General features: G+C 38.4%; 2 pseudogenes; one reads left to right on the forward strand and one right to left on the reverse strand.

Moving 5' to 3' along the window:
• Nucleotides 1–20,632: 20,632 nt before the first annotated feature.
• On the reverse strand, nt 20,633–91,456 carry LOC129071645 (60 kDa heat shock protein, mitochondrial-like; annotated as a pseudogene).
• A 27,635-nt stretch (nt 91,457–119,091) lies between these two features.
• Nucleotides 119,092–120,072, forward strand: LOC129071681 (heterogeneous nuclear ribonucleoprotein A1-like; annotated as a pseudogene).
• Nucleotides 120,073–144,179: the final 24,107 nt, after the last annotated feature.

The following is a 144,179-nucleotide window of genomic DNA, read 5'->3' on the forward strand; positions in this document are numbered from 1 at the left end:
CAAAAAATAAAAAAATAAAGAATAAAAATAAAAGGAAAATACACAATAGAGTAAAAGATATTCTTTGTTCATGAATTGGAAAAACTCAACATAATTAAAATGTTCATATTACCCAAAACAATATACAGATTTAGGAGATTCCCCATTAAAATCCCCATAGCATTTTTAAAAGAAATACAGAAAAATTGTGTCACATTTACATGGACTCACAAAAGACTCTAAATATCCAAAGCAATCCTGAGTAAAAAGAATGAAGGTGGATGTATCACACTACTTGACTTCAAATTATACTACTGAGCTATAATAATTAAAACAACATTATATTGGCAGAACAGACGCACATAGCAATGAAACAGAGCTGAGAGCCTAGTAATAAAACTACATGTATATGAGTAAGTAATTTTTGACAAAGGAGCCAAAAACACACAGTGGAGGAAAGAAAATCTCTTCAATAAATGATGTTGAAAAAATCGGAAAGCCACGTGCAGATGAATTAATCTGGATGACAGTTTTTCCCATGTACAAAAATTTATTCATAATTGATCAAATACCCAAATATAAGATATTAAACAATAAATTCTATAGAAGAAAACATAAGTACTAAACTTGTGAGCCTAGGTCATAAAAAAACATTTTATGAATTTGACCTTAAAAGCAAGGAAAGTAAAGGCATAAATAAATTAATGGACCTATATCAAACTAAAAACTTCTGTCCCACAAAAAGAACCAATAGCAAAACAAAAAGGCAACCAGCTGAATAGGAGATGACATTTGCAAAGAGCTCTGACAAAGCATTAATAGCAAACTATATAAATAACTCATACATCTCACCACCAAATAAACACACAATCCAATTACAAAATGGGCAGAGGACCTGAACACTCCTCTCAAGGAGACATGCAAATGGCCATCAGATATATGAAAAGATATTCAACTTCGCCTGCTATAACTAGATACTTCCTCAACAGGTTCATACATTAAGCTTGAATATTCCTCCATGGAAACTGTTTGGATGATTCAAAAGACTGCAAAGAGATTGCAGAAGGTCATTGGAAAAATCTGTGCGGTCCCAAGGTGCTTACTTTGAAGGGGACTGAGGTGTCATTGTCCTATGTACAATGCAGCTACGGGCAACTGATGATTGACAGCGTCATCACAACAACATGTCTGCTCATACATCATATCTCCTGCAGAGTTGTTGGTGAAACATCAAATCACCCAGAAGACTCTGCCCCACTACAGCCCTGTAGTGGCCAGATTTGGTGCCCTGAGACTTCTGGCTTTTTCCCAAAACTAAAATCACCTTTGAAAGGGAAGAGATTTCAGACTATCAACAAAATTCAGGAAAATACGATGGGGCAACTAATGATGACTGGGAGAAATCTGTGAGGTTCCAAGGTGCCTATGTTGAAGGGGACTCAGATGTCATTGTCCTATGTATGATGTGTCTTGTATCTTGAATCTTCTTCAATAAATGTCTCTATTTTTCATGTTACATTGCTGGATACCTTCTGAACACACCTCATATATCAATATTTGCTTTCATAGAATTCTCAAATTTCTTAGGGATTTACTAAAAATTCTACATCATTAAAGAATGGAAACAGCCAATTTAAAAAAGTAAAAATATTAGTGAAGTCTCTGTCTATTCTATCGGATTTCTCATTTTTTATCTATCTTGCAGGCTCATTTTGTCATATATTATTCCATGATATTATAGTTTTTTACTAGGTTCTGTAGAAGGAAATTAAATATATAGTTATTAATTACTGAGATTGAATTGAAGATATCCACAAAACATCTTCTCCAGTGAGTTCTAATATTTTAAAAAATATTTTATTTATTTTTATTTTTAGAAAGAGGGGGAGACAGGGAGACAGAGAGGGAGTAAAACATCAATGTGTGGTTGCCCCTTGCATTCCCCCAACAGGGGATGGAGCACACAACCCAGGAATGTGCCCTGACTAGGAACTGAAACAGTGACCCTTTAGTTTACAGGCTGGCACTTAATCCACAGAACCACACCAGCTAGGGCTAATATTTTTATCTTTAACTTTAATGAGAGCATGACTATTTTTATTCTCAAGGGTCATTGACTCATATAGATGAACAACTGATAATTCTGGCAGAATGTAGAAGCTGAGAATTCCAGCAAGATATTAATCATCTTTGGCCTGATTTTTTCCAGTCTGTTTTTTTGTTTGTTTGTTTGTTTGTTTTTTGCATTAAGAGCCCAACTTGGACTTCAGCCTTGGCTCATTGTGTGTTTCTTCAACATGAATTTTTAAGTAATAAATATTTTATGCTTCTCATCAATAAGTTCTTGTATTCTTATCATTGTCAAATTAATATTTGTGTTTATGTCTGATAAAACATCAAAATATATTTTCTAATGTTAAAGACACTGGGTATTGGGGAAACAAATTTAATAAACTTTGATATGTAAAGGGTTAAATGTAATAGTTCTCCATATTTTTTATGAGGCATAAACAAACTTGACCAATATCTTCTAAAATACCCCCAAGACACCAAGGTGGTCCTACAGTGTCATGGTAGTCTCTTCTAACTTTCTCTTATTTCCCCAAATTCTCTATCTTGAACTACAAACACAAAATATTAAGCATATGTTAAGCACTTCCTATCTTTATATTCTCTGTACAGGTTAATTAATCCTAACTGTAGCCTTGGAAATAGTTCTATGTTCCTCTTCATTTCTCATATTGAGAATTGTCAAACATAGAGGTGAGCTATGTTCACATGGACAGTTAGCATCAGAGGTGGGATTTGAGTCCAAGCAGCTGGGCTCTATCACTCCACCACCTCTCTGTTATAACAAATGTAAGAGTGCTCTGAATTACCAAACATGTTCCAATACACATAGATAGGGTCTGGTTAAGCTTCGCGTTATGAAATTATTTGTTATGCAAAAAGGATCTATTTATTGTTATTAATTGAATGACTCAATCAATTGCACATAAATGGTGTCACTAGGTATTTTATGCAGTTTCAAATTTCCCCTAAAATTTAGTTGATACTCTACACTTACTAGACAAATGATTTCTTAGTTATAATAACTAGAATTTATGGATCATCTACTACTCCCCATGTCTACTACGTTATCTCTAACCAGAAGGACCATGATGTTCATATAAAAGATAGGAAATCTGAAGCTCACAGATTGTAAATGGCCTTCCCCCCGTTAAAGACCAGAAGAACCTCAACTGTCCTGGATAGCTTCCAAGCCTGCAAACTAGACAACATGGATGAAATGGATAAATTCCTCTAGACATACAATCTTCCAAAACTAAATCAGGAAGAATCAGAGAATCGGAATAGACATATCACACCTAGTGAAACTGAAGCAGTAATTAAAAAAAAAAAAAGCCTCCCAAGAAACAAAAGCCCTAGATTGGAGGGTTTCACAGATGAATTTTAACAAACATTTCAAGAAGAACTAGCACCGCTGCTTCTCAAACTACTTCACAAAATCCAAGAGGAAGGAAGCCTCCCAAACTCATTTTACAAAGCCAGCACTATCTTAATTTCAAAACAAGATAAAGACATTACAAAGAAAGAAAATCATAGGCTAATGTCCCTGGTGAACATAGATGCTAAAATACTCAGCAAAATATTAGTAAACTAAATACTACAATGCATCAAAAAGATCACACACCATGATCAAGTGGGATTTATTTCAGGAATGCAAGGATGGTACACATAAATAAAAGGAAGAATAAAAACAATGTGATTGTATCAAAAGATGCAGAAAGAGCATTTAATAAAATCCAGAACCCATTTATGATAAAAACTCTCAGCAAAGTGGTATCAGAAGGAACATATTTAAACATGATAAAAGCCATGTATGACAAAACCCCTGCTAGCATAATGCTCAATGGACAAAAACTACAATTGTTCCCTTCAGATCAGGAACAAGACAGGGATGTCCATTTTCACTTCACTTCTTCAACATAGTACTGGAAGTCCTAGCCACAACAGTCAGACAAGAAGAAGAAATAAAAGGCATCCAAATTGGAAAGGAAGAAGTAAAACTGTCATTATTTGCAGATTACATGATACCCTACATAGAAAACCCCAAAGATTCTACCAAGAAACTACTAGAATTGATAAATAAATTCACCAAAGTAGCATGATGCAAAATTGATATCCAGAAATCAATTGCATTTTTATATGTTAATAGTGAACTAACAGAAAAGGAAATTAAGAAAACAATTCCATTTGTAATTGCTACAAAAAGAATAAAATACCTAGAAATAAACCTAACCAAGGATGTTAAATACCTGTACTTAGAAAATCATATGACACTAAAGAAAGAAATAGAAGATGCAGAAAAGTGGAAGCACAATGCTGTGTTCATTGATAGGAAGAATTAACATCATTAAAAGGTCCATATGACCCAAAGCAATCTACAGATTAATGAAGTTTCTATCAAGATTCCAATGACATAGTTCACAGAACTAGAACAAATATTCAAAATTGTATATAGAATCCCAAAATGCACCGCATAGCAACAGCAATCCTGAGAAAGAACAGAGCTGCAGAAATCACACTAATATCAAACTATACTATAAGGCCATAGTAATGGAAACAGTGTGGTACTGGCATAAAAAAAAGACACATAGATCAATGTAGCAGAATACAGAGCCTGTAAATAAACCCACATCTTATAGTCAATAAATATTTGACAGGGGAAGCAAGCACACAAAATGGGCTAAAGATAGTTTATTAAATAAATGGTGTTGGGAAAATTGGACAGATACATGTGGAAAAATGAAACTAGACCATCTTCTTACACCACACACAAGAATAAATTCAAAATGGATCAAATTCTTAAATGTTAGACCTGAACCCATTAGGGGAAAAAAAAACACACACACACACACACCAAGAAGAAAACCTAGGCAGCAAAATCTAGGACATTGCGTGTAATAATATTTTATTGGATATATCTCCCCAGAAAAAGGAAACAAAAGAAAAATAAACAAATGGGACAGATTCTGACCAAGATGAAGACATAGATAGAAACATTTTATTTCTTTGAACAACCAAAAGAAGGATAACAGCCAATTTTAAAAACAAAAAACAGCCAGAACTGCCAGGAAATCAAACTGCATGGAAGTTCAACCACCAAGGAATTAAAGAAGAAATATTCATTCTGACTGGTATGTGTGGTGGAGACGGGCAGCTGAGGTAGAGAGGACACCTGGCAAGGCTGTGGCAGATGGACAAAGGGGGCTAGGTGGCAGCTGGAAGACAAGAATTCACAAATTCACATGCAGATAAGCTGGGAGGAACAACTAGGGAGCAAGACAAACCAGGCAACCCAGAGTTTCAGCATGGGAATAAAAGTCTCAAAATCTCTGGTTGTAAAAACTTGTGGTGGTTTTGGTGGTGGGAGAAACTCCCAGTCTCAAAGGAGAGTCTGTTGGAGAGGCCCATGGGGTCCTAGAATGTACACAAGCCCACCCACCTGGAAATCGGCACCTGAAAGGGCACAGTCTACCTTTGGGAAACAAGGGAAGTGACAGAAAGTGGGACTAGAACCCAGCAAGCTACCAAATGGCATTGTTCCATCTCTGACTCCTCCTTCATATACAGTGCCACAATGCAGCAACGTTGGTTGCCTCACTCTGACAGATACCTAAGTCTCCACCTCTTACAATGTAACAGGTGCACCAAGACAAAGAGATAATGTTCAAATGAAGAACAGATCAAAATTCCAGAAAAGATCTAAGTGATGAAGAGATAGACAACCTATCAGATGCAGAGTTCAAAACACTGATAATCAAGGTGCTCATAGAAATTATTGAGTACAGACACAAAATACAGGTAGAAGTGAAGGTTATACAAAGCAAAATAAAGAAAAATATACAGGGAACCAACAGTGAAGGGAAGGAAACTTAGACTCAAATGAACAATTTGGAACAAAAGGAAGATATAAACATCCAACAGGAACAGAACGAAGAAACAAGAATTAAAAAAAAAAAAATTAGGTGAGGCTGAGGAACATTTGGGACACCTTTAAACATTCCAACATCCAAATCATAGGGGTGCCAGCCAGAGAAGAGGAAGAGCAATAAATTGAAAACTTATTTGAACAAATAAAGAAGGAAAACTTCCCCAATCTAGGGAACAGAGTAGATGTACAAGTCCAGAATGTTCAGAGAGTCTCAAAGAAATGGGATCCAAGAAGAAATGCACCAAGACACATCATAATTAAGTTACCCAAGATTAAAATTAATGAGAGAATCTTAAGAGCAGCAAGAGAAAAGGAGACAGTTACCTACAAAGGAGTTTCCATAAGACTATCAGCTGATTTCTCAAAAGAATTCTTACAGGCAAGAAGGGGCTGGAAAGAAGTATTTGAAGTCATGAAAGGCAAGGATCTACATCCAAGAATACTCTATCCAGCAAAGGTATCATTTAGAATGTAAAAGCAGATTAAAGTTCTTCCCAAATAAAGTTAAAGGAGTTCATAATCATGAAACCCTTATTATATGAAATGTTAAAAGGACTTATCTAAGAAGAAGAAAATAAAAAACTATCAACAGTAAAATGACAACAAACTCACAACTATCAACAACTGAACCTAAAAAACAAAAACAAAAAACTAAGCAAACAAGTAGAATAAGAACAGAATCACAGAAATGGAGGTCACATGGAGGGTTATCAGTGGGGGGAGGGCAATGAGGGAAGAGGTACAGGGAATAAGAAGCATAACTGGTAGGCACAAAATAGACAGGGGGAGGTTAAAATAGTATTGGAAATGGAGAAGCCAAAGAACTTATATGTACTACCCATGGACATGAACTGGGGGTGGGGAAATGTTGGAAAGTGAGAGGGGGTGCTGGGTAGAGGGGGATAAAGGGTAGATAAGATTGGGACAACTGTAATAGAATAATCAATAAAGTATACTTAAAAAAATTGGACTATGTCAAACTAAAAAGGTTTTGCAGAGCAAAGGAAATCATCAACAAAATAAAAAGACAACCCACTGAATAAGAGAACATATTCGCTGATACATCTGATAAGATGTTAATATCCAAAATTTATAAAGAAGTTACAAAATTGCAGGGGAAAGCAGTCGTGGGTAAATGGAGACAAATATATTTGAACAATAAAAAAATAAATTAATTAAAAAAAATGAAAAACTCAGTAAGAATATAGACAATTGAACAGCATAATTAACAAATTTGATCTAATAGATATAGATTATTAAACTCAATGAATGAAAATATGTTTATACAGAACATTCCATTTCATTTATATAAAGTAAAAATGAGCAAAATTGTTGTTTAGAAATGCATACAAATGTGGCAAGAGAAGTGGAAAAACTTCTATGATAAGTCAGAACAGAGTTACTTTTGGTTGGATGGTGAGGAGTAGGGTGTTACCTGAAAGGAAAAATGGGTTCTGCCTATGTTTTATGTGTTGGCCTTGTAAGTGGTTTTCATTGATGTTTACTGTACAATTATTTATCAAATTGAATTTTGTTTTATTCATTTAAAAAGATAAGGAAATATTGGGCTAAGAAAATAATAATAATTTGCTAAAGATCATTCCATTACCTTTTTAAACCAGAATTATAATCTAGGCCAGAGATTTTCAACCTCTTTCATCTCATAGCACACATAAACTAATTAAAATTCTGTGGTACACCAAGATATATATTTTTGCAGATCTGACAAAAAAATAGGTATAATTTTTAATCATTCACACCAGATGGCTTTTGTTGTGTTGGCTGTTGCCAAGTTTTATTTGACAATCTAAAGAAAAAAAGGTCAGTGCCTCTAACTAAATAGTAAGGTACATACATCTGTTCTAAATGACGAAATTATATATTGTCTTTTGTTTTACATATTCAAATTGATAGAAATTTAGTTACTTTAGTTAATGCAAATTTTTCTCAGTGTTCCAATCTAGCTGTCTGTACAAAAGTAACTTTGAACATAACCAAACAAACTAGCAAACTAACATTTATTCAGCATTTATCTTGTAATGGAGTATTGGTTAAATAACTAGTTTCTTATCAAAGAGACAACAGAAAAATTAGTGAAAGAAAAACTTTGAAGTCAGATTGCTTGACTCCATTATTTTGTCTATTTTCTTTATATTTAAGAAATTATGCTGTTTACTTAAGCCTGGAGAAAAAAGTACACCAGAGTCTGAAGTAATCAATATTAACTTGGTAATGATTATGTAAATACTGTTTATTAGATGTTTAATACTATTTATTAAAATAAATACTGTTTATTAGTTTTTAAACTAAAAAAAAATTCTTGTAAGACTCTAGTTGAAAATCACTGACATAGGAATTTTTGATTCCTAAACTCTCTTCTATAATTTTCCTAAAGTAAAACCATAAAAATCTTTCCCCTAAAATCAGGATTTTTTCTAAGAGTCTTTGCCAATCATTTTGCACAAAGTAGATGTGTAAAAACCATGTTTGCTTTCTTTTTCTTTTTGCTTGAAACAATTACTGAAATGCATAGTGCAACTAAAACAACTTCACCCCAGACTTGGAGAAGATACTCTGTGAAGACAAAGATGTGACATGTCTCCCTCTCCTATATTAATGCCAACTTCTTCCCATTTCTCAAACCCATGTACACTCATAAATCAAAGTATTTTATTAAAACAAAATAAAAAAATGCTACCCAATTGGGAAAAAAAAGAGCTTACAAAATTCAACAACAAAGAAACAACCAAATTAAAAAATGGGCAAAGGACCTGAATAGACAGTTCTCCAAAGAGGGCTTAGAGATGGGCAATAGAATATGGAAAGATGATCAAGGTCACTAACTGGCAGAGAAATGCAAATTAAAACCACAATAAGATATCACCTCATGCTTGTCAGCATGGTCATCTTCAATAAATCAACTAAAAAGTGCTGGCAAGGATAAAAGGGAAACACTTTTGCACTCTTTGTGGGAATACAGATTGGTGCAGCCACTGGGGAAAGCAGTATGGAAATACTTCAAAAAGTTAAAAATGGATCTGACTTTTGACCCAGTGATCTCACTTCTTGGAATATAACTGAAGATACACAAAACACCAAGTTAAAAGAACATAAACACTCCTATGTTAATTGCAGCATTATTTGCAATCACCAAGGTATGGAAGCAGCCCAAGCGTCCATCAATAAAGGAGTGAATAAAACAACTATGGCACATTTACACAATGGAATACTACTAGGCCATAAAAAAGAAAATTTTATTTTTTGCAAAAGCATGATGGACTTGGAGAATATTATGCTAAATGAAATAAGCCAGTCAGAGAAAGACAAATACCATATGATTTCACTCGTATGTGGAATCTAATGAACAAACTGAACTGACAAGGAAAATGTGGACAGACTCAGACATGGAGAGCAGAGTGACAGCTAATGGGGGTGGGGAGCTGAGGGATGGATGGGCTGAGCAAAAAGTGGAAAAGGACTCATGAACATGGTCAACAGTGTGGTGATTGCGGGAGGGTTGGGGGTATAAATACATAAAGGAAAATACAATAAAGATTCTTAAAAAAAAAAAAAAAGTCAGTGTTGATTTCAAGACAGACTTTGCTGCTCTCCTATTTCTGGTACTTTGAGTCCTACCATGATCTATGTAACTGGAACTGATGGGGATTCTGGCCAAAGTGGATAAGGTTACTGGAAATTTCCCTGCCACAATGTTTGCAGAAAACATTTTTTGCTATTTTCCTAGGTTGGAATAATCTTCAGACAATAACCTTCTATCCTAATGGAGCTGATCAATGTGTTTACTGAAATTATAGGTTATTCTGTTATTGCATGGAAAAAGAAATTCCTGTTTCTCGTGCTTAAAAATACACTACATATTCACAACTATTATACCATTTTCTGATTTAAACGGTCCATTGCTACAATGCCAAGTTCCACTTGGACTAATTTTGATCAAATCTTGCAAGTGTTCATAGGCCAAAAGGAAATATTTGGCTCCTAATTTTGAGTCTTGCTAGTGGGGGTGGAGAGCTGAAGGGGTGAGAATATTTACAGCTATCTTCTCTGTAAATTTTTGTTCAGTACTCAAAACAGAATTTTTTCATTTGACACATGCACAGTTTAATTTATTAGGCATAGGATAATATGACATACTTCATTTTTAGATGGAAACTACTCAGTTTGAACCATATTCTACATTGTTTTGCTCTTCCTGACTATGCTGAAATACAATAAAACATTCAACTTTCCCAGCCAATCAGTATCCATGTAATAGGAAAGAAGTACAGTTGGAAGGTAAATTATAATTTATAATGAAATGTATTATGTTATATCTAAAGCTAAACAATCACGACACTCATGTGTAGATATCTAGGCATGGACAGTTGGCATTGAATCTCTCTATGCAATTCAAGGGATGTACCCTAGCATATAAGCTAAAGCAAGGCACTAAGCTTCAAGAACCTGATGAACAATCATCTTAATTTTCTTAAAACAGATGTGTGAAAATGGCTACTTATGTAATCACCAGAAGATTACACTATATTTGATACAGTTAAACATTGTTAAATACTATTGAATCTGAAATTGTAAGCTTGGATCTGGTGACATCTGAAATTCTTTTCTTCGAAGTACTGCTGTACTTTATTATACATCCATTCTTTGACAAGGAAAAAGTAGATCTCAGACTTGGAGAAAAGAAAAGATAAAGACAAAAAAGAAGAGAAAAAAGAAAGAATAAAACCAGGGGAAAGAAGGAGGAAGAGAGGGAGAAGGACAGAGATGTTGGAGTTGTGGGGAAAGAAAACAACTGACAGTTACATAAATGTAATTAACGTTCATTTCAGGTTGACCACTGAAAGTATTTTAACATTTTTATTTATTCCTTTTCAATGCATTAGTACTTGTTTTCTAGGAGCTAATTAAAGAATAAATTTGATTAGAGATCCAGTTACAACAAAACAAAATAATGCCTAGTAGGGAAGTTTAATGCAGATTTTTGCAGTTTGTGTACCTAGTCCCAACTTTATTGTTGTTTGACTTGTTAAATTAAAGTACCAGGGATAATTATGCCTTCTCCTGTATGCATTCTATTACACATGACCAGGATGGAGACTTGTAATTGTACACAAGCAGCAAATGTTTGCTTTTTTTAAGTCATCCATTATGAAAAGAAATTCCCAGAGGTCTTTGGTTACACTTCTGATTATTTTCTTAAATAAAATTTAGGAAGGAATATGGCAGAAGAATGAGTGGAAGTCATACTGATCTCCTCCCAAAACCACACTGGAATTGTAACTAAATTGTGGAGAAATCACTTGGAAAACAATGGAACGATATAGAGAGAGGAGCTTTGGAGCTGTGGACAGACAATGGAATCGAATTTCACACATCCTAATAGGTGAGAAGTGAGGTGGAGGCTTGAGAGGGTGGGCTGGGCACCCACAGGCACAACCACCAGAGGGACATTGAAGGGACTAGTAGGATCCTCCTAAGAAGAACAGGGTCTGAATCATAAGCAGGGACCCCTAGACTACAACATCTGAAACCAAAAAAGCACACAGACAAAAGACAACCACGAAAAGCATAGTGGCGCTCTCTACCAGAGACAGGTGGCTGGAGATGCAGAGATGTTTAAAGGATCAATGCAAAAAATTGCAGTGGCAGCTGCCTTCCTTGATCTCTGGGCAGAGTGGGGAGAAAAGTGGGCTGGAACCTGAGGAAAGATTGGTGAGGAAAGCTTTTAAAGAGAACTGAGACAGTGGCCAGCAGGGCCCGGAGATAATTCACCTCCCACTCTGCAGCTACCACCTCACTCAGGCATAAAGGAATCAATAAACGTGCCTTCTAGGCACTCTGCCCGGGACTTGTGTGGGCTGGCCGGGGTGCTGAGTATAACGCAGCTGGCAGAGATAGTAGATCCCTGGCCAAAGGGGACACAGAGCTGCCTAGAGAGGTTCTTGAAGAGAGTCTGGAGAAAGAGACAGTGGGGAGTGAACTGATGAAGTAACCAGGGTTCCCGGAGCTGACGCCTTCCCCATTCTGCAGTCTCCATTTTGCCCAGGCAGGCCACACCACCAAAGAGGCAGCAGCAGGAAAGCAAGCAATAGCCCTTTCTTACTCTGCCCAGGACTTGTATGCGGGCCTGGGTGCTGAGTGCAGTGCAGCCCACAGAGATAGTAGATCACTGGCCAAAAGGGACACATAGCTGCCTAGGGACACTCTTGAAGAGAGACTGGAGAAGAAGGCATTTGGGAGAGAACTGACAGAGTACCTGGGGTTCTCCAAACTGACTCTTTCCCCATTCTGCACTCTCCATCTTGTTAAGGCAGGCATGCCCCAGAGAGGCAGAAGTGGGAAAGAAAACCATACCCCTGCCCTCAGGGCCTACACCCAGGACTTGCACACAGGCCTGGGTGCTTAGTGCACTGAGGCAGGCAGAGATAGTTGATCCCTGGCCAAAGGGGACAAGAGCTGCCTAGAGACTCTTGAAGAGAGACTGGAGAGAGAGGTGTTGGGGAAAAAACTGGGGGAGTAGCCAGGAGGTTCCTGGTACTGACCCTTTCCCCTTTCCAAACTCCATTTTGCACAGGCAGGCTGCCCCCAAAAGAGGAAGCAGCAGGAAAGAAAATAGTAGCCCTGCCCTCAGGACATTCTGGCCTGGACAGGAGTTGCATGCGGACCTTGATGCTGAGTACAGAGTTTCCTGTAGAGATAAGAAACCCCAGGCTAAAGGGGATGCAGAACTCCCTAGAGACTTTTGAGGAGAGACTGGAGGCAGAGGTGTTAGGGAGAGAACTAAGGGAGTAGCCGGGGGTAGGGATCCCGGTGCTGACTCCTTCCCCATTTCACAGTCTCCATCTTGCTCAGACAGAACACTCCCCTGAGGTGCAGCAGCCTGTAAGGACATTATAATCCCTCCCTCAGGTGGCACTGCCCTGCCCTGTGGCGCCTAAGACTGTCAGCTGAGGACAGAGTGATTATATTAACAATTGCAAGAGACAGAAACAGACAGAAGAATTTGAGAAGGCTCCAACAGACGGACTAAGGTGAGACAGGATCAACAACTAAAATCATCAGAGACGGACCCAAAAAGAAAAGAATAAATAAATAAATAAATAAATAAACTAACCAACCCGAGTACTACCATAGAAATTTAATCCACAAAGTCAAGAAATCAAGACTGATCAATGGAAGCAGAAGAAAAAAAAATTAAAACGGAAGACTCTAATAAATAATGAGAAGGAAAAGAAACCCCTAAAAGAAGGGAAAGCGTCCGGCCCAGGGCTTTTGTGTGCCGGTTGTTTCTTAATGACTGCTTCAATTTCCCCAACTGTTATCGGTCTGTTCAAGCTCTCTGTTTCTTCCTCCTTCACTGTGGGAAGATTATACTTTTCTAAAAATTTGTCCGTTTCATCAAGATTTTCAAATTTCTTGGCATATAATTGTTCATAGAAGTTTCTGATGATGCTTTGTATTTCTGAGGTATCAGTTGTTATTTCTCCTCTTTCATTTCTGATATTATTAATTTGGGTCCTCTCCCTTTTATTCCTGATGAGTCTGCTTAAAGGCTTGTCAATTTTATTTATCTTTTCAAAGAACCAGCTTCTGGATTTCTTGATTCTCTGAAATGTTCTTTTCGTTTCTATCTCATTCAGTTCTGCTCTAATCTTGACTGTTTCCTTCCTTCTACTTGCTCTGGGATTTATTTGCTGTTGTTTCTCCAGTTCTTCAAGTTGTAGTGTTAGGTATTTTATTTGAAATTTTTCTATCTTTTTTAGGTAAGCCTGTATTGCTATGAACTTCCCTCTCAGGATCGCCTTTGTTGGCCAGACGGTTTCACAGGAGAATTTTACAAAACATTTATGGAAGAGCTAACCCCTGCCCTTCTCAGACTATTCCAAAAAATCCAAGAGGAGGGAAGACTCCCAGACTCTTTCCATGAGGCCAGCATCACCCTGATCCCAAAACCAGATAAAGACCCTACAAAGAAAGAAAACTACAGGCCAATTTCGCTGATGAACATAGATGCTAAAATCCTCAACAAAATATTGGCAAACCGCATCTAGCAATACATTCAAAAGATTATCCACCACAATCAAGTGGGATTCATTCCAGGGATGCAGGGATGGTTCAATATACGCAAATCAATAAACGTGATACATCACATAAATAAAAGACAAAAACCACATGATCATCTTGATAGATGCAGAAAAAGCATTCGATAAGGTACAGCACCCATTTATGATCAAAACACTCAGCAAAATGGGAATAAATGGGGCATTCCTCAATGTAATAAGGCCATATATGAAAAACTTACAGCCAATATCATACTCAACGGGCAAAAACTGAAAGCTTTCCCACTAAGATTGGGAACACGACAAGGATGTCCGCTCTCTCCGCTTCTTTTCAACATCGTATTGGAAGTCCTAGCCACAGGGGTCAGACAAGAGAAAGACATAAAAGGCATCCAAATAGGAAAGGAGGAAGTAAAGCTATCATTGTTTGCAGATGACATGATAGTGTACATAGAGAACGCCGTAGACTCTACCAAAAAACTCCTCAACCAAATAAGTGAATTTGGCAAAACAGCAGGACACAAAGTCAACATTCAGAAATCAAAGGCGTTTCTGTACACCAGCAATGTAATAGAAGAAGAAGAAATCAGAAAAAAAATACCATTCGATATAGCAAGAAGAAAAATAATGTACCTACTCATACATTTAACCAAAGACGTAAAGACCTATACGCAGAAAACTATACATCATTGAAAAAAGAAATTAAGGAAGACACAAACAAATGGAAGCATATACCATGCTCATGGATTGGAAGATTAATATTATCAAAATGTCCATACTACCCAAAGCAATTTATAGATTCAATGCAATCCCTATTAATATACCAATGACATATTTCACAGAAATAGAACAGACATTCCAAATATTTATGTGGAACCATAAACGACCCCTAATAGCCTCAGCAATTTTGAGAAAGAAACACAAAGTAGGAGGGATCACAATACCAGACATCAAACTCTACTACAAAGCCACTATACTCAAAATAATCTGGTACTGGCACAAGAACAGACCCATAGACCAGTGGAACAGAATAGAAAGCCCAGAAATAAGCCCCGGTCTCTATGGACATCTAATATTTGACAAAGGGGGCAGAAGCATAAAATGGAGCAATAATAGCCTCTTCAACAAATGGTGTTGGGAGAGCTGGACGGCTACATGCAAAATATTGAAATTGGATCATCAGCTGACACCATACACAAAAATAAACTCAAGATGGATAAATGACTTAAATATAAGTCACAACACCATCAAAGTCCTAGAGGAGAACATTGGCAGGAAACTCTCAGATATACCATGCAGCAATTTTTTCACTGATATGTTTCCTGAAGCAAGGGACATAAAGGAAAGAATAAACAAGTGGGAAGTCATCAAAATAAGAAGCTTCTGCACGGCAAAAGAAAACATCAGCAAAATGAAAAGGGAGCCAACCGTATGGGAAAATATATTCGCTAACAATACATCAGATAGAGATTTGATCTCCAAGATATATAAAGAACTCACTTGACTCCACTCCAAGAAGACAAACGATCCAATCCAAAAATGGGCAAAAGACCTGGGCAGACACTTTTCCAAGGAGGAGATACAGAGGGCCCAGAGGCATTTGAAAGGATGCTCAGCATCACTAGCCATCAGAGAAATGTACATCCAAACCACCATGAGGTACCACCTCACACCAGTCAGAATGGCCATGATAAACAGATCAACAAACAACAGGTGCTGGTGAGGCTGTGGAGAAAAGGGAACCCCAGTACACTGTTGGTGGGAATGCAGACTGGCGCAGCCACTGTGGAAAGCAGTGTGGAATTTCCTCAAAAAGCTGAAAATGGAACTGCCTTTTGATCCAGTGATTCCCCTGCTGAGACTATACCCTAAGAACACCAAAACGCCAATTCAAAAGAACCTATGCACCCCAATGTTCATAGCAGCACAATTGACAATAGCCAAGTGTTGAAAGCAACCTAAATGCCCATCAGTAGATGATTGGATCAAAAAATTATAGTACATATACACAATGGAATACTACACAGCAGAAAGAAAAAAAGAACTACTAAACCTCTCAACAGCATGGATGGATCTCGAGAGCATTATGCTAAGCAAAATAAGCCAGGAGGCGAAAGACAAATACCATATTATCTCACCTATAAGCAGAACCTAACCAACAATACAAAGATGCAAGGAAAGTAAGACCAGCAACAGGGAAAGGAAAAGAAACCAACAGAGACGAGAGTGAAGGAGGGGGGCAGGCAGGGAAAGGGAAGGGAAGGGGAAAGTCAAGGAACATATTGCAAGGACTCATGGACAAAAGCAAAGGGGAAGAGCTAAGGGAGGGAAGAAGGGAATGGGCAATGGAACGTGGTGGAGGGGAGGCAGAGACAAATGTATTTGAAAAAATACATTAAAATAAAATTAAAAAAAAGAAAGTTATTTATTCCTATTTTCAGAGCAGCACTATATACAATAACCAAGTGTTGGAAACAGTGTCCATCAAGTTGACGAGTGGATTAAAAAACTGTTACATTTACACAATGGAATACTGCACAGCAGAAAGAAGGAAAAAATGAATTCTTACCTTTCACGTCTGCATGGATGGAACTGGAGAATATTATGCTAAGTCAAATGAGCAAGTCAGTGAAAGACAAATGCCATATGAGGTCATATGTAAGAGGACTATAATGAACAAAATAAACTAATGAACAAAACAGAACCAGAGACATGGAAACATGGAACAGACTGACAACTGCCAGAGGAAAGGGAGGAGGGGAAATGTGGAAAAGAAGGGAAGGGATTAGTTAAAGGACATGTATGAATGACCCATGGACATGGGCAGCGGTGTAGGGATTGATTGTGGGAGCAAGGGATGGGCTGGGCAGAGGAAGGCAAAGGGGGAAAAACTTGGTCAACTGTAATAGAATAAACAAGGATAAAAATAAATAAAAAAAGGAAAAAAAGAAATTACTATGAACAATTATATGCCAAGAAATTTGAAATGAAATGGACAAGTTTCTAGAAAAGCATAACCTTCCAACACTGAATGAAGTAAAGCAGAAAACCTGAACAGACTGATAACAGCTGGTGAAATTGAAGACATAATAAAAAAACTCCCAACATACCACAGCCCTGGATGAGAAGATTTCATTTGAGAATTTTACAAAACATTTAAGGAACAGCTAACCCCTGTCCTTCTCAGACTATTCCAAAAAAACAGATGGAAGACTGCCAAATTCTTTTTAAAGGACAGCATCACCTAATCCCAAAACCAGATAAAGACACAATGAAAGAAAACTACAGTCTAATATTGCTGATTAATATAGATGCTGAAATCCTCAACAAAATATTGGCAAACCACATCCAGCAATACATTAAAAAGATCATCCAACATTATCAAGTTTGATTCATCCCAGGGATGCAAGGATGTTTCAGTATTCACAAATCAATAAACGTAATATATCACATAAACAAAAGGAAAGACAAAAACCACATGATCTTATCAATATATGTGGAAAAAGCATTTGATAAGGTACCCCACCCATGTATGATAAAAACACTCAGCAGAGGGGAATAAAGGGGACATTCCTAACCTAACAAAGGCCATATTTAAAAACCTACAGCCAACTGCATTATCAATAAGCAAAGACTAAAAGTTTTCCCACTGAGATTAAGAAGAAAACAAGGATGTCTGCTTTCAACATTTCTATTCAACATAGTAATGGAAGTCCTAGCCACAGCAATCAGGCAAGAAAAATAAATAAAAGGCATTGAAATTGGAAAGGAGGAAGTAAAACTATTATTGTTTGCAGATGACTTGATAGTGTACATAGAAAGCCCTAAGACTCCACCAAAAAAAGACATGACCTAATAAGTGAATTTGGCAAAATAGCAAGCTACAAAGTAAATATTCAGAAATCTAAGGCATTTCTGTACACCAGCAATGAAAAATCAGAAGGAGAAATCAGGAAAAAAAATTCCCTTCACTATAGCAAGAAGAAAACAAAGCACCTAGTAATAAAATTAACCAAGGGGGTAAAAGGCCTATGCACAGGAAACTATACAACATTGTGGAAAGAATTAAGGAAGACACACATAAATGGAAGCACATACATGTTCACGGATTGGAAGAATTAACATAATCAAATTGTCCATACTACCCAAAACAATTTATGGATTTAACACAATCCCTTTGAAAATACAACTGACATATTTCACAGAGAACAAACATTTAAAAAATTTATATGGAACCATAAATGACCCCAAAAGGCTGTAGCAATTTTGAGAAGAACAAAGTAGGAGTGATTGCAATACTTGACACCAAACTATATTATAAGTCGACTCTAATCAAAACAGTCTGGTATTGGCATACAAACAGACACATAGATCAATGTAAGAGAATGGAAAGCCCAGAAATAAACCCATTTGTTTAAGGCCAATTAATATTTGACAAATGGTGCATAAGCATAAAATGGAGTAAAAAGAGCCATGTAAGCAAATGGTGTTGGGAGAGCTAGAGAGGTATATGTAAAAAAAAATTGAATTTCAACCACCATCTGACACCATACAGAAAAATAAACTCAAGATGGATAAAAGACTTAAATATAAGTCGTAACACCATAAAAGTCCTAGAAGGGAACATAGACAGGAAACTCTCAGATATCCCACACAGCAGTATTTTCACCAATATATCCCGTAGAGCAAGGGACTTTATGTCCCTATGGAAAGGATAAGGAAATGGGAATTCATCAAAATATAAGGTTCTGCATGACTAAAGGAAACATCAGCAAAATGAAAAAGGAGCCAACTGCATGGGAAAATGTATTTGCCAATGACACATAAGACAGGGTTTGATCTCCAAAATATATAAATAACTCACACTACTCCACTTCTGGGAGACCAACAATTTCATTAAAAAATGGGCAAAGGATTTGAACAGACGCTTCTCCAAGAACAACATACACAAGGTCCAGAGACGTATGAAAGAATGCTCATCATCACTAGCCATCAGAGAAATGCAAATGAACACTACAATGAGGTACCACTTTACACCATTCAGAATGGCCATGAGAAATAAAGCAACAGACCATGGTGCTGGAGAGGTTCTGGAGAAAAGGGAACCCTACTACACTATTCATGCATTGGTGCAGCCACTGTGGATAACATTGTGGAATTTCCTCTAAAGTCTAAAAATGAAACTGCCTTTTCGCTCAGTGATTCCACTGCTGGGATTATACCCTAGGAGTCCCAAGACACCAATTCAAAAGAACCTGTGTACCCCAATGTTTATAGCAGCATAATTTACAATAGCCAAGTGCTGGATAAAACCTAAGTGCCCATCAGTAAATGAGTGGATCAAAACCTATGGTACTTTTATGCAATGGAATACTATGCAGCAGAAAGAAATAAAGAGTCCCTACTCTTTGCGACAGCATGGATGAAACTGTAGAGCATTATGCTAAGTAAAATAAGCCAGGTGATGAAAGACAAATACCGTATGATCTCACCTATAAGTGGAAACTACCCAACAAAACAAATAAGCCAGGAAAATATAACCAGCAACATTGAAATAAAAAAGAAACCTACAGAGTCAAGAGGGAAGGAGGGTTTGGGTGGGGAAGGGGAAAGGGAAAGTAAGGGTCAAGTCAAGGAACATGTACAAAGGACCCATAGACAAAGCCAAAGTGGCAAATTGGGGAAGGATTGAGGGAGGGAGGCAGGGGAGGGGAACGTGGTGGTGGGAAACTGGAGACAAATATATCTGAACAATAAAGAAATAAATAAATTAAAAAATAAAAAAAAAATCATATGATCTTACCTGTAAGTGAAACCTAATAAACAAAACAAGCAGGCAAGAAAAATATGACCAGTAACATTGAAATAAAGAAGAAACTGACAGGGATCGGAGGGAGTAGGGTAGTGGGGAGGGGAAAGGATAGGGTAAGATCAAGGAACAGGTGAGAAGGACCCATGGATGAAGCCAAGGTGTGGAAGGATTGAGGGCGAGAAGTAGGGGTGGGTGGGGCATGGGAAAGTGGTGGTGGGTAAATGGAGAGAAATATATTTGAACAATAAAAAATTAAATAAATATTTTTTTAAAAATATAAGACAAAGAAATTTTAGAGCATAGCATTCAAATAAAGTGCTTGTCAGTTTAAAGGAAAATAAAACGGTAGAAAAAATTCCTCACTGGTGTCAGTTGAAAGCAGTATATTTGTACATGGCTTCTGCACTTAGGTATAAAGAATATAAAACTATATTTTTGTTCAAAAATACAAAAGAATCTATCTGTAAGCATTGACAATGACAGCAGTATATCATTGTATGTTGTGAACTGAAAGCAGTTACTGATGGTTATAGTGATTCTCTTAATCATCAGCAGCCTTTTCTTCAGTCATTTTCTTCAACTGTCTTCTCTGATGTTTTAGATAAGAAGCAATGGCTTGAGCTTCCTCTCACAGTTCTCATTAATAATGGTAAAGCACTCTTCTGGGATTCAAACCTCCCACACTACCTCCCATTTCACCCATCCCACCCATCCCAGGGTCTTTCTCTGCTTTAGGAATTCCTGTGACTATGGCTTCTGTTGTTGTTAACAGAAAGGCCACTCCAGCAGCACCCAATAAAGAGTTCTTACAGCCTTAGTCGGATCAATGATTCCTTTTTCCACCTTATTCTCAAAATCTCCAAGCAGAGCATCATAACCAATTTTTGAGGAGCTTTGCATAATTTTCTCAACTACCAACAATTCCTCAACACCTATACTCTTAGAAACGGTTATTGAAGGGATTCTGAGTGTCCATCCTTTACTGTGATGATGCCCCTTGACATCCTTTCTTTCAACCTTTTTCATTGTGTCAGGAATTACATTGCCAATTTCTTTGTCCCAATTTTCAGAAATTGTCACTATATGAGATATTTATTCAGGGGTTGTCAAAGGTTTGGACTGCTTCTTAAGTTCAGAAATTACAGCATCAGCAGTTAACATCACACCTCTCCTGATTTCTACTGGATTAGCATCTTTACTAATCTTCTCAAAGACCTCCTTGGCAATAGTACATGCCACCACAGTAGTAGTGGTGGTGCCATCACCAGCCCTTTCATTTGTATTATTGACAACATCTTGAACAAGTTTAATGACAATACCTTTATCTTTTAAGTCAGTGGACTTTGCAAAGGTCGCACAATCTTTTGTTACTTTGTGACTTCCCCAGCTCTGTTCAATAATCACCATCCTTCCCTTTGGCCCTATAGTAATTGATACAGCATCAGCTTAAAGGTCTATACCTTGAAGCATTAAGGCTCAGGGACTGGCACCAAATTTTACATCTTTGTTGTAACCTGGAGTGAGATGAGGAGCCAGTGCCCTGGACACTGGATTAATCTGTTAAAGGACTTTGTGTAATCAAAGCACTTCTGTGGGGCAGTGGCAGGGGGTACAAGTGGTGAGGCAGACCCTCAGTGGACAATGAGGGACAGTGCCTAGAGTTTTTCTATAATTCTTTTCAAATATGTGCTACAGTAACTTGGTATAAAAGTTCACATGCCCAGGTTAAAAATGTAAAATCAATCAGTTGCTTTACTACTGTAAAGGCTGTAGTTTTTGACAAGAAATGTTTCAATCCATCCTGCAAATAGATATATAGTAATTAAAATGTATTTAAATCCCATGGAGGCTGGAAGTCTGATAAAATCCATCTGAAGATGTTCAAGAGTCCCTTGAAACTTTGGTTTCTGATCATGTCCCACCTTTTGAGTCTTTCCAGAATTATGTTCTTGACAGGTGACACGTAACCTCAAAATACCTGAGCTTTTTCTTTTTTAAGTTTTTCCACAAATGTTGATTTAAGATAGTAACCAATTTGGCTATACCATAATGAGTAGCTTATGGAGAAATTTAGCTAATATTATCTGAATAATCTGGTACCAGCTAGTATAGATCTTGGTAACACCAGAGCTTATCTGAGTGAAGGATGCAAAATCTGGGACTAATCACTGATATTTTATAATGACCTCTTTAAATACTTTGTGTGTTTAGTTAATGCTATGACCTTGGACCTCTTTTTTGACATCATAACCTGCTAGAGCATTTCCTTGAGCTTCCATATTCTCTCTCCTTTCATGGACTTAAATCTTTATCATAGCCATTTCCACAAGAAGTAGGTATACATCTAAAGATTCCTTAAGTTTAGGAAGAAGTCCCAGCAGAGGTGAGAAACTCCCTTTGTTTTCAAAGCATCACAAAATTATGTACTACTCCAAAAGCATAACTTACATCTATATATTTGCTGTTTTTTGTCTACTGGGCAAGTTTTAATAAGTGCAATATGTTTTGACAGTTGGGTTGATTTTACCTAAAGCAAAGAGCTGCATTTCAGAGGATGGAATAAATTGCTATAATGTATTTTTCTTGATAACCTCCAATTTCAGCTTTGAGAAATTATCCACCAACAAATACTGTTAGGTGAGACTTCTAAATGGAAGACTCTCATAAATCTGAATGAAGTACAAAAACTGTCCTACTGAGGGAATACAATCATGTTGTCCCCCTAGTTCTTGTAGTACAGGTGACTGTCAGGATTCAGGGTGTTGCATCAGTGAATAATAATGTAAATCACAAGGGAAATTTAGATCTTTTAAGTCTTAAAGGCCCAGGAAAGATAAATGGAGGTTTCATTGAACTTTTGGGGCATGGCTATCCAGGCATACATTTGCCTTCTCCAAAGGCACACTGGTACACTGAGAAATAAAAGCAAAGATTCACTGTAGTGAAGCAGATGGCTCCAGAAGGAAATTATGACACTACTGGTTTTGGGTTTAAGTATTACAGCAAAATGAATAATGATTTTATTGGTGGCCTTATTATGTTGACAAATCAACACTCTTGCTCATTGGATTTCTTTACCACTAGGTCCAGAGTGTTATAAGGGCTAGTGCAGAGTGTGAGAAGGGCTTTAAATAGAATACATTTCACTATAGGTCTGAGTCCTTCCTTTGATTCTGGTTTCCAGAAATGTTGAGATAATTTTATATAACAGTTTAGTGCTATCTGAACTTTAACAGGCCCTGCTCCAATTATTTTTCCAATTTCAGTGGAATTTTTAATCCAATAAAATGTTTAGTATGGTGTCAAGATCTTCAGTTGTGATATAAATCAAACACATAAAGAAGGTAAAAGTATATTCAGAGCAGAAATTACTCAATTATAAGTAGAGGATTCCTCTGGAACCTCAAGTTATATTCCATCTGGCATTCATATTATATTACAATTCCATTTGCAAAAAAATCTCTTCCTATTAAATGTACAGGGATAATATTACAGAGCAGGAAGGACATTTTTTCAGTCAAGGGCCAAAGCATTACCAATGAAAGCTGGGAGATCGGAAAAGCTGTGGGTTATTTAAAATATCTACAATTTGTTGTATGTTTACTCTGATGGAAAGTTTTAGTAAAGGTAGTAGGGTTTAATGTAGGAAGAGTATCAACCATACTCACCAGGACTTGATGAGGTTGGCCATCTATATTTATAGTTAAGTCACCTTGAGTATTTAAGGGTAAGACAGAGAATGGGTACTTTCTCCTTCCTTGTCGAATAACCCTCGCAAATGTGAATTAGGAAACCTCCCTTTGCCTTTATACTTTTTAAGATGAGACCCTTTTTTTTCTCGTGTATCTCCTATTTATAATATCTATAAGGGTCCTTGTCAGAAGGTGATCTCCTGGGCAATGTGCCACCTTACTATTTGACCTACAAGGCATACATTTATTTTTGGTCCTCTTTCTTTTTTTTCTCTTTCTTTAACTTTTTTTTTTTTTTGTTCAAATACATTTGTCTCCACTTCCTGCCACTGCTTTCCCCTGCCTCCCTCTCCCAAATCCCTCCCTCAACTCCCTCCCTCAATCCTTCCCCACTTTTATAAAGTTCTTTCAGGATGGTCTCACAGGTGTTATATTTCAAATAAAGGAGACAGTTCCTATTCTAGTTTCTGTTTTTGTATTAGGTCTCCAATTTCAGACTTAATTTCATGGAAAAATAAAACTGAATTACCACTGTTACATTGCTGTCCTCTTGAGCTCCTGAATGTTGCTGGGAAGTCTCTGTGTGTATGTGTGAATCTTGAAAATCTGTAGTTGAGTGTTTCCTCTGTTTTTCATGTTATTGAAATGAACCAGAATTTGTCTGAATACAAAACTGAAAGAAATGTACAATCAGTGGAGAAAAAATAGATTATTAGGAGAAAAATTAGTTTATTAGGATTGATGCCAATACTAATATAGGATGGGTGAACTTGTGCTTCCAAAAACCCAGCTTCCCAATGGCTTACAGACAAAATGTTTTATACAGTAAAAATTATGTCATCGTTAGTAAGGGATTTGGAGTAGTGGGTGAAACTGATTGGTTAAGAGTGAGGTAAGGGCAGCAGACCCTGATTTCATGTCTTGAGATTGGATTAAGAGTCCATCAGTCTGGTAATATGGGGATCTGGCCAGAGGATTATCCACCTAAGGGCTCAGGAGCTGAAACTCAACTAAGAGCATGATGTTACTGTTAGCTTAACAAAACCCATACCTTGTGACCATTTGTCAGTGCCTTGCCATTCTTTATGACTGCTTTAGGGAGTTAATGATTAGTAAAGGAAAGGGCTGAGAGGCTAACCAAGCATTCTACAAAGAAGATGAATTGAATGCTGGCACTGTATACTAAATCAAGTATACTTTCATCAGGACTTGGGTTTCATTCATGATGACATTGTGGTCTAATCAATTTTTATTGGAACTGTTTCTGATATGTTTTTTATGAGACAAATACTTTAGACCTTTTTTTTTTAACCCTCAAGTTTACTGTAGAAACAAAAATTCTGTAGACATCTTCTAGGTCCAATAATCAACTTTTTATTGCTAGGATTTAAAATCTGGGGTTTAACCAAAAAGTGGGTCGTGTAACCCTAGGTTGTATGCACTCAAAATAATTATGAATTTTCCTATAAATAGTTGCATGTCTTCACTATGTTTAGATAAATCTTTAACTCACTTAGGCCCAAGGTTGAAATTCTACAGTTGTATGAATAGCTGACTCATGGGAAGGGAGGCTCTTTAGAGGCAACTCACATTTTGGAACCCTAGGAGAGCTAAAAAAAAAAAAATAGGTGTTTTGGACAAAAAGAAGAAATAGAGGGAGTTGATAAAGATGAGGAAGGAAAGAGATAAAAAAGAGTAGGGGAAAGAGAGAAAGTTGGCTATAGAGAAGCATCTGGAGACAAGAATGGAGATTTACTAAGGAAATGAGTCTAATTGTTGCCTAAGTTATCAAACTGCTCATTAGCTTTGGCCAAACACTTTTAGTAAAGCAATTTTTGAATCAGAATATCGTCTGGGTGCTCTTCATACCAATCAAAAATGGTGCTCACTGGGCCTGAGTAAATCTATTCTTTTTCTTTTCTAAGGTATTTTTTAAATTAACATTTTTTTCCCAGTCAAAGCTTCCTTAGAGTGGCCAATGAAAGCCCAAATTGCCCTTGGTGAACTTATACCTCTTATAGATAGGCACAAGAATTAAGATTGTAAAGACAGTACATGTAATAAGCAAGAGAAGGAAAGGATCTGGACTTATGTGAGTTGGCAATGGTTAGCTGGAATGTGATGCTCATGCATTTCATTTCTTGGGTCACCAAAGTGATGGTTGGCCTCTTCCAAATGCAAACCTGACAACATGTGTCCCCAGAAGGAAAAAGGAAAGAGAGAGAGAGAGAGAGAAAATCTCTTGGAATCAGAATCAAGGATGTAGGACAAATAACTGAGATGGAAGGACAACCTTATCCAGTATCATTAGTCTCAGTACAATTTGTCCAAATAGATGAGGATGCAGTAAGAATTGAAAAGTTGCCAATCTGTGAGGTGATTTTCCTTATTATGACAAATAACACTTTTAGAAAGCTGTAATGCAGTAGTTCCAAACTGGGTAACTGCACTTGTGCTTGTGATATTCTGGAAAAAAAAAAAACCCAAAACAAGCAAACAAAAAAAAAACACCAGGAGGACCAGCAGATGTGGACATATTGTTAATTACTTACATTATAGGGGGGTACTCTAATGCAGAATATTGGGCAGAAGAGACCACACCCTACGTCTGGTCTTGGCGCCACTTATGGAGTTAAGGAGGGGGTAGCAGCAGTGGATGGGGGAACAGCAGAGGCATGTGAAAACTCTACATTGTTATGATAAACATAGGTGCCTTGAGAAGGTTGGGACATCCAGATACAGACTGTTTTCGTCGTTTCTTAAGGTTGCTGGCCAGGAAGCCATCTATTCTCTGAGGTCATGGAGGGGTCATGACCTGAGTTACCCTACTCTCTACTTGACATTGCTCCTCTGCTTCACAATCTTCACATTAGTTCTTCCAGACAGGGAATCCTTGGGTGGTGAGAGTGTTGGCTCATTACACCCATATGCCACAAATACAGTACAGGATACACCTAGGAGAAGGATAAAGCAGAAGCTGACAAGATTAATGAGTACATGACACCACTAGCATCCCAAAAAATTCCACCAGGAGGTGAAGGGTTTTGAGGCCAAAGCTGAGACGTGCATGACTTTATCACCCAATGTAGCCAGGACCTGAGACACATTATGGGAGCTATTGAGGATATGTACATGACATTCAGTATGTTAGATGGCACAGGTTCCTCCCTGGGCTGCCATTTGAGAGATCTATGGCCATAGGATTCTGCACAGCAACATTTTTAAATTTGTGAGACATCTTAGAACATTAAGGATATAGTGTTTTTAGTGTGGTTAAGAGCTAAAGCAGTATGATTTGCTAAAGTGGTTATGCAGTGTGCATAAAAATTGTACCAGCAAAGAGTATAGATATTGCAAAAGGGTAGAACAACCAATCCACTTGTCTGACTTGATAGTGGGCCCAAATGGAGTCCTGATTCTGGGGGATACCCAGAAGAGTGTCTATCACTCAACCTCAGATGTAGGGTTTCCCCCAGGTACAGTAGCCAGCCCGGTGGAGCACAAGTAGGGCCATCTATAAGGTCCACAAGCCTAGATGGTTCCTCTAGGCCTATGGAACAGGGTGACCCCTCATTCATAGTGAAGCATTTTGTTTCCTCCTGGTATCTTCTGCTGTTAAGATGGTGATATTTCGGCAGAGGTCTCTGGGTATCCATTCCACTATTCAGGCATTTCATTGGTGGTTCCATTGCAGTGTTCAATGCACAATGACACAGCATGCTTCAGCTCAACCTGTAGGGCCACCAAGCACCCAATCCTGTCCCAAATTGCAAAGCTGAGCTGTGGTTTGGTCTGGTTTTTGTGTCATACAAATGCAAACACTAATGCATGGGAGCAATAATAGAGAGGGTCAGACTCATTCTATGTTTGCAGCTAATTCCATTCAGTCTGATTGGCAAGTTGGCTCCACCAGAGGAAGTCCTGTGAAGGCAATGGTCATGTGAAGGCCCAACAGTTTGAGAGGTTGTTCACAGTGGTCAGCACTCCCACCCACTGTGGGGGAAGGTGTTTCTTCCACAGAATCCAAGCAGAAAACAGCCAAGAATTTGATAGAGAGATCAGGTAAACAAGGCCATAGTATACATTATGAAAACAGAAAGACCACAAAAGTGAGTGAATACAGCAAATCATAAACCAGTTTCTGAGTCTGCAACAGTGTCATATGAGAAAACTTCCAAATTCAAGGCTTTTGATAGAATGAAATTACTGAAATGTTCCAAGGGAGGCAGACCTCAGGTGTGGAGAGAAGCAATGGGGGTTAATTTGCATGATTCAGAATTAGAAGTTTTACCAGGTCAAAAGTCATAAATCTCTTCATATCTAGGGCGGAATATCCAGTGGCACTTAAACAAGGCATGGAGAAATGTGGTTGAATGATACAGGGATCCCAATAGCAGTTTTCTAGACTTCCGCCAACAGGAAGAAAGAAAGACCTTCAGGTGTGAAAAGTTCCCAGAATTTGGAGAACCAAGATGGCAGAGGAGTGAGTGGAAGTCACACTGATCTCCTCCCAGGACCAACCTGAAATTACAACTAAATTGTAGAGAAATCGCCTGGAACAAACAACTGGAAAATAGCAAAAGAGGAGCTTTATAACCTCGAACAGACAAAAGAATCAGCTTTAGCACAACCTAACTGGTAAGGAGTTCAGTACAGACTCAAGAAGGTGGGCGGGGCAACCAAAGGCAGCAGCACCAGAAGAATATTGAAATTGGATCTCCTTAAGAAGAATGGAGTCTAAACCATAAAGGGGGTCTCCAGCCTATAGCACCAGAGCCCAAAAAGTACACAGATAACAGCCAAGCTGTGAAAAGCACTAGGGTGGTTCTCTGCCAGAGACACGCAGCTGGGGACACAAAGAGCTGTTTAAAGGGCCAACGCATAAATTTTTATTTGCAGCTACTTACCACAGGCTTCAGAAAAGTGGAGCAGAGTGGGCTGGAGATACCTGAGGAGAGACTGGAGATGGAAGCTTTTAGAAGATAATAGAACGAGTAGCTGGGGGAATACCAGTGCTGACTCCTCCCCATAACTCAGCAGCCCTCTGGCTAAGGCAAACCACTCCCCTGAGCAGCAGCACCATGAGAGGACCCAATAATCCTGCCCCAAGGAGGGACTCTGCCCCACAATGTCATGTCTCTAAACCAGCCTGCTGAGTGCAGAGGGATGCAGTTAATAGCTGAAGGAGATAGCCACAGACAATAGATTCCTGGAAGTCTCAAATAGACTGCCTAAGGTCAGACAGGGTCAACATCTGACATCATCAGGGGCAGATCCAGAGAGGAAAAAAACAAAACAAAACAGTGGTCTCCTGCCATAGAGGTTCACATCACAAAGTCAGGAAACCAAGACTGATCTATTTAAGAAATAGAAGCAAAAGAGAGGAGCTTCACAAATAAAGTGAACAAAAAGAAACACATTTCAGTGGAAGGGAAAGGAGGGATCCCCAGAAAGAGAACTAAATGAACAAAGGCAAGTAAACTATCAGATATTGAGTACAAAACAATGGTCCTAGGAAACTCAATGAGCTCAGTAAGCATGAAGAGAATTACCAAAAACTACAGGGAAACTACAAGGAACTTATTGCAAACTATATTAACATGAAAAAGGACATAGAAACTATCAAGAAGAGACAAGAGGAAATGAAGAATACAATTTCTGAATTGAAGAACACAGTAGAAGGAATCAAAAACAGGATAGATGAAACAGAGGATCAAATCAGTGAGCTGAAGGACAAGGTAGAAAAAAGCTCCCAGAAATAGCAAGGACATGAAAAAAGACTCAAAAATAATGGAGAGATATTCAGGAAAATGCAAGAGATATTCTGAAACATAATAATATCTGTATAATAGGGATACCGGAAGAAGAAGAGGAGCAGGGGATAGAGAAATTGTCTGAAAAAGCAATGATGGAAAACTTCTGTAATTGGAAGAGAGAAAAAGTCACTCAAGTCCAGGAAGCACAGAGGGTCCCATTCAAGAGGAACCCAAGCAGGCCCACTCCAAGACATATTATCATTCAAATGGAAAATATCAAAGACAAACAGGGAATCCTAGGGGAAGCAAGGTAGAAAGAGCTAGTAATTTATAAGGGAGCCCCAATACGGCTAGCAGCTGACTTCTCAACAGGAACACTACATGCCATAAGGGAATGGCAAGAAATATTTCAAGTCATGAAAAACAAAGGTCTGCAACCAAGACTGCTCTATCCAGCAAGGCTCTCAGTTAAAATGGAAGGCTAAAAAATGGGTTTCCCTGACAAAAGAACACTAAGAGAATACACCTCCACTAAACCAGCATTGCAAGATATGCTAAAGGGACTGCTTAAGAAGGTGAATAAAAGGAGTCTATGACTACCCTGTTCCTTTCACAGTCACCAATACTTGATATTACCAATATTTTTAACACTTATTAATCTGATTGTGAAAATGATGTGTTAATTTAAGTGTTGCTTTATTATTTGTTGAAACTAAACCTGTTTTTGTATATTTCTTCCCTATTTCTAGTATTTTTAGAAAGTCTTAAGCGACTTTTTGGTATTCTTTATCCATTTTTTTCATTAAATGTTTGTAGAATTGTTTCCCTAAAAAAAAAAATAAATAACTATGGACCCTTTTTTAATGTGTTGCAAATACTTCTCTATTCTATTACTTGTCCTTTAACTTTTTTAATGTATGTTACCATATATTCTTAAATGTTTAATATAATTAGATTGTCAATATTTTACTTTATAGCTTCTGGGTTTGAATATTTTATTTCAGTGTAAGAAAAATATTAGTTTGTATTTTCTCCTAAAACTCCTTAGATTTTACATATCAATTTTTAACTCACTTGAATATTTTTTGTATAAGGTGTGAAATAGGGCTCTATTTGTTTTATTTCAAGCAATAGTGGTCCATGCACCCTATTTGTTGAATAAGCCTTATTTCCCCCATCAATTGAAAATAACAATTTAATCATATATTACATTGTTAGATTATCTATTTATCATCTATCTGCCTATCTATCTATCCTCTATCTATGTGCTGGTGTCATGTACTTTTAATTGCTGAGATTTTATAATGGATTTAAATTTTTAATTTTTTATAATGGATCTTGACATTTAAAAAATAAACAATCTGCATTTAAAAAGAAAAAAGAAAGAGAGAAAGAAAGAAAGAAGAAAGAAAGAAAGAAGAAAGAAAGAAAGAAAGAAAGAAAGAAAGAAAGAAAGAAAGAAAGAAAGAATTTCCTACATTTTGTGACATTATGGATGGAACTGGAGAATATTATGCTGAGTGAAATAAACCAGTTGGTGAAAGACAAATACCATATGATCTCACCTATAGTAGAATCTTTTCAACAAAATAAGCTAACAAACAAAATAAGTCATAGGGAAGGACACATGGTGAAGATTGAAAGTGACCAGAGGGGATGGAGAATGAAGACAATGGTGGAAAGGAGAGAGGACTAAACAAAGAACATGTATGACATGGACATGGACAATAGAGTGGGAATTGACTGTGAGTGAGAGGGGCAGGGTGGGATGGATGGAGGAGGGCAAAGGGGGAAAAAATTAAGACAGCTATAATAGAATAAACATGATTTAAAAATTATAAAAACAATTAAAATATAATAAAGTTTAAAAATAAATATGAACAAATAAATAAAAATATCATTCCATGTTAAAAAGTCCTCAAAATTTGTTTATTTTAGTTATTTTAATTTATAAATCATGTTTATTCTATTATAGTTATCTCTATATTTCCCCCATTATAACCCTCCCCCCATCCCACCCCAACCCCCTGCTCCCATAGTCAATTCCCATTCTGTTGTCCATGTCCATGGTTCATTCATTCATGTTCTTTTTCTAGTCCCTTCCCCTTCTCTCTACCATTGTCCTCTTTCCTCTTCCCCTCTGGTCACTTTCAGTCTGCTCCATGTTTCTGTGCCTGTGATTTATTTGGTTCAATAGTTTATTTTGTTGAATAAAGTCCACTTATAGGAGAGATCATATAGTATTTGCCTTTCATCAACTTGTTTATTTCACTTAATATTCTCCAGTTGCATCCATATTTTTGCAAATGGTAGGAGTTCTGTTTCTTTCTTTCTTTCTTTCTTTCTTTCTTTCTTTCTTTCTTTCTTTCTTTCTTCCTTTCTTTTTTTCTTTCTTTCTTTGTGTCTTTGTTTCTTTCTTTCTTTCCTCTCTTTCTTTCTTAAATGCAGATTGATTTTATTTATTTTTTAAATGTCAAAGTTAATTATAAAATATTAAGAAATTTGAAACCATTATAAAGTCTCAGCAATTAAACCAACATGACACCAGCACAGAATTAATCAAGTAGAACAGTGAAATATAATAAGGATTCTAGAGACAAATCTATGTATCTAACAATATAATATATGATTAAGTTGATATTTCAAATCAATGGGTAAAATAAGGCTTATTCAACAAATAAGGTGCATGGACCACTGTTGCTTGAAATAAAACAAATATAGAGCCCTATTTCACATATTATACAAGAAATATTCAGGTGAATTAAAAATTCAATATGTAGAATCTAAGGAGTTTTAGGAGATAATACAAAATTATATTTTTCTAACCCTCAAGTAACACATTCAAACCCAGAAGCTATAAAACAAAATATTTACACTATGACTATATTAAACGTTTAAGACTGTACAGTAATATATATATATAAAAAGTTAAAGGATAAGTAATAGAATCAGAAAGTATTTGCAACACATCTAAAACAGGGTTTTTTTTTTTTTTTTTTTTTAGGGAAACAATTCTACAAACATTTAATGAAAAAATGGATAAAGAAAACCAAAAAGTCATTTAAATCTTTCTAAAAATACTAGAAATAGGCAAGAAATATAGAAAAACAGGTTTAGTTTCAGCAAACAATCAAATAATAAAAGAATAATTAAAATAACATATTATCAAAATCAGATTATTAAATATTAAAAATATTGGTAATATTAAATATTGGCAACTGTGAAAGGAACTGGATATTCATAAACTCTTTTTCTTCATTTTTTAAAGCAGTCCCTTTAGCATATTTTGTAGTGATGGTTTAGTGGAAGTGTATTCTTTTAGCCTTCTTTTGTCAGGGAATCTCCTTATTTCACCTTCCATTTTAACTGAGAGCCTTGCTGGATAGAGCAGTCTTGGTTGCCTTTGTTTTTTATGACTTGGAATATTTCTTGCCATTTCCTTCTGGCTTGTAGTGTTTCTGTTGAGAAGTCAGCTGCTAGTCGCATTGGGGCTCCCTTATATGTTACTACCTCTTTCTCCCTTGCTGCCTTTAGGATTCTCTGTTTTTGATATTTTCCACTAGGAGTGGGCCTGTTTGGGTTCCTCTTGAATGGGACCCTCTGTGCTTCCTAGACTTGTGTGACTTTTTCTCTCCTCCAATTACAGCAGTTTTCCATCATTAATTTTTCAAACATGTTCTCTATCCGTTCCTCATCCTCTTCTTCTGGTATTCCTATTATAAGGATATTATTACTTTTCAGGTTGTCCTTTATTTCCCTCAATGCCTCTTCATTCTTTTTGAGTCTTTTCATTGTTTTGTTCTTTTTAGGAGCTTTTTTTCTACCTGTCCTTCAGCTCACTGATTCAGTCCTCACCATCAGCTAGCCTGCTTTGGATTCCTTCTACTGTGTTCTTCAATTCAGAAATTGTATTCTTCATTTCCTCTTGTGTCTTATTGTTAGTTCCCATGTCCTTTTTCATGTTGATACAGTTTACAGTAAGTTCCTCATAGTTTCCCTGTAGTTTTTTTGAAATTCTCTCTGAGCTCCCTGAGCTCATTGAGCTTCCTTAGAAGCATTGTTTAGAACTCAATATCTGATAGTTTACTTGCCTCTATTTCACTTAGTTCTCTTTCTGGGGATTACTCCTTTCCCATTGAGTGGGGCATATTTCTTTGTCTTCCCATTATTTGTGATACTCTTCTTTTTTGCTTCTGTTTCTTATGTTGATCAGTCTTGATATCCTCGCTTTGTGGTGTGAACCTCTATAGTAGGAGAGCACTATTTTTACTTTTTGGATCTGCCTATGATGATGTCAGATATCGTCCTTGCCTGACCTTAGGCAGTTTGTTTGAGACTTCCAGTAATCTACTGTTTCTGGCTGTCTCCTTCAGCTGTTAATCTAGTCACTCTGCACTCAACAGGCTGCCTTAGACAGCTCAGAGCAGGGTGGATTCCCTTCTTGGGGCAGGATTATTGGGTTCTCTCTCACTGTAGCCATATGGAGGATGAGTCAGCACTGGGATCCCACTACTACTCTCCTTGTTCTCTCCCCAAAGGCTCCATCCCCAGTCTCTCCTCAAGTGTCTCCTGACCTCTATGCACCCCTTTTAGCCAGGGATCTACTGTCTATTGCTGCCACCCTGCACTGAGCAGGCAGCTTAGACAGCAGAGGACAGGGTGGAATCTTACCTGGGTCCTCTTTCCTTGGTGTCACTCAGAAGGAGTTGTCTCTGCCTGAGCAAGAAGGCTGCTGCCGCATGGGGGATGAGTCAGCACCGAGATCTCTTTGCCTACTCTCTCTGTTATCTCCCCAAAGCCTCCTTCCCCAGTCTGTCCTCAAGTGTATCCAGCCCACTTTTCCCCCACCTTTGCCAGAGACCATGGTAAGTGGCTGCAAATAAAAATTTTGTATTGGCCCTTTAAACAGTTCTTTGTGTCTCCAGCCACCTGTCTCTGGTAGGGAGCAACCCTGACACTTTTCATGTCTGGTTGTTTTCTGTGTACTTTTTCATCTCTGGTTCTGTAGACTAAAGATCCCCACTTTTGGTTTAGACCCCACTCTTCTCAGGGGGATCCAACTGGCCATTTCAATGTACTTCTGGTGCTTCCACTGCTGGGCGCCCTACCTGCCTTCTTGAGTCCGTACCACACTTCTTACCACTTAAATTGTGCTAAAGCATATTCTTCTCTCTCCGAGGTTACAAGGCTCCCCTCATTATTGTTCAGTTCTTTGGTACAGTTGATTTCTCCAAAATTTAGTTGTTATTCCAGGTTGTTCCTGGGAGGAGGTCATTGTGACTTCCACTCACTCCTCCACCATCTTGATTTCTCCAAATTTGCATCATGTTATACAACAGCCCTCATGGTTGCAATTTGGAAGATCAGATTCCATTGACGCAAGGTGGTAAGAAAATGACTGACAGTGGGACATAGCTTGAGAAATGAAGCTTACAAAAAAAAAAAAAAGGTTAACTTTCTATCTCCAATTTTTGAAAATTTAAGAAAATAGAATACTGCTCTCTCCAGGAAACAAACCTCACAGATATCTGGGAGTTCAGGCCAAGAGCTGAAGTTTATGTAGTAGGTAAATCCCCAGCAAGGAAGGGTCCTCAGGACACATTATTAGTAAGCTCTTCAGTTCTAGTCAGAAAGGATCTTCAGAACAATTGAGAATCTTTGGACAGTACTACACTTGTTCCCTTCTGGACACGATATCGCAAGCAATGGCTTCAGTATCCTTCAGAGTGAAAGTTCTTGTGCAACATATTCAAGAAAATTTGGAGCGATGCCTGACACTTTGTGAAGTGGAACTACACTCCAGTTCTTGTGCCTCCAACTTTTGATTGGCATTCTGGGGCAAATTGCACCACAAATAATTCTACATGGGTTCTCCAGAAATTGAGGTTAGAGAATGAAGAAGAGCCAATTAATACAGATACCCCCTCATAATCCTAGCTCCCATAATATGTAGTAAGAGAGATTTGGATAAACCCTGGTTCTGAGGGTAGAAGTAGTTGTAAAATATCCAGCCTTGGAATTATACCTTCTCCCTTCAAAGCTTCATGTAGTTGTGTCTGTACCCATAACAACTGGACACTTTCAGTCTACCTGATCACATCTGCTGACCATACTGCCCCAGCATGGCTAAGAAACTCCATATAAAGGAGAAAAGCTACGTCCCATATCTCGGCTGTGACACTGAAATGGAGCCCCAAGCAGTGTCTCAGAGGAGAAAGCACACTAACTCTACCATGCACCCCAACATCTTTCATAAAGTCTCTGCACACAGGAGGCTGATAATATTTAGTGATGATCCTTGACCAGGTACCCCAACATCCTTCACAAAGTCTCTCAGCATACAGTACTTGACTGGAGTAGATTTTTTCTTTTATGGAAATCACCTAAACAGCATACCCTTGAGCTCAGGTTATCACAGAGTGTTACTGAGATGACAGAAACTTGAACACAAAGAGAGATGCAGACTTCTACTAAGTCAAAGCTGAAAAAATTAGACTGTGGACTGTTCAGAACTTTCACAAGCCCCTAAATTTGGGATAGAGCTAGGTTTAGCCGAATTTTCAGAGACTGATGAGACTTCTAAGTTTATGAGACTTAATTAAAAAATAAAGAGTAGATTTTACTAGCATTTAATGCATTGTCTAGCTCAGAATAAGAATTCAATGTTTACTAAATGAGCGCTGGTTTTTGGGTTTAAGCTTTAAACCTACTCCATGCAAGAAATTCTGCCAGGGACTATGTCCCTGTTTCTAAGCATCTTACCTTCCTTTTGAAAAGGAAGTGCCTGTCCTCAGCAACTCCTGACCAATGGTTAACACAGTATGGAAAAGTGCTCATGGAGGCTAGTGGAGACAGTACAAGGCTGGAAGGAAGAAGACTGCACTCACCCACAGTGCCACCAAGGTTGGGGCATCACCAGGCAGTAGATGTATGGAACTTTTATATATATTGAGGAACAAAAAATACGTTTTTGATTTCATGCCACAAACTTGTATATAATATTTTGCTAAACATATTTCAATATAATTATTTCCTTTTGTCATCTTATATGTTTACTTTTTATTGAGGTATAATTTATATACAATAAAATTTACAAAGTCTGTCCAGAAAAGTCCAGCCATTGTTAATAAAATGAGAATGGTTTGGGCAAAATCAATGTAACCTGGAAGTCCAGGAGAGTGGACGGAATGCACATGGGTAAACAATAAAGACTTCACTGTACTAGTCAGTGGAGGTGGTAGATACCATTGAGTGAGCATGTGTGCTATGTGGCCCTTGCATTCAAAATGACTAAGTAGAACAACATATCTGCATCAGATTTTACATTAAGTTTGAACATTCCTCCAAGGTAATTACTGCATTTTGCCATGTATAACACACACTTTTTTGCCCAGATTTTTTAGGGAAAAATAAGGATGCTCATAATATATGGCTAATACCTGAAATACCTTGTATCTGGTCTTGTGTTTTGTAATTATTTGTTACACAAAAATTCTTGTACTATAATATATTAAAAATAAATGCTAAAATTCCTTTATAATATAAAAAACAAGTATATAAATATAAATTAATAAATAGTTGAGTTAAAGCATTAAAATGAAAGATTTTTTCCTAAAAGTTTGGGCATAAAACATGTGTGCACATTATATATGGCAAAATATGGGTAATTGGATGATTCAGAAGGCTGTAGCTATGGGCAACTGGAAATTGGCAGCTTTATCACAACAATGTACCTACTCATGCATCATGTTTCATGCAAAGTTTTTTGGTGAAACATCAAATCACCCAGGTAACTCAGCCTTCCCTACAGCACAAATTTGGCACCCTGTAACTTGTTCCTTTTCCCAAAACTAAAATCACCTTTGAAAAGGAAGAAACTTCAGACTGTCAGTGAGATTCAGAAAATACAACAGGGCACCTGATGGTGACTAGGAGAACTGTGTGAGGTCCCAAGGTGCCTACTTTGAAGGGGACTCAGGTGTCATTGTCCTATGTATGATATGTCTTGTATCTTGTATCTTCTTCAATAAATGTCTCTATTTTTTCATGTCACATGGCTGGATACCTTCTGGAAAGACCTTGTATATATGGGTTCACTGAGTTTTGATAATCATATTTACTCACATAACCATCACCTCAATCATGGTACAAAATGTTTCCCACATCTCAGGAAATTCCCCCCTGCTGAGCCTTAGTTCAAAACCACAGCACTATCCCAGCTCTGCTATCACCCTGGGTTACTTTTGTTTGTTCTTTAACTTCATGTGAACTTCTTGGTGTTGAGCCTCTTTGCTCTGCATTATGTTTCCATGATTTATGGCCTATTAGCCAATATCTTGAAAAGAAGATTCCATTTGGGAAGGGTTATAGGTAATAAAGTGGATACAAAGTTGTGGGCATAGAATCAGGAATGTACCACCACCTTGGCTGTGTTACAACTCAGAGCCAGCACCTGAAGTAGAGGGGATGAGAGTTATCTCTTGGCCCAGAACGGATAAAATGGCTGCATTAGGTGGGGTGACCTATAGTCAGTAACACAGCCAACTTGGGCAACAATGCTGGAAAGAAGCTGGGACAAATCACATTGAACTGCCTGCCAGGCATCCCAGGGGATCTCTTCTACAAACCACATAGAGGGAGCAGAGGGAAAGAAATGGAGAACACATTCTCAGAGAGGTCAAGTTCTGATCAAGTGCTGGGAGTAGAGGAGTCTGCTCTTGCAGATAGATGTTGAGAAGAGAAAATAGCTGATGCTGAAGTCTTGAGGTCCCTCTGCACTCAGCTCTTCAGCCATCACAGTGCAAAGATCCAAGGATTTAGCAGTTGTCAAATTACTGGCTGGCTGAGGTATTCTGGGGTATTTCAGAAGTCCTTAATCCACAGATGGCATGCATACTTTCCTTAAGTCAAAAGTTGCTTATGGCACTCATTTCTAGACCATTCAAACCATCAGGAATCGTCCATCTGGGTGATTTTACACCAAAACATATTCATTTCTGTGTTTTTCTTAAGGGTAACAATTAATCTTTTAAAAGTCTGACCTTTCCAAAAAGAAAGACAGATATGTTGACAGGAAATCTCTGAGGTGTAGGGTAAATATATCAGAGGAGGATTTCTTTTTTTTTAATTTTTTTAAATTAATTTATTTATTTTTTCAAATACATGTTTCTCTGCCTACCGCTCACCACTTTCCTTTGCCGCCTCCCTCCCTCCCACCCTCCCTCCCTCAACTCTTCCCTTTTGGTTTTGTCCATGAGTCCTTGCTATATGTTCCTTGACTTTCCTCTTCCCTTCTTTTTCCCCTGCCCCCCTTCCCTCCTTCCCTCAGAGGAGGATTTCTTCACAGGAAACATAAGCTTTGATCTGCAGTGATATCCTTACACTGTACTTCTTTAAAGTGATTCACTTAGTTGATGTTTTTAATTTGTGAAATGAAGTCATCAAGAAGAGTCATGGGGTCCACCTCTGACACAGTGGGAATACCACATCCCAGAGGAAGTAGGCCAAACCTTCAATCAGGCTTTGGTTTCATACAAACTCCAGAGGCACATGCACAATGGCAGAGATAGACTTGAGAGTATCCTAAAGCTTATTCACAATTACAGCCTCAAGGTTCAGCCCCATCCCAACACAGAGCAGTCAGAAACCTGCCCAACAATCTCCTCTGCCTGCAGCCTCCCCCAAGTCCGTTCACGTAGTTCACCACTGAGGTAATCTTTTTACCTGGAAATCTTGTGATGTCGTTCCCTGATTAAAATCCCCAATGTTCCTACATTTATCCAGGAAACAATGAGGACCTTGGGATCTTACTTCATGTGGCCTTTACATATCCATCAAATCTAAAAGTACTGGTTTTATAACAGTATAAATTGTCCTATTCATCATATAAATTGGTCCCAGCTCCTACAAGACCACAGCCAGAGTAACCTCTTAAACAAGGTTTATGCAATCAATATAAGAATAATTAGTAGTTATTTTTTTCTTTCTGCTATGTAGTATTCCATTGTGTAAATACACCATAGTTTTTTGATCTAATCATCTACTGATGGGCATTTAGGTTGCTTCCAACACTTGGCTATTGTCAATTGTGCTGCTATGAACATTGGGGTGCATAGGTTATTTTGAATTGGTGTTTTGGGGTTCTTAGGGTATAGTCCTAGCAGGGGAATCACTGGATCATAAGGCAGTTCTATTTTTAGCTTTCTGAAGAAATTCCAAACTATTTTTCACCGTGGATGCCCCAGTCTGCATTCCTACCAACGGTGTACTAGGGTTCCCTTTTCTCTGCAGCCTTGCCAGCACCTGTTGTTTGTTGATCTGTTTATGATGACCATTCTGACTGGTGTGATGTGGTATCTCATTGTGGTTTTAATTTGCATATCTCTGATGGCTAGAGATGCTGAGCATCCTTTCAAATGTCTCTGGGCCCTCTGTATCCCTTCCTTGGAAAAGTGTCTGCCCAGGTCCTTTGCCCATTTTTTAATTGGATCATTTGTCTTTCTGGAGTAGAATCAATTGAGTTCTCTATATATTTTGGAGATCAAACCTCTATCTGATATATCATTAGCAAGTATGTTTTCCCATACCGTTGGCTCCCTTTTCATTTTGCTGAAAAAACTATGGTACATCTATACAATGGAATACTACTCAGCAGAGAGGAAAACAAAGAACTACTACACTTCGCAACATCTAGTTCCATGGATGTAACTAGAGAGCATTATGCTAAGTGAAATAAGCCAGGGGTCGAAAGACAATTACCATATGATCTCACCTATAAGTGGAACCTAAACAACAAAACAAACAAGCAAGGAAAATATAACCAACAACATTGAAAGAAAAAAGAAACCAACAGAATCAAGAGGGAGGGAGGGAGGGGTGGGTGGGGAAAGGAAAGGGAAGAGTCAAGTCAAGGAATGTATATCAAAGATTCTTAGAAAAGGCCAAAGTGGAGAAGGACTGAGGGAGGGAGTTGGGGGAGGGGGACAGGGGAAAGTGGTGATGGGAAGGCAGAGACAAATGTATTTGGAAAAATAAATTAATTAATTAAAAAAACAGACAAATAAATAAATTATTAAAAAATAAATAACACATTTTAAAAAAGAATAATTAAATAAGAAAAAAATCTTTTCTAAGAATTATATCTGGAAAATGAAAATAATTACAGTATTTACAAGATTTTAAGAATGATGGTACACACAAAAGGTTTAGCTAAAGAGGACAGAGGAAAAGATGAGTTACAGATTCAGACAAGCATTAAGGGAAGCAACACAGGATGGGAAAACACCAGGAATGGAAGGGAAAGAGAGAGAACAGAGTCCCTGAGCCCCAGGGAACACTGAGTAGGTGCTGTTTCTATACTGATGGCCTGACTGTTGCACCTGAGATAGCAGTGGGATCAGCACCACTAGAAAAATTGTTGGACAAGGCAAGTCCTCAGTCCCCACTGCCAGTCTACAAAATCCTAATTCTGGTGATGGGTCTGAGACTGTGTGGGAACAGCCTTACAGATGGTCCTGATACACACTAAAGTCCCACAAGCTCTGCTCCAGACTCTAGACTAGTTGTCAGTAAACTGCAGCTAGTGGGCCACATCTGGCCTACCATGTGTTTTGTTATAGCACATGAACCAAGAATGATTTTACATTTTCAAGTTGTAGCATTTAAAATGATTATTCAAGTACCTAAATCACTATCTTAAATTTGTCACTTGGGCCACAAAGCTTAAAGCTTAAAATATTCACCATCTGACACTGTTGAAACTTTTTACCAACCCCTGTTCTAAGGCAACACAATTAGGAAACAGGGCAAAGAGCTACCTTATCCTCTGTTCCCTGTCCCAGTTTCTTAACGGGTTAGACATATGGGGAGCCAGAAGGTGAGGGAAAAGTCACAGATTTGAGTCCCTGGGACATGGAGTAGGGCAGAGAAAGCTAAAGATTCTATTGGAGTAATGTGGGAGATGGCAAACAGAAAAAAATGAACACACAGCATACATACACTCTGGTTTCAGACTTCACAGAGAACACCTCCAGTCTTACAGTAATATGTATCCTCTAAGAGAGGCAGCAAAGCCATGGGTGAGGACAAAGGCCATGAGGAGAAACAGAAAAGAGAAATAATCATGTATTGCAGTGGTTAGACTAGAGGCTTTGAAGCATTAGAAGCCAAGATTTGCTCCTATCTCTTTCACTTACAAGCTAAAAAATCCTAGATAATTTACTTAACCTTTCTGTGCCTCAAATGCTTCATCTGTGAGACAGAAGAAAATAATACTACCTGCCTCACTGAGAAGTTTGCAGATGAAATGAAACAAGGCATGCGAAGTACTTAGCAGAGGGGGTGTGTCACCAGAGCATATATAGAAAGACATCACTCAGCTCTCCTTGACCAACCACAGCCCTGCACCAGGCTGCCTGCTAAGTTGTAATGATATCTCTATCAGAAGGGCACACACCAAAGCTTCACAACAAGGACTTCAAAAGGAAAGGGCACACAACAAGGACTTCAAAGGGAAAAAAATGTCCCACTCCCCTGCAAGGCAAAGAAGAAGGGCAAAAGGAGGGCATTCAAACTCAGCTTTGGGGATGACTATGGAGAAGGACTTTCTGGGGAGATGGAATGCCATATAAAGGCATCTTTGCAAAACCTCTTCAGGAAATTGCAAGGAGCATAACTGCAGCTTGGGTTCCTGTTCCCATTACAAGGGCTGGAGGTGAGGCCAAAGAGATACGGAAGGACAGATTACAGGGGACTGAGTTACATGCCACAATGAAAAGTTTACATCAACAAGTTGGAAACTATTTGTAGATAGAGTAATAAAAACACTGTGAAACACTCAATATGGAAGATGGGGAAAGAAATGAGAGTCTTTGTTGGCACAAGCATCAATTATACTTCTAGATTAAATCTCAACAGTACCCCAAGTACCTTGGGGAACACACATAGTCAAATATTCCAGAGTGCACAAATGAGCATACATACTTTGATTAGATGATGAACATGTGGCTGCCAGAGAGAAGGGTGGAAGCTCAGGTCTATGGTCAGAAGTGTAGCTATGTGGACAGCAGAAGCACATTGTCAGGGGCCAGTAAATTTCTCCCAAAATGTATATTGAACAAAAAATATCCTCTCTTCAGCCCAAATATACAAGAAAACAAGTGAAAAGGATTCATGGCCTTGGAAGTCCAGCAAAGATCATCTTCTCTTATCAGATAATAAAAGAGTGCTCTCCAGGAACTGAGCACCAAAGCAAATCTATTACAAACACTGATTCCAGACATGATGGGAACTGCAGCATCATCATAAATTGCCTATGGTATTAAAAAAAAAGACACCCCATCAATTCCAGGCAATTAAAAATGCAAAGGTAACGAAGTGATAGAGGGAGAAGGAAGAAAAAAAGATTCAGTTATAGAAAGATAGTTAACAGTGAGGAAATATTAATATTGATTACTAATTTAACAATAGCAAGGCTAATCCTGCTGAACTGGGAACTCAATTAACAAACCAAATTTTAACCTAAGCTTCAAAAGCAAAGTTAACTGTGTTAACATATTAAAATTTTGCTCAAATCAATTTAAAATGATTTCCCACCTTCTTGTTTCATGATGAATTAATTAATAGACTCATCTGAAAGAATTATTTGATCACCACAATTCACCTGTGAGTTACAAGCCTAATACCGCAGGTCCACTAACAGAAAAATTGAAACAAGGGAGGCAGAGATAAGAAAATATGCACTTGAATGCCCACTCTATCTTCCATATTCCTTTATGCACCAAGGTGACAGTAGGAGCAGACTGGACATGAGAGGCTTCATTGATGGGCAAATGGCTCTTGCTCAGGCATCAGTGTGAATTAATGCATTCTGTAAAAAGCAAGAATGCACCCAGAAAACAAGGACCAAATTTCACATGTGTAACAGCCAGTGTGTGATCATATTCACACTTGAAAGAGATTATAAAAGAAGAGAGGTGTATACAAGAATATAAAAAGAAGAGCAAGCAGTAAATGCTTTCTTCCCCCACCTCCAACTCAACTCAAAACAATTGTCAAGTCCTGTGAATTTTACCTCTTAAATAGCTACTTTGCTAGTTCTTTCTGCCTGCTACATCTACTGACACTTTCCTGTTAAGGCCCACCTGCTGTCTCCCTTGGATCACCTGGAAAGTCTCCTTATCCATCAGCCTTGGATCAGTCTTTTGCCACCCTTATCAATCCTCCCTTGAAAGATGGCCACCAGAATGGCATGCCAAAAGGAGAATTAGGGACTGAGCTCTTGTTTATCATTCTCCAATTGCTCCCATTGCCTAGTGTGTAATCCTATATGACAACCATGGCTCTTCATCTCTTTTTACTACTACTCTTATCTGTCCTTAGCCTTCCCACTGGGTCATCTCATGACCCTGGTCAACTTCAGTTCCCAGGGTACATGCAGAAGGGCTTCCCATTCCATGCCTGGACTCATGTTGTTCACTTCACTTGCAGTGCTCTCTCATCCTTCTTGTCCACCTGGAAAAATCCTGTCTGTTACTCATGTAAACTCATTGTTGTAACAAATAATCCAGAACTTCAGTGCCCCAACACTATGAAAGTTTGTGTGCTCACTTCACCATTCAATGCAGGTTGACTGAGGACTATTCAAGGATAAGATCTTTCCTATATGGTGGCTTCATGTCCAGGGCCCCAGAGTTCTTTACTGAATATTCTAAAGACTCCGGAAGGAAAAGGAAAAGACAGATAGAGCATTAGGAGGGAGGCTTATGGGCCAGGCCTGTGTGGATGGTGCTGTTGTACCTTATTTCTGCCCGCACTTCATTCTCTGAGAAGTGGAATGTATCTATGTTCTCAGTGGAAAAAAGTAACTGTTTGAGAGCAATTAGACTGTGTCTGTGGCAATGTCTTCTCAGGGCCAGGCACAGCACAATCTACTTCAGAAGACTTTACTTCTTGCCCCCTCCTTCCCAGCTGCACTCAAAGATCTTTGACCTCTGCTACAGTCATCAGACATTAGGAGCGTTAAAGCACTGTGTCTTCGCTCCCATACCTCATCCCGGTACCACCAACACAAGCTATAATATATGTTTGAAAATGCCTATTTGTCTTTAAATAGGCATTTGCAACAACATGAAAGAAACAGAAGAGGAATTTATGCAGATTGTGGATGCAGGAGCTAAAGAAGTGAACTTTTTCAAGTACCTCTTTCCTGCACTGAAAGGTACAAAATAGGTGTTCTAACGAGTAAATGAACAGAAGGAATGAATGAGCAAAATGAAGAAGGAAGAGTATGTGCATCATTGAATAAACAGCTACATTGGTATCTAGTTCATTGGCCGGCCAGGCACTGTGCTAAGATTCTTTTATCTTTTATTTCTTGTAATGCTCAGCTGTCATCCCATTAGGTATGTGCTATTAATATTACTCCTTTAGGAGGAAGCTGATAATCAGAGACAATCTTTCCAGATGCCTTCTCCAGACAGTGATATAACTAGGATTTGAACACACATCTCTCATACTCTGTGGTATACAGGAAAACAGACAGACAAAATGAGTAGTGTTGATACTGAAAAGAATATATCTGCAAGAAAATAACTCCCAATTGGGCCCAAATTTGTAATCCGTCTAGCATCAACTGTTTAGAGAAGTCCCACACAGGGAAAAGCCACAGACTGGGTTGTCAAGTGTCCTACACTGTGCTCCTGCCCTCTGAGACAACCCTTATAAGAGAGCTCCTAGGACTGAAATTTGGCAAATGGGACAGACTTTCCCCTCCAAATGGGACTGCACAACAAGGTTCTTATTTGCATTTTTACCAACCATTACAACCAATCAGAACATTGCAATTTGGACCAATTTTGAAGGTTTGGAGTCCTCATTTACAAATAAATGAACCAATCAGGGAACAGTGCAGGATGCATTTCTCTACACAAGCTACCTTTACCTTGGCCTCAATGGAACACATTTGAGTTTCCATCCAAGACTGCATTTCCCCATCTGGAGCTGTAACACCAAAGCTGTTTTGCTGGATTTGAGTAGTAACACCAGAACTGTAACTCCCGGGCCTCCTCACACAAGCCTCTTCACTCGTTGTTCAAAAACTGTGCTGTTTCACAGTCGAACTGTTTTCATTGAACAAAGTATCTTCCCATCACCAAACCCCAAATTGAGAGCTCCTATTTGCATTGAATTGGTAGAAATTACCTTAAATTCACACTATATCATGGCAGCTGTAAATCTGAAGGAACATGTGTTTCCTGACACCTTCTGGAACCAATGCACTGATAGCAGCATTAGCCCTTTGGAATCTGTTGACTTCTGAATGGTGACAGAAGGTTTTTGGGTAAGTCTCTTGAGATCAGTTTCAGGCATGCTTTCTGTTGAGATGTCAGAGGCTTTATTCAGTTCAGGTTAAAAAAATCTCATTTGTTGATTTCAGTTCATATATCTGGACCAAGAGGCCCCCCTGCCATAAGATTCATATTTAGGGATTATGAAGGGTGTCTTTCAGTCACATTTAGTACTGGGAAAGATTTTCCATGTTGGGATTGGGCTTTTCCATAAGGATTGCGGGGACACCCACACTAATGAGCACCTGAAAGTATGCTTTGGTAAGGAAGTGTGTATATGAGGATGCTCATGCTATGGACTTAGGATTATGTTTACCTTAAGGAAGAGTGTAAAATGTATAAACCATGCTCTAAAATTCTCATGTTACTAAGCTGTCTCCCAGTGGCAATGAAGGATACTGTGGCTGATAACATGTACAACAAAAATTTTGGTCCAGAGAATTGTACTTGCCTAGGCATCTGGACAATAATCATACAGGATAACATTAAGTTTTCTTGGCCAGAATATGACTTCTTTGAAAACCAGAGCTTGTTCATTGTGTGCACAATTAAAGCAAAAGAAATAATGTATCTCCCAGAAATGATAAGAAGTCATTTTTGTTTTCTTTTAATTAAATTTATTGGGGTGACAGTTCATATATTCATATAAGTTTCAGGTGTACATTATATGATACATGACCTATAAATTGTATTGTGTGCCACCACTGAAAATCAAGTCATCCTCCATCACCAACATATTTGGTTCCCTTTACCTTTTACAACCCTCCCTTCCCTCTGATAATCAACATGCTGTTGTCTGCCTGTACCTGAGTTTCAGTTTTATATCCCACATACAACTCTTCCAAAAGAAACTTATTTATAAAAATTATTTCTTTATTCTTAATGTTTAAACTTCAATCACCTCCAAAGCACTCTCTATTCTATGCAATACATTTATCAATGTCTTGTTTCACTTCTCAAAACAGTTTTTTGAACTCATTGATTTTGATGTCTTTTAGAGCTTCTGCCATTTTTGTTTCACCTCTTTCACATCAGCAAAATGTTTCTCTTTGAGGACTTTTTTCATCCAGACAAACAAAAAAGTTGCTGTGGGAGAGATCAGGTGAATAGGGAGTGTGGGTCATGGGGATCATGCTCTTTGTATTCAAATACTGCAGAATATTCAGTGTACTGTGAGTAGGTGCACTCGTAAATCGCCCATCATGAAATGGGCATACATATTGAAAGAGTCTTCAAAAAAAATTTCACTGAAACCAAAGACAGCCTCTCACAGCAATGCCATCTGGTACACTGATATAGATGGGTTTCTAGAACATTCACCTAGTAGGGGGAGCCTGTACTACAAGGGGAACATCCTTCAGAAGATAATTTCATTTATTTAGGAGGTACCCCTTCATATGAGTGAAATTATATAGTTCTTAGCTTTTCCTTGCTGGCTTATTTCACTTAATATTTTTAAGGTCTGTCCATGTTGTTTGCAATTGGCAGTATTTCATCTTTTCTTGTGGCTGTGTAGTACCCTATTATATATATATATATATATGTGTACCACATCTTTTTTATCCAATCCTCTATCAAAGAATATTGGGGAGGATACAAAATGGTGGAAGAATAAGTGTAAACTATACTAACCTCTTCCCAAGACCAATCTAGAATTTCAACAAAATTGCAGAAAGATCACCTTGAATAACCAAATGAAAACTAGCTGGAGAGAAGCCTTACAACTATGGACAGACAGAATAAAACATTTCAGCACAACATGACTGGTAAGGAGTGCAGATGAGACACAAGAGGAGTGGCTGGGCTCCCACAGGTGGGAGATGAAGTGACAGAGGGATATTTCAGTGGTCAGAAGGGTTCCCCCTGAGAAGGGTGGAGTCTAAACCCCAACCTAGACTTCTCAGTTTACAGCACTAGGGTTGGAAAAGAACCCAGATAACATGTAGTTTTGAAAAGCAGGAGGGATTATTTTGGCAGGAAGAGACAGATAAAGATGCACAGAGCCTTTTAAAGGGCCAAAACACAAAAATTCTTTTGCAGCTCCTTACCCAGGGCATCAGCAAAGAGAGAGCAGAGTAGACTAGAGAGCTTGAGGAGAACTCTGGGGAGGGAACTGAGGGAACAGTTGCCAGGATACACATACTGAGTCATTCTCCATACTGCCGAAGCCATCTCTCTCAGGCAGAGCACTCCTTTCTGAATGGCATCACTGTGAGGGGAAGTAATAGCCCCACCCACAGGAATTACTCTACTCCATCCTGTGATGCTTAAGCCTGACTGCTAATCGCAGATTGAGTAGATTAATAACCAGTCCGATTGATGGCTAATTAGTTTAATATATAAGGTGGAAATACAAAGAAGCAGCCAAAATGGAAAGACAAAGGAATAGACCCCAAATGAAAGAGCAAGAGAATTTTCCAGAAGAACTAGATGAAATAGAAATAAACAATTTATCGGATAGAGAGTTTTGAGTAATGATTACAAAGATGTTCAATGGAATGAAAAATGACATAGAAACCATAAAAATGGATCAGTAAGAAATAAAGAATGTAATATCTAAGAAAAGTAATACTCTAGAAAGCATAAACAGTAGGTTAGATGGAACAGAGGATCAAATCAGTGTTTTGGAAGACAATATAGAAAACAACACTCAGACAGAGCAGCAAAACAAAACAAAAAAAAAAAAAAAAGAAAAGAAAAGAATTAAGAAATGAGGAAACCTTAAGAAACATCTGGACAACATGAAGCATAACAAAATCTGCACCACGGGAATACCAGAAGGAGAAGAGAGTGAACTAGGTATTAAGAACTTATTTGAAAAAATAATAACTGAAAACTTCCCTAATCTGGTGAAGGAAAAAGTCTCACAAACCCAGGAAGCTCCAAGAGTTCCAAACAAGTTAGACCCAAAGAAGTCTACACCAAGACACATCATAATTAAAATGACAAGGCTTAAAGATAAGGAGAGAATCTTAATAGCCACAAGAGAAAAGCAGGTAGTTATATGCAAGGCAGCACCAATTAGGCTGTCATCTGATTACACATCAGAAACATTACAGGCCAGAAGGGAGTGATATGAAATATTCATGGTAATGAAAAGCAAGGACCTACAACCAAGGCTACTTTACCCAGAAAGGCTATCATTTAAAATTGAAGGAAAAATAAGGAGCTTCCCAGGCATGAAAAAGTTAAAGGAATTTATTAACACCAAACCAATACTGCTCCAAATGTTAAAGGGCTTGCATTATGAAGAAAGAAGAAAAAAGAAGGAGAAGGAGAAGGAGAAGAAGGGAATGGAAAAGAAAAACAGAGGAAAACAGTCTAACAATAAAATGGCACTACATATGTATCTATCAATAACCACCTTAAATATAAATGGCTTAAATGCTCCAACCAAAAGACTAAGGGTAGTTGAATGGATAAGAAAAAAGAAATCCATACACATGCCTCCTCCAAGAGACCCAACTCAGGTTTAAAGGTACACACACACACTAAAAGTAAAGGGTCGGGAAAAAAGTATTTCATGCAAATGGAAAAGAAAAAAAGCTTAGGGAGCAGTACTTATATCCAACACAATAGACTGTAAAGCTAAGGCAATAGTAAGAGGCAAAGAAGGACACTACATAATGATAAAGGGAACAATACAACAAGAGAATATAACCTTATTAAATATGTACACACTGAACATAGGAGCACCTACATATGTAAAGCAAATCTTGATGGACATAAAGGGAGAAATCAACAGAAATGCAGGCATAGTTGAAGATTTTAATATGCTATTGACTCTAATGGATATACCTTCCAGGCAGAAAATCAATAAGGAAAGACACAGTAGATCAAATGGATTTAATTTGATCTTCAGAGCATTTCACCCCAAAACAGTAGAATATAATACTTTTCGAGTGCTCTTGGAATATTTTCTAGGGTAGACCACACATTAGGACACAAAACAAGTCTCAATAAATTTGAGAAGACTGAAATCATATTAAGCATCTTCTCAGACCATAATTCTATGAAACTAGAAATCAACCACAAAAAGAACACTGAAAAACATTCAAACACACAGAAGCTAATTAACATGTTTTTAAACAATGAAAGAGTCAACAGTGAGTTCAAGGACAAAACCAAAAGATAACTTGAAACAAATGAAAATGAGGAAACAGCAACACAAAAATCTGAGGGGCACTAGAAAAGTAATCCTAAGAGGGAAATTCATGTATTATAGGCCTATGTGAAAAATAAGAAAAAGTCCAAATAAACAATCTAACTTCACATTTAAAGGAACTTGAAAAGGAAAAACAAACAAAGCCCAATGCACATGGAAGGAAGGAAATAATTAAGTTCAGGCTAGAAATAAATGAAATAGAGTCTAAAAAATGATACAAAAGTTTGGTGAATCCAAGAGCTGGTTCTTTGAAAAGATAAACAAGAATAATAAACCTGTAACCAGACTATCAAGAGAAAAAGAGAAGGGAACCAAATAAATAAAACCTGAAATGAAAGAGGAGAAATTACAACTGACACCAAGTAAATACAAAGAATTATAAGAAAATATTATGAAAAACTATGTGCCAACAAATGGGACAACCTGGATGAAATGGATAAATTACTAGAAACATATAGTCTTCCAAAACTAAATCAGGAAGAATTAGAGAATCTGAATAGACAAATTACAACTAATGAAATTGAAGCAGTAAAGAAAAACTCCTAATAAGCCAAAGCCCTGGACCAGACTGCTTCACATGTAAATTTTAGCAAACATTTTAAGAAAAACTAATCCCTATCCTTCTCAAACTATTTCACAAAATTCACGAGGAAGGAAGGCTCCCGAAGTCATTTTATGAAGGCCAGATTTTCCTAATTTCAAAACCAGATAAAGGCACTACAAAGAAAGGTAATTATGGGCCATTAACACTGATGAACATATATGATAAAAATCCTCAACAAATATTAGCAAATAAAATATAACAATGCATCAAAAAGATCATACACCATGACCAAGTGGGATTTATTTCAAGAATGAGAGGTTGGTATAACATTCACAAATCAATAAATGTGATTCACCACATAAACAAAATGAAGTACAAAAACCACATGATCATGTCAATAGATGAAGAAAGAGCATTTAATAAAATCCAGCACCCACTTATTATAAAAACTCTCCGTGAAGTGGGAATAGATGGAACATACCTAAACAACAAGGGCTATATATGACAAACCCACTGCCAGCATCATATTCAATGGGCAAAAACTATAGCCATTCAGAAACAAGACAGGGATTTCTGCTTTCACCTATCTTATTCAACATAGTACAGGAACTCCTAGCCACAACAATCAGACAAGAATAAGAAATAAAAGACATCCAAATTGGAAAGGAAGCAGTAAAACCATCTTTATTTGCAGATGACATGATACTGTACATAGAAAACCACAAAGATTCCTCCAAGAAACTACTTGAATGGATAAGTGATTCAGCAACGTAGCAAGATACAAAATTAATGTTTACAAATCGGTTTCATTTTTATATGACAAACAAGCTAACAGAAATGAAAACTAAGAAAACAATCCCATTCACAATTGCTTAAAAACAATAAACTACTTAGGGATAAAGCTAAACAAGGATGTAAAAACTTGTACTTGGAAAATTATAAGACACTGAAGAAAGAAATTGAAGAAGATACAAATAAGTGGAGGTACATACTATGTTCTTGAATAGGATGAATTAACATCATTAAAATGTCTATACTACCCAAAGTAATCTATAGATTGAACTCAATTTCTATCAAGATTTGAATGATGTATTTCACAGAACTAGAACAAATATTTTGAAAATTTATATGGAATCACTAAAGGCCTGCATAATAACAGCATTACTGAAAAAGAACATCAGGTTGGAGGAATCACAGTACCTAATATCAAACTAAACTACAAGGCCATAGTAATCAAAACAGTCTGGTACTGGCATAAAAACAGACACATAGATCAGTGTCACATAATAGAGATCAGATCACTTAATAGTCCAGAAATAAACCCACATGTTTGTAGTCAAGTAATATTTGACAGAGAAAGCAAGCACATACAATGGGCTAAAGAGAGTTTATTCAGCCCAGAAATAAGCCCAGGTCTCTATGGACATCTAATATTCGACAAAGGGGGCAGAAGCATAAAATGGAGCAATAACAGCCTCTTCAACAAATGGTGTTGGGAGAGCTGGATGGCTACATGCAAAAAATTGAAATTGGATCATCAGCTGACACCATACACAAAAAGAAACTCAAGATGCATAAAACTTAAATATAAGTCGCAACACCATCAAAGTCCTCAAGGAGAACATTGGCAGGAAACTCTCAGATATCCCATGCAGCAATATTTTCACTGATATGTCTCCTAAAGCAAGGGACATAAAGGAAAGAATAAACAAGTGGGACCTCATCAAAATAAGAAGTTTCTGCACGGCGAAAGAAAACATCAGCAAAATGAAAAGGGAGCCAACTGTATGGGAAAATATATTTGCTAATGATACATCAGATAGAGGTTTGAGCTCCAAGATATATAAAGAACTCACTTGACTCCACTCCAAGAAGACAAACGATCCAATCAAAAAATGGGCAAAGGACCTGGGCAGATGCTTTTCCAAGGAGGAGATACAGAGGGCCCAGAGGCATTTGAAAGGATGCTCAGCATTACTAGCCATCAGAGAAATGCCAATCAAAACCACCATGAGGTACCACCTCACACCAGTCAGAATGGCCATCATAAACAGATCCACAAACAACAGGTGCTGGCGAGGCTGTGGAGAAAAGGGAACCCTAGTCCACTGTTGGTGGGAATGCAGACTGGTTCAGTGACTGTGGAAAGCAGTGTGGAATTTCCTCAGAAAGCTGAAAATGGAACTGCCTTTTGATCCAGCGATTCCGCTGCTGGGACTATACCCTGAGAACACCAAAACGCCAATACAAAAGAACCTATGCACCCCAATGTTCATAGCAGCACAATTGACAATAGCCAAGTCTTGGAAGCAACCTAAATGCCCATTAGTAGATGATTGGATCAAAAAATTATGGTACATATACACAATGGAGTACTACGCAGCAGAAAGAAAAAAAGAAGTACTAAATTTTGCAACAGCATGGATGGAACTGGAGAGCATCATGCTAAGCGAAATAAGCCACGGGGCGAAAGACAAATACCATATGATCTCACCTATAAGCAGAACCTAACCAACAATGCAAAGATGCAAGGAAAATATGACCAGCAACACTGAAAGGAAAAGAAATCAACAGAGACAAGAGAGAAGGGGCGGGGGCAGGGAAAGGGAAGGGAAGGGGAAAGTCAAGGAACATATAGCAGGGACTCATGGACAAAACCAAAGGGGAAGAGCTGAGGGAGGGAAGGTGGGAGGGGGCAAGGGAAAGAGGTGGGGGGGAGGCAGAGACAAATGTATTTAAAAAGTAAATAAAAAAATGTTTATACAAAGGAAGAAAAATAAAGATAGTTTATTCAATAAATGATGTTCGAAAAATTGGACAGATACTTGCAGAAAGATGAAACTAGACCACCTTATTACATCACACACAAACATAAATTAAAAATGAATCAAAGACTTAAATGTTAGACCCAAAATCATAAAAATCCTAAAAGAAAACATAGGCAGCAAAATCATGGATGTTGCTCATAGAAAATTTTTATTGGATATATCTCCCCAGTCAAGGGAAACAAAAACAAAAATAAACAAGTGGGACTTCATCAAAATAAAAGCATTTTGCACAGCAAAGGAAATCATCAACAAAATCAAAAGACAAACACAGAATGGGAAAACATATTCACCAATACATCTGATAAGGGGTTAATATCCAAAATTTGTAAAGTACTTACAAAACTCAACACCAAAAAAACAAAAAAAAACAAAAAAAAAAACCAAACAACCCAATTAAAAAATGGGCAAAGGACTAGAACAGACATTTCCAAAGAGGGCTTACAGATGGCCAATAGACTTATGTAATGATGCTCAATGTCACTAATCATCAGAGACATAAATATTAAAACCACAATAAGTGCTCTTTTAGTCTGTTACCACTCAGGGTAGTGGTCTGTCTGAGCAAGATGGATGCTGAGGAGCTGTGGAGGAATCAGCACTGGAATCCCCCTGGCTACTCCCTCAGTTCTCTCCCCAATGCTTCCATCTCCAGGCTCTCCTCAAGTGTCTGTAAAGCACTCTGCCACCTCTTTATCCAGGGATCTTCTATCTGTGACTGCCTCTCAGACCTGCGTGTAACACCAGAAAAGGGTAAAGCATCCTGAGGATGGGGTTATTGTGTCCTTTCAGACTGCTGCCACTCTTGGGAGTGGCCTGCATTAGCAAGGTGGCAACTGCAGAACTGGGAAGGAGTCAGCACTGGGATCCCCTCAGCTACTCTCTCAGTTCTCTCCCCAAAGCCTCCATTTACAGTCTCTCCTCAAGCGTCTCTAGGCAGCTCTGTTTCCCTTCTAGCCAGGGATCTATCTGTGCCAGCCACTCTGTATTAAGCACCTAGGTTTGCATGAAATCCCTGGCCAGGCAGAGCCTCCTGAGGGCAAGACTATTATGTCTTTTATGCCTGAGCAACATGGAAGCTACAGAATGGTAAATGAGTCAGCATCTGGGCTCTGCTGGCCACTGTCTCAATTCTCTCCCAAGCTTCTCTCACCAATCTCTCCTCAGGGGGCTCTAGCCCTCTCTGCATCCACCTTTGCCCAGAGTCCAAGATAAGTGACTGCCACTGCAAATTTTTGCATTGGTCCTTTAAACGGTTCTTTGCATCTCCAGCTGCCTGTCTCTGGCAGAGAGCACTACTACACTTTTCTCAGCTGTCTCTTGTCTGTGTGCTTTGTGGGCTCTGGTCCTGCAGGCTGTAGATCCCTGCATATGATTCAGACCCTGCTCTTCTTAGGGGGATCCAACTGGCCATTTCAATATCCCTCTGGTGCTGCCTCCCTTGGGCGCCCAGCCCACCTTCTCAAAGCTTCACAGCACTTCAGACCAGTTAGGTTGTGTGAAAGCCGATTCCTCTGTCCAAGGTTTTAAGGCTCCTCTCTCGCTATTGTTTTGTTGTCTTCCAGGTGATTTCTCCACAATTTACTTGCAATTCCAGTTTGGTCCTGGGAGGAAGTCAGTGTGACTTCCACTCACTCTTCCACCATATTTTTTTTGTTTTGTTTGTTTTGTTTTGTTTTCAATCTTCATTTGTTTCAAGATATTTTTCATTTCTTTATTGATCTCATTTTCAACTTATTCATTGTTTAATATCATATTATTTAGCCTTCATATCTGCAATTTTCAGTTTTTTTGTGATTCATTTTTAGTTTCATAGCATTATTGTCAGAGAAGATGGTTTGTATGATTTCAATATTCTCAAATTAATTGAGATATGTTTTGCGTCTCAACATGTGGTCTACCTAAGAAAATATTCCATGTGCACTTAAGAGGAATGTATATTCTATTCTTATGGGATGAAGTACCCTGAAGATATCAAGTAAACCTATTTGATCTAGTGAGCCTTTAAAGGACACCCTATCCTTATAGGTTTTCTGTCTGGAAGATCTATCCATTTAAGCCAATTGGATGTTAAAATCCCCTACTATGACTGTACTTCTGTCAGAATCTCCATTTATGTACATTAAGATTTGCTTTACATATTTAGGTGCTTCTATATTGGGTGCATAAATGTTTCAATGGTTATATTGTCTTGATAGATTGCTGCTTTTATCATTATACAGTGTCCCTCTTTGTTTCTTACTATAGCCTTGGTCTTAAAAATATATATTGTCAGATATAAGTATTGATACCCAAGCTTTTTTCCCTTTGCATTTGCATAACTATATTTGTTCATATCTTAACTTTTAATCTGTGTATTTAGCAACGTAGGTGCTCCTACATTGGTTGCATATATGTTTATTAAGGTTATATTCTCTGGTTGGACCACTTCTTTAGTATTATGAAATGACCTTCTTTGTCTCTTGTTATGGCTTTTGTTTTGAAGTCCAATTTGTTTGATATAAATGTTGCTACTCAAGCTTTTTTTTCAAGTCTACTTACATGGATGTTTTTCCCCACGCTTTCTCTTTGAGCCTGTGTAAATCTTTTTTTTTTTTCTTTTCTTTTTTTTTTTCCCTGATCTAGGTCTCTCTTTTCTTTATCCTCTCTGGGTAAAGCTTTTTTTTTTTTTTTCTCATTTTTAAATTGTTTATTCTATTGGAGTTCTCTCAATTTTTTCCCCTTTTCCCTCCTTTACCTATCATACCTTGCACCCCTCTCCCAAAGTCAATTCCCACTCTCTTGTCCATGTCCATGGGTCATTCATACATGTTCTTTGTTTAGTCAATTCTCCTTCTTGCCATCATTCTCCTGTTTCCTCATTGCCACTGGTCACCTTTAGTCTTCTCCATGTTTCCTTCCTTGTGGTTTATTTTGTTCATTAGAATATTTTATTGAATAGATTCCACTTATAGGTTAGATCATATGGTATTTGTTTTTCACTGACTGACTTCTTTTACGTAGCATAATATTCTCCAGTTCCAACCACGATGTCACAAAAGGTAGGAGTTCCTTCTTTCTTACTATTTTTTTAAAATGCAGATTGATTTTATTTTTTCTTTAAATGTCAAGATCCATTATGAAATAATAAAAAAACTTAAACCCATTATAAAGTCTCAGCAATTAAAACATGACACCAGCACAGAAATAACCAAGTAGATCAATGAAATAAAATGAGCATTCTAGAAACACATGTATATATCTGTCTAACAGTGTAATGTATGATTAAATTGATATTTCAAATCAATGGGGAAAATAAGGCTTATTCAACAAATAAGGTGGCATGAACCACTATTACTTGAAATAAAACATATAGAGAGCCCTATTTCACACATTATACAAGAAATTCAGGTGAGTTAAAAGTCAACATGTAAAATCTAAGGAGTTTTAACAGAATATGTCAAATAATATTTTTCTTACTCTGAATTAACATATACAAACAGAGAAGTGATAAAGTAAAACATTGACAATATGTCTATATTAAACATTCAAGACTATATAGTAATATACATATAAAGGACAAGTAATAGACTAGGAAAGTATTTGCAACACATCTAAAACATGATTAATAGGGTTTTTTAGGGCAAAAGTTCTACATTTACTCATAAAAAGGATAAAGAATAACAAAATGTCATCAACATCATTTTAAAAATAATAGAAATAAGAAATATACTAAACCAGGTTTAGTTTTAACAAATAAAAAAATAACACTTGAAATAACACATCATTTTCACAATCAGATTAATAAGTATTGAACATATTGGTAATATCAAGTAATGGTGACTGTGAAAGGACCTGGGAGTTTGTAGATTCTTTATCTTCTTACAGCAGTCCCTTTAGCATACTTTGCAATGCTGGTTTAGTGATGTATTCTTTTAGCCTTCTTTTGTCTGGGAAACTCCTTATTTCACCTTCTATTTTAATTAAGAGCCTTGCTTTTCACGACTTGGAATAATTTTTGCCATTCTCTTCTGGCTTGGAGTGTTTCCATTGAGAAGTCAGCTGTCAGCTGTATTGGGGATCCCTTATATGTTACTTCCTGTTTCTCCCTTGCTGCCTTTAGGGTTTTCTGTTTGTCTTTGATATTTGCCATTTTAATGATGATGTGTCTTGGAGTGGGCCTCATTGAGTTCCTCTAGAATGGGACCTTCTCTGCTTCCTGGAGATATGTGACTTTTTCTCGTCTCCAATTAGGGAAGTTTTCCATCATTACTTTTTCTGACAGGTTCTCAATCCCTTGTTCCTCCTCTTCTCCTTCTGGTATCCCTATTATATGGATATTATTACATTTCATGTTGTCCCGCATTTTCCTCAGCACCTCTTTATTCTTTTTGAATTTTTTTTTCATTTTCTTACTCTTTTTTCTACCTTGTCCTACAGCTTGCTGATTCAATCCCCTGCTTCATCTAGCCTGCTTTTGATTCTTTCTACTGTGCTCTTCAATTCAGAAATTGTTCTTCATTTCCTCTTGTGTCTTATTGATAGTTCCTACTTTCTTTTTCATGCTGACATAGTTTGCAATAAGTTCCTTGTAATTTCCCTGTAGTTTTTGGTAATTCTCTCTGAGCTCACTGAGCTTCCTTAGAACCATAGTTTTGAACTCAATTTCTGATAGTGTACTTGCCTCTATTTCTTCTAGTTTTTCTGAGGATTTCTCACTTCCCTTAGCCTTGGGCGGCGTTTCTTTTTCTTCCCGTTATTTGTCAGAGTCTTCTCTTTTGATTCTACTTCTTAAATTGATCTATCTTGATTTCCTGGCTTTGTGGTATAAACTTCTATGGCAGGAGACCTCTATTTTTTTTTCTTTCTGGATCTGCCTCTGATGATTTCAGATGTTGACCCTTTTTGACCTTAAGCAGTCTGTTCAAGCCTTTCAGGAATCTACTCTCTGTGGCTTTCTCTTTCTGCTGTTAATATAGTCACTCTGCATTCAGCAGGCCAGCTTAGAGACACCACATGGGGCAGAGTCCCTCCTGGGGGCTGGATTGTGGTGTCCTCACATGCCTGCTGCTGCTTGGGGTTTCTTCTGCCTGAGCTAAATGGCTGATGCCCTATTGGGCAGGAATCAGCACCAGGATCCTCCCTGCTACTCTCTCAGTTTTCTCCCCAAAGCCTCCATCTTCAGACTCTCCTGAAGTGTCTCTAGACCACTCTGAACCCCCTTTAGCCAGGGATCTATTACATGTGGCTGCAACTCTGCACTCAGAAGGCCAGCTTATAGACACCACAGGGCATGTCTGAGGCCCTCCTGGGGGCAGGGCTATTTTGTCCTCTCATGCTGCAAGGTGGAGATCCATGCTTATGGTTTAGATGTTGTTCCCCTCAGGGGGAGCCACCTGGCCATTTCAATATCCATCTGGTATTGCCACTTGTTGGTGCCCCACCAACCTTCTTGAGTCTCCACTGCTCTCCTTACCAGTTAGACTGTGCTAAAGCTGATTCTTCCATCCATCCCAGGTTACAAGGCTCTCCTCTTGCCAGTGTTCAGCTGCTAGTTCCAGGTGATTTCTCCACAATTTGCACTTCCAAGTTGGTCCTGGGAGGAGGTCAGTGTGACCTCCACTTACTCCTCCGCTATCTTGATTCTCCCCTCTTCTGATGTGGGTCTCTTAAAGACAGCATACACACACACACATACACACACACACGTATATATGTACACATATGTGTGTATGTGTGTGTGTGTATAGTTTTCTTATCCATTCAGCTACCTTAGTCTTTATATTGAAGCATTTATGCCCTTTACATTTAAAGTAATTATTAACAGTTATTTTTGCTATTTTTTTCAAACCGTATTCCTCTGCTTTTTTTTCTTTCTTTTTGTTCTTCTTTTTCTTAAAACAAGCCCTTTAACATTTGTTATAATACTGGTTTGGTATTACTGTATTTAGTATTTGTAATACTGGTAACAAATTCCTTTAGATTTTTTTCCCCCTAGTCTGGTAAGCTCTTTATTCCTCCTTCAATTTTATTTTATTTTATTATTATTATGTTGCAGTGTACACATTCAATATATTAAAATCAATTTTATTTTTATACACTAGCATTGAACAATTTTAACATGAAACTAAAATAATTTTATTTAAAGAGCCTCCGAAAGAATAAAATTCTTAGGAATACTTTTTTTTTATTTGAAACTTGTACTCTAAAAACAAAACATTGTTGAAAGCTTTGAAGGAGTTATAAATAAACTGAAAGATCTCACATATTCATGGATCAGAACCTCCTATGTTCATAGATATAGAAAATATAATATTGTCAAGATAGTAATATTCTACAAGTTAACCTGAAGACTCAACGCAATTCTTGTCAAAATTGCAAATGGTATTTTTGCTACCAGTTGGGATAGCAATTTACTACAAAGCTAAAAAGATAGTGGTACTGGCATAAGTATAGGCATATAGATCAATGTAATAAAATTTAGAGGCCTAACATTTATGGTCAATTAGTTTAGCAGGGGACAAGACAATTCAATAAAAATAGAATAGTCTTTCCAACAAATGTTGCTTGGACAACTGGTTATTTACTTGCAAAAGAATAAACCTGGACCCCCATTTCACACCAACCACAAAAATAAATTCAAAATGAATTTGATAAATGAACTATAGATCTAAATATAAGGACTAAAATTATACAATGCTTAGAAAAATATATATAAGTACACTTGATTTATTAATGTGGGGATTAGGTGTGCCAACCTCCCCTCCACTCCTGCAAAGTTGAAAATTCCCATGAAACTTTTGACTACCAAAAAACTGTTAATTGAAGCCTTTACTGGTAACAAACAGTTGATTAATACCTATTTTGCATGTTACATATTGTAGAGTACGTGGAGGCAGTCTGGCTCCCTCACCTAGATGCATTTGTAACCAGAGGGAGCAGCTCCTTACATCCTTGGAAGAGTCTGATAAAACAGTGTTCCCACAAGCTTTTGCCCAGGTCCCATGGTCTTGAGCCCTGGGTGCGATAAACTTCCCTGTAGCCTTGAGTAGGATCGCATGCGCAGCTCATAATAGCTACTTCACCTTCTGGCTTGATTGCCCTGCTTTGTTTGGGGCTAGTATAAAAGGGATAGGAGCTTTGGACAGGGTGAGGAGTCAGGGAACCAACTTGGATACAGGCTTGTGGCCTGTGTGTGGCATGGATATAGGCTTTGTGGCCTGTGTGATTGCCCCAGACCAGGCTTGTGCCCGTGTGACTCTCCCAAATAAAGGCATGTCTAGCATCCCAAAGGCTCCATGCATCTTTGTCCATCTACCTGAGCCCCAAGAGGACCTGTCCAGCCTAGAGAAGCTGCAACACGCATATATTATATACTGTATTCTTACAATAAACCGGATAAATTAAAACGTTTTTAAGCAAATCAAAAGGATGAGAAAATACATTTAAAGTACTGCAGTGTAGCCTTGCTGGGTAAAGTAACCTTCGTTGTAGGTCTTTGTTTTTCATTACTTTGAATATTTCATGCCAATCCCTTCTGGCTTGAAATGTTTCTGTTGAGAAATCTGATGACAGTCTTATGGGAGCTCCCATGCAGGTAACTAATTGATTTTCTCTTGTGCCTTTTAATATTCTCTCCTTGTCTTTCAGCTTTATCATTTTAATTGCAATAAATCTTGATGTGGACCTCTTGGTTCCATCTTGTGTGGGACTCTCTGCACTTTCTGAACTTGTATGTCTTTTTCTTTCACTAGGTTAGGAAAGTTTTCAGTCATTATTTCATCACATATATTCTTGATCCCTTGCTCTGTCTCCTTTTCTGTTATCCCCATGATGTGGATGCTGTTATGCTTCATATTGTCCCAAAGGTCCCTTAAACTATCTTCATTTTTCAATTTTTTTTTCTTTTTACTGCTCTAATTAGATGTCCTTTCTATCTTGTCTTCCAAATTACTGATTCAATCACCTGCTTCATCTCTTCTACTCTTTATTCCTTCCAGTGTATTATTTATTTCAGATATTACATTCTCTACTTCTGACTGGTCCTTATTTCTAGCTTCTATGTATTTTTTTCTGCTGTTCAGCACCCTTAAAATCATTACTATGACCTCTATACCTGATAAATTGCTTGCTTCCTTTCATTTAGCTCTTCTTCTGGAAATTCTCTTGTTCTTTTTTGGGGGGCCTGTTTCTTTGTCACCCCATTTTGGCTGTCTCTTTGTGTTTGTTTCTATGCATTATGCAGATTTGCAAAGATTCTGGTGGAGGCCTACGTCAGACTCTGACTGGCCTTGAGAAACTTGTTTGGAGCTATTAGTGATCCAAAGCTGTGGCTCCCTCTGGGTGTGAGCAGAAAGGACCAACTGTTCACCAAGGCCAACTTTTACCATCAGTGGCCTCAGGGAGGGCCAGCTAAAATGCCAAAGCACCAAGTGATCTCCTGCTTGCAGGCTGCCTGATTAATTACTGACTGAGTCCCCAGCTATACTCCTCAGCAGGACTTAAGCTTAACAGGGTGTGTTGAGATGGATTCCTGCCAGTGGGGCTATTGCTTTCCCCTAGTCTGTTGCCACATGGAGGGAAGTGGTCTGCCTGAGAAAGTTGGCTTTCGCAACATGGGGAACAGCAGCATAGGAATCTTGGTAGCAGATTTTGTAGTTCTTCCCTCAGAGCTACCAACCCCAAATCCTCTTCATGTTTCTCTAAACCACTCTGCCCTCCAACTGCAGGAGCTCATTATAAGTGCCTGCAAATGGGATTTCTTGCACTGGCCTCTAAAGAGATTGTCTGCATCTTTAGTTGTCTCTCCTTGGATGACAGAAACCCTGCAGCTTTTCACAGCTAGATGTTAGTGGGTGCCTTTCATGTTTCTGATGTTCTACTCTGGGGAGATGGCTTGTATTTAGACCCCACAATTCTCAGGGGTCAGCCTGTGTCCCAGGCATCACGGGGCCGCTGTGGGTGTGCCCATGGCAGTGTAACCCCTGTTTCATTTCCCTGGTGGCCCTTCTGCACCAGAGGCCTCCTCTCAGAGGTCCCCCTTCCAGAATATCCCTCTGGAACTTCAGCTGCCACCCATGGAAGCCCAACTAGCCCTCATAAGCCTCCTCATTTTCTACCAGTCTTGATGTGGTGGTATTCTTATATAAGTCCTTGGTAATAAGGCTTTTCTACAACTAGTATTCAGTTGGTTATTCAAGATATTATTTTTTTATAATTTAATTGTAATTCCAGTTTGGGACTGAAAGGATGTCAGTGTAGCTTCTATCTACTCCACTGCCATCTTGGATCTCTCACCTTTCCTATGTTTTAGGTTGTATGTTCTAGTTATCGCTTATTATTTACTCTTGACTAAACAGTACTTCCTAGACTTTTGCTGTTTTAACCCTTGTAAATGATTAAAACTTTAGCGCAGAAGTATTTTAATATAATGCTTTCAATCCCTAGTCTCCACAGGAAACTTGTCTGAATACAGGATTGCCATCTAATTCCTGCTTTTACCTATGGGAAAACTGATGATCTCATAGTTATTTCTGTTAGCAATTTTTCAACTGCTCCTAACTTTGCTGTTGACTTTACAAAACTCCCTGTGTAAATCCACTATAGCAAGAAAATAGCCCTATTGCTTCTGCCTCTCTGTTATTGATATTGACATTCCAGTAATCTCGCCTATCACTTAATGGGAAAATAATTAGTTATTAAAGAAAACTCTAGCTATTAAGTAAAAATTGTAGTCTTACCTTCCTCTTTCTCAAGGATTTGTTTTGGATTGGTATGCATTGTTCCTTATTTTCAATTAGTAAATAAAGCCCAATTTGTATGTTCTGATAGAATAAAGTGCTGCTAGTTTGATGAAAAGTACATTATCTTAAATGCAAATAATTTCCTTCATTTACTATAAACATTTTAACCCATATTTGATTCAGTATTCACATTGAAAGAATCTGTATTTCAACTGAGGTGATTTAGAGCAACATGGTAAGATTAAATTGATGGCTTAGAAATACTTTTCAATATTATCTTTATGAATATTATAAAATGCATCCTGCCCTTTCCCCAAACACTTTAGACTGTATTTTTTCACAATATTCCCACAGCTAAATGAATTAAATGGAGTTCAGCATTTTGAAGATCACTTCCCTTTATGAGATCCTTGTCTTCTGCCTCATGGCAATATTTAAAAATTTAAGTGCACTTTAAACGGTGTCAGAGGAAATAAGCCCAACATTTTAAATATCTACTACTATGGATAAATTTAATGTAGTTTTAAAGGTTAATAGCTTTGTAAATTGTGTTATTGGAGTTACCGTGCACGATGTTATAATTTAATATTTTCTTTAAGGAAGAAAAAAATGTTTTTTCAGATATTATCCACCAAATAGTACTTATGCTCACTACACTGTAGTGCATGCTATAGAGGATACAGCAACTAAATGAGACCTAGTCCTATTTGTGGGCAAATGCCCTGCCTAGTATTGGAGACTGTAGCCCTGCATGAGCAAGGGCTGACCTACAAATCTGAACTGAAAAATCAGGAATACTGGCCGGCAAGCATAAACCTATATGGGCACAGGTGGCCCCTCAGGAAAATCAGGCCTGAAGAAAAATAATGCATTATTTCCTTTGAAGCCTGTCCTGTTAAAAAAAAAAAAATGTCTTCTAGTTTATCAAGTTAAGGTACACTGGATGCTTAGTTCCCGAGTACAATGTAGTCCTAACCACCTAACGTCATTCTCTTACAGACCCTGATTTAAAGAAACCCCTATGTTCTTGCAATTGTTACTTCTAAACAATATCTATTCAGCTTTGATCAACACTATGTAATTTTCTTTCTTTTTCTTTCTTTCTTTCTTTCTTTTTCTTTCTTTCTTGCTTTCTTATTTTAATTTATTTTTTTCAAATATATTTGTCTGTGCCTACCCCCCACCACTTTCCCTTGCCCCCTACCTTCTTCCCTCCCTCAGCTCTTCCCCTTCGGTTTTGTCCATGAGTCCTTGCTATATGTTCCTTGATTTTCCCCTTCCTTTCCTTTTCCTAGCCCCGCCTCCCTCCTTCCCTCTTGTCTCTGTTGATTTCTTTTCCTTTCGGTGTTTCTGCTCTTATTTTCCTTGCATCTTTGCATTGTTGGTTAGGTTCCACTTATAGGTGAGATCATATGGTATTTGTCTTTTGCTCCCTGGCTTATTTTGCTTAGCATAATGCTCTCCAGTTCCATTCATGCTGTCGCGAAGTTTAGTAGTTCTTTTTTTTTATTTCTGTTGTGTAGTATTCTATTGTGTATATGTACCATAATTTTTTGATCCAATCATAAACTGATGGGCATTTAGGTTGCTGCCAACACTTGGCTATTGTAAATTCTGCTGCTATGAACATTGGGGTGCATAGGTTCTTTTGTATTGGTGTTTTGGGAGTCTTAGGGTATAGACCCAGAAGGGGAATCACTGGATCAAAAGGCAGTTCCATTTTCAGTTTTCTGAGGAAATTCCACACTGCTTTCCAAAGTGGCTGCACCAGTCTGCGTTCCCACCAACAGTGGACTAGGGTTCCATTTTCTCCACAGCCTCGCCAGCACCTGTTGTTTGTTGATCTGTTTATGATGGCCATTCTGACCGGTGTGAGGTGGTACCTCATGGTGGTTTTGATCTGCATTTCTCTGATGGCTAGTGATGCTGAACATCCTTTCAAATATCTCTGGGCCCTCTGTATCTTCTCCTTGGAAAAGTGTCTGACCAGGTCCTTTGCCCATTTTTTGATTGGATCGTTTGTCTTCTTGGAGTGGAGTCGAGGGAGTTCTTTATGTACCTTGGAGATGAAACCTCTATCTGATGTATCATTAGCGAATATATTTTCTCATAGGGTTGGCTCGCTTTTCATTTTTCTGATGTTTTCTTTCGCTGTACAGAAGCTTCTTATTTTGAGGAGGTCCCACTTGTTTATTCTTTCCTTTATGTCCCTTGCTTTAGGAGACATATCAGTGAAAAAATTGCTGCATGGGATATCTGAAAGTTTCCTGCCAATGTTCTCCTCTAGGACTTTGATGGTGTTGCGACTTATATTTAAGTCTTTTATGCATCTTGAGTTTCTTTTTGTGTATGGTGTCAGCTGAAGATCCAATTTCAATGTTTTGCATGTAGCCATCCAGCTCTCCCAACACCATTTGTTGAAGAGGCTATTATGGCTCCATTTTATGCTTCTGCCCCCTTTGTCAAATATTAGATGCCTATAGAGACCTGGGCTTATTTCTGGGCTTTCTATTCTGTTCTACTGGTCTATGGGTCTGTTCTTGTGCCAGTACCAGATTGTTTTGAGTATAGTGGCTTTGTAGTAGAGTTTGATGTCCGGTATTGTGATCCTTCCTACTTTCTTTTTCTTTCTCAAATTTGCTGAGACTATTCGGGGTCACTTATGGTTCCATATAAATTTTTGAAATGTCTGCTCTCTTTCTGTGAAATACGTCATTGGTATCTTAATAGGGATTGCATTGAATCCATAAATTGCTTTGGGTAGTATGGACATTTTGAGAATATTAATTCTTCCAATCCATGAGCACCGTATATGCTTCCATTTATTTGTGTCTTCCTTAATTTCTTTTTTCAATGTTGTATAGTTTTCTGTGTACAGGTCTTTTACCTCCTTGGTTAAATTGATTCCTAGGTACTTTATTTTTCTTCTTGCTATATCGAATGGTATTTTTTTTCACATTTCTTCTTCTATTTCCTTGTGGGTGTACTAAAATGCCTTTGATTTTTGAATATTGACTTTGTATCCTGCTGTTTTGACAAATTCCCGTATTAGGTTGAGGAGTTTTTTGGTGAGGTCTACAGGGTTTTCTAATACACCGTGATGTCATCTGCAAACAATGATAGTTTTACTTCCTCCTTTCCTATTTGGATGCCTTTTATTTCTTTTTCTTTTCTGACTGCTGTGGCTAGGACTTCCAATACCATGTTGAAAAGAAGTGGTGAAAACAGACTTTTTTGTCTTGTTGCCAATATTATTGGGAAAGCTTTTAGTTTTTGCCCATTGATTATGAGATTAGCTGTAGGTTGTTCATATATGGCCTTTATTTTGTTGAGATATGCCCCCTTTATTCCCACTCTGCTGAGTGTTTTTATGATAAATGAGTGCTGTACCTTATCAAATGCCTTTTTCACAATCTATTGCGATGGTCATGTGGTATTTATCTTTTCTTTTGTTTATGTGATGTATTACATTGTTTGATTTGTGGATACTGAACCATCCTTGCATCACTTGGATGAATCCCACTTGATCTTTGTAGATGATCCCTTTAATGTATTGCTGAATGCAGTTCACCAATATTTTGTTGAGGATTTTAGCTTCTATGTTCATCAGCGATAATGGCTTGTAGTTTTCTTTCGTTGTTGTGTCTTTATCTGGTTTTGGGATTAAGATGATGTTTGTCTCATAAAAAGAGTTTGGGAGTCTTCTCTCATCTTGGATATTTTGGAATAGTCAAAGAAAGACAAGGATGAACTCTTCTTTAAATGTTTAGTAAAATTCTCCTATGAAACCATCCTGTACCTGGACTATTGTGTGATAGGAGTTTTTCGATTACTGCTTTGTTTTCACCAGCTGTTATTGTTCTGTTCAGGCTTTCTTCTGCTTCTTTTTTCTAGAAATTTGTCCATTTCTTGGAGGTTTTCAAATTTCTTTGCATATAATTGTTCATAGTAATTTCTAACTCTCCTTTGTATTTCTGTGGTATCAGTTGTTATTTCTCCTCTTACATTTCGGATATTCTTTATTTGAGTCCTCTCCCTTTTTTTCTTGATAAGTTTTCTTAAGGTTTGTCAATTTTGGTTATCTTTTCAAAGAACCAGCCCATGGAGTTGTTGATCCTTTAAATTTTTCTTTTAGTCTCTATGTTATTCAATTCTTCTCTGATCTTTATTCTTTCCTTTCTTCTACTTGTTCTGGGATTCACTTGTTGTTTCTCCAGTTCTTGAAGCTGGAAGATTTGGTAAATTATTGGAAATGTTTCTATCTTTTATAGGTCTGCCAGTATTGCTATGAACTCCCCTCTCAGGACTGCCCTCACTGTGTCCCATAGATTTTGGACTGTTGTGTGTTCATTTTTATTTTTTTCTAGAAACTTTTTTCATTTTTTCTTTGATCTCATTATTGACACATCCATTGTTTAATGGTGTGCTATTCAGTCTCCTTGTGTTTGAATGTGTTTGAGTTTTTACGCTGAGGCTGGTTTCCAATTTGAAGTCTTTGTGGTCTGAGAAAATGCTCGTTATGATTTTGATTTTCCTGAATTCCTTGCGGCTTGTTTTGTGTCCTTTCAAGTGATCTATCTTTAAAAAGGTTCCATGTGCATTTGAAAAGAATGTGTATTTTCCTTCTTTGGAATGAAGGGTATATAAATATAAAATCAATTAAACCCATTTGATCTAATACATCACTCAGTTCCACAATATCCCTGCTGATGTTTTGCTTGGAAGATCTATCCATTTTTGACAGTGGGGTGTTAAAATCCCCTACTGTAAGTGTGTTACTGTCTGTATCTTACTTGAAGTTCTCCAAGGTTTTCCTTATATATTTGTTTGCTTCTACTTTGGGTGCATATATGTTTACAATGTTTATGTGTTCTTGATGGATTTTTCCTTTAAGTATAATAAAGTGTCCTGGGTTTCTTTTCATGGCCTTTGTTTTAAAATCTCTTTTGTCTAATATGAGACTTACTACCCCTGCTATTTTCTTGTGCATTTGCTTGGATTTTTTTTTTTTTCATTTCTTTACTTTCAGTCTGTGTAAGTCCTCTGTTCTGAGGTGGGTCTCTTGTAGGTAGCATTTGTGCGGGTCAAGATTTCTCATCCATTCAGCTATCCCCTGTCTTTTGATTGGTGCATTACTCCACTTACATTTAAAGTTATTATTAATAAGCACTTATTTTCCCCCCCTGTACCTATGTTCCTCTCTTTCTCACTCTTTTTCTTCATCGTCTTAAAGTAGCCCCTTTAACATATCTTTTAGTGCTGTTTTGGTGGAGGTGTATTCTTTTAGCCTTATTTCCTCTGGGAAATTCCTTTCCTTGCCGTCTATTTTAATTTAGAGCATTGCTGGGTAGAGTAGTCTTGGCTTGAAGCCATTGCTTTTTATTACGTGGAATATTTCTTGCCATTTCCTTCTGGCTTGTAGTTTTTCTGTTGATGAGTCAGCTGCCAGTCATATTGCAGCTTCCTTATTTGTTAGTACCTCTTTCTTCCTTGCTGCCTTTAGGATTCCCTGTTTGTCTTTGATATTTGTCATTTTAATGATGATGTGTCTTGCAGTGGGCCTCATTGGGCTCCTTTTGAATGGGACCCTCTGTGCTTCCTGCTCTTGCATGACTTTTTCTCTACCAATTAGGGAAGTTTTCCATCATTTTTTTTCAAACATGTTCTCTTTCCCTTGATCCTCTTCTCTTTCTGGTACCCCATTATATGGATATTATTATGTTTCAGATTGCCCTGCATTTCCAACAACACCTCTTTGTTCTTCTTGCGTCTTTTCTCATTTTGTTGCTTTTTCTGGGAACCCTTTTTTACCTTTTCCTCCAGCTCACTTATTTGATCCTCTGCTTCATTGAGCCTGCTTTCAATGTCTTCTACTGTGTTGTTCAATTCAGAAATTGTATTCCTCATTTCCTCTTGCTCTTATTGATAGTTTCTATGTCTTTTTTCATGCTGATAGACTTTGCAACAATTTCTTCATAGTTTCCCTGTAATTTGTGGTATTTCTCTTTCAGCTCAGTGAGCTCACTGAGATTCCTTTGAACCATTACTTTGAACTCAATATCTAATAGTTTACTTGCCTCTATTTCATTTAGTTCTTTGTGTGATTTCCACCTTTCTCTTCTATTGGGTGGTATTCTTTTTTTCTCCTTTTTTGTGAGACTCTTCATTTTTGCTCCTGCTTCTAAAATTAATCTCTCTTGACTTCCTGACTTTGTGGTGTGAATATCTATGGTAGGGGATGGCTTTTTTTTTTTATTCTTTCCTTCTGTATCTGCCTCTGATGATGTCAGTTGTTGACCCTGTCTGACCTTAAGCAGGCTTTAAGAGACTTCTAGAAATCTACTCTCTGTGTCTGTCTCCTCCAGTTGCTTTTATAGGCAGTCTGCCCTCAGTGGTCAGGGCTAAGTAGAATCCCTCCTGTGGGCAGGGCTATTGGGTCCTTTCGTGCTCTGCCACCAGGGGAGTAGTCTGCCAGAGCAAGAGGATTGTTGCCTTATGGAAGAGGATTCAGCCCCAGGATCCCCCTCCCGATTTCTCTCTCAATTCTCTCCCCAGTGCCTCTGTCTCCAGACTTTCCTCAAGTGTCTCTGGTCCACTCTATGTCCCCTTTAGCCAGGGATCTACTCTCTATGACTGTTGGTCTGTACTCAGTAGTCAGGCTTGTCCAACAGTGAGCTGGGACTGAGCCTGCTGGGGGCCAGGCTCTTGTTCCCTTTTATGTTGCTGCCTCTTGTGGGAGTGGTTCATCTGAGCTAGATGTCATCTGCCATGTGGGGGAGGAGTCAGCACTGGGATGCCCTTGGCCAATTCCAGTTTTCTCCCCAATGCCTCTGTCTCCAGACTTTCCTCAAGTGTCTCTAGACCACTCTGCATCCCATTGAGCCAGATATGTACTATCTGTGACTGTCACTCTGTACTCAGTATCCGGGCCTGCACAACACTGGTCCAGGGCTGAGACCCCTGGGAGCTTGGCTATTGTGTCTTTTCACACTGCTGCCACTCAGGGTTGTGATCCACCTAAGCAATATGGCAGCTGCAGAGTGGGTTGTGAGTCAGCACCAGGACCCTGCTGGTCTTTTTCTTACTCATTTCCCCAAAGCCTCGTTCCCCATTTTCTCCTCAGGCAGCTGTAGCCCACTCTGCTCCTACCTCAGCCAAAGGCTAGGTAAACGGTTGCCACTACCAATTTTTGCCTTGGCCTTTTAAATGGCTCCTTGCATCTTCAGCCACCTGTCTCTGGCAGAGAGCACTGCTACGCTTTTCGCAGCTGGCTGTTGTGCGTCTGTGTTTTCTGGGCTCTGGTGCTCTATGCCAGAGATCCTCGCTTATGGCTTAGACCCTGCTCTTCTCACAGGGATCCACTGGCCATTTCAATATCCCTCTTGTGCTGCCACCCATGGGCACCTAGCCCACCTCCTCAAGCCTCTACCACACTCCTTACCAGTTAGGTTGTGCTAAAGCCGATTCCTCTGACTGTCTGAGGTTTAAGGCTCCTCTCTCACTATTGATCAATTGTTTTCCAGATATTTTCTCCACAATTTCATTGTAATTCCAGATTGTTCCTGGGAGGAGGTCAGTGTGACTTCCACTCAGTCCTTCACCATCTTGAATCTCTACTCTGTCTCTTCTTATGTCCTTTGTTTTGAAGTCCAATTTGTCTGATATAACTATTGCTACTCCAGCATTTTTTATGACCATTTGCATGGAATATTATTTTTTCTATCCCTTCGATTTCAGCTTGTCCAAATCTTATTTTCTGAGGTGAGTCTTTTGTAGACAGCGTATATACATATCATGTTTTCTTTTCCATTCAGCTACCCTGTCTTTTAACTGGAACATTTAATCCATTTAGACTTAAGGTTATTAATGTTAGGTTCTTATTCATTGCCATTTTTTCCCTTTTTTATCTGTGTTCTTCTCTCTCCTTATTTCTTCATCTAAGAGCAGTCCCTTTAACATCCCTTGCAATTCTGGTTTGATAGAAATGTACTCCTTTTCAGTTCCATCCATGCTGTCACGAAGTTTAGTAGTTCTTTTTTTCCTTTGTGCTACGTAGTATTCCATTGTGTATATGTACCATAATTTTTTGATCCAATCATCTACTGATGGACACTTAGGTTGCTTCCAACACTTGGCTATTGTAAATTGTGCTGCTATGAACATTGAGGTGCATAGGAACTGGAGAGCATTATGCTAAGCGAAATAAGCCAGGGGGCGAAAGACAAATACCATATGATCTCACCTATAAGCGGAACCTAACCAAAAATACAAAGATGCAAGGAAAATATGACCAGCAACAGTGAATGGAAAGTAAATCAACAGAGACAAGAGGGAAGGAGGGAGGGGTGGGCAGGGAAAGGGAAGGGAAGGGGAAAGTCAAGGAACATATAGCAAGGACTCATGGACAAAACCAAAGGGGAAGAGCTGAGGGAGGGAAGAAAGGAGGGGGCAAGGGAAAGTGGTAGGAGGGGAGGCAGAGACAAATGTATTTAAAAATAAAGAAAGAAAGAAAAAAAAAGAAAAAAAAAGAAATGTACTCCTTTAGCTTTTTCTTATCTTGGAAGCTCTTTTTATTTTCCCTTTCCATTTTAATTGAGAGCTTTGCTGGGTAGAGTAATCCTGGTTTCCATCCTTGCTTTTAAATACTTGCAATATTTCATGTCATTACCTTATGGCTTATAGTGGTTCTGTTGAGAAATCAGCTAATTATGAGCTCTTTATTCTTCGCTGCCCTTTAGATTATCTGTCTTTAAATTGTTTTTTTCTGTGATTGTTTTTTTTTTTTTGGTATGGAGAATCTTTTTTTTTTTAATTAATTTATTTACTTTTTAAATACATTTGTCTCTGCCTTCCCCCCACCTCTTTCCCTTGCCCTCTCCCACCTTCCCTCCCTCAGCTCTTCCCCTTTGGTTTTGTCCATGAGTCCTTGCTATATGTTCCTTGACTTTCCCCTTCCCTTCCCTTTCCCTGCCCCCCCTTCCCTCTTGTCTCTGTTGATTTCTTTTCCTTTCAGTGTTGCTGGTCATATTTTCCTTGCTTCTTTGCATTGTTGGTTAGGTTTCGCTTATAGGTGAGATCATATGGTATTTGTCTTTCGCCCCCTGGCTTATTTCGCTTAGCATGATGCTCTCCAGTTCCATCCATGCTGTCGCAAAGTTTAGTACTTCTTTTTTTCTTTCTGCTGCGTAGTATTCCATTGTGTATATGGGTCAAAAAATTATGGTACATATACACAATGTCTTTAAATTTTAACATGTTAATTGTGATGGGTTTTGGAGTGGCCTCTTTAGGTTCATCTTGAATGGGATCCTCTGTGCTTCTTGAAACTGTGTGGCTTTTCCCTTCACTAACGTAGGAAAGTTTTCAGGCATTATTTTTTCAAACAGATTTTCTATCTCTTATTCCCTTTCTTTTCCTTTTGGTATCCCTCTGATGTGAATATTGTGTTTCATGTTGCCCTAAATGTCCCTTAATCCATCCTCATTCTTTTTAAGTCTTTTCTTTCTTTCTCTCTCTCTTTTTTTTTTTTTCTCTGATTGGGTGCTTTTTTCCTTCCTTGTCTTCAACTCACTGATTCAATCTTCTGTTTTATCTAGCCTACTTTGAATTCTTTCTAATTTATTCTTTTTTTTTTAGTTGTCTTTTTTTTAATTAATTTATTTGCTTTTTAAATACATTTGGCTCTGCCTTCCCCCCACCTCTTTCCCTTGCCCCCTCCCACCTTCCCTCCCTCAGCTCTTCCCCTTTGGTTTTGTCCATGAGTCCTTGCTATATGTTCCTTGACTTTCCCCTTCCCTTCCCTTTCCCTGCCCCCCCTTCCCTCTTGTCTCTGTTGATTTCTTTTCCTTTCAGTGTTGCTGGTCATATTTTCCTTGCTTCTTTTCATTGTTGGTTAGGTTCCGCTTATAGGTAGATATTGTATTCTTCATTTATACCTGTTATTCATAATTTATGTATCTTTTTTTATGCTGATGTAGTTTTCACTAATGTTCTAGAAGTTCCAATTTTTTTTGTAATTCTCTTTAAATTCCTTGAGAATCCTTATTACAGTTACTTTGAACTATATGTCTGATAAATTGCTTGCCCCAATTTCATTTTGCTCTTTTTATAAGGATTCCTCCTTCCCTTTTGATGGGGGTTTGTCTCTTTGTTTCCTTATTTTAGCTTATTTTCTTGTGTGGTTGTATGTGTTAGATTGATCTGCTTTAACTCCCTGTCCTTGTGGGGTGGCCATCTGTAGTGGGAATCTGGTAGAACTCAGTGGTGCAGTTTTCTTGATCTCCTGGAGTTGATGCTTTAAGGACACCCTTTATGCAGTTTATGTGAGCTCTCTCATGTATTTGGGTTTTAATTATTGTTGATTCATTCATTGGTGGGTTCTCCCCTCCACTGGCTGAATAAGAATCTCAACGTCCACCACATCCTGTATGCTGTTGTGCAGGTGCTGACAGAACAGAACAAAACAACAAAGAAAATGAAATCACACAAACAAACAAAAATATCCCCAGCAACATCAAAAACAAATGAGCACAGATTAATAAAGATAGAAAATGAATAAGAATATTGTAAGAAAAAAATGAGATGACTTGGGAAAAAAATGGTTATAAGAGAACAGAGGGAGGAGAAATAATAAGATTACAGACTGGAAACAAGGAATCACTACAAAAATTCAAAGAAAGGAAAAAATAATTTTTTTGGAATTGTATATTATTTTATTATATTAATTTTAAATCATGTTTATTCTATTACAGCTGTCTCAATTTTTCCCATTTGCTTTCCTCCACTCTGCCCCCCCCCACCCACAGTCAATTCCCACTCTGTTGTCCATGCCCATGGGCCATTCATACATGTTTTTGTTTAGTACCTTCTCATTCTTTCCCCCATTGTCCTCATTTCCCATCCTCTCTGTTCACTTTCAGTCTCCTCCATTTTTCCTTCTCTGTGGTTTATTTTGTTTGAGAACTCATTTTGTTGAATAGATTCCAGTATAGGTGAGATATATGGTATTTGTCTTTCACTGACTGGCTTATTTCACTCAGCATAATCTCCACTTCCATACATGATGTCACAAAAGATAGGAGATTTTTCCTTTCCTTCCTTCCTTCCTTCCTTCCTTCCTTCCTTCCTTTCTTCCTTCCTTCCTTTCAAATGTATATTGATTCTATTTATGTACTTTTTTAAATGTCAAGATCCATTTTAAGACATTAAAAATTTTTAATCCATTATAAAGTCTCAGCAATTAAAACAACATGACAACAGCACAGAAATAATCAATTACATCAATGAAATAAAATGAGCATTCTAGAAACAAATCTTATATATGTTTACATTGTAATACATGTAATATTTGATTACATTGATATTTCTTTTTTTTTGCTAATAAAAGTATGTTATTTTATTTAAATATTATGTCATTATGGATCTTTTCAGCTGCTAACAGCAGAAGACACATCAGAAACATATACACAGCAAGAATATTTACTATGTTACTAACAGAAAGTCTAGAGGAAGGGCAGTCCTAAGGATGGTTAATTTAATTTTTAAGTAATATCAGCCCTCGTGCAGGTTTTCTCTGATCGCTCTTCTCAAGAGCCTGCCCATCCTTGCGATGCGAAGAGTGCCATGAGAGTTCAAAATTTTAATTAATAAAGCCTAGCTGGAGTCAGAAAGTTCCAGTCTCAGGTCCCTTTTAAAAAGCAAAGAAAATCTTTCCAGGACCCTACACTCCAAGATGATGTGTCTTCACTTCTTTCTCATTGGCAGAAAAGCACCACTTGCCTATTACTGAACCAAACATTTGGTAACAGAATGAGACTTGGCGTAGATCCTGTGTGCAAGGAACGGTGGGTGGCAGGTGCTTTATGAGTATGTCCAGACTTTCTCCATACAGAGTCCTTTTTTTTGACATTTGATAGGGACAGGATAGTTACTTTGAGTGTCTTCATAGAGTTCCCTTACAGACTTTTGTTTTAAAATTTGCATTGATATTTTAGGTTTTATAATAACAAACTATCAGCAACATTATTAGTGTTTCAGGCAGCCAGAAAATAGAATTCTATACTTCATTGTAAACTTTTTTTAAAATTTATTTACTTTTTAAATACATTAGTCTCTGCCTCCCCCCAACCACTTTCCCTTGCCCCTTCCCTCCTTCCCTCCCTCAGCTCTTCCCCTTCGGTTTTGTCCATGAGTCCTTGCTATATCTTCCTTGACTTTCCCCTTCCCTTCCCTTTCCCTGCCCCCTCTTCCCTCTTGTCTCTGTTGAATTCTTTTCCTTTCAGTGTTGCTGGTCATATTTTCCTTGCATCTTTGTATTTTTGGTTAGGTTCCGCTTATAGGTGAGATCATATGGTATTTGTCTTTCGCCCCCTGGCTTATTTCGCTTAGCATGATGTTCTCCAGTTCCATCCATGCTGTCGCGAAGTTTAGTAGTTCTTTTCTTCTTTCTGCTGCGTAGTATTCCATTGTGTATATGTACCATAATTTTTTGATCCAATCATCTACTGATGGGCATTTAGGTTGTTTCCAACACTTGGCTATTGTAAATTGTGCTGCTATGAACATTGGGGTGCATGTTCTTTTGTATTGGCGTTTTGGTGTTCTTAGGGTATAGTCCCAGCAGGGGAATCACTGGATCAAAAGGCAGTTCCATTTTCAGCTTTCTGAGGAAATTCCACACTGCTTTCCATAGTGGCTGCACCAGTCTGCATTCCCACCAACAGTGTACTAGGGTTCCCTTTCCTCCGCAGCCTCACCAGCACCTGTTGTTTGTTGATCTGTTTATGATGGCCATTCTGACCAGTGTGAGGTGGTATCTCATGGTGGTTTTGATCTGCATTTCTCTGATGGCTAGTGATGCTAGGCATCCTTTCAAATGCCTCTGGGCCCTCTGTATCTCCTCCTTAGAAAAGCATCTGCCCAGGTCCTTTGCCCATTTTTTGATTGGATCGTTTGTCTTCTTGGAGTGGAGTCGAGGGAGTTCTTTAGATATCTTGGAGATCAAACCTCTATCTGATGTATCATTAGCAAATATGTTTTCCCGTACTGTTGGCTCCCTTTTCATTTTCTGATGTTTTCTTTTGCCGTTCAGAAGCTTCTTATTTTGATGAGGTCCCACTTGTTTATTCTTTCCTTTATGTCCCTTGCTTTAGGAGACATATCAGTGAAAAAATTGTTGCATGGGATATCTGAGAGTTTTCCTGCCAATGTTCTCCTCTAGGACTTTGATGGTGTTGCGACTTATATTTAAGTCTTTTATGCATCTTGAGTTTCTTTTTGTGTATGGTGTCAGCTGATGATCCAATTTCAATTTTTTGCATGTAGCCGTCCAGCTCTCCCAACACCATTTGTTGAAGAGGCTGTTATTGCTCCGTTTTATGCTTCTGCCCCCTTTTTCAAATATTAGATGTCCATAGAGACCTGGGCTTATTTCTTGGCTTTCTATTCTGTTCCACTGGTCTATGGGTCTGTTCTTGTGCCAGTACCAGATTATTTTGAGTATAGTGGCTTTGTAGTAGGGTTTGATGTCCAGTATTGTGATCCCTCCTACTTTGTGTTTCTTTCTCAAAATTGCTGCAGCTATACGGGGTCGTTTATGGTTCCATATAAATTTTTGAAATGTCTGTTCTATTTCTTTGAAATACGTCATTGGTATCTTAATAGGGATTGCATTGAATCTATAAATTGTTTTGGGTAGTATGGACATTTTGAGGATATTAATTCTTCCAATCCATGAGCACGGTATATGCTTCCATTTATTTGTGCCTTCCTTAATTTCTTTTTTCAATGTTGTATAGTTTTCTACATACAGGTCTTTTGTGTCTTTGGTTAAATTTATGCCTAGGTACCTTATATTTTTTCTTGTTATATTGAATGGTATTTTTTTCTGATTTCTTCTTCTATTGCATTGCTGATGTACAAAAACGCCTTTGATTTCTGAATGTTGACTTTGTATCCTGCTGTTTTGCCAAATTCACTGATTAGGTTGAGGAGTTTTTTGGTAGAGTCTACAGGGTTCTCCATGTACATGATCATGTCATCTGCAAACAATGATAGCTTTACTTCCTCCTTTCCTATTTGGATGCCTTTTATCTATTTCTCTTGTCTGACCGCTGTGGCTAGGACTTCCAATACGATGTGAGAAGAAGCGGTGAGAGCAGACATCCTTGTTGTGTTCCCGATCTTAGTGGGAAAGCTTTTAGTTTTTGCCCGTTGAGTATGGTATTAGTTGTAGGTTTTTCATATATGGTCTTTATTACATTGAGGAATGTCCCATTTATTCCCATTTTGCTGAGTGTTTTGATCATAAATGGGTGCTGTACCTTATCAAATGCTTTTTCTGCATCTATCGAGATGATCATGTGGTTTTTGTCTTGTCTTTTATTTATGTGATGTATCACGTTTACTGATTTGCATATATTGAACCATCCCTGCATCCCTGGGATGAATCCCACTTGATCGTGGTGGATAATCTTTTGACTGTATTGCTGGATGCGGTTTGCCAATATTTTGTTGAGGATTTTAGCATCTATGATTACATTGATATTTCAAATCACTTGTTTGGGCACTTGATTGTTCAGGGAGGCTCACTGATGGTTCAAATGAATACATTCAACTTTCCCCTTTGCAAGTGTGAGTGCAGCAGCTCTGAACCTCAGGATAGACCAAGGGAGCCTTCCATAGGTTTCAAAGTAAGCCCAGACCACTGGTGGGAGCTAAACTTTCCTTCTCTTTCCCAGGCTTCAGTAGGAGGCTAAGTTCTCTGCCCTGCTCTCATGCACTATCCTCCAAAATTCTCTCCCTTTGAAAGTCTCTATTTGGAGTTTCTCTTTTATCCTCCTGTGGCAATGCACCCATCGGGAGAATCTTGGACCTGGCAGGACTATTCTGTTTAGTTTCCCTGTTAGTAGTGGTAACTGTAACCCTGCAGGTGGGGGCAGGGGAAGAGGCAGGCACTCCATTCCCTTCACAGAGATTTGTAGAGTGTGAGAGGCTTTGTCTCAATGTCCCTGCAAAGTTTTCAGGTTGCTGAATTCTCATCTGTCTACCTCCCAGCCAAATGCTTTGCAGTGAAAAAGACCAGAACTCTCTGTTTCATGCAATCCTTGGTTTGCTTGCAAGATGAGCTGGGCAGGGCCCCCCTACCAAAAAACAAATAAACAAACAAAAAACCTTGTTGCACAAATTTTTGATCATCTGTGCAGATGTTCTTATTGGGAAAGGACCCTAAGACACAGCATGGGTTGGCATGGCTGAGAAAAATTAGAACAGATCAAAACACTATTTTCCTGTTTTGCTAGATTCCTGTCTAGCTTCAGCCCAAGCAGCAGGAGAAACTCACACTGGGGGTTGGGGTGCTGTTCATAGACTTCAGATGGGAAAAGCTGTTTTTTTCTTTTCCTATCCACTCTGCAAGTTTTCTTTTTCAGTCTTGCCCCTGTACTGTGCACATGATTCAGTGGGAAAGGATCCATAGATCCACCATGGTTTAGCATGGGTGAGAAAAATGTAGAATGGGTCAAAAAATAATTCTCCCATTCTGCTAGGTTCCTTCCCTACAACCAAAACAGTGGCAGGCATACCTCACACCAGGGGGCAGGGCATCATCCACAAGCTTATGAATGGAAAACTGTTTTCCTGCCGAATCCACTCATTAATTCTTTTTTCTCTTGCTTCTGAAGCAGTCTGACTGTCAGTGATTCCCTTTATGGAGCTGCCGTCTCCCCCTCTTAGAAGCCCAGTTACATCAGTGAGGTTTCTCTATTAGTCAGAGCTCATATAGTGAACTCTACAGCCTGGCACCCAAACCACAGAAGCACTTCACACTGAATTAAGTTCTCTGATTCTCACAGGTGTGGAGGAATCTTACATCATACCGCCACCAAAGACCCCACAGTTTTTGTTTCCCTCTCTATTGCTGTATTTTTTAAAAGATTTTATTTATTTATTTTCAGAGAGAGGAGAAAGGAGGGTGAAAGAGAGGGAGAGAAACATCAACATGTGGTTGCCTCTTGCACGTCCCCCACTGGGGAATCAGACCCACAATCCAGGCATGTGCCCTGACTGAGAATAGAACCAGAGACCTTTTGTTTCACAGGCTGGCACTCAATCCACTAAGCCTCACCAGTCAGTGTTCTATTGTTGCATTTTTATAATTCCACATTTCAAAGGGGACGACACTCCATAGTGATGATTTAACTCTGGTCTCTATGCTGGCAGAGCAGCTAAGTGGAATTTCAGTTCCTTTTAAAAAGTCTCATTTCAGTTCCTTTTAAAAAGTCTCAATGTAGTATCCACATAGCACAGCCATATTTCAGTTCCTTTTAAAATGTCTCAATGTAGTATGCACATAGCAGTACTGACTCACTGTCTGGATCCTGCACATGCATCCTCCCTCAAAAAGCAAAATATTTCACAAAGTGATGGCTGGCTGAAGCTTGCAGATGCTCTGACTCCTCTTTGTGCAGCACCTGATAACTAGCAGTATGAGTCCCTAATCGGAGTTTTCTGGGTTGGCACTTCTGCTATGGAAGTGCTGCACACTGTGAATGTACCTTGGGTTTCACATAACTGGTAAAATTCTCCAATTCACCCCTGATTAGTGTTGGGGATCGCTCAAGGGGACTAAGTTTCCCTGTCTTGGGAAGGGAAAGTGCTCCAAAACTGTAATTTTTGTCTGGTCTCTCAGCTGCTACTGGAGCCACACACAGGGTATTCCACTTATTGGACAGTACAAAGCATCTTTTGTATTCCTTGGCTTCAAAACTTCATATCAGCTACAATTCCATTGATTGTTTAGGTTGAGTTTCAGAAGATCAGATAAAACCTGGGTTGGGGGCAAGAGCAAGTGGACTCAGCTTCAGTTTACTTGACTATCATCTTCATTAAGAAGTTTTAATTTGATAAAAATGTCAAATTGTTATCTGACAATTGGACACAATCTGACTTTATTACCATCTGGGCTTAACTTTTCAATCATTGATCCGAAAATATTTCAACCACTGGCATAACTTCCTGACAGGTAAGCTTATTGTAAAAACCAGCAATATTCCGGAACCTAGAAAATCCAATTAAATGGATCCCTTAGAGTAGCCACCTTAGCCTAAATGTTGTAATTAAACCAACATCATATTTATGAATAAAATGAGAGAGAAATTAAATGTTAATTTCCCACTTTTAAAAGTATGGGAGGTCTTTATCTTTATAAGCTGGAGCTGCTTACATAATTGGTATAATTTTCTACATATTAGAAGCATATTCCTAAAAATATTTTACTATGAGACCATCATAAGTTTCACAGTCATATGATAAAAGATTATTATGACTCTTTGTAAATCTAAGTATGGTTCCAGTACTTCTGTGAATGTAAATGACACTTTTTTTCTAAATTCCAATACTAGTTTATGTATATAGCAAATAAGTCCAGTTGTATAATTTTAAATGTCCTTAATATAAAGCATGGAAGCCTATGGTTTTAGCTCCTGATTTTTGTCATCCTCATTTCTCCTAACCTTACATCTTGGCTGATCTTAATCATCCCAAGATAATGGCAAATAAAAATATAAAATTAATATGAGAATAACTACTTTCTTGTGCTTGTGGGCTCATGGAATGGCTTAGCATTACTCAATTATATGTAATAATGTACAATCAAACCAGAAACAGCAGAATGACTTCTCCAGCCACTAGAGTCATCAGAGCTCAATAAAGATATCTAGATTCGCTAGCTTGAGTAGTTCTTGACTAGAACATTGCTTGATTATTTGCTTGAAGCCCAAAGGGGAGTTTGTGTCATAGCCAATTTCTTCTTCTGTACCTAGATAAACACCTGTTCCCACGTAGAAGTAAACAGCTAAACTCATTAACCTTGCCAAATTCCTTAAGGGGCATTCCTGTTCTGCTTCTACCACTCATAGTTGGTTAGGACTTAAATTTTATGACCTTTTTAGTTGGCTCTCAACTGGACTCTAAGCTGTTTTGAGGTCTGGACTGCAAATTGTTCTACTTGTTATTGTTCTAATTGTTTCATATATTTCATTGTCAAATTAGTGATGTTCTGTATTACAAAATACTTAAAGCCCCTTACAAAAAAAACTGAAGTAATGTTTTCAGGAAAGATGGAAATTATCCATCAAGCCATTGCATTTCCTCTGTGTTTGTTATCCATGATGGCTAAAACCTTTTCTTCCAATTCTAAATGCCTTTTTTATAAATTATCCCTGATTTCTTCTAATGTTACAAATGTAGTGCTTTTGTTATATTTTAACATTTTTCAAATTGTTTGATATGAAAACCTTTTTAAATTTGGCAGTTACCTGTCATTTAAAAAATGGCTATAGTTGCTCTCTTGGATACTGCCCTGACACAGGACTTCTACCAAGGGGCAAAGATAAGGCAGGTAGCGAAGTCATTCTAGCACTGATACAAGGCAAACTGGATTATTTGATCATCAATGCTGTCAACAGGTTTTGACAAAAAAAAGGAAATGTTGACCCTGATAAGAATATACCTGCCAAAAAAGACTCCTCATGATTAATTGGGACCAAATTTATAACCAGATTCTACCAGCCATTGTTTATAGAGGCTCTCCTGCACCCTGCATTTCAGGGAAAAAATCACATGCTGGGCTGCCACGCCTCCTGTACTGTTCCTGCTGCCTGAGTCAATTCTTATAATAGAGCTCCTAGGATAAAAATCTGACCAATAAAACTAAGGCTTTCCCCCTTCAATTTGGACTACAGAGCTATATCATTTGCATCTTCACCAACCAATCAGAACAGCTATATTCTGACTAAACAAGATGGTTCTATCTGAGCCAAACTGCAAGAATTTGGAACTCTTATTTGCGTAGGAATTAACCAATCAGGACCAAGGAGAGCACTCCTCTATATAAGCCAACTTCACCTGTTCCTAAATGGAGCTTGCTTTCAATTTCCCTTGAAGACTGTATTTTCCCTGCTGGAGCTGTAACACTGAAGGATCTTGCTGGAGTGGATCAGAACTATCTTATTGGAGCTGAGCTGCAACACCAGAGCTATCATGCCTGGTCCTCCTCATCTGGGCTTCCTTACCTGTGCCACCTTGCTGAAGCTGTTCTACAGTTGTGTTATTGCCAATGGTTTTCACAATTAAGCTATTTTCACTGAAAAAATCCTCTCCCCCTCACCACACCACAAATTAGGGGCCTTTTTTGGTGGTGTGTTGGGGGCAACAAGCTTCAATTGATAAAAGAAAGATAATATTCCTCTAAAACGAGATGTGTGTCAGATGGGCAGGCAGGGGTTAATGAGAATGCCCCATGCCCAGCAGCAGAATAAACAAGCTTCACTGACTTCTCCATGATTCCAGGTGAATCTCCCAGCACCTGTGAACCTGGCCCTATTCTTTCATTGGAACCAAACCGTACTGTAGTAAACATGTAACATAGCACCATACCTTCTTCCTATAAAGAGCAGATTTTCTCAACCATTCTGCTCAAATCCTACAGGATGAGATCTGTGAGGACTGATCCATTTATCCTAGGAAAGTGTGTGAGAAGTGTTGGCATTCTGAGTTGTATGTTTCATTTTTTAATTAGAAACACATATTAATTTATATACTCACAAATTTTATCACTACTTTTGAACAATCAAGTCACTTGCCCTCCTTTTATAAGCCCACTATCTTGAAGTACAAGGGCCTATAGTTGTCATTCAGACTAAATAGCAGTTTTATTGACTCATTATTTTTAATATCTGGTTGGAAGTGCAAAGCAATAACTTTAAGGTAGTAGTTGAAGTAGGTTCTGATTAGAAACTAATAACATCAACAATAAACTATAAACATGGTTGCCATGAAGCTCCATGAAAAGGAAAGGACACAGGGCTGTTCTACATGGAGAGAAGTTGGGGCAGAGGACAGGAGCCACCTCCTAATTCCCACCCAATCAATCACCAGTATATTATAACTTATGTCATCAGAAAGAAAATATGATTTCATAATGAGAGAAAAATAATGCAAGGAAAATCATGGTAGGCAAAAATTGCATTGCTTGAATACAAATATAGCAAAAACAAAAAGCAAACAAAAATTAAAAAATAAACTCCATATTTCCTACATCTTCAAATATTCTAAAAGATTTTTAATATTTTTTTCTCTCAACATCCACCTTGCTTCTTCAACCAATACACATAAAACCTGCTCTTGCCTTGGTAATTACTGATATTTACTGAGCACTGAACTGCAGACCAGGTCCACTGCTAAGCACTTTATTTATTTTTTATATTTTTTACCATTTATTTTTTATTTTTTACAATCATGTTTATTCTATTACAGTTGTCTCAATTCTTCCCCCTTTGATCTCTTCCACCCATCTCACCCCTTCCCATTCCCCCACTGCCACCATCAATTCCCACACTGTTGTCCATGCCCATGGGTTATTCATACATGTTCTTTTTCTAGTCCCTTCCCCTTCTTTCCACCATTGTCCTCCTTCCCCATCCTCTCTGGTCACTTTTAGTCTGCTCCATGTTTCTTTGCCTGTGGTTTATTTTATTCATTAGCTTATTTTGTTGAATAGATTCTACTTATAAAGTGAGATCATATGGTATTTGTCTTTCACCAACTGGCTTATTTCACTTAGCATAATATTCTCTAGTTCTATCCATGTTCTCACAAAAGATAGGAGTTTCCTCTTTCTTTTCTTTTTTTAAAAATGCTGATTTATTTAATTTATTTTTAAATGTCAAAATCCATTATAAAATATTAAAAAATATAAATCCATTATAAAGTCTCAGCAAGTAAAACATGACACCAGCATAGACATAATCAAGTAGATCAAAGAAATAAATTAAGCATTCTAGAAACAAATGTATATATCTAACAATGAAATATATGATTAAATTAAATTGATATTTCAAATCAATGGGGAATATAATGCTTATTCAACAAATAATGTCCATGAACCACAATTACTTGAAATGAAACATACAGAGAGCCCTATTTCATATATTATATAAGAAATATTCAGGTGAGTTAAAAATCAATATGTAAAAATCTAAGAAATTTTAGGAGAAAATACACAAAAATATTTTTCTTACCCTGAACTAATATGTTCAAACCAGATGCTATAAAGAAATATTGACAATATGACTATATTAAATATTTAAGGCTATATAGTAATATACATATTAAAAAAGTTAAAGGACAAGTTATAGAATGGGAAAGTATTTGCCACATCTAAAAAAAGGGTTAGTAGTTTTTTATTTGTTTTTCTTTTTAGAGAAAAATTCTACATTTACTCATAAAATGGATAAAGAAAACCAAAAAGTCATTTTTAAAGCTCTTCTAAAAATAATAGAAATAGACAAGAAATATACAAAAATAGGTTTAGTTTCAACAAATAGTAGAGTAACATTTAAAATAAAATATAATTGTCACAGATTACTAAGTATTAAAAATATTGGTAATATCAAGCATTGGTGACTGAAAGGAACTGGGTATTCAGAGATTCTTTTTCTTCATCTTCTTAAAGCAGTCCCTTTAGCATATCTTGCAATGCTGGTTTGATAGAGGTGTTTTCTTTTACCTTCTTTTGTCTGGGAAACTCCTTATTTCGCCTTCCATTTTAATTGAGAGCCTTGCTGGGTAGAACAGTCTTGGTTGCAGGCCTTTGCTTTTCATTACTTGAAATGTTTCTTGCCATTCTCTTCTAGTATTTCTATTGAGAAGTCACCTGCTAGCTGTACTGGAGCTCCCTTATATGTTACTTCCTGTTTCTCCCTTGCTGCCTTTAGGATTCTCTGTTTGTCTTTGATATTTGCCATTTGAATGATGTGTCTTGGAGTGGGCCTCCCTGGGTTCCTCTTGAATGGAACCCTCTGTGCTTCCTGGACTTATGTGGCTTTTTCTCTCCTCAAATTAGGGAAGTTTTCCATCATTACTTTTTCAAAAAGATTCTCTATCCCTTCCTCCTCTTCTGCTCATTCTGGTATCCCTATTATATGGATATTATATTTCAGTCTATCCTATATTTCCCTCAACACCTCTTCATTCTTTTTGAGTCTTCTTCTCAGTTTCTTGTTTTTTCTGGAAGTTTCCTGCCTTGTCCTCCAGCTTTCCGTTTCAATCCCCTGTTTCATCTAGCCTGTTTTTGATTTCTTCTACTGTTTTCTTCAATTCAGATATTGTATGCTTCACCTTCTCTTGTCTCTTATTGATAGTTTCTATGCCCCTTTTCATGCTGATATAATCTGCAGTAAGTTCCTTGTAATTTCCCTGTAGTTTTTGGTAATTCTCTTTGAGCTCACTGAGCTCATAGAGCTTCCTTAGAACAATTGATTTGTACTCAATATCTGAGAGTTTCCTTGTCTCTCATTTAGTTCTTTTTTTATGGATTCCTCCTTTCCCTTTGATTGGGGGTTGTTTGTTTGTTTGTTTGTTCTTGTCTTTCCATTATTTGTGAGACTCTTCTTTTTTGCTTCTGCTTCTTAAATTAATCTCTCTTGGTTTCCTTACTTTGTGGTGTGAACTTCTATTGTAGGAGATCACTACGTTTTCTTTCTGGATCTGTCTCTGATGATGTCAGTCGTTGGCCGTTTCTGACCTTAGTCTGTTTGTGTCTTCCAGGAATGAACTGTATGTGGATGTCTCATTCTGTTGTTAATCTACTTCTAGGCACTTTACATACATTATTGTGTGTAATCCCCATAAAAGGATATAGGGTTAAAACTATCATCATTCTCATTTACAGACTTGGAACCTGAGGCACAGAGAGGGATGTTATGCATTTCATGTCATGTATCAATGCACCTCACAGAAGCAAATATGAGGCTCCAATTCCAGCAGTAATGCCCACATTCTTTAAACACTCTACTACACTTCTATTCTTGCTTTCAGTTTTTAACAAGTATTCATTGAATAAGTACAATTTGCCAAGCATTTTCATATGTGCTATGGTGGGGAGACAGTGGAATAAAAAAAGAACAAAACAAAACTGACAGAATTGGCCCTAGGAGCTAGCCCACTCACCTGAATTATGACAATAGCTTCCTTACTTCTTTTTTTTTTTCTTACTTCTTTTTTAAAGTATATTTTATTGATTATGCTATTACAGCTGTCCCAATTTTTTTATCCCCCCTCCACCCTGCATCCCTCACCCTCCTGCATTTTCGGCCCCCTTAATTCCTGTCCATGGATTGTACATAAGATCTTTGATTTCTCCATTTCATATACTTTTCGTAACATTGCTGTTTATTTTGTGCCTACCAATTATGCTTCTTATTCCCTGTATATTTTACCTCCATTCACCTGCTCACTCTCACACAGATAACCCTCCATGTGATCTCCATTTCTGTGATTCTGTTCCTATTCTACTTGTTTGTTTAGTTTTTGTTTTTGTTTTATAGGTTCAGTTTTTGATAGTTGTGTTTGTTGTCATTTTACTGTTCATAGTTTTTGATCTTCTTTTTCTTAGATAAGCCCCTTTAACATTTCATTTATTAAGGGCTTGGTGATGATGAACTCCTTTGACTTTATTTGGGAAGAACTTCACCTGCTCTTCCATTCTAAATGATAGCTTTGCTGGGTTGAGTATTTTTGGATGTAGGTCCTTGCCTTCCATGACTTTGAATACTTCTCTCCAGCCCCTTCTTGTCTGTAAGTAAGGCTTTTTTTTGAGAAATCAGGTGATAGTCTTATGGGCACTCCTTTGTAGGTAACTCTCTTTTCCTCTTACTGTTTTTAACATTCTCTCCTTATATTTAATCTTGAGTAACTTAATTACAAACTTTTGATGTGTTTCTTCTTGGATCCAGTTTCTTTGGGACTCTGTGATCTTCCTGAACTTCCTGGAAGTCTACTTTCTTCACCAGACTGAGGAAATTTTCCTTCATTATTTGTTCAAATAAGTTTTTTTTTTCAATTTATTGCTCTTCTTCTCCTCTTTCTGACACCTCTATGATTTGAATATTGGAAATATTAAACTTATCCCAGAGGTTCCTCAGCCTCTCCTCATTGTTTTTTTTTTTTTTTTTTGAATTCTTGCTTCTTAATTCTGTTTTGGTTGGATGTTTATTTCTTCCTTCTGTTCCAAATCGTTAATTTGAGCTCCAATTTCCTTCCCTTCATTGCTGGTTCCCTGTATATTTTACTTTATTTCACTTTGTATAGCCTTCATTTCTTCCTTCATTTTGCAACTGAATTCAATCACTTCTGTGAGCATCCTGATTACCAGTGTTTTGAACTCTGCATCTGATAGGTTGTCTATCTCCTTATCACTTAGTTCTTTTTCTAGAATTTTGATCTGCTCTTTTTTTTAATTTATTCATCTATAATTTTATTTTTTTCTCAATGTGACATTTTTATTTTTAATTTTTTGAGTTTTTTTTATTATTCTTCAATTACAGTTGTCCCCCATTTTCCCCCATCACTCTGCCATGCCTGGATCACACCTCCCATTTTCGACACCCTTGCTCCCATTGTCCTCATCCATTGGTCCTTTATACATGCTCCTCGACTTGACCCTTCCCTTTCTTTCTCCATTATTCCCCTCCTCCATCCCCTCTGGTCACTTTCAGTTTGTTCTTTATTCCCACATTTCTGGTTCTATTTTGCAGACTTATTTGTTTTGCTTATTAGACTCCACTTACATTTGGTCATATTTCTTTGTCTCAGCACACCTGTTACACTGTAAGGAGCAGAGCCTTGGGTATTTTCCAGGGCAGGGAAACCCTCTTCTTGCATTGTGGTGCTCTCTGTGGGGGAGGGGTCAGAGAGGGAACAATGTTGTTTGCTCTGCTCATGCTCCACTTTCTGTCACTTCCCTTACTTCCCACAAGTGGATTGTGCCCTTTCAGGTGCTGAATCCCAGGTGGGAGGGTTTGTGTACATTCTAGGACCCCATAGGCCTCTCCAATGAACTCTCCTATGGGACTGGGAGTTTCTCCCGCCACCACAATCTCCACAGGTTTCTACAGCCAGAGGTTGTTGGACATTGTGCAGTTTAATTTTCTGGCAGTTATGGTTGTTTTTTGTTTTTAAATTGGTTAGCCTTTTTTAGGTTGTTCAAGGAAGTGAAGCATTTCTACCTACACCTCTGTCTTGGCCAGAACCCCTAGCTTCCTAACTTTTGATCCTTCCTCCTTCTGACTTTCCTTTTCTTTACAGATCTTGTTAAATGTAACTTGTCATATAAGTTCTAGGCTCAGAGCCCTCCTCTAACTTCTGATCTCATTCTTAATACAGAACAAATACAGCAGAATGATTCATGTTTTTCCAGAGCTCCCCCATAACTTCTCCAGTAGTCACCTGTCTTACAATTGCCCAGTTCAGGTCAAGCCAGTTCCACAAATCTCAATCATTTTGCAAACAGATCAGTACCTCTTCAGGGCCTTTCCACTTGCCTTTCCTTCCACCTAGAACATTCTTCCTAGTCTTCTCTTCTCATTACCTGTTTTCTGCCCATTTTCTTCTTCAGAGTTTCCTCTAATGTCACCTTTCAGTGAAGCAGTCTCTAAACATCCTTTTAAAATTACAAACATCTTCTCCAATGACACTTTCACCCTTTGTCTTGTTTTATTTTTGTTCATGGAACCACCCACCATTTAGAAAACCATGTGTCAGTTAAATGTTAGTTGTTAAGCTTTTGGTTGGTTAAATTGTATATCTTTTTCCCACTAAAATAAGTTTTATGAAAACAGCAGAATGTGTTTATTTTGTCCATCTTTATATCTCTAGAATGGTGTCTGGCACATGGTAGGTACATTACCCATATTTGTTAAATGAATAAGTATATCTTACACTGAAGGATCTTATCTATTTAGACATCTAAAAATAAGCTGTACTCACCCCTGCCTATGCCTGAAAAACAATTAACATTATATGTACTACACTTAACCAAACCCATAAAGCAAGTTTGTCTAAGGGTTAGTGCCTGGAGAGGACACAAACTGGAAGTCCTGTGAGTCAACAACAATGTAAGGTCTTTTGCTGAGTACAGAAGCAAGAGCATATACAGGGTATGGCAGAAATAATGTCTGTTTGAGTGTTTTTGGTAGGGTAATAATATGGTATAATAATTTATAGCTTTAATTTGAACATTTCACCTAAAATGTCATATGGTGTGCTTGAGTGTGATAGCTATGTTACAGAATTATATTCTTATAATTTTATAATAAAATATTTTCAATAAAAAGGGGTGTTATTTGTCCCAGACCCTGTATTTGATTTAAATCCCAGCATTTCTACTTACTACTTCTGTGGCTATTCTCTTGAGTCTATAAACAGATTATTCAACATCCCTAAGCCTGTTTCCTTGTCTTTGAAATGACAATAATGTTGTAAAGACAAAATGAGATAACTTTACTCTCACACATGTTGCTCAACAATGTGAATTTCTCTTTTTATTACTTTTGGAAAATTGGGAGGAGTTGGAAAAAGCAGGAGGGAATAAGCATGCTATTCACAATGATCTCTACATGCACAGAATTATCCTCAAATGGTAGCTAATACTTCAGGAAGACCCAGCTGGCCTGGAAAGACAACAGAAATTCAAATATATGAAATGAATTTGTTTTCTGAAGGCGAAATGTTCAAGAATTTAGTTCAACTTTTCCATTGTCCATGAGGACCCAACAAATTGAAATAAGCCTGATGCCTGCTGGAGATGCAAAGCTTAATCTCGAGTGTTGTCTGTGGCATCATTTTCCCCCTTATATGTTACCAACATTTTTCCCAAGAGTTTTAAAGCTGAATGTGTTATGTTACCAACCACACCAAAAGTTCCTTTGGGATGGGGACAGGATCCTGTCTCTCTTTTGTATAACTCTAACAATTTTCATGCAAATAGCTCTTGCACAGGCGTCAGTTCATTGATACTCAGGATGACCCTATGAGGTGAGCACAAGACACAGAGGTCAGGGTTAAGCTGCCACCTTACAAATAAAGAAACTGAAACTTAGAGTAATTCAATGTCTCACCCAAGCTCTCATATCTAGTAAGTGGCTGATTTAGAATGAAAACCTAATTGTTCTGACTTAAGTCTAATGTCTGTTCACACATCACACAACAATTGTATATCTCAGCACTCAGGTGCTCCTAGGTATGAATAAAATTGAATTGACTTGCATAAAAAATACCTGACAATTTCTATTTCCATTCATTGATAAGTACTAAATGCTAAGAGCAGTCCTAGTTATATGGCATACACTATTTGCTTTTCTAAACCTCAAAATATTGATATTACTATTGTCAGTCCCTACAGAATTCTTTAAAAATAAAGAAATTGAGACCAAGAATCGTTAAGTAACTTTATCATGCTTGTGCAGCTAGAAATAGATAGAAGTACAATGGACACCAAGTGACCTCTAAACTAAACTCTTTCCACTGAGAAGGAATACAACTTGATGATATACAGTTATGGCCTGCCTGGGGAGATGAGGGTCCCCATTTTCTGAAAAGTTCTTAAGGAGGTTTCCCTGAGCACAGGAAAGAAAGCTAACTTCCATAACCACTGGATCTTTTCCTAATCCAAAGGAAAGATGTTAAACACTTTGAACTACACTTGAATACCAGTTCTACAAGGTAAAAGGTCTTGGCCAGCTCATCCAAACTTCTTAAAACTTTTGTTTTCCTAATGTATTAAATTGAGCTGCTGGTACATACCATATAAAGTTATTGGAAGGATTCATGAAACAATCAATGTAAATCACTAAGCACTGAGGTGTGGAAGGCACTTGATCCCTTTTCTCTCTTCCCACATAAAAGAAAGGACAATTCCAGAGGCTGAGCATGAAGAGTGTGGCATGAGAGGGGGTTATATTGAGCAAGAGTCACTAGACAAGGCCCAAGGTGAAGTGGGATAGGCACCCCTGAGAAATGTCCAAGGAGAAGGGCAGCAGTACAGAAAAACAGAGTAGGGACTGGAGGCCTGAAGGCCAGACCGTGTCCCTCATTCCCCACTAGTAGGACCTGAGATGTTGACATTTCCAATCTTATTTGTGGCTTTCGTTGCAGTCTGTCCATACTCAGGCAAGAGATACATACAAGACCCAGGCTGTCCAGATCTATCTTCTCCCATAAGCCTATGCAGGTCTTCCTGTCCATCACAGTCTGGAAGCTGTGGCCTTGGACTTACCATCTCTACCAGAATTTTTTGAGTTCCACAATTACAAACTGACCTCCCTCCTAATGGCTCAAGGCTCCACCTTCCAGCCTCCAGCCTTTTACCAAGAATGTGTTTACTTATTTCTTCACCAAATAGCACTTCTCCTATTTGAGACAGTTGGGGGCTAGTAAATCGAGTCATATGGGGTGATGAGGTGGTCATGTATATCCTTTAGGAAGGAATATCATCATCCTCACCCATGAGCTGGAAGGACAGGGAGCCTACAGGAACTTGGACCATCCCATTGGCTTCCAGGTTGCTTTGCTTTGTCACCACTATCCCTTAACCTTCCATTTACTATACACTTTCTTACTGCTCTCTGTGCAGATGGTGCATCCTTCTCCTGAAGCCTGGTGACAGCCCAGATCATCAATCCCCAGGGTGGGGTTGATATACATGGTTAGTTATGGACACTTCTGGTCCTGTTTCCCTCCCTCAAATTTGTCAAAATTAGCATGGTTTATTAAGTACCAACTATGTCATCAGTTCTGAGATCCCTTTAGAGCCAAGGTGGAAACTCCAATGGGCCATTATACGCAGACATGAAATGAACATCTGTGTCCATGCCAGAATCATGGGTTTGAGGGCCTGCAGAAAGTTGGGACTCTGTCTTTTCAGCAGGACTCTGGTACCTTTTAAATTTGTTAAAGCACCAGCTTTTCAAACCTGTGACAAATAAAAACAGATGAATTAAAAGCAAGTCCTCTGGGAAGACTTATAGTCTATAGCTAATCCTATCACATAGCCTTGTGTCATCCCCTCCTCCATACCACTCAGGCACCCAACAACTCCTCAGAACCACAAGCACAGACAGCCTTGCTACAGTGCCTGGGTCACAGGACAAAGAGATGAATGAAAATGGAAGCAGAAACAGATTCTTAAAATCAGGAAATTCTGGGCTTGAATTCTAACCTCATTTTAATCCAGGTCCCTGGGGACAGTGCTTCATCCCTCTCTTCCTGAGTCTTGATGTTCTGGCTACAAAATGGGGAACAAGATCAGGCAAAATGTGGTTATGAGGACTAAAGCCCAAGTTCAGGGGGGAAAGAAACCCCTCTTCACTAGACAAAGAGATACTGAGAAAAATGTTGAAAGTGATGAAGCAGCAGATGTCTTATCATCTTTAGCTCAATGACTATGAAGAGTCCTGTGACCAATGACCAGGCTTTGAGGCAATATCAGTCTTTGGTTTCCAGACAGTGCAGTCTTAGCTTATCAGCAGCATCAGAATTCAATTTGATAGGATCCTGGGATGCCAACTGCTTCTTTCAATACATGTCTTCCCTTTAAACTATCAAAGAGCTAAAATTCCTCCGTAAAAGTTTTATTGTAAAGTCATAGCATGGAGACCTATTGTAAGATGTTAAGGACAATGATTCCAAGGAACTTATGTACTAATATCATCTTCATTCCCACTGTTAACAAGATAGAGTAAAACTCCTTGACAGAATTTCTGATATTCTTTAAATCTGGACCTAACATATGTTTCTGGAGTCAGCTCTCATGACCTTATATGACACTATTAAAACTATTACCACATCACTTGTTCATCTCTCATTGCCCAAGCCTTCCATGCCCTTCCATAACTCCTTGCTTTTACTCTTGAACTTCCTGTTCCTGAAAAACTTATTCTGCTTGTCTATTACATATACTCAAGTATAAGTCCAATCCACAAATCTCAGCAGCTCTTGCAGGCAAGGCATGACAGGTAGAGCCAAGGAAAATTAGGAACGGGAAGAGGTGATTATAATTTCCTGAACACCTGCTATCATGTTCCAAGCACCACCCAATGATTCATATAGATGTATTCATCTATGTATTATCTCAATTGTGTAAGAGAGATAACTGAGATGTCCAAAGTTATACTTTTAGAAGGCATAACATGGAGCTCTAACCCCAAATGCAGGGTACTTAACCAGCTCATTGTATCACACTGACTTCCCTCATTAGGTTAAGCATTTCAAATGTCTATAATGGATAATTACAGTTTATGGTCTCATGGCTATCTCTTGTTCTGGGCACTGGCTTATGAACTCACTTCTTTGTGTCTACCCAGAAGTCACTCAGATGAATAACTAAGCTCATCCTTGTTTTTCCCTCTCTTGGCCACTAATACCAACCGGTCCCAAGGATATTTGACTTTATTGAAGTTGTTGACCTCATAGGAGAGAATCTGCCTATAATTCTTAGATTACAGAAGAAAGGATAGAAAACAGCTATTGGTGAGAATAAAAGTCACCAAAGCTCAATTACATTATAATGCCTGTTAGGGCAGTGGGAAAACAAAAGGGAAAATTTCAAAGTCACAAGACACCACTTCCTGCCAAATCATTCTAAGCCTACTTCATGGGTTCTTATTCTCTATTTGTGTGTGAGTTCTATCCTGCCTCTTCTGGCCTATTCACTCCAAGTATGCTTCATGCTCTACTTTCTTCTCACAGGGCTCCAAAATCCTGAGCTGGCTCCCATGTCTCCAGCTCTGATTCCTTCACTCCAAACCTGTGATCCCACAACTATGGGATATCTTCTCTCAAGTGTGCCAAAAGCACCTACAATTCAACAAGTCCAAAACCAACCTTGCTAATCATTCTTCCTCTTCAACAAACACTTCCTTTTTCTGATTCCTTTTTCTTACATGGCAACACTCACCAAGTTTTCCAAATCAAAAATCTAGAAATTATCTTGATCTTTATACTTCCTTATCTGTATCCAATCAGTCACTGAGTTGAGCAAAATAATATGTCTGATCTTATCTTCTCTCCTCTACTACAGACTACTGCTGTAATTCAGGACTTATCTCTTCATCAGTATCTCTGCCTCCTGTTTCTTCCCCTCCATTAATGAGTCACATTTCTAAAGTCATCTCTCCTAAAATGTAAATCTCACTTGGTGCTTTCTTACCCGAGCCCATCAGCATCTCTCCACAGCTTTCAAAGTAAGGCTCAAACTCCTTACATAAACACATAATACTCAGAACTCTGACCACTCTTTGTCTGTCTAAACTTGTTTCCTGTGACTTCCCTCCATCACTCAAAAATGATTAGCAGTTCTCCAAGGACATCAAGATGGCAAAGGAGTGAGTAGAAGTCACACTGACCTCCTCCCAGGAACAATCTGAAATTACAACTAAAATGTGGAAAAATCACATGGAAAACAACTGAACAATAGTGAGAGAGGAGCCTTAAAACTTCAGATACAGGAATCAGCTTTGGCACAACGTAACTGGTAAGGAGTGTGGTAGAGGCTCAAGGTGGTAGAATAGGCACCCACAGGCAGCAACGCTAGAGGGATATTAAAATGGCCAGTTGGATCCCCCTGAGAAGAACAGAGTCTAAACTATAAGAGGATTTCCAGCCTACAGCACCGGAGCCCAAAAAGTGCACAGGTAACAGCCAGCTGTGAAAAGTGGCAGGGTTACTCTCTGCCAGAGACAGGTGGCTGGAGACCCAAGAAGCCATTTAAAGAGACAATGCAAAAATTTATAGTGCAGCCATTTCCCCAGGGCTCTGGCAGAGAATGGGACAGAGTACGCTAGAGCCGACTGAGGAGAAACTGGAGAAGGAGGCTTCAGGGAGAGAACTGTGAAAGTGGATGGTGGGATCCCGGTGCTGACTCAACCCCCATTTCGCAGCTGCCATATTGCTCAAACACACCACTTCCCCTAGCAGAGCAGCGTGAAAGGACACAAAGCCACACTCCCAGGAAGCTTGACCCTGCCCGGTGTTGCACAGGTCCGGTGCTGAATACAGAGCGGCAGTCAGATAGTAAACCCTAGTAAAAGGGGACACAGGGTGTTCTAGAGATGCTTGAGGAGAATCTAGTGACAGAGGCATTGGGGAGAGATCTGATGGAGTAGCCTGGGGGATCCCGGTGCTGACTCCTACCTCATATTGCAGGAACCATCTTTCTCAGGCAGACTACTCCCCTGAGTAGCAACAGTGTGAAAGGACACAATAGCCATGCCCCAGGAGGCTTGGGTGCTGGCCAGGCATTGGAAAGGCCTGGGTGTTGAGTGCAGAGCAGCAATCACATTAGTAGATACCTGTTAAAGGGGACACAGAGTGATCTAGAGACACTTGAGGAAATTCTGGTGACAAAGATGATGGGGAGAGAACTGAGGGAGTAGCTGGGATATCCCAGTACTGACTCCTCCCCCTGAGTGCAAGGCGCATGAAGAGATACAATACCCCCCCCCAAAAAAAGAGGGACTCTGCCCCACCCTGAGTGCTAAGGGCACAGTGACTAGATTAACAACAGGAGGAGACTGAAAAAGACAGCAGATTACAGGAAGTTTTTTAAAGACTTCCTAGCATCAGACAGGGTAAACAGCTGACAGCATCAGAAGCAGATCCAGAAAAAAAAAGGGGGGGGGGGAAGTCTCCTGCAATAGGAGTTCACATCAGAAGGTCAGGAAGTCAAGAGAGATCAATTAAAGAAGCAGAAGAAAAAAAGTAGAGTCTCACAAAGAATGGGAAAAAAAGAAGTACCCTCCAATTGAAGGGAAAGGAGGAATCCCTACAAAGAGAACTAAATGAAATAGAGGAAAGTCAACTATCAGATATTCAGTTCAAAAGAATGGTTCTAAGAAAGCTCAGTGACCTCAGTGAGCTTAAAGACAATTACCAAAAACTACAAGGAAACTATATTTCAGGAAGTTATTGCAAACTATATCAGCATGAAAAAGGGCATAGAAACTGTCAATGGGAGACAAGAGGGAATGAAGACTACAATTTCTGAATTGAAGAACGCAGTAGAAAAAACCAAAAGCAAGCTAGATGAAGCAGAGGATCAAATCAGTGAGCTGGAGAACTAGACAAAAAAGTTCCCAAAAAGAGCAAGAAAATAAAAAAAAAAGACTCAAAAAGAATGAAGAGGTGTTGTGGAAAATGCATAATACCTGAAACATAATAATATCCATATAATAGGGATACCAGATGGAGAAGAAGAAGAGAAAGGGATAGAGAACTTGTTTGAAAAGATAATGCTGGAAAACTTCCCTAACTGGAGGAGAGAAAAAGTCACAGAAGTCCAGGAAGCACAGAAGGTCCCATTAAAGAGAAACGCAATAGGGCCTACTCCAAGGCACATCACCATTAAACTGGCAAATATCAAAGATAAAGAGAGAGTCGTCAAGGCAGCAAGGGACAAACAGGGAGTAACATACAAGGGAGCAATGATAAGGCTAGCAAATGAATTCAAACAGAATCATTACAAGCCAGGGAGAATGGCAAGAACTATTCCAATTAATGAAAAACAAGGGCCTGAAGACAAGACTACTCTACACCACAAGGCTCTCAATTAAATGGAAGATGAAGTAAGGAGTTTCCCAGACAAAAGAAAACTGAAAGAATACACTTCTACCAAACCAGCACTACAAGTTATCAATAATAACTTTATTGATAGGAACTTATTCATTTTTTATTCTTTTTACCTGCATTCTTCTCTATCTCACTCTTTTCCTTCATCTTCTTTAATCAGTCCCTTTAGCATATATTGTAGTGCTGGTTTGGTAGAAGTGTATCAATAATAACTTTAAATGTAAATGGATTAATACCCAAAGCAATTTATAGATTCAATGCAATCTCTATTAAGATACCAATGACGTATTTCAAAGAAATAGAACAGACATTTCAAAAATTTATATGGAACCATAAATGACCCTGAATAGGCGCAGCAATTTTGAGAAAGAAAAACAAAGTAGGAGGGATCACAGTACCGGACATCAAACTCTACTACAAAGCCACTATACTCAAAATAATCTGGTACTGGCACAAGAACAGACCCATAGACCAGTGGAACAGAATAGAAAGCCCAGAAATAAGCCCAGGTCTCTATAGGCATCTAATATTTGACAAAGGGGGCAGAAGCATAAAATGGAGCCATAATAGCCTCTTCAACAAATGGTGTTGGGAGAGCTGGACGGCTACATGCAAAAAATTGAAATTGGATCATCAGCTGACACCATACACAAAAAGAAACTCAAGATGCATAAAAGACTTAAATATAAGTCACAACACCATCAAAGTCCTAGAGGAGAACATTGGAAGGAAACTCTCAGATATCCCATGCAACAATTTTTTCACTGATATGTCTCCTAAAGCAAGGGACATAAGGGAAATAATAAACAAGTGGGACCTCATCAAAATAAGAAGCTTCTGCATGGCTAAAGAAAACATCAGCAAAATGAAAAGGAAGCCAACCATATGGGAAAATATATTCGCTAACAGTAACGATCAGATAGAGGTTTGATCTCCAAGATATATAAAAAACTCACTCTACTCCACTCCAAGAAGACAAATGATCCAATCAAAAAATGGGCAAAGGACCTGGGCAGATGCTTTTCCAAGGAGGAGATACAGAGGGCCCAGAGGCATTTGAAAGGATGCTCAGCATCACTAGCCATCAGAGAAATGCAGATCCAAACCGCCATGAGGTACCACTTCAAACCGATCAGGTTGGCCATCATAAATAAATGAACAGACAACGGGTGCTGGTGAGGTTGTGGAGAAAACAGAACTCTAGTATAGTCTTGGTGAGACTATACTAGATGCAGACTGGAGGAGCCTTTCTGGAAAACAATTTTAAATTTCCTCAGAAATCTAATAATGAAACTCCCTTTCGACCCAGTGATTTCTCTGTTAGGATTATACCCTAAGAATCCCAAAACACCAATTCAAAAGAACCTATGCCCCACAATGTTCATAGCAGCACAATTTACAATAACCAAGTGCTGGAAGCCACCTAAGTGCCCACCAGGAAATGAGTGGATCAATAAACTATGGTACATTTACGCAATGGAGTACTATGCAGCAAAAAGAATGAAAGAGCTACTACCCTTCACAACAGCATGGATGGAACTGTAGAGCATTATACTAAGTGAAATAAGCTAGGCAGTGAAAGACAAATACCATATGATCTTACCTATAAGTGGAACTTAATCAGCAAAGCAAACAGGCAAAGAAAATATGACCAGCAACATTCAAAGAAAGAAGAAACTGACAGGGATGGGAGGGAGGAAGGGAAGTGGATAGAGGGGAGGGGAAGGGGAATGGTTAGATCAAGGAACAGGTGTTAAGGACATATGGAGGAAGACAAGGTAGGGAACAATTGAGCGGGGGAGGTGGCAGTGGGTGGGCCAGTGGAAAGTGGTGGTGGGCAAATGGAGACAAATGTATTTGAAAAAATTTCAAAAAAGAAAGAAAAATATTAGCAGTTCTCCAACCCCAAAGCTGTTTCATGCTTTGTACACATCACCTTCTTTGCCTCAGATGTCTTTCACATCCTGCATTTGGCGAACTCCTACTCTTTCTTCAAGATATGGGTTAAGGGTAGCCTCCTCCGAAGAGTCTTGATTGGCGCCAACCTGAGTTAGAAGGTTCACCCTGATTTACCATAATTGAATTCCTGTCACAGAACTCATGGCACCTTCCTTTCATCTGCTTTTATACAAAAAAAAAAAAAAAAAAAAAAAAAAAGGAAAGAAAAGAAAAGAAACAAACAAAAAACAAGAGCAGTTTCGCTTATCTTTCTGTCCCTCCTAACTGCCATAGCTCCTGGCACAGAGCCAATTAATACATGTTTGTTGAATGCATAAAAATCAAGAGAAGAAACATATAAATTAATGACACCAGAGACCATATAAGAACTACATTAAAGTGAATATACCTAAAAGAAATGTTCAGATAGCAAAATTATTTTCTTTTCATACTCACAACTGTCAAAACTTCCAGGTACTTCTTCATTCTCCTTTAAGCCAGTCTATTTTGGCTTTTGGGCCTGGCAGGATAAAGGTGAGGAGGAGAAGGAGACTAATCATTCTAAATGGGGAGTTTTCCTGTCTTTATCTTTTTAGCTGCAAAAACTTCATTCAAAAGGTCAGATGCACCTAGGGAGAACCTAAAGGAAAGCATATCTCATGTGTGTTCTAGCATACAGAGTTGTGAGAAAGGACACTGTCATCATTGAATCCTCTGGTGACTTTGCTAAAAGGTTTTTTGGAGTTGCCTCCAGATCTTCTTACTTACTAGGTTTGGAGGCCTAGAAAACACATTTTTAAGGAGGAAGTATTTCTCATGCGGGTCGTCTGAGAGTCACACTTTCAAAACACTGCTTTAGGTGTTTGGAAGACAATCCTAAGCCAAATGTAATTTGCTGTGCTTTTCAAGGGTCTGCTCTGGAATGAAGTACTCTGAAGATCAAATATATTTGATTTTCCATTCAGGACTAATGACAGCAATCGCTTTTCCTATCTTGGAGAGCCCATTAGGAGAGCAAATGAGCTAAGTATTTAGAAGATCAAGATGTGTTCAGAATATGATTTATGAACTCTCCCTGCAGGGAGGGCTAAGACAACTCCATGGCAGAGAGAAAAGGGAGAGTGTATCCCTCTATGCATATATATGCATTGCATTTATCTCACATTCTACTAACACAGGTATCTTTATGTCACCTGTTCCACAATTTAGGGTAAAAGTTAACCTAACTTAGAATAAAATCTAATCCACAAATTCTCTGGAGATTCTCTTTTCTCTGTACCTATACTGAGTTTTGTGGGGGTTTTTTTCTTTGTCTGTCTGATTTATTTGTTTGGTTTTTTTTTTGCCCATTTGTTCTTTTTAAGTGATAATTGGGTGATCCCTGTGTCCAGGTATGGACTACAGCCCTAACCCCTGGCTGCAGCTCAGAGTCTGGGAGAGCCCTCTTTAGGTCATCTAAGACTGCCGAGGCCAGTGCTTTTATTTGTAAGCATCCAGATTCCTTCAGAATTCTCAGCCAAAATAAATATGTACAAAAAAAAGTAATGGCTCAAATTATTTGCAACAATAATATATGCAATATATTGTATGCATTGTGTCTAATTAACTATTTCTGACCACATCAGACTGGTAGATACTGGTGTTTAACCCTGAAGTCAAAAGAAATTAACGGTGGGGGAGCATTTACCCCAGGAGAAAAGCAGACATAAAGCACAGATGTTTTCTATTATATCCTACAGCTAGAGGAGTCTTTAGTTATCAACTTTTTAAGTCATGGCAAAATTATTTCTTTGTATATTTCAGGCTTCCTTATTTACTTTCAACAAGAAAATACATTTTATTTTATAAAATTTATAGATCTGCAAGCACAAATAAATTACCTTAAATAAAATGATTAATCTATAGAGTGATACCTTTCTGAGAAAATCAATTGTATTCCCAATAATAATAATAATATACAGAATCTTTATATTTCTACTTGAGACTCCAACCCAAGTCTTTCTTCATGTCTCTGAATGACCATTTTCCTAGAAAATCAAATACTATGGTAATTACAATTAAGTAATAACATCAATACCATGATTGAGACTTCTGCATGCCATATTCTATTTTAAGGACTTCATCTACATTGACCACCACACAGTCCTCCCTACAATCCCACAAATTTTACAGATGCATCAGCCAAGGCCAGAGTAGCCACAAAATTTGCCACAGTTCACCAAAACAGTAAGCCACAAAACTAAAATGAGGAGGCTGACCCAGGCAAGTGGTGCCTCAGCTCTGCTTATATCCCCAAATCCCCATTGCCTCTGGTGACTCAAGGCCATGCCTATGCTGGAAGGGTTATAATACCTCAGGCCTAGACTTTTACAGACTCACATAGTGGAGCAAGTTCAATATATAGGTCATTTACCAAACTTTTTACCAAATCCCACAGTGGATTAAAACTTAACGGAGGCATTTAAACAGTTTCCCTATAATATGCAAGTAATAGTAGGAGCCCTGCTTCCCTCAGGATGTTGATATGGAGTCCAAAGAGCTAAAAAGGGTGATCTATAAATTAAAGATCTAGTTCTTAATAAATCTTTATCATCATCACTTCAAATCCTATTGAAAGTATACCTTTTGTTTCTCAACTATCAGACAAATATCAATATAATGGAAAGATCCAAGGGAGAGAATGTGAGACAATAGAAGGAGAAACTACAATAAAAACAAAATCCCACCATCAAGATATGCAGAATAAAGATTAACATCCAATCTTTCATAATCCAAAACATAATATGAGAAGAAATTATTTTTAAAATAATTATTTAAATAATCATTTTAACATACATTTAATAAAACTAATTTTATTTTAGTTTTGTGGTAGTTTTGGAACATGATTTCTTTGAATATTTAAGAGAAAATTTCTCCTTTGTGAATAGAGGATGAAAATAATCAGCTCAGGAAAGACACTCAATATAACAGAAAGGTTGTCATTAAATAAAGTTGTTCCATGAAGTTTTAGCTGATAAGAATGCATACAAAGTGAAATGAAGTGATATTCTCCAGTAAAGAACAAAGCCACATGTCTTCCTAATTTCCCACCTTATCTCAGGTTAGGAATTCATTTCTTCAGGGGCAATAATGCAACTACCCAAAGCCAAAGTCTGCTAGGAGACCACCTAAAGCTCTTATTATTCCACACATTAATAATAATAATAATAATTAGTATTATTATTATTTTATTGGTTCTCATCATTTGCATTATTTATTAGTGACCCTGATCTTGGAGAGTGAAGTGCTCTCTGGAAGTAATCTGTTTCCCCAGATTTCTGCGTGAATAAAGACTTCCTCTTCTCAAAATAATTTCTTTTTCCTTTTACTTTTTTTTTTTTTTTTTTTTTGCCAAAATGCATACCGTTTTATCATGGTGGCAACTTTATGATATGGTTAAACCTAGTTGTTTCAGCTGCAGAAGGAGGAGGGTCACAAACCTGCAGCCTCCTTTTCTCTTATCCTCTGACAAAATTATACCATGTGAAGAAAACCCTCAAGGTGAACTAGAGGAAACGCCTAGTAAATCAACAGGAATCATACCAGGAGAAAACAGCCATTCATTCCCTCAGGGATAGCTTACCCCATCACAATAAATTCCAGATTTCAGTGTATACTAGGGCCAGAGAGATGACAAAAGCTAGTGAACCTCAGATGCATTAAGACCTGGGGATATTGCAAGGAGAAGGGAAATGGATATGCCTCTTTAAGTACAGCCTGAGTATTTCTATACTTTCAGATTTTTCAAAAGAAACAAGAAATTGAGATTTGGGTATGAAATATCCTAATTTTTTAGTATTTTTTTATTGTTGTTCAAGCACAGTTGTCTCCATTTTCCCAATTTTTAAACTATTTTAATTTAATACTTTGTGTGAGCCAAAAAAAACCTCTTTTTCTAGTCAAATATGTGGTAGGACCTCCCGTGAGCATCTGCTGAACTGAAGGGACATTCAGTCTAGCAGCTGACTTATAGTGAGCTGACTTATGTAGATATGGACTGGAATTGAGTACAGAACAGCATTTGAGTGTTCTTTATATGTGACGCTCTCAATTTAATGAAATTACCTTAGAAGCCTTAAATATATGCAGCTACTGAGAAAAGAATAATACTCTTTTATTTCCTCCATAGTGTGGTGGTGTTGATGGTGTTGAGGGCTTAACAGTTAACTTCTCTGAGCCTTAGTTTCTCCAACTGCAGAACATTAGAAAGAACAATAATGTTATAAGGATGAAAATGGGATAACACAAAATCTAGGGGGCAGAGAGAAGGTTCACAGTAGATGCTCAGTAGACCATAGTTCCCACATCCAGCCAAATAGCTATGTGGTCTTGGGCACATCTCTTCACTTTTCTGGACTTTAAGTGCAGAAATGCTGATATTGGACCATGTTATCTCTATGGTCACCATTCTGCTCTCTGGAAGTGCTGCCCTGTGAACATCTTGCTCTCTCTGTAATTACTAAGATAATTTTACTAACACAGTTACCTCAGAATTGAGATCTAGCAAAGGGGTCATTGGCAATTTAACTGTGTAAAGAGAAAATATAAAAGATCTCCAGATCTTCCACAATGCTTTCTAAAAGACAAAAGGTTGTCACTTACCTGTTGACATAATTATAACATTTAAGGTGAAATGTCCTTTCTGAATAATTGCAGTATTTCTTGCTAAACTGGAGGCTGATAATTATTGGCTTGCATGGAAGTTACTGGGGAAGCACTTAACTGAACAGGATGAGTGAGGAGGGAGTTAAATAGTAAGAGATGGAAGAGACAAGCGTGTGTTTCAACAATTACCTTAGTTAAATAAAATATGTAGGCAGGATGTAGGATAAATGGAGGCAGTCTGGCTTCCTCCCCAAGGTGCCTGGGTAATTAGGGGGAGCAGCTTCTCACAACATTGAAGGTGTCTGATAGAGCAGTATCACAGCCTCAAGTCTGGATGTGATAAACTGCCCCTTAGTCTTGAGTAGGCTCCCTTGAGCAGCTCATGCCAGGTTACCTCACTATTTGGCCTGAGCCTGGCTTTGTTTGTTCTAGTATTCGAGGAGGTAGGGACTTCTCACAAAGAGAGAGAGAGAGAGAGAAGGAGAGAGAAAGAGAGAGGAGTGAGGGAGTCGAGGCGCCAACATAGACACGGGCTTGTGGCCTGTGTGACTCCCAGATAAAGGCATGTGAAGCATCTCCATGGTGGCATGCATTTTATTCTGTCTACCTGAGTCTTGAGAGGATCTGCCCAGCCTAAGGAGGCTGTAACGCACAGGAGTTCAGAGCCTAGCTTCCTACCAGGACAGGGCATGCAGTGCCAGGACCAGCACAGCTGTGCCTGAGTAAAGGCTCCATGCACAATGCCTCCTACAGTTTCTCCCATACATTCCACTACTGTTTATAACAGTTCTGCCTTTACTTATGGGATAATTCCAAGACCCCCAGGGGATGCCTGAAACCACAGACAGATAGTACCAAATCCTACATATACTATGTTTTTTCCCCATACATATCTTTGAGAAGTTAAATTATAAATCAAATTATAAATCAGGCACAGTAAAAGATTAACAATCATTATAAAATAGGATAATTATAGCAGTAACTATAATAAAAGTTATGTGAGTGTGGTCTGTCTTGCTCTCAAAATATTGTATACTGTACATACAGTGTGGATACATTGGATAAAGAGATGATAAAGAGATGTCTGGTAGGCCAGAGCAGGAGAATTTGAAAAGTTGTTACACTACTTAGAATGGTTGTAATTTAAAACTTATGAGGTGTTTCTTTATAGAATTTTTTGTTTAATATCTTCAGATTGTACTTGACAACTGTTAACTAAAACCACAAAAAAACAAAACTGCTGATAAGAGGGCCTAATGTAACTGGTCATTATTATGTCTCCCCAGGTACCAATTTTTGCTGCAAAACAACACAAAATATCAATGATGTAAGAGTAATTGTTATCCCTCACTCTTGGATATATGTGACTCTGCTGGTTGGAAGAGGAGAGAGAGAGAAGAGAGAGAAAGAGAGACATTGATTTGTTGTTCTACTTGTTTATGCATTCATTGGTTGTTTCTTGTTATGTGCTCTAATCAAAGATCAAATGCACAACCTTGGCATATCAGGAAAACACTCTAGCCAACTGAGTTACCTGGCTGGGGCCAAAGTAGTGACATGGTATAAACAAAAGGAAACCATCTTAAGGGCAAAGAAGGAAGTAAGGATGCAAAATGGGAGACTTTCCATAATGTCATCATTGAGCTTCTAATTGCAGGAAGCCTGGAGCTACCCTACTACTAAATTTATTTTTATATACAATTAATTTCCCTTATCATTCCAACAAAACTGGGTCACTGTCTTCTCTAACTGACAGCCAAGGTCACCCCAACTCATGGGGTCAGAAAGTGCTGGAGCTAAGGAAATAATGTCTTCCTAAACCCCAGGGGATACCTGGCAAAGACCCTGACCAAACAGGATCAGTAACATCATTCTGTCATTGTGGGATCATCTGGCCCGGGAGGTAGAGTTGAGCCAGACACCAGAGACAGAAGTTCTGATGAGCCAGCACAGTTCCCCCAGCAGGGGAGCAGAGAACAGATGGAAGGCAGCCAGCAATGCAGGCAGGAGTTCTCAGTTGTACCAGGCCAGGCATCTCTGGTGCCACTAGCTGGAACTGACCCATTAGCCTAGGGCCATCCCATAGCACCAGTTTTAAAATTATGTGCATGGGAATGTGAGACAAAGAAATCCAAAATGTACAGGCTGTAAAAGTTCTAATCACTGGGGACTTTGGAGACCCTCAAATCATACCCAGGAGATAACTGCTTAATATCTGCACTAAGGACTAGCTCTGCCCAGGAAAAAAAATATTTTTCCATAGAATGAGGTACCAACCATATAATTGACTTACATCTTGAGTATAATAACACAGCATTTGGAAGAACTGAAAAGAGGTTCCTGCTGTGGAGATGTTTTTCTACAGGAGCACTAGATATACTGTGAGAAATAATAGCCAGGACACAGGGTAACAGGTTGAGTCAGTTGTTTCTAACACTTATGTATTTGATTTTCATGCCTCCTTTACTTCAGGTGCATAATCTATATGACCAAACACAAAGCTGCATTACTGTGTGCTCTACTACTGACTCTGCTAATTTGATACATCTTATGAGGTGCTCAACACTGTCATTGGTTATGAGGAATGAGGGATGATCCTTCTCAGGAAAACTCTGAAAAAGGAAGGCAGTTACTCAACTGTCTCAATTCTTTTCAGGGTAGCAGGCTTGTCAGCAGCCATGAAGGCCTGTACATGGCTGGCCTGTAAAGGTCTCCACTCTCAGCAGTCACTGATTGATGAGAAAGAGGTGAGCTTTGAGAGAGGAGATTGACAAGTGTCACATCAAATGTGACTCTGAGGAAGAGAACTGCTCTAAAACCACACGTTATTGGAGGGTGTTTTTTTTCTTTTTGGCCTTTCTTTTGCACCTTGGTGTTTCATGCACATCAATGGACATGCAGACAAGGTCACAAAACTCCCTCAGACACTATTCTACCTGTTCTACTTATCTCTATTGCACTTCAGCCAGCAGCAATCAAATTAAATAACCTAAGTATCCATAAATCACTTCTATAGCTTGCACCACTTATTACCATTCACAACTCTCTTTGTAATGGCTACAGAATATGCCCTTCTGTTTAAAATGAAAAAGCATACCTCTGCACCTTACCAAAGAGGTGCTTTATTCCTGGTGCTTAAATTTTTAAAAGGTTTTCTTTCTCCTTGGTTCAGGCAGAGTCCTGAGCATTTGCCTGGGGATCAATGTGTCACTTTGAAGAGGCAAAAGACAGGAGTTTGTGGGCAAAGCTTGCAAATCTCAAGTGATGCTCTCTTCATGGGCTTAAACCACAGGGTCTTGGGGTGGCTCAAAATATTTTCCTGTAGTCTAGTAAATTCGGTGTGGGGAGGGGGAGGAAGGGAACTATAATTTATTGCATAACTACAATGAACAAGGCACATCTGGTATATGCTTTTGCAGGTAATTTTCAAGAGAGAGTTAGCTTTCAAGGGAAGTTAAGTGATTTGCAAAAGGTAACTAACACATAAGAACGCTTAGGCACCAACCACATCAAGCACTTTCCACAGATTATTTTATTTAACATTTATATAAACCTGAATAAATAATTATTTCACTCATTTCTGTTCCTGTTTTACAAATGAAGACTTTAATGCTTAGAAAGATTATGTACAAGGAAATAAGACCAGCAACACTGAAAGGAAAAGAAATCAACAGAGACAAGAGGGAAGGGGCGGGGCGGGGAAAAGGAAAGGAAGGGGAAAGTCAAAGAACATATAGCAAGGACTCATGGACAAAACCAAAGGGGAAGAGCTGAGGGAGGGAAGGAGGGAGGGGGCAAGGGAAAGTGGTGGGGGGTAGGCAGAGACAAATGTATTTGAAAAAATAAATTAAAATAAAATTTAAAAAAAAGAAAGATTATATAACTTGCCCAGAAATATGGAAGGGCTGGATTCAAATGGAAAAGTCTGATGATAAGGCCCTAGGTTTCTATTGGGTCCCTACAAAACAACTAGTTCAGGAAAGAGCCCAGCTCCCATCCATGTGTGTCTCACCCTTATTTCTGCACTTTATCACACTACCTCTCAGAATAAAGATAATGGAATTGTCTAGAAATTGAGATATTTCTAATTTTGCCATGCAAATTCCAGATACCGGATCTCAAGATATTAAATGGACATGTAAGGCACATGCACACAAAGAATTCCACATGCATCACTCCACCTCATTTCCCACTCAGAAAGAGAAAGTAATCAACTTAGAAGAGATCAGAAAGAGAGGCATGACCCATCTGAACTCAAACAGCCTGACAACTGCCAACCAGTGTTGCCAGCCTTCTTTTCCGTCTACAGTATGCCATGGTTCTTCAGTGAGGGCTGGAATCAAAATCACCTGCACACATGGTTTAAAATATAGAACCTATGGCTTGATGTCAGACTCCCCCAGTCAGATTCTCCAACTTGGAGAACATGCTTCTGCTTATGCCTTAAAAATCTATCCAGGGCTTTGGGTCATTTTTTTCTTCATACTTTTGTGTTGTTTGAGTCTTTCACAATAAAAATAAAATCAACTATTTTTTTTGAAATAAACAAATGAGAAAGACAAACATCATATTATTTCACTCATATGTGGAATCTAATGAATGAATTGAACTAACAAGCAAAATAGAGACAGATGCATATATAACAGGATGACAGCTAAGGGAAGGGAAGAATTGAGTAAAAAGAAAAAGCTCTCACGGACATGGACAACAGAGTGGTGAATGACAGGAGGGAGGATAATATAAGGGGACTAAATGGTAATAAAAATTATTAAAAACAAAACAAATGACCATAGTGCATATGTGTTTATGCATGTAGTTCCCCAGGTTGCTCAGGTTCCTCTGATGTATAACCAGATTTAAGATCTTCTGGTGCTGGACCATCTATTTTATGATTTCACTGCTCAAAATTCTTACCCATTGGTTGTATTAAAACTTTGCATGATAATTTAAAAAATATCTACCCTGAAAAGAGTGATCAAAGAAAGATAAAATACCTACAATAAGGGTAAATTGAGGTAGGGTTTAAAGTGAAGGTAAAGCACCCACAAATGTTGATGCTGAAAAGCCCTGCATTTGGATCCTCACTCTAGCATTTATTGCTAGTTCAGTATTCTTGGACAAATATTTGAATTGTTCAAAGTTCCACATTCCCTGTCAATGCAATGGAAATAATAATCTGTCTTGAAGTAGTACATATAGCATTTCCTTTTTTTTTTTTTTTACTTTTTTTAATTATTCAAGTGCAGTTGTCTCCATTTTCCCCTCACCACTCCCCTCTACCCCATATCTCCACCTCCCACTCTCAGTTCTATCCCTCTTTGACTTTGTCCTTGTGACCTTTATACATGTCCCTCGATGACCCCTCCCCTTCTTTCCCACATTATCCCTCTTCCCCTCCCTTGTGGTAGCATTTCTAATGTATACCTGAGGTTAACAAATGGTAGCCATTATTATCATTAATTTTATTGTTATCAAAATTCATATTTTATTAGCATCGATGAATGTTCACTTCCAAAAAATGAGTGGGAAGAAAGAAAATACATTTCAGGAGTCTTCGAATGCCTAAAAAATGTCACCTTCCAAAGTATTCAGGTACAGGAATTTCTAAAGATCACTCCTCTTGAGTAATTTGACCCTTTCTCTTTACTCTGAGAGTTCATATGACAAGGTCGTATGTTCCTTCTGTAGCTGAATAAGGCCAAGGACACAGTCAGTGCTTAACAACACAATTTTTCTTCCCTCTCTTTTTAAAGCTGCCTCAAGAGGAGAAAATTTACCATTCTCTGGGCAATCTTTGTGGAAGAAAAGTGGCATCAACAATTGGAAGGTACTTATTTAACTTGTTTAACTGAAATCTTTCATGTTTTGTGGTATGTATTGAATCAGATAGTGTCAAATGAAAAATGTGATAGCACCAGAGAAGGGGATAGAGAGTCAATTGGAATGTTCCATCCCTTCCTTGGAGATTAACAGTGGGAGCTTGACTATCAAAATCACGTTGTTATATCATGACAAAAGGAGGACATCCAGGAAGCTCCTGGCAAAGACAAATTCATAGGACATCACCCTGATGGATAACGATCAGGTAAGCTTCTGGGAGCACCTGTAGAAAGCCAACACTAAGTAGCAGCAAGAAGAAATATTAATGAAGGAATTACAAGGCAAATTGCAATCTAAAAAAGCATCTCATATAAAAGGATAGAACTTCTGTAAAAATGACATCAGAAAATTTGTTACAGAACAGAACACTGCAGCCAATTTTGTTTGCCATAGAGCAATCCTAGCAGCCCAACAGATTCTCCACCTGCTACTCATCCTCCAGGACATATCGGTTCTCCTGTTGTCCTCATCACACTCCCAGGGTTTGCTGGGGGTGTGTGTGTGTGTAGATTCAGTAAAGTGCCTCACTCACTGTCCCCCAGAAAGTAGAAAAGAACCCAAGAGGTTCTCCTGTCTTCTTTTTTATTTGTACAGACTGGCTCATGCTCGTGAAGGGGATTCATCTGAAATTTTCAAATTTTAGTGCAGGTTGCCAGGCAAAAATGGCCTCATTGTATAAGGGCCCAAGGAAAGAATGTTCAGCTAGGTGATAACTAGCAGCTCTTAACAAGAAAGCTTGGATATCAAGGACATGGTCAGGGAGGAGGATCTCAAGTAGAGGAGAAAGAAATCCTAGGGCCCAACTCTATTATCTTGATAGAGAGAGGGATTTGGAGTAAGAGAATCTGATATATCATTTTAATGACCTCTCATGCTACCTCTATTGATTCTGTGCCCAGGTCCAAGGTGTCCCAGATCCAAAAAAGCCTGTAAGAGAATCACAGCACACATCATTAAATCCCAGGAACCAGCCAGGAAGAAGGAGAGATCAGGAAGCCAACAGTACAACACTTTCATGACTTTCAAAGAAAAGTATGCCAATGCTGAATCCCTTTAATTGTTTTTCCAGCTGCAGATATTCCAGCACTCAAAGCAAGTACTGAAGTAAAGATTAGACAACAGTAGCCACAGGTAATAGTACCCTTTCCATTATCTTTTATATTTTGTTTCCCAGAAGAAAAAGGGATTGGGGGTTACTTGTTCTCTATTACTCTTGAACTTGCTTAAATAATAAGGATTTTTTTTTAAATCTCTAGTATTTTTGAGATCTTGGTCTTTTATTTTTTGTGGGTTTAATTTTCTGTTCCCTTAAACCCAGAGGGAATAAAACATAAATGACACCTTAGGAAGAAGGTTGTGATACAGAGTAAGACCCTTTTGGACAGCAAGGAATGAGACACAGTTTTTTAAGCTCCAGGAGGAACCCTGAGAGTAGGGGGCAAAAGAACAGAAAGAAACTCTCTCCTCCTTCCTTTCTCTACTGTGAGACCAAATATGAAACAGAATTCTATAAAAATTTGGGGAGAATACTAAAAAAATGAAACTTGTTTTATGCTTCCTCAGAACAGATTGAAAACTTTCAATAACCCTTAGGGAATCACCACAGCTAACATAGTACCACTCTGGCAATGGGTAAGAAATGGCAGTGAGAAAACAGGTTAGAAGAGGTCAAAGGTTACCCTCAATTTCCTCAGAGCCAAGGTTGGGATCACAGACATTCCTTAATGTCCCATGGGCCTAGAGAAAGCCAACAATGGTAGACAGGACACAGGCCATGACTGTCAGTCTTAGGAGGCAGCCCACTGAGATGCTGCAAGAATACCACCCAGAAGCTGTGGAGTGGGCCACCTGTACAAGAGGGCAGAAGGGTGGTATTACAACTCCAGGAGACTACAGAATGGTGGTCAACCCCATGCCTAAATACCCTAAGCTAGCTGGTGGTCAAAAACTACACTGCTAGTACCAGAAGTCAGATGAGGAAGGACACCAACAACTAAAGCCAGCCCAGAACCAACAAAGAGCTGCGCCAGACCCTGTGGGTTATCAGGGGATAAAAGCACTAAATCCCAAACCAGACATCTCACCCAATGGGAAGAGCACCAGAAACCCAGTTTTAGATTTGCCCAGTCATACTGTACTGGAGACCCATGAAGGACGCAAGGACAATCAGATCTGAAACCTTGTACATTGCTGACACTTAATAAGTAATACTTGATGTGAATTGGCTCTGTATCAGATACAGACTTAACAGAGACCTTGGTTGTGTAAACAGATTAGACATTTACTTAAAAGAATGCGAAGTCCATGTTTAGCACTAAGTACGTGCATATTAAAAACATGAGGAAAACACGTTCTTGGATTTCTTTGTTAAAAATATAAATAGTTATGGGTCAGAGAAAGGATGGACCCAAAGCTCAAATGACCTTTAAAGAACTAAGTTGAATGCTGGCTTTTATTTCTGGAGGACACCTACTAGCTGCTTTACATATGTTTCTCTCAGTAGGACAGAAATGACAGAGGGAAAAAGCATTTTTTTTCTGCAACCCCAATCCTCCCTGCATCAGCCTTAAAAGAAAAGCAGTATTATTCACATGATAGTAAGCAGCCTTTAAAAGTACCCAAGGAAACATGAGTAAGCGGGAGAGTTGAAATTTGAACCCAGGTTCTTTCTTCCACATTCTGTCCACAACTGGGTATTAGAGGTTGTGAGTGTTTAAAGGTCCCACTCACAAACCATCTAGTTTTCACTTATTCACTGTTTCACATGGTCCTTCACTGCACAGGGCTCTGGAGATAAACAGCTTCTTTTTAAGAAAAGAATATGAGATAACACAATGAGGACTCAACTATAAGCATAGATTCTAGAAGACAGCAATTTTACGCCTGTAATTGGATTGCACAATATATTAGTTGAAAACTATAGGATAAAATTAACTAACTTCTCATCTTTTATCAAGGCAGCATTGTTTCTAGTGGAGAGGTTTAAGACATTTTTTTTAAATTGAAATGGACTTGGCATAACTGACCATAAATATTCCTAAACAGTGTGCTTTGAAGGAGAAGGAAAAGATCATTTCTCCTGAAGCCCAAGCTACATTTATTAATCCAAAATGACCCAAAAGAACAGTGAGTCTTTCAACCCCATTCTAGCTCCCCCTAACCTTATCCTTTATTGTCCTGGCCCCCAAAGATCCTCCAAGTCCCCAGTGGGTGAAAATGCATGGAAAGGGCAAAGGGTTTTTTGGTGGTATAGAGGGTCCTCCCTCTCCAGCCATGTCACAGATGGCATGGTTCCACCTTCCCCAGACTGGTCACGTGTAGTCACAGGAGCACCATCTATCCAGAGGCATCTGTGGACCCAGACAGGGCTGTGAGAGGACATTTTCTCTGCTGTTCTATGGAACTGGCAGGGTTCACCCAAAAAGGTGCTAATAAGTTACCGGACTTTCTCTTGTCTCTGGTTAAGACAGCCCAACCCCGGAGGAACAAAATAAGAATATTGTTTATGCTAGCTTAGAAATATCCTTATAAAAAACTTTTTTAGGAAATTAATAAAAACAAATTTGAATGAATCACTGGTATAGCTACTATATTAGGTAATTTCTGAAAAATAACTTCAATAGCATTTCTACTTTTTTTTATTGTTCTAATATGGTTGTCTCCATTTAAGCGCCACCACTCTCCACTGCACCACCTATCCCCACATCCCCCCACAATCCTTCCCCACCTTGGCTTCATCCATGTGTCCTTTACACTTATTCCTTGATCTAATCATTCCTGTTCCCTCCCCTGCTACCCCCATCCAACCCTCCTTCCTCTCCCCTTAGGTTTCTTCTTTTTTTTCATAGTTGCTAGTCATATTTTCCTTGCCTTGGCTTTCCTGATTAGCTTCCACTTATAAGTGAGATCATATTGTATTTGTCTTTCATCCCTTGGCTTATTCCACTTAGCATAATGCTCTCCAGTTCCATCCATGCTGTCGCAAAGGGTAGTAGCTCTTTCTTTCTTTCTGCTGCATAGTATTCCAGTGTGTAAATGTACCATTGTTTTTTAATCTACTCATTTATTAATCTACTTAGTTCCAGCACTTGGTTACTATAAATTGTGCTTCCATGAACATTGGGGGATGGAGCATAGGTTCTTTTGAATTGGTGTTTTGGGATTTGTAGGGCATAATCTCAGCAGTGGACTCATTGGGTCAAAAAGCAGTCCCCTTTTTAGCTTTTTGAGGAAATTCCAAACTGTTTTCCAGAGTCACTCCTCCAGTCTGCATTCCCACCAACAGTGTACTAAGGTTCTCTTTTCTACACCACCTTGCCAGCACCTGTTGTTTGTTGATCTGTTTATGATGGCCATTTTGACCGGTGTGAGGTGGTATCTCTCTCACTGTGGTTTTAATTTGCATTTCTCTGATGACACGTGATGCTGAGCATCCTTTCATATGTCTCTGGGCCCTGCGGTTGTCCTCCCTGGAGAAGTGTCTGTACAAGTCCTTTGCCCATTTTTTAATTGACTTGTTTGTCTTTCTGGAGTGGAGATGTGTGAGTTCTTTATATATTGTGGAGATCAAAACCCTGTCTAATGTATTATTGGCAAATATATTTTCCCTTATGGTTGGTACCCTTTTCATTTTGCTAATGTTTCCTTTAGCCATGTAGAAGCTTCTTACTTTTATGAAGTCCCATCTCTTTATTTTTTCTTTTATGTCCCTTGCTCTAGGGGAAATATCAATGAAAATATTGCTGCATGAAATATCCAAGGGTTTCCTGACTATGTTCTCCTCTAGGACTTTTATAGAGTTATGACTTACATTTAAGCTTTTTATCCATCTTGAGTTTATTTCTGTGTATGATGCAAGTTGGTGATCGAATTTCAATTTTTTGCATGTAGCTGTCCAGTTCTCCCAACACCATTTTTTGAAGAGGCTATTTTTATTACATTTAATGTTTCTGCACCCTTTGTTGAATATTAATTGACCATAGAGGCATGGGTTTATTTCTGGGCTTTCTATACTGTTCCATTGATCTATATGTCTGTCCTTATGCCAGTACCAGACTGTTTTGATTACAGTGGCCTCGTAATATAGTTTGATGTCAGGTATTGTGATTGCTACTACTTTGTTTTTCTTTCTCAAAATTGTTGTGGATATTCAGGGTCATTTATGTTTCCATCTAAATTTTTTAAATGTTTGTTCTATATTTATGAAATATGTCATTGGTATTTTAAGAGATTGCATTGAATCTATAAATTGCTTTTGGTAGTATGGACCTTTTGTTGATGTTAATTCTTCAAACCAAGAACACGGTGTATGTTTCCATCTGTTTGTGTCTTCTTTAATTTTTTCTTCAGTGTTGTATAGTTTCCTGCATGTAGTTCTTTTACCTCCTTGGTTAAGTTTATTCTTAGGTACTTTATTTTTCTTGTTGCAATAGCAAAGGAGATTAAATTCCTGATTTCTTCTTCTTCTATTTCATTGCTGATGTACAAAAGCCTTCTATTTCTGAATATTGACTTTGTATCCTGCTGTTTTGCCAAATTCACTTATTAGATTGAGTAGCTTTTTGGTGGAGTCTCTGGGGATTTTTGTATACACTATTGCGTCATCTGCAAACAATGATAGTTTTACTTCCTCCTTTCCAATTTGGATGTTTTTTGTTTCTTTTTCTTGTCTGACCTCTGTGGCTAGAACTTCCAATACTCTATTGAATAAAAGTAGTGAAAGCAGACATGCTTGTGTTGTTCCTGATCTTAGTGGAAACCTTTATAGTTTTGCCCATTAGTATATGTTGGCTGTAGGTTTTTCATTTATGGCCTTCACTATGTTGAGGTATGCCCCCTTTATTCCCTATTGCTGAGTGTTTTTTATCATAAATGGATGCTTTATCTTATCAAATACATTTTTGGCATCTAGAGATATGACCACGTGATTTTTGCCTTTCCGTTTATTTATGTGATGTATCGTGTTTATTGATTTGTGAATATGGAACCATCCCTGCATCCCTGGGATGATTCCCACTTGATCATGGTGGATGATCTTTTTAATGTATTGCAGGATGCAGTTTGCCAATAGTTTGTTGAGGATTTTAACATCTATGGACACTAAGGAGGATTTTAGAGGTCAGCAATATTGACCTCTAGTTTTCTTTCTTGGTAGTTACATCTGATTTTGGGATTAGGATGATGCTGGCCCCATGAAAAGAGTTTGGGAGTCATCCCTGTTCTTGGATTTTTGGAATAGTCTGAGGAAGACAGGTTAACTCTTCCTTAAATATTTTGTAAAATTATCCTGCGAAACCATCTGGTCTAGGCCTTTTGTGTTCTGTCAGTGTTTTGATTACTACTTCCATTTCACCAACTGTTCTCAGTCTGTTCAGGCTTTCCGCTTCTTCTTCATTCAGTGCTGGAAGGTTATATTTTTCTAGAAATTTGTTCATTTCACCGAGGTTTTCAAATTTCTTGGTATATAATTGCTCATAGTAGTTTCTGACAATCCTTTGTATTTCTGTGGTATCAGTTGTTATATCTCCTCTTTCATTTCTGATATTATTTATTTTGGTCATGCCCCCCCGCCTTTTTTTTTTTTTTTTTTTTTGATGAGTCTGTTAAAGGCTTGTCCAGTTTATTTATCTTTCAAAGAACCAGCTCCTGGATTGGTTGATCATTTGAATTGTTATTTTAGTCTCTATTTCAATCAGTTCTGCTCTGATCTTGATTCTTTCCTTTTTTCTACTCCCTCTGGGCTTTGTTTGTTGTTATTTCTCCAGTTCTTGAAGCTGGACAGTTAGGTCGTTTATTTGAAAAGTTTCTATCTTTTTTTTTAGGTAGGCAGGTATTGTTATGAACTTCCCTCCTCCAACTGCCTTTACTGTGTCCCTAAGGTTTAGATTGTTTTATGTTCATTTTCATTTGTTTCCAAAAACTTGTTGATTTCTTCTTTGATCTCATTATTGACCCATTCATTGTTTAATAGTGTGCTATTCCATCTCCATGAGTTTGTACATTTTCTAGTTTTTTCTTTGAGACTGGTTTCTGGTTTCAAGCCCTTGTGTTCCATGAAAATGCTTGTTATGATTTTGATTTTCCTGAATTTGTTGAACTTGTTTCATTTTCTGTCATATGGTCTATCTGAAAATGTTCTGTGTGCTTTTGAAAAGAATGTGTTTTTCTTCTTTGGGATGAAAGGTTCTATATATGTCAGTTAAGTCCATTTGATCTAATGTGTCATTCAGTTCCACAATATCCTTGTTTATGTTTTCTTTGGAAGATCTATCCATTTTTGACGATGGGGTATTAAAATCCTGTACTATCAGTGTGTTACTGTCTTTATCTTTCTTAAAGTCCTCCAAGATTTTCCTTATATATTTGGGTGCTCCTATGTTGGGTGCATATTTGTTTAAAATATTTATATATTCTTGATGGATTCTTCCTTTCAGTGTTCTGAAGTGTCCTTCTTGGTCTCTTTTTATGGACTTTGTTTTGAATTCTATTTTTTTCTGATATAATATTGCTACCCTTGCTTTTTTTCTCTATCCATTTCCTTGGAATATTTTTTTCTGCCCCTTTACTTTCCAGTCAGGGTAGGTCCTTTGTTCAGAGGTGGGTCTCTTTTAGGCAACATATATGTGCATCATGTTTTCTTATCCATTCAACTATCCTATATCTTTTGATTGTGGCATCTAATCCATTTATATTTAAAGTTATTATTGATAGGCACTTATTCATTTTTCCCTCTGTACCTCTGCTTTTCTCTTTCTCATTCTTTTTCTTCATCTTCTTAAACCTGTCCCTTTAGCACATTTTGTAATGCTGGTTTGGTGGAGGTGTATTCTTTTAGCCTTTTTTTTGTCTGGGAAACTCCTTATTTCTTCTTCAATTATAATTGAAAGCCTTTCTCTGTAGAATAGCCTAGACAGCAGGCTCTTGCTTTTCATTACTTGTAATATTTCTTGTCATTCCCTTATGATTTGCAGTGTTTCTGTTGAAAAGTCAGCTGCTAGCCATGTCGGGGTTCCCTTATAAGTTACTACATGTTTCTCCTTTGCTGCCTTTAGGATTCTCTCTTTGTCTTTGATATTTGCCATTTTAATGATGTGTCTTAGAGTGGGCCTCATTGGGTTCCTCTTGAATGGAGCCCTCTGTGCTTCTTGGACTTGTGAGACTTTTTCTCTCCTCCAATGAGGGAAGTTTTCCATCATTACTTTTTCAAACAGGTTTACTATCCCTTCCTCCTCCTCTTCCCTGTTATCCCTGTTATATGGATTTTATTACATTTCAGATTGTCCTGTATTTCCCTGTATACCACTTCATTCTTCTTGAGTCTTTTTTTTTTTTCATTTTCTTGTTTTTTGGGGGAGTTTTTCCCTACCTTGTTCTCCAGCTCATTGATTCGATCCTCTGCTTTATTGAACCTGCTGTTGATTCTTTCTACTGTGTTCTTCAATTCAGAAATTGTATTCTTCATTTCCTCCTTCCTCTTATTGATAGTTTCCTTGTCTTTTTTTTTCTTGCTGATATATAATTTGCACTCAGTTCCTCATAGTTTCCCTGAAGTTTTTGATAATTCTCTTTGAACTAATGAGCTTACTGAGCTTCCTTAGAACCATTGTTTTGAACTCAATATCCAGTAGTTGAGTTGAGTTGCCTCTATTTCATTTAATTCTCTGTGTAGGTATTCCTCCTTTCCCCTCAATTGGGGGTTGTTTCTTTTCCTTCCCATTATTTGTGGGACTCTTTTTTTTTTTGCTTCTCCTTCTTAAATTGATCTGTCTTGACTTCTTGAGTTTGTGCTGTGTACTTCTATGGTAAGAGACGGCAGTTTTGTTTTGTTTTGTTGTTTTTCCTTTCTCTCTGGATCTGCTTCTGATGATGTCAGCTGTTGACCCCATCTGGCTTTGGGCAGTCTTTCAGAAATTTCCAGGAATCTATTTTCTATGTCTGTCTCCTTCAGTTATTCTAGTCATTCTGCCCTCAGCAGTCAGGGCCCTTCTCTGGCCATGGCTATAGTGTCCTGTCACACTTCTGTTGCTCGGGGGTATGGTCTGCCTGAGTAAGATGACTGCTGTCCTATGGAAAAGGAGTCAGCACCGGTATCTCCCTGGATACTCCCTCAGTTCTCTCCCTAGCACCTCTGAATCCAGGCTGTCCTCAAGCGACACTTGACTGCTGTGCATCACCTTTAACCAGGGACCTATTGTCTGTGACTGCCACTCTGTACTCAGCACCCAGTCCTGTGCAACACCAGGCTCAAGCATAGCCTCCTGGGAGTGGGGCTATTGTGTCTTTTCATGATGCTGCAGCTCAGGAGAGTGGTTTGCCTAAGCAAGATGGCAGCTGCGTAATGGGGCTTGAGTTGGCACCAGTATCCTGCAGGCTACACTCTCAGTCATCTCCCCAAAGCCTCCTTCCCCAGTCTTTCCCCAGGGATCTCCAGCCCCCTCTGCCTCACTTCCACCGAAGCCCAAGGTAAGTGGCTGCCACTTCAAATTTTTGTCCTGGCCTTTTAAACAGCTCTTTGTGTCCCCAGCCACCAGTCTTTGGCACAGAGCATCTCTACACTTTTTGCAGATGGCTGTCGTCTGTTTGCTTTTTGGGCTCTGATGCTGTAGCCTGGAGATTCCCACTTACGGTTTATACCCTGTTCTTTTCAGAGGGGTCCAGCTGACCATTTCAGTAGTCCTCTGGTGCTGCCCCCATGGGTTCACAGCTCATATTCTAAAGCCTCCACCGCACTCCTTATGAGTTAGGTTGTTCTGCAGCTGATTCTTCTGTCTGTCTGAGATTTAAGGCTCCTCTCTCGCTATTGTTCAGTTGTTTTTCAGGTTATTTCTCCACAACTTAATTGTAATTCCAAATTGGTCCTGGGCAGAGGTCAATGTGACTTCTACTCACTCCTCAACTATCTTGAATCTTTCTAGGCCTCCTTTTCATGAGTTCAGCATCATTTCTAATTACATGCACAGGTTGGGATAAGAGCATAGCAGCATCCTGCCACTTTTATCAGGGAGGAGGAAAGGGTCATAACCAAGGACTGCCCTGGTCCCCTTGGATTGCAGTTTGGAACTTTCTTGTGGGGTACTGTCACTGGCATGGCTTGGGGTCAGGCAGCACTTTTATAGCCCAAGGATCTCTGCCTCAACATGTTTTTTGTAAAAATAATTTTCTTGAAGAATTCTTCAAAAATATGTCAACAGTTGTTTTTCTTTAAGCTGGTGGATGCCTCTGAGTAAGCATCGTTGAACTCTCCTGCAGTGGTCATGTCTAAGTCAGAGTCCCCTAAAGAGCAGCAGTAGCTATGGAAGCACTTTATTGGAGGTCTGATCTTTGAAACAACAGATGAGAGTCTGAGGAGCCATTATGAGCAATGGGGAATGCTCACAAACTGTGTGGTGATGACAGATCCAAACACCAAGTGCTCTAGAGGCTTTGGGTTTGTCACATATGTCATTGTGGAGGAAGTGGATGCAGCCATGAATGCAAGGCCATACAAGGTAGATGGAAGAGTTATGGAACCAAAGAGGACTGTCTCAAATGAAGATTCTCAAAGACTAGGTTCCCATTTAACTGTGAAAAATATTTTTTCTCAGTGGTATTAAAGAAGACACTTAAGAACATCACCTAAAAGATTATTTTGAACAGTATGCAGAAATCGAAGTGATTGAAATCATGACCGATTGAGGCAGTGGCAAAAAAAAAAAAAAAAAAAAAAAAAAGGCTTCGCTTTTGTAACCTTTGATGACTATGACTCTGTAGATAATATTGTCATTCAGAAATACCATACTGTAAATGGCCACAACTGTGAAGTAAGGAAAGCCCTATCTAAGCAAGAGATGGCTAGTGCTTCATCCAGGGGAAGAGGTCGAAGTGGTTCTGGAAACTTCAGAAGTGGTTGTGGAGGTGGTTTTGGTGGGAGTGACAACTTTGGTCATGGAGGAAACTTCAGCAGTCAAGGTGGTTTTGGTGATAGCCATGGTGGTGGTGGATATGATGGCAGTGGGGATGCGTATAACAGATTTGGTAATGATAGAAGCAATTTTGGAAGTGATAGAAGCTACAATGATTTGGGCAATTACAACAATCAATCTCCAAGCGCTGAACCCATGAAAGGAGGAAACTTTGGAGACAGAAGCTCTGACCCCTATTGTGGTGGAGACCAATAATTTGCAAAACCACAAAATCAAGGTGTCTATGGCAGTTCCAGCAGCAGCAGTAGCTATGGAAGTGGCAGAAGGTTTTAAGTGCTGCCAGGAAACAAAGCTTAGCAGGAGAGAAGGGCCAGAGAAGTGACAGGGAAACCACAGGTTACAACAGATTTGTGAACTCAGCCAAGCACAGTGGTAGCAGGGCCTAGCTGCTACAAAGAAGACATGTTTTAGACAATATTCGTGTGAACAGGCAAAAAACTCAAGGATTGTGTTTGTGACTAATTGTATAACAGGTTATTTTAGTTTCTGTTCTGTGGAAAGTGTAAAAGCACTCCAACAAAGGGTTTTTAATGTAGTTTTTCTTTTCCTTTTTTTTTTAACCCATGTTGTTGATTGGTAAATGTAATAGTCTGATCGTGACACTGAATAAATACATTTTTACAAAAAAAAATATGTCAACAGTCTTTGAACAGAGAAAATTTTAGAGAAGCAATTGTTTTGCTCACAAGACATTGTCCCACTAGTAGGTTCGAATAGTCAGGGGTCTCTTCTCCACCCAGGACAAAGCCTCAGAAGAGTCAGCAAAAAACCTTATGGCAAAACATCCTATACTATTCTTAGGAGTAGATTATTTTAGGGATGCCATATTTTTGAGGTTGCACTGCCATGAAATACACAATCCAGAGTCTGGGGAAGAGAATTTGAAGGAGAGGGGCAAGTGCTATGTCTCCAATATACATGTATAAGTGACCATGGCTCCTGTGGGAACATGTGAACATCTGGATCAGGAAGGGCAGGGACACCTGCCTCCTCTCTGTGTCCCCAGCACTTAATGATGTACCTGACACATAGTAGGTACTAGAAAAAGGTAAGTGAATGAAAGAATGAATATGCAACCTAAACTTTGGTTTCCCTATATACAACAATGGGACAGTTATTACAAAAATACAGGTCCTGCCAACCCCATGGGATGACTGCAAGCATCGGGATAGATTTACAGTTATCATTGGATGTCCTGGGCAGCCTCCTCAGATATGCTTCTTCTCTACCTCCCCATTCTTCTGTTAAAGTTGGTATTCTGTATTATGGCTTATTAATTCAGGGGTCTATCTTTGCTCACAGACTCGATGTTCTTGGAGGGCAAGAATAATAATGTTTATCTATGTGTCCTCATGTCTGTACACCACACTCAGCAGGTGGTGTCAAATGGGTCCTGAAGAGTGCACCATGGGAATATCTCCGTGAGGCACAATCATGGTGTCTATGTGCTGCTGACCTCTCAGATACTTGGGCATCAATGGAAACTAATAACACTGGTCATCGAGGATGACAATGGTTCTAGTGACACTGGTAAGAAATTAAGTTAAAACTCTTCATTAGGAAATATCAGATGCATGAAGGAGAAAATGAAGGGACAGGGAACAGAAGCCCAAGGAACATGTAGAATGAGTCCCCTGAGTTATGGGCTGGGGGCATTTTCAGTGCTAAAGAAGATTAAGCTGACTCCTGGGCAGAGGATGAGGGACTTGGGCTGTTAGCATCCCAACTTCCCAATCCTATTTCCTTTAATTGCTAAAGAGATCTGAACTCCCTGGCTGCTAGAAGAGGACTTTGCCAAGATGGGAGACCAACTCAGAATATTTTATAACCTCCAGACAATTCACAATTGTGCCAAATTGTGTACAAATTCTGTAATTGTGCCAGAATCAGAGGCATTGGAGCACACCCCATGCATTGTGCAGCAGTTCCCACAATCCTTGTCAAGCTCTTCTCAGTACCTTGATTTCACAAAAGGAGCATGGGATCAGGATACCCTGCAATCCTCATCAAAGCATATGATGTCTGAATATATTGTTCATCTTCAAAAGGGAAAGGTATTTCCAGTCTTATATTATCTTTCCCAAAGGAAAAAAAAGCATGCTTGTTTTAAAGGCATCAGTCATCTGCATGGTCAGATAAAGGCAACTGGTTGTGTAACATGGCACTTAAGGATCACTTGCCTTCTGCATCCATGATAGACATTTCTAACAGTTACAACATAGTAAGACACAGCTTCAGAATCCTTCTCAACACCTGTTTTAGGAAGTAATTGCAATCAATTAATATTTATTACACAGACTTGCCACTGTTATTCTAGATGCTTTATGAGCCAGCTTTATTGGCCTAATCTTCTGCAGCTCCCCACATGCATTTGCTATATGAGGTATGTCCAGAAAGTGTTCATTCATACACTATGAAAAATAGAGACATTTATTGAAGAAGATACAAGTTACAAGAAACATTGTACATAAGGACAATAATATCTCAATCCTCTTCAAAGTAGGCATGTTGGGACCTCGTACAGTTCTCCCAATAGCCATCAGCTACTCCATCATATTTTCCTGAATCTCGTCGACAGTCTGAAATCTCTTCCCTTTCAAAATGTAATTTTAGTTTTGGGAACAGCTAGAAGTCATAGGGCACCAAATCTGGGATGCAGTGTAGCTGAGTCACCTGGGTGACTTGATGTTTTGCCAAAAACTCTGCATAAGATGTGATGCATGAATAGGCATGTTTTCATGATGAAGCTGCCAGTCACCAGTCATCACTCATAGCTATGGCCTTATGAATCATCTGAATAGTTTCCATGGAGGAATGTTCAAGTTTAACACAAAATTTGATGCAGATTTGTTGTTCTACTCACTCAGTCATGTTGAATACAAGGGCTGCACATTACACATGCTTATTCAACATCATCTACTGCACCCGGTGACTAGTACAGTGAAGTCTCTATTATTCAGACATGCACATTCCAGTCCACTCTCCCTGGCTGCCAGGTTACATCGATGATATGCAAACCATTCTTATTACATTAACAATGTTGGCCTTTTCCCAGACAGACCTAATATTTCCCGCCCTTTTTCCTGATAACAAAACCCTAGTTTACTTCAAGTAACTATCTACTCTCCATACCGCCAGATGAGATGGTTCAAGTGCAATAATTATAGTTTTGTCTTTGGATGTGTGCACATTAACTAGGCTTAGCCAATTAGAACACTGAAGCCACTTGGCCACAGAGCTTAGGCTACCAATGTTCATGGGTTCTAGGCTGGTACAAAAAAGACTTAACCTCAGAACTTCGACCAGAACTGCCAGAAAAATGGGTTTATTTGACTTCTGGGCCCAAGCTCATAAAATTATAAGCCAGAGCCATAGGTAAAAATCTTTTTTAAGGGTGATAGCAAGTGAGAGACCATCAGAGATGAGTGGGAGGGGCATTTGAGTCCCTGTGTGTCATGACACCATTTCATTCTCTGCCTCCTAATGTTTTTGAACCAAGATCTACCTCTGTGCCTTTCAATTTTATGAGACAATTAAATCCATTTTTATTGTTGTTCAGTTACAGTTGTCCCAATTCACCCCATTACTCTCCCCTGCCCTGCCCATCCCCCACCTTCCACTTTCAATCCTCCCCAACAATTGTCTTTGTCCTTTATAGGTGTTCTTTGACTTGACCCTTCCCCGTCTTTCCCGTTACCTACCTCCCCTGATCCCTCTAGTGACTGTCAGTTTGTTCTTTATTTCCATGTCTTTGGTTTTAAAAAGCAATTCAAGTCAGCTCGAGTTCAGTTTATGTTTCTTGTAACTGAAGCAGCCCCAACTGATACAATCATGTACATCAACAGGATGGTTTTCTTCAATGGTGATGGACTCCAGCAGGAGTAAGATCATACAAAATTCGTAGGACCCACCCTACATGAGTCAAGGAATGTTTCTGAGAGGCCAGTTCCACGTACTTTCCACATTCAGAAATTTAGAGCCCAGCTCATACACGTTGGCCTCAGAGGAAGCAGTCATCAAAGGCCAGTTAAGAAGAGATGCTAGAGAGGGAAATCTTTCTGACAGTATCTCAGAGCCATCCAGTGGTGCAGATCCTGGGCACAACCAATCCTTCAAGAATAAGCAGGCACTGTGGCTTTGATTTGTCAACTCAACCTCTACAGATACAAGGTGGAAAAGCATGCCACTATCTGACCACAGTCCAAAGCATAGATCGGAACTGCTCAGAGCCACTGCTTGAAACAGCTTAATTCTTTTAGAGACCCTGGTTTTGGCCTTTGTCCACACTATTTCAAACTCAGCGTCATCTTCCTGACTATCAATGTGGCTTCTGGTATCCATAGATTAGACTCTTCTTCTGGATCTGCAATTATAGAATTTGACCCAGTTTTGGGATCACCTTCTTTGGTGAAAAGCTTCTATTGACCTTAGTTTAGTTTCTTAAAGAGTTTTGACACAGTTCATAATCATTTATTTTGGGGTTCTTGATTTCTGCCTATGAAAGTACAGTGAGATTACCCTGGACATCAGGGCTCCTTGTAGACAATGTTGAGTTTGGTTCTGATGGCTGAATCAGAATTTGTTCCTATTAATTTACAGATAAAAATGCCAACATTTTCCTTGTTGTTACAATATTGAGAGTTAAGATATTGATCAGAAAAAAATTGTACGCATTATTCATAATTCAGACATTCTGGGAACAGATGATAAGGAAGTTCACATATTTTAAATGTTACACCTTTATTCTTTCCCAGCAAGCTCATATTTCAGCCACCATACCAAAGGGGACATTTGAGCTTATTTCTCATCATGTGCCAAGATAAAAGAGGGCAATGTAGCCCTTACTGTTAATAACAGATGCCCCCTTATGGGCTTTGTCAAAACCTCATAACAAACACGTCTCACTCACTCCTTGGCGCTAGCACTCTCCTGGCTTTCCCAGAGCACATTTCATACTCAAGAGAAATATACCAGAGGAAAAAAAAATACTTCAGTGTTTCCATAAACAAAAACAGCTCTAGAAAATTGCATAGATAATCATTTCCTTTGTCAGCTTTTGAGGAATCATTGAAAATTTATTAATGTTTAGGAACTGGTTTTCACCAGTATATAAGGGACCAGCTATATCTTTTTTTTTTGTCCTTGGAAACTGCCTTTTTAAGCAAGAACATTTATGAAACTATTTCTAGTGAGATAAGACTTTTCCCAAATCAAGGTATTTTCTTCATCTCTATTTTAGACTCTCAAATATGAGGGAGAGACCCCCCCAAAAAACCCCCAGAAATTATTTATGAAGAATTGTGTATTTATTCTTACACATTTAAATTTCAGTTACTTTCAAAGTATTATCCATTTGATGCAATATACCTATGGAGACTTTTTTTTCCCCACTGCTGTAAATAGTTTTTGAAGTCATCAGTTTTGATGCCTTTTAGTGCGTCTGCTGTTTTTGCCTGTTTGTTTCACCTCTTCCACATTGGCAAAACATTCCTCTTTGAGGACTTTTTTCATCTGGGGAAACAAAAAAAAAAGTTGCTTGGGTAATATCAGGTGAATAGGGAGGATGGGGCATGGAGGTCATGCTGTTTTGGGTCAAAAACTGCTGAACACAGCACGCAGTGTGGGCAGGTGCACTAGTAAATCATTTATCATGAAATGGACATATATGTTGAAAGAGTCTTCAAAAATATTTCACTGAAGCCAAACATAGCCTCTCACAAAAATGCTACCTGGTACACTGACACAGATGAGTTCCTAGAACACTCACTTAACAGGGGAAGCCTGTACTACAAGGGGCCTGTCCACCAGAAGATAATTCCAGAGTTTTTGGGGTTCCCGCTCATAGCTAGTTCTTTCCTCTACCACCATTTCATTCCCTTCTCACAAGCCTGCAAGTGTGCTCCTTGCCAGGTCCTTCAAACTGGATATTGTCTGTTAGTACTTGTCACTTATTCTACTGTCCATAGTTTTCCCATATGTCACAGAGGCAGAAGGCCAGAAACCATACTTCCTAAACTCTTTGGCAGCACGATTTTTTTTTCAAATCTTCCATTGAGAAACACTCCCAAAATACTTGGAAGGCAAAAATAAGCAGAGTTATTATTGCCTCAGCAGCAGGGAGGCACAAAGCCTTTTATAGATAGCAAGAGACTTTACAGCAGCTTCTAGATCCTCTCCTATAAATCATGTCTTTGGGAAATGATCAGAGGAGATTATCAGCAGCTATTTATGACTACCTCCCTAGAATCTGTTGAGTTCTTACTGTGGTTATAAGTGTGGAGGCAACAAAAGGTTGTGAAAATGGAACTTGAGGACATCAACATTCCTCTATAAGTGAAATGTCTAGGTGAGGACATTACAGAGTGTTCAAACACGGGAAGACCAACCTTTCCAGAGGAAGGAAGAGAGACCACTTCTGATAAGGAAGTCTCAGCAAAATGGAGGTTTGAAATGGTAGCTTTATCAGAATTCAAACAAAAACTCCCATTCTGTTCTCAGGTTCTGCTCTTTCTTAATCAGTGTGCTTTCATAGTTAAAAGTGATTAGGTTGTAATGTCAACTTGAGTTACAATACTAAAACCTAGAGAATCAAACCATACATAGAAAAAGAGATGGTCACAGGTATGGATCTACATTGATGACATTGATTCATGAGCAGGAACCAATGGTTTGATTATCTGGGTGAAGTCTTGAAAGAAGATGGATCAGAGAAATTGTGGCAAGGAGTCCTGAGGAAGAATCAGTGTGACCAACCTGTCCTAATAAGCACAGAGTGTGGAGATATCTGTGTTCCATACAACTCTTTTTGTCTCAGTAACAAAGTAGAGAAGTTAATCCATTCTAGACAAGTCAACTTCTTTCACCAACTACCTCAGAACTTGCTCAGTGGGCTTCTGGACAGTGTGGCCAGGACATATATGGAAGTTATGTATAAGTTCAATAATACGGATCTCTGCTGGATATCACAATCACCAAATGCCCCAACTGCCAAAATTGGAGTTAAGAAACTATGCCCACAATATGACATCATCCCCTCAAGACCAAAACAAAACAAAAAAAACCTGGTGGCAGTTAAAGTATATTCTAATGAAAGATCAGCTCTTTGTCTTCACTAGAATAGATTTACTCTGAATTTTAGATTTGCTTTCTCTGTCCCTGATGTTTCTGCAGGGCAATCATCCATGAACCTACTGCATGCCTTTGTTATTGCCATATATTGCTTCTATATAACATGGCTTCCCAAAAGAAATTTGTTTTATCAGAATGAGTGAGACAATGAATGTGTGTGCTGTTGGCATTCATTGTTTTTACCATTTTCTCCATTATGCAGAAGAGTTGATGTTCTAGAAAATTGCATGGCCTGTTAAAAACTAAGTTATGACACTCATTCAGAGACACCACTATGTATATTTGGGAAACAGTCTCATAAAATGTGGCATATGCTGTGAACCAGCAACCAATAAAGGATTTTGTTTTTCTCTGATAGCCAAAATGTAAGGTGGGAGATACAACAATAAAAACAGAAATGACCGCTCTCACTGTTACTACTATAACCTCGTAAAACTCCCACCTTGGAGCTTGTAAAACTTTTCCTTACATCTTCACGTCTTTGCTGTCTGCTGGTTTAGAGGTCTCTCTTCCTAGGGTAATAATGTTTTCACTGGAGGGACACAATAATTGCTCTATCGAACTTTAACTTGAGATAACTACCTGGCCATTTTCAGCTCTCGTTTCCACTAAACCAACAAGTAGAAAATAGGCTTAGTGTAGAAACTTGAATAATATCTCCTGCTTATCAAGGAGAAATACCGTTGCTGCTAAACAATGTGAGTGAAGAAAAATGGATCAAGAATCCAGAGTATTCCTTGGGAACCATATGGCGGTTCCATGCCAAATGGCAAAATAAATTTATTTAATTATTTATTTATTTATTTATTTATTTCTTATTTTGTTTTGCTTCTCTTTCTTTTTATTGTTGTTCAAGTATCCAGCAAACTTTATTTAAAAACCATAACAACCCAATATAATCACTAGTACCAAGAGTACAAACTCTTCAAAAGTAAAGATTCAGGTCATCGCACCAGGTAAAAATCTATAATCAGCTAAAATGCTGGATAAACGAAGACAAAGAGGACAGAGAGAATTGTAATGGATAGTGAAAAAAATAAATTATAAATGCTTAGAATGGCCTTATAAGCAATTGTATAAATAGAGGCTTCAACAACTATGCATATCTTTTTTAGCTATTATTTTTTGTATACATTAAGTATCTTCCACCTACTGTTTCTTCATTGTTTTATATATGTTGCAATGTTTACTTAACCTTATAATTTAGTCTTTAAATGATAAGATATTAAAGAGGAATTGCAACTGATGAAGAAGCACCATGAGCATCCCCCAGAACCAGGTACTAGGACTGCTATAACTTTGTTTTTCCTATTTCATAGAGAGAATGAGAACATTGTTGTTTTAATAAAAACAGTTGCTTTGGAATTAGGTAGAAGCATGTCTGTTATATTGTTTTTTGGGCATTGGGACATAGAGGGAAATGTGTTTATGGATGCTGAGAATGTGAAGAGGTGATCTTTGCTACATAGCAGTGATAGCATTCAGCAGTGTCCTGTCCTCTTAACTTTTATCCTGCAGTGCAAGGGCTAGATATCTGAGAAGCACATTTCTGAAACTCTCTTCAGATGTGGCTCCCATTAAGACTGCCAAGGGTGCCCTCAGAAAACTGGGAAGGCAAATAGTAATAAAGAATAGATAAGTAACCTTTGATTATTAACAGACATGAGGTCTTGTCATCAGCTTTCAAGTGACCCTGAGCATGGAATATGACTTCCTTATTTCTGACAATAAGTGAAAACTTAGAAATACTATTTTGACTAGATGGAATTAATTAATAAATAATTAGATAAATAAATAAAAGGATGGGTAGATGGAATGATGGATGAACAGATAGATGGATAAATAATGGATGGACAGGTTAATGTATAAATAATAGATGAATAGATGGATGAATGATGGATAGGTAGGTGGATCAAACAATGGATGCATGAAAAGAAGTTCGGGAACATAACATCTATTATACATTTAAGGAATTTTATACCCAATGGAAATTTTGTAAAAAAAAAAAAAAGCAACAACAACATAGAATGATCAATTGATTAGTTTGGTTTCGTTTTAAAGATAAATGAGGGAACATCTAAATTTAAAAGAAAAGTTAAAATTAAAAGAGAAATCCCCAGAGAGAAAAAAATTTTAATTTGCTGTAGATAATAATAATCACTATTAACAAATTTCCTGAGTAGGTAGTAAAATGTGAAAAGCTTCTTTAAAAAGTAAAACCCTGAGCCTTTTCCCAAAGAGAATGAAGAACAGTGGGATTGGAAGGATCTGCCTATTAACATTTGTATATCATCACTACTTAGATACATGTGTTGTGTTAACATTAAATCTAGAGAAACAGATTTGGATTCTATAGAAGAAAGAACTTTACAGCAAATAGAGACAATTAATCATGGAAGTAGAGCCTCTGTCCACTGGTAGCATTCATGCAGCACCTAGATGGCAAGATGTCGAAATATTTACTAGATAAAGTATTTTTGGCCTGTGTGAAAGCTGGACAATAATTCTAAGATTCTTTCCAAGTTTAACTTCCACATTTTCTTTCTCCATCCTAGGGTCAGTTTGATACTTATGACTGGCCTAGACACAGAGGCTTACCTTCAAAAATACTAGAGATGACAATAGCCAGTAGGGGAGTTATTGTTGGATGAGTGACCCTTTCCAGCACTCATCAACTCACAACACATAAGTAGTTGCCTCTTCTGCATATGCAGAGAGAGCATGATATTAAGAACATCTACTAAATAAAGCAGTCTAATTAATAAAGCAACTGCCAAGTGCTTGCAATGCTAATTATATGTAGTTCAGTTCTCACACAACTCAGATACGCAATCATCTCACCAAAGTAAAGTAGTTTCTAAATTATCTTTTAGAGGGGAATAGAAGTGCATAAATCACAGTGAAATGAGAGGAATGCTGGAGGTTGAAACAGTGTTTCAGATTCTGAGCTTGTGCCTGTTTTTTCACATTAGAAGATAATGTCGGCACTGCAGCACCTCTGAGGCTGGAGAACGGCAGTGGAAGTGACTACTCCTTGTCCCATGCTGGAAACCCTCCTATAAATTGCGTTCAAATTTGTATTCAAAGGTGTTCTGCTGAATTATTTCTCTAGCAGGGCCACAGTTTAATTGCTTAACAGTGTTCTTACTTTTCTAAGCAAACTAAGCCTCTGGATTTCCAGCCACTACTTTAAGATCCAAAAGGTAGGACAGATAACCTGGCATTCAGCTTGGGATTCAATCCCACTAATATTGCTCTCTAACTGTATGGATTTAGACAAATTGCTCATCTTCTTTTAGCTTTAATTTTTTTTATCTATAAAGTGGAAACAGTGTTTTTGCAAACATTAAGTGAGAAAATATGTGCAAAGCTCTGAGTACTGGGTTGCACAAAACCCATAGACCTCACTCATGTCTGCTACCATAGCAGGCTTGCACAAAAATATTACTTTACCCACCCACTAACCTCAAAATCATTGATAATTTTAAAATCCAAAGGTCTTTTATTTTTTCCAAAATGCTAGCATTTCTTAGTCTTGAGTTTTGCATCTATAAAGTATTATGGTTAATAACTACAGGTTCATTAATTCATTCAACAGATATTAATTGAGGGCCAAAGATGTGCCAAGCCATGTGATTCATGCTTTGACTTCAGACACAAATGAGACATATGCCCAGCCCTCAAGAAGTCCACATTGTCTCTTCACCTAAGCCAAGCAGAAAATTTAAACCCCTCAGTCATTGTGTAAGAGCCATTTGGGACTCTGCCATCTCTGGACTTGTAACTATTGGTATTGTCAGACTGTTTGCATTGGGCCCCTGAGACAAGGCCATGTAAGAATTCAAATAAGTCATTAAAAATAGCCTAGCACTCTGACAAATGTTTTTTAACCAAGCTAACAACCACACAGAAGGGGATACATAGGTTTTCAATATATCATGTCCACAGTCACTGAACAAGGTTACGGCAGGGTATTGGCAGAAGCCTAAAAATGTTTCCTATTAATCTACTGCTAAGTGGTTCATTCATTTATTTCCCAATCAACAAGCATTTCTTGAGCACCTACTATGTGTCAGACACTATGGCATATGCTATGAAGAAAAAAATATATATTAATGGTCCCTGTGTATGTGACACTGAGAGGCTAATTGACAGACAGACATGCAGAAATAGATGGTGCAATGCCTTTGCTGCTGTAACAGGTTGGGGAGCACAGAGAAGGGCTTCCCACACATGATGGAACCCTCATGAGATGCACTGTGGGAATTGGCAAGGCAAGCTGAGTTTGGGATGCAGAACAGAATGAAAGGCAAAAGTATCTTCAAGAGTATAAACTACAGGGCAAGACATTGAGATGTCTCCCTAAGGCTCCCAGGGTCTGAATATAAAGTTGAGGCAGAAGGTAATGCAGAGAATTGAATAGAAGTCAGACCACTCACTTCCTTCAGATGGGTGCTAGTATGTAAACAATAATTACAACAAGAAAAATCTGTCACCCTTTTCATCCAATGGCCCCAAAATAAAAGGCCTGGATGACTTTCCGTGGGTGAGTCTTATATTCTTCATTGGATTGTCACCTATACACTTGGAATCCACCCTATGGTATGAGGCAAGGAACTATTGCTTGCCCTATGCACTCAGTTTAAATCCAGGAAATGCTTTGTGTCTATGTCATCTATGACCTCACCAGGGACAGTTTACCCCTACCAGCTCTTTTCAAGGCCACTCAATAGTCACTACTACTTCTTCCAACCTGAAGCTAATGTGCAGTCAATGGTCACTCTCTTGATGTTGCAACTCTGGGCTCAGAGGCACCTACCACCTTGTGTGTTGGTCTGGATGTCACCTGGATTTTCATCAGCTTTTTGACTCTGGTGCAAACTCAGCAATGATAGGAGAAGGGGCAGAATGGAGGAGGAATGTGCAGGGGCTTTGGGCTAGAGTCTGATTTTCCCTTGCACACTCCAGATGATGTTAGTGTGAGGTCAGAAGGGCCCTGTGCAAATCAAAATCTCTTTTGCCTGAAAGACAAAATAAGGATATTAATACCATCTTGGGGGGCATGTTGGGAGAAGCCGCGACCCTGCAAGTCCTTGGGCAGTCCTCGTCCTCCTTCTTGTCATAGTTCTAGTTCCCAATAAGTATCTGTCAGAGGAAGAAAAATCATAAAATGCATGATAGACTGAAAAATATATGCAGAGTGCCAGACTGGTAGTTAGCCTTGAAGAAGTGTCTCTATCTGTTCCCTGAAGGAGAGTCAGGTCCTCCCAGTAATAACTACACCCAAAGGGGTAAAAGTGGAAGAATGGCAAGAGGACGCTCTGACTCAGACCCTCCCCTCTTGATCTCTTTGTTCTCCTCAAATTCCAGAGATTGCAGCAAAACCATCCCAAAGGCCAGCCCAGCCTCTCTAACAGAAAGCCTTTAACTTGTCCTGGGTGTGACACAGGATAAGACACACACTACAAACAACAAACCCTTATCCTCCAGCTGGATATTGTCTCATGTTCTCCTCTGCACACTTTAGACATAGCTTCAAGTGTAGTTCAGGAATTAGACTAAAATGTGTTCTGTGAGTAAACAAGCAATTAAATGTAGTCAAGGAAACATTAATCAGTTGATTTCTCTTCCTTGAAAAAAAAACTCAAGCATTGTACTCATCCAGCTTCTTCCTACATTATCTGCTGAGGTAGTCAGAGAAGTATCTTTCAATGTCATCTTTGATGAGGAAACAGAGTCAGAGAGTCCATGTAGATACTTAGCAGAAGAACTTGGCACTGAACCTACACATTCTGACACCCAAAGCTTGCTCTTTTCTCTGCATGCACAGAGCCATCCCCACCAACAGTGCTGGAATCACCTAGGACATGATTAATTTCATCCCTTTAAAAAGAAAATAGTGTCATTATAGGGTCAATAGTTGTGCATAATACATGGATATCACTTTCCCCTTCACACATTAGAAGTGACAACAGGTAATATTTTGCCATCTAAAGTACTAGATACCTATTCAATAAGGAATCTTTTGTACAGAAGAATAAATACTTAAAATAGTTTTTTACTTAGGGAAGAGCTAAGCTGAGTCTGAAGATACGCTATTATCTTCCTCAAGTGTATCTGAGAAGGAAGATTTGAATTTATATTATTGTAAACGGAAGTCAGATAACAGACATTTTTTTTTTAGAGGGAAAAGATGCTTAACCTTTATTAAATGATAAATTTGCCCTTTTTACCAACAGCTTTTGCAGTAGATAACAGATATTTCTTAATCTAGAGACTCAAATTTTAATGGAATGTAACTGTTCTGTCTTGCAAGACAGACATGGCAATCCAGAAATATCATAGTGAGGACACAGGGAGAGGGAAAGTACAGTCTGTACTCAACCTGGCAATGAAGAGATGTCAAAACTATGTATGAGAATACTATGAATTATGAATCCAGTGGGAGAAGAATTGTTTTTCCTGAAGGGATGGATGAATGACACTAATACTACTGTGGCTCAGGAAAGATGGTGAAAGTCCTGATGTTATAGAAAGAAACACAGACATAAAAATCTAGTATAGGCATCTGAGATGAAAGTGAAGGCAGGTTACTGTTGACAATGTGGATATAAAAATATCAATCTGCAATGTGATTGTATATAAAATAGTTGTTAACTTTTACAATGCTCATATATATTTATGAAATGTCAAAACTTACACATCGCCAATCTTTATATGAACCTTCATATTGGCATTTGGAATAAAGCACTTTATTTCCTGCAGTTTATTGTAAAATAATAGAGAGACTCCTTCAAATGCACATCACTGTCCATGTGTGAATTGTGAATGCGCTATGCACACAGGCATAAATAACTCACTGGAAACACCGGAAATAGCCAAAAGAGCCTTGTCAGTTTGACCTTTATTAGAAACAGTGTGAAAAAAATACCACTGTCTTCAAAGTCATTGTTCTTCCCCAGTCTGGGAATACAGGGAAGAAGAAATAGATGAGCTGACATCTTCCCACAGTATGGTCAGCACAAAGAGTGCCTGGCCCTTGACTAGGGAGGCTGAGTTCAAATCCAGACCCACCACTAGCTGGCTTGGTGATTTTAAAGCAAATCAAACATTCGCTTTACTTCTTCCTCCATAACGGAGAATTGAGTGCTTGCAGAAGACAAAATCGAAAATTTCATAAAAGATACCCAACCTATCTTTTTCTGAGATATGCAACTAGAAAGCATGCATCAAAATAAGGGCTATTCCATTCAAAGAGGTAACCAGAGAAAGTGGCACACTCATACCAAGGATGACTTTGTCACAACCATTTTTAGATCTCATTGTAGCCATAGCTGTGCTAATAATGGGCAGCAGCCTAAAGGGAAGGTAGCCCCAGTGCTAGGGAGCCTGGAGCTGGGCTCTAATTCTGACCCCTTCACTTACAAGCTGTGTGACTAGAAGCAAGTACCTTAACCTCTCTGAGACTCTATTTTACCATCTATCAAATGAGAACAGCATATCCATCAAATGATGTAGTTGTGAGGATTTAGTTCATGACTAGCACAGTGACTGCTATGCAAGAAACAATAAGAAGCTAGTTCCTCTTTCTCCTTCTTGTCTGAGTTCATTTATGAGTTGCACAGGAAAGCAGGTTTGTAATATTTTCCCCATATATCAACCATGAAGTGTTGTTACAAGGATCAATGAGACAGCAGATGTGAGACATTATGAATATCTCATTTATCACACATGCATTTTCTGGGTGTTTTTATGTGAGAGACACTGTTCTAGGTGCAGATAAATGTACTATAACCAGCATCATGCTTCCATGGGGAATTTCTCTCAGCCCTCCTCATCTTTCAAACTTGGCCCATAAAGAAAGTAATTTAATACCCCTCTTCCCATGTGGACAAGTCAAGTTCAGAAAAAGCTTTAACCTGCTCTCCCCTAATTCTAATTTGCTCTTAAGCAAACCATAGCCATCCTCTTTTGAGAACTTACTTTATGTTGGCCACTTATTTAAAGGCTTCACACACATTAACTGACTTAATTATCACAACAATCCTCAGCAGATGGCATTGTTATATCCCAATTTTACAAATGAGAAATTGGAGGCAAAGACCTGTATATCACTTGCTAGCAGTAGTTCTCCTGGCCAATAAGTGGCTAAGCCAAGAGAGCCTGGGAAGGAGATATGCAGCCATGTTTATTTTGCTAACCCAGAGAATCATGATGAAGAAATGGAGCCAAAAAGAAGGAGCAGGACCACCTTCTTCCCCCACTGCAGGCCCAGCAGTTGAGCTAAGTGACAAGTGCACATCTACAAGACAAGCCCACTTGTGCACCCACATGGCAACATGAAGCACAAAAGAGCCACTTGGACATGAGTGAGGAAGCTGAAACTCAAGCTTTGCCTTTCAGGTCAGTTCGGCAATTCTGTCTCAGCAGCTGGGCATGGAGGAACCTGGACTCTGGAAAACCGAAATTGTACTCATTGTTAGATAACACCACCTCGTGGCTAAACCCACTGTCTGCCTGCATTCAAATCCCATCTCTGCCACTCACTCATCATATAAGGCTATACTCAGGCTGGGATGTAGAAAATACACCTTACCTCAAGCCTGTACTCTGTTCTTCAATCTAAGGTTGACTTGAGCTGTGCTTTGGGGTTTCTGGAACTTTCAAAGGTTAATAAAGCAATGTGTCATTTTTCTTTAGAACATGTACCACTCTAAACCCCTAAGAGAAAACAATTAGTTTAATTTGGTGTATGAAAGAGATGACGTCAGGTTTCACTATAATTGTTCACTGTTCCATTGGTTCTCAAACTGTCATCCTCAAGCCAGCAGTATCAGCTAGGATATTATATGGCCCATCCAGAACCTGCTGAATCAGACAGTTGGAACACGGTGCCTGCAAGTCTGTAATTGAACAAACTCTCTAGTGACTCCAATGCATGCTCAAGTTTGAGACTAATCACAGAGGCAATCAATCAATCAATCAATTTTACTAGGCTTACCAAGTACTAAAAACAAACCTTTGACAGACTTTTCCGGGTAAATGCTGCCATAAGGTGATCCCTCAACCACATCGCAGCACATAAAGAAATAAATTTCCTTATGCAAGAACCACTAATACAAACACAGTAATCTCAGAATGTTCCATGGGAAAATGCCCTGATGGTGCTTTCCTATTATTTAGGATTGTTCTATCACTTATTTCTTACAAAAACACTATTTTAGAAGAGAAAGTACAAGCAAAAATCCTTGCAGGTAAAAAAAGTGATTGTCACATTTTATGTTCTTCATCTCCTCCCATCCGCCTGTTGTCTCATCCTAAAGTGCATACACACTTTGCATGCACACACATACCTTAAAAACTTTGCTGAGACAAAATACCAATTATATCAATTAAAGCAAATCTAAAAACAATGAAATTTCAGGGCTAGAATGAAAAAGAGACACTTCATACTCTGTAGAATCATTACTCAGGTCATGATGAACAAGAATGATAATGAGATTAAACACATAATATATTCTATTTTCACAAAGACTATTTTTAGAGCAGTTTTAGGTTCAGAGCAAAATTGAGAGAAAAGCACAGAGATTTTACATATAACCCTTGTTCCCACACATGTGTCCCCTATTATCAAATCCCCCACCATAATGTTACATTTGTTATAACTGATGAACCTACATGACACATCATTATCAAAGTCCAAATATTACATTTGAATCATTCTTGTTGTACTGTTTATGGGTTTGGACAAATGTATAATGACATGAATTTATCATTAGTATATCAAACAGAATAAAATACCTCTGTGATATGCTTATTCAACCCACTCCAATAAAGCCCTGGCAACCACTGACCTTTTTACTGTCCCATAGTTTTCTGTATTCTGTTTTAAAGCACACGTAAATTCAAACAGGGAGCATTATAAGCCAGAAGATAACACAAGAGAACACCTACAGGTGGATTTTCTATGTTTGCATGTAGTCCTCTACCTTTCCCTATGCAATTTCACTAAATTGAGATTCACCTCAAGCAAAAGAAAAAAAATTAAGTGGGTAGGTCAAGGGTCAAGTTGTTTGAAATTTCTTGTGACTCTGCTGTGAGCTCCTCACATAAAGACACTCACTTTGGGGTATCTCAATCCGACAGAGAACCTTGAACAGTGTCATGTTGTACACAGGCCTTTGGAATACTTGCCATTCAGAGCTTCCCTCTTCTCAATGCCAACTCCTGAAACAATCCAGTCTTTTTTTATTTGTTCTTAGAAACAGGCCTGTTTTGCCCTTAGTCATAACTGCTAGAATAAATTTCAAATAGATAGCACACTCAAAATGACTGTAGGTCAGTGGAATAGTGCATAAGAGATCTCCTTGGCCTCTCCTCTTAAAGTTTCAATAATTTGAACAGCTACAATCCAACAAGGGATCCCGTACTCAACACACAGTCATGCCTGAGAGAGTCTTACATTGAAATATCTACTGGTGGACAAGTGGGAGCAAACAGGGGAGATGAAAAGGCAGAAAGGCTGAGAAAAACAACACATCCCTGCAGCTGGAAGCTCATGACAGGGCTCAGCCCAGAAAGGTAAGAAATCAGGTAATGGCTGGGGCTTTCTTCAGTCAGGAGAAGAGAGATGTGGTAGGCATTCCTACAGGAGTAAGTTGTATAAGCTGTGGCTGAACCCAGACACCTGAGCAAGGACAAAGCACCAGGGTAAAGCTATGGAAACTGGGCAGTCAGCATTTCATGCAGAGAAAGAAAGTCATGGAGACCTACTGCCCAATAGTCTCTCAGAGCTTGCATCCCTTCCCAGTTTGTGTTAAATAACAGATACATTGTCTGCAAACCCAAGAACTGGTACTACAGAATTATACTTCTCCCTGAACAAAAGGTTTACTATATGAGTGGTCCTGGGGTTGAGGAGAAGGAGGAGACCCTGTTGAGGTCCAAAGTACCATTACCAGAAAGGAAAAACAACAAAAGTTGGCCAGTTTCCCAGCCCACAAAATAGCCATACATCAGAACTACACTGAAGACATAGTCTGGTTTAGGAACACAGCACTGAGATTTCACAGAGCTAAAACACTGTGATTCAGTGCCACCTACTGGAAAATAATAGAAGGACCTCTGTGTTAATCTAGAGAAGTGCTGCTCATACATAGATGCCTAGAGAGAGAAGGAATCCTTAAAATGCCATGAAGAACCAAAGTAGTGAAACAGCTCAGAAAGAAAATGAAAAATCTCCAGAAAGCAAATGTAAACACATGGAAATATGTGATATAAATGACAGAATTCAATACTGAAGTTCTGAAAATACTTGACAAGATACAAGAAAATACAGACAGGTAATTTATTACACTCAGAAAACAAATAAGAGGAAAAAAAAAAGTACTTCACCAAAGATATTTAAACTTTAAAGAGGAACCAAACAGAAAATCTGGAGATGAACTCACTAAAAGAAATCAAGACTGAAAGGAGCAAGCATAACATATAGAGTTACCAGATGGAGAAAAAAAATAATGAAAAGATCTTGGGGAGGGAATACGGTAGAGGAATACGGTAGAAAACTCAAAATGACCGCCTCCTGGACTGAACAGGAATTGCAACAAAACTGTGAAGAAATCACCTGGAAAACAATGGAACAATAGCAAAAGAGGAGTGTTGGAGCCTCGGACAGACAGTGGAAATGGCTTTCGAACATCCTTACGTGTGAGAAGTGTGGTAGAGGCTCGAGGTGGTGGGTTGGGCACCCACAGGCACCAGCACCAGAGGGAGATTGAAAAGACCATTTGGATCCCCCTGAGAAGAACAGGGTCTGAATCATAAGCAGGGACCCATAGACTACAATATCTGAAATCAAAAAGCACACAGACAAAAGACAACCGCAAAAAGCATAGTGGTGCTTTCCACCAGAGACAGGCAGCTGAAGACGTAAAGAGACATTTAAAAGGCAAACACAAAAATTTGCAGTGGCAGCCACCTTCCTTGGTCTCTGGGCAGAGGCGAGAGCAGAGTGGGCCGGAGCCTGAGGAAAGATTGGTGAGGAGTCCTTTGGGGAGAGAACTGAAACAGTGGCCAGTGGGGCCCCAGTAATGAACTCACCTCCCACTCTGCAGCTGCCATTTCACTCAGGCATAAAGGAAACAATAGCCCTACCTTCAGGACACTTGACTCTGGCCAGGAGTTGCATGCAGGACTGTGCGCTGAGTGCAGAGCAGCCAACAGAGATAGTAGATCCCTGGCAAAAGGGGTCAAAGAGCTGCCTAAATATTCTGGATGAGAGACTGAAGTCAGAGGTGGTGGGGAGAAAACTGACGGAGTGGCCTGGGGGTTCCCGGTGCAGACTCCTTCCCCATTCCACAGTCTCCATCTTGCTCAGGCACATAACTTCCTTGAATGGCATCAGCCTGTAAGGGCACTATAGCCCTACCCTTAGGAAGCACTGCAGAGCCCTGTGGTGCCTAAGCCTGATGGTTGAGGGCAGAGTGACTAGATTAACAATTGCAGGAGATAGACAGACAGTAGATTCCTGGAAGTAACAGACTTCCTAAGGTCAGACAGGGTCAACAACAGACATTATCAGAAGCGGACCCAGAGAGAAAAGAAAAAAAAAAAAAAAAAAAGACCCGCCTACTACCAAAGAAGTCCACACCATGAAGTCAGGAATTAAAGACAGATCAATTTAAGAAGCAGAAGAAAAAAGAAGAGTCTCAAAAGTAATGGAAAAGAAAAGAAACACCACCCAAATGAGGAGAAAGGAGGAATCCCTACAGAGAAAACAAAATATAATAGAGACAAATAAACTATCAGATATTGAATTCAAAACAATGGTTCTAAGGAAGCTCAGTGAGTGCAGTGAGCTCAAATAAAAATATGAGAAACTACAGGGAAACTATGAAGAACTTACTGCAAACTATATCAGCATGAAAAAAGACATAGAAACTATCAATAAGAGACAAGAGGAACTGAAGAATAATATTTCTGAATTGAAGAACACGTAGAAGGAATAAAAAGAATGCTAGATGAAGCAGAGAATTGAATTAGCAAGCTGGAGGACAAGGTAGAAAAAATCTCCCAGAAAGAGCAAGAAATGCATAACAGACCCAAAAGAATGAAGAGGAGTTTAGGGAAATGTAGAACAACGTGAAACATAATAATACCCATATAATAATGATACCAGGAGAAGAGGATGAAGAAGAGATAGAGAACTTGTTTGAAAAAGTCATGATGGAAAGCTTCCCTAATTGGAGGAGAGAAAAAGTCTCACAAGTCCAGGAAGCACAGAGGGTCCCATTCAAGGGGAAACCAATGAGATCTACTACATGACACATCATCATTAAAATGGCAAATATCAAAGAAAGAATCCTAAAGACTTCAAGGAAGAAACAGGTAATAACATATAAGGGAGCCCCAAAATGTCTGGCAGTGTACTTCTCAACAGAAACAGTCCAAGCCAGAAGGGAAAGGCAAGAAATATTCCAAGTCATGAAAAGCAAAGGCCTACAATCAAGACTGCTCTTCCCAGGAAAGCTCTCAATTAAGATGGAAGGTAAAATAAGGAGTTACCCAGACAAAAAAAGACTAAAAGAATACATCTCTACCAAACCAGTACTACAATAGAGGCTAAAGGTACTGCTTTAGAAACATGAAGAAAAAGAGTGAGAAAGAGAATAACACAAGTACAAATGGAAAAAAATGAATAAGTACCTATTAATAATAACTCTAAATGTAAATGGAATAAATGTCCTATTTAAACACATGGGATAGCTGAATGGATAAGAAAACATGACCCATATATATGCTGCCCATGAGAGACCCACCTCAGAACAAAGAACCTACACAGGCTGAAAGTAAAGTCATAGAAAAAATATTGTAAGCAAATGGACTGGAGAAAAAATAAAAAGCAAGGGAACAATACTTAAATCAGACAAAAGAGATTTCTAAGCAAAGGCCATAAAAAGAAACCCAGATGGATGCTTTATAATACTCAAAGGAAGAATCAAGAAGACATAAATATTGTAAACTTATATTCATCCAATATAGGAGCACCCAAATATATAAGGAAAATCTAGGAGGATTCAAGAAAGATATAAACAGCAATACACTGAGAGTGGGGGATTTTAACGCGCCGCTGTCAAAAATGGATAGATCTTCAAAATAAAACATATTGTGGAACAGAATGATGCGTTAGATCAAATGGACTTATCTGACATATATAGAACCTTTCATCCCAAAGAAGCAAAATGCACATTCTTTTCAAATGCACATAGAATACACATAATAGGACACAAAATAAGCCTAAACAAATTCAGCAATATTGAAATAACAAAAAGCATTTTCTCGGACCACAAGGGCTTGAAATTGGAAAACAACCTCAAAGAGAAACCTCAAAAACTTTAAAACTCATGGAGAAAGAATAGCATGCTTTTAAACAGTGTGAAGGTCAATAATGAGATAAGAGCAGAAATCAAAAAGTTTTTTGGAAATAAATGAAAATAAACACACAACAGTCCAAAACCTATGGGACACAGCAAATGCAGACCAGAGAGGGAAGTTTATAGCAACACAGGCCTATCTAAAAGATAGAAACATTTCAAATAAATGACCTAACCTTACAACTTCAAGAACTGGAGAAACAAAAACATATAAATCCCAATGCAAGTAGAAGGAAGGAAATAATCAAGATCAAAACAGAACTGAATGACATAGAGAATAAAAAAAAAAAAAAACAATTCAATGGATCAACCAATCCAGTGGCTGGTTCCTTGAAAAGATTAAAAAAATCAGTAAACCTTTAAGTAGATTCATCAAGAAAAAAAGGGAAAGGATCCAAATAAATAATATCAAAAATGAAAGAGGAGAAATAACAACTCATACTGCAGAAATACAATGTATTGTAAGAAATTACTGTGAGCAATTATGTGCCAAGACATATGAAAAACTAAATGAAATGGACAAATTTCTAGAAAAGTATAACCTTCCAACAATGAAGGAGAAGAAGCAGAAAGCCTAAATAGACTGATAACAGCTGGTGAAATTGAAGCAGTTATCAAAAATAGATGAACACACAAATGCCCTGGACCACATGGTTTCAGAGGAAAATTTTACAGAACATTTAAAGAAGAACTAATCCCAGTCCTTTTCAGAATATTCCGAAAAATCCAAGATGAGGGAAGGATTTTCCCTTATTTTTCTCTCAAACTCTTTTTATAAAGCCAGTATCATCCTAATCCTAAAACCAGATAAAGACACAACCCAGAAAGAAAATTACAGGCTGATGAACATAGATGCTGTAATCCTCAACAAAATATTCGCAAACCACATATAGCAATACATTAAAAACATCATCCATCATGATCAAGTGGGATTCATCCCTGAGATGTAAGGATAATCCAATATATAGAAATCAGTAAATGTAATACATCACATAAACAAAATGAAATACAAAACCACATGATCATATTAATAGATGCAGAAAAAGCATTTGATAAGTTACAGCATACATTTATATAAAAACACCCAGCAAAGTGGGGATAAAGGGGGTATACCTCAACATAATAAAGGTCATATATGTAAAATCTACAGCAAACATCATACTCAATGGGCAAAACCTAAAAGCTTTCCCACTAAGATTGGGAACAAGACAAGGATGTCTTCTTTAGCCAGTTCTATTCAACATAGTATTGGAAGTCCTAGCCACAGTGGTCAGAAAAAAAAAAAAAAAAAAGAAATATAAGGGATCCAAATTGGAAAAGAGAAAGTAAAATTATTATTCTTTGCAGATGACATGATAGTGTACATAGAAAACCTTATAGAATCCACCAAAAAACTACTCAACCTAATAAGTGAATTTGACAAAACAGCAGAATACAAAGTCTATATTCACAAATTAAAGGCATTTTTGTACACCAACAAGCAAATAGCAGAAGAATAAATCAGAAAAAAATAAAATTTGCTGTATCAACATGAAAAATAAAGTACCTAGGAACAAATTTAACCAAGGAGGTAAAAAACCTGTATGCAGAAAACTATACAACACTAAAGAAAGCAATTAAGGAAGAAACAAATAAATGAAAGCATATACTGTGTTCATGGAATGGAAGAATTAATATCATTAAAAAGTCCATATTACTCAGAGCACTTTATACATTCAATGCAATCTCTATTAAAATACCAATAACGTATTTCACAGACATAGAACAGACATTTCAAAAATTTATATGGAACCATCAATGACCCCAACTAGCCACAGCAATTTTGAGAAAGAATAAAGCAGGAGAGATCACAATACCGGATATCAAACTGTATTACAAGGCCACTATAATCAAAACAGTCTGGTACTGGCACAAGAACAGACACATAGATCAGTGGAACAGAATAGAGAGCCCAGAAGTAAGTCCATGTCTCTATGGTCAATTAATATTTGACAAAGGGAGGAGAAGCATATAATGGTGTAAAAATAGCCTTTTTAACAAATGGTGTTGGGAGAGCTGAACAGCTACATGCAAAAAATTGAAATTTGATCACCAACTTTCATCATGCACAAAAATAAACTCAAGTTGGATAAAAGACTTTAATATAAGTTGCAACAGTGTAAAAGCCATAGAGGAGAACATAAGCAGAAAACTCTGATATCCCAAGCACCAATATTTTCACCGATATGTCCCCTAAAGCAAGGGACATAAAAGAAAGAATAAACAAGTGGGGCCTCATCAAAATAAGAATTTTCTGAATGGCTAAAGAAAACATCACCAAAATGAAAAGGGAACCAAGCATATGGGAAAATATATTTGCCAATGATACATCAGATAGAGGTTTGATCTCCAAAATATATAAAGAACTCACACAACTCCATGCCAAGAAGACAAACAATCCTATTTAAAAAAAAAAAGGGCAAAGGACTTGAGCAGACACTTCTCCAAGGAAGAGGTATAGAGTGCCCGGAGACATACGAAAGGATGCTCAGCATCACTAGTCATTCGAGAAATGCAAGTTTAAACCAGAATGAGATACCACTTCACACTGGTCACAGTGGCCATCATAAAAATATCAACAAACAACAGGTGCTGGAGTGGCGGTGGAGAAAAGGGAACCCTAGTACACCATTGGTGGGAATGCAGACTGGTGCAATCACTGTGGAAAACAGTGTGGAATTTCCTCAAAAAACTAAGAACAGTGTTGCCTTTTGACCTCACAATTCTGCTGCTGGGATTATACCCTAAGAATCCCAGAACACCAATTCAAAAGACCTATGC

The sequence above is a fragment of the Pteronotus mesoamericanus genome, unplaced genomic scaffold (assembly GCF_021234165.1).
Source record: "Pteronotus mesoamericanus isolate MK-2021 breed Mesoamerican mustached bat unplaced genomic scaffold, CSHL_Meso_final contig_27, whole genome shotgun sequence".
In the NCBI taxonomy this organism is placed as follows: Eukaryota; Metazoa; Chordata; class Mammalia; order Chiroptera; family Mormoopidae; genus Pteronotus; species Pteronotus mesoamericanus.